The sequence below is a fragment of the Blennius ocellaris genome, assembly GCF_963422515.1.
Source record: "Blennius ocellaris genome assembly, chromosome: 11".
In the NCBI taxonomy this organism is placed as follows: domain Eukaryota; kingdom Metazoa; phylum Chordata; class Actinopteri; order Blenniiformes; family Blenniidae; genus Blennius; species Blennius ocellaris.
In genome coordinates, this window is record NC_137660.1 from 23,855,388 (window position 1) to 23,970,013 (window position 114,626).

At 40.9% G+C, this 114,626-nt stretch overlaps 7 protein-coding genes across 10 annotated transcripts; 3 read left to right on the forward strand and 4 right to left on the reverse strand.

Annotated features, from left to right (window-relative positions):
• Window positions 1-1,545: 1,545 nt before the first annotated feature.
• Window positions 1,546-10,164, reverse strand: LOC308136336 (nuclear receptor coactivator 5). Its single transcript, XM_080504652.1, has 9 exons — window positions 10,063-10,164; window positions 9,799-9,885; window positions 8,903-8,976; window positions 8,278-8,401; window positions 5,700-5,899; window positions 4,066-4,344; window positions 3,753-3,911; window positions 2,773-3,018; window positions 1,546-2,673 (listed from the first exon to the last, which is right to left on the reverse strand). Exons 1-9 carry the CDS (start codon window positions 10,122-10,124, stop codon window positions 2,636-2,638), a joined length of 1,269 nt encoding a protein of 422 aa, XP_080360778.1. The 5' UTR covers window positions 10,125-10,164; the 3' UTR covers window positions 1,546-2,635.
• Window positions 10,165-12,770: 2,606 nt separating this feature from the next.
• On the forward strand, window positions 12,771-33,934 carry cnot1 (CCR4-NOT transcription complex, subunit 1). 4 transcript variants are annotated; one of them, XM_080504557.1, is made up of 49 exons: window positions 12,771-12,882; window positions 14,708-15,006; window positions 15,746-15,853; window positions 17,111-17,209; window positions 17,319-17,387; window positions 17,488-17,542; window positions 18,046-18,249; window positions 18,334-18,502; window positions 18,751-18,877; window positions 18,961-19,071; window positions 19,380-19,550; window positions 19,645-19,772; window positions 19,945-20,185; window positions 20,340-20,459; window positions 20,723-20,845; window positions 20,953-21,104; window positions 21,280-21,430; window positions 21,558-21,771; window positions 22,058-22,183; window positions 22,921-23,045; window positions 23,155-23,441; window positions 23,526-23,603; window positions 23,736-23,991; window positions 24,080-24,220; window positions 24,301-24,480; window positions 24,645-24,761; window positions 24,848-24,958; window positions 25,053-25,130; window positions 25,436-25,604; window positions 25,931-26,085; window positions 26,364-26,660; window positions 26,825-26,965; window positions 27,388-27,492; window positions 27,653-27,772; window positions 27,922-28,116; window positions 28,273-28,415; window positions 28,511-28,619; window positions 28,749-28,918; window positions 29,055-29,286; window positions 29,382-29,630; window positions 30,027-30,190; window positions 30,312-30,429; window positions 30,546-30,656; window positions 30,863-31,036; window positions 31,133-31,282; window positions 31,387-31,567; window positions 31,822-31,954; window positions 32,065-32,199; window positions 32,937-33,934. In XM_080504557.1, exons 2-49 carry the CDS (start codon window positions 14,905-14,907, stop codon window positions 33,013-33,015), a joined length of 7,173 nt encoding a protein of 2,390 aa, XP_080360683.1. In that variant the 5' UTR covers window positions 12,771-12,882; window positions 14,708-14,904; the 3' UTR covers window positions 33,016-33,934. The 4 variants fall into 4 exon arrangements, with proteins under 4 accessions (XP_080360683.1, XP_080360684.1, XP_080360685.1 ...); XM_080504558.1 differs by having other exon boundaries at window positions 30,546-30,647; XM_080504559.1 differs by having other exon boundaries at window positions 21,558-21,759; window positions 23,526-23,604; window positions 23,746-23,991; window positions 30,546-30,647.
• A 646-nt stretch (window positions 33,935-34,580) lies between these two features.
• Window positions 34,581-39,359, reverse strand: setd6 (SET domain containing 6, protein lysine methyltransferase; the record flags this gene model as incomplete). Its single annotated transcript, XM_080505608.1, has 9 exons — window positions 39,311-39,359; window positions 38,164-38,244; window positions 37,943-38,087; window positions 37,160-37,301; window positions 36,881-37,075; window positions 36,158-36,308; window positions 35,523-35,703; window positions 35,017-35,153; window positions 34,581-34,928 (listed from the first exon to the last, which is right to left on the reverse strand). The coding sequence occupies exons 1-9, from the start codon at window positions 39,335-39,337 to the stop codon at window positions 34,581-34,583; spliced, it is 1,407 nt and encodes a 468-aa protein (XP_080361734.1). The 5' UTR covers window positions 39,338-39,359.
• Window positions 39,360-41,768: 2,409 nt separating this feature from the next.
• On the forward strand, window positions 41,769-49,037 carry bbs2 (Bardet-Biedl syndrome 2). Its single transcript, XM_080504172.1, has 18 exons — window positions 41,769-41,862; window positions 42,908-43,042; window positions 43,136-43,363; window positions 43,456-43,581; window positions 43,771-43,833; window positions 44,122-44,199; window positions 44,549-44,653; window positions 44,737-44,823; window positions 44,924-45,059; window positions 45,148-45,287; window positions 45,531-45,660; window positions 45,744-45,915; window positions 46,016-46,145; window positions 46,235-46,354; window positions 46,525-46,662; window positions 47,115-47,227; window positions 47,716-47,864; window positions 48,295-49,037. Exons 2-18 carry the CDS (start codon window positions 42,926-42,928, stop codon window positions 48,399-48,401), a joined length of 2,139 nt encoding a protein of 712 aa, XP_080360298.1. The 5' UTR covers window positions 41,769-41,862; window positions 42,908-42,925; the 3' UTR covers window positions 48,402-49,037.
• Window positions 49,038-51,170: 2,133 nt separating this feature from the next.
• b3gnt9 (UDP-GlcNAc:betaGal beta-1,3-N-acetylglucosaminyltransferase 9) lies at window positions 51,171-59,571 on the forward strand. The gene is made up of 7 exons (XM_080505341.1): window positions 51,171-51,353; window positions 52,975-53,395; window positions 53,476-53,595; window positions 55,363-55,758; window positions 56,491-56,732; window positions 56,823-57,078; window positions 57,162-59,571. Exons 2-7 carry the CDS (start codon window positions 53,300-53,302, stop codon window positions 57,504-57,506), a joined length of 1,455 nt encoding a protein of 484 aa, XP_080361467.1. The 5' UTR covers window positions 51,171-51,353; window positions 52,975-53,299; the 3' UTR covers window positions 57,507-59,571.
• A 425-nt stretch (window positions 59,572-59,996) lies between these two features.
• On the reverse strand, window positions 59,997-74,936 carry phaf1 (phagosome assembly factor 1). The gene is made up of 16 exons (XM_080505342.1): window positions 73,744-74,936; window positions 73,501-73,583; window positions 72,534-72,617; window positions 72,402-72,445; window positions 71,924-72,003; window positions 71,720-71,814; window positions 69,994-70,058; window positions 68,797-68,909; window positions 68,459-68,592; window positions 67,733-67,816; window positions 67,328-67,410; window positions 67,180-67,223; window positions 67,037-67,086; window positions 65,989-66,047; window positions 65,741-65,813; window positions 59,997-64,973 (listed from the first exon to the last, which is right to left on the reverse strand). Exons 1-16 carry the CDS (start codon window positions 73,805-73,807, stop codon window positions 64,878-64,880), a joined length of 1,251 nt encoding a protein of 416 aa, XP_080361468.1. The 5' UTR covers window positions 73,808-74,936; the 3' UTR covers window positions 59,997-64,877.
• A 5,419-nt stretch (window positions 74,937-80,355) lies between these two features.
• On the reverse strand, window positions 80,356-110,341 carry cbfb (core-binding factor subunit beta). The gene is given in 7 exon segments (XM_080504420.1): window positions 80,356-80,444; window positions 87,653-87,748; window positions 87,870-87,986; window positions 104,879-104,995; window positions 109,502-109,588; window positions 110,070-110,134; window positions 110,137-110,341. Coding segments are annotated over 7 exon segments (564 nt in total). The 5' UTR covers window positions 110,147-110,341; the 3' UTR covers window positions 80,356-80,372.
• Window positions 110,342-114,626: the final 4,285 nt, after the last annotated feature.

A 114,626-nucleotide genomic window follows, 5' to 3' on the forward strand; every position in this document is an offset into this window, starting at 1 on the left:
ATTGGCAAAATGGCTCCTGAGCCCCCCGAGCCCAACTGTACACAACTCATCCCCAAAACTGCGACCTTGGACAACTCGTCCATGACTCATTTTTCTCAGCATTATTGATTCGAAGGATTGGATTTCAAAGTATGTTTGGCACACTTGGAATTATTATTAAGTATAGTTGACAGTTAAGTCAGTTAAGTTTTGAAAAAAATCAAAAAACAAAACAGTTCCACTGAGGCTATATTGACACTCTCTGTTCAAATATCTTCTGGATATGAGATGGAAGATTATATTAATGCGCCTTATACATTACAGCTATTGTATTAAGGTTGACGATATTAGCCCATATTTCCACACCATAATTCAGATCTAGAAGAATGAGGGAGTTATATAATAAATCGAGTGAATTTTGATCTAATACTGATCGGATTTTGCACCTTATGCCAATATAATATATAATAATTGTGACTTCAGGATATTTATATGCGGCTTCCAACCGCGCTTTTCATCAAATGTAATTCCTAAAAATGTATTTACATGCACTTGTTTAATTTGTTTACCATTAAGAGAATGATAAACGAAGAAAAACAAAGCCATATGATAATGATTAGTTTTATGCTATAAATATCTGATTTTCATCTTTCCTGCTGCTGTGTTCAATCATCTATTCTATTATGAACAAACGTGCAAGGTGAAAGTTACAGCTACAGAGACAACAAAACGGTCTTAAAATAGATTCACATATATTGTGTTTGTGGTTCAACGAATATTGTACAATTCCCACTGAATAATCTCATTAAGGCAGGCAGGCACTCCCTTTTGTTCACCTCTGTGCATTGGGTTGAATTTGTGTTCCTGTCTGGTTCACAGTGCAGTAGTTCAAGTGCACGTTGCCCTCTAGTGTTTAAAATGTGTAACTACAGGGAGATACTTTTTTCCAGCATACATACAATATACAGATCATGACAAAAACAAACCATGACAAAAGGAAATGGAAATACCTTTAATAAAATAAAGAAAAACTAAAGCATATTTTAAAACTCACTTTCGTACTTTGACACATTTCACAACGGACACTTTTTAACTTGCTCTAACATCTACCTTTTAATTTTTTTCACCAGATAGATATTTTGGAGGCGATTCAGAATTTTTATTTTATTTTGAGGAGTCCAGGTCAACCTTTGGTGGAACATCTCTGACTGCTCATGCTTCATTCTGTAAAGACCCGCAAACAAAAAATATCCCAGGCTGGAGTCAAATGTAATGTTTTGCAACTACAAATCCAACACACAACATTGTGATTTTTTTTTTAACAAGCCATTTTTTAATTCTTTTGAACATGACACACAATAAGGTTCATCAGATACAAATCAATTCACATAAGTTTTCGTTGAAAATAAAATCCAGTTTCTCCCGAAAGAGGTGGGAGAAGGTTTCCCACCTTTCACCAGCACAGCGCCACGTCAAAGAAAAGAGAGCGAGACGATCACAAACGCTTTGGACAGTAAATATATCAGGAATGAAAAATCGATTTAGTAAAAAATATTCCAAAAAAAAAAAAATTTCCATGTGTAATTTCGAGTGACAAGTGTAGAAGGTCAAAAATTTAATAAAAAAAAAAAAAGTATCCCAGACTGTCTGATAGCACCAGCAAAACATCTTTTTACTACTAAAGAAATACATTAAAAATATTTTTTTTTTCACCTGAATAAGACAATTGTCACAGTAGTTAATTCAAATGTTTCAAATACATTAAGAAAAAAAAAACTGCTGCTGCACACTCATGCACATATTTCAGTAATATTTTCTCAATTGTTTCTTGAATGGTAATGACTGAATGAGTGATTGATTCTTTCATCGCAGGTCAAATATGTTTTTAACCGCTTAAATCCTGTAATGTCAAAGAAAATGCACACATTCAGGGTTACGTACGCTGTGTATAGAAATTATATACCGAGATGTTAATAAAAATGTATTTATTGAGAAAGACTATCAAATATCTTCAGTATGGATCAATGCAAGCAAAAAGATCAATTTGAAAATGAAGTAAATCTTCTTGTACAAAAAAAAAAAAACATCACACAAACGTTTTCAAATTAATTACTGTGATTGGTGACAGAAAAAAAAAGGAATTTACTGCAATATGTTTGAACTCTCACACAGTCAGGAAATCACAAGACCCTTTACAATAACCTTTAATGATTAACAACAAAAATGGCTCTGCTGCCACTGTCTGACCACATTTTATATTTTCCATCTTCACTTTGAAACCTGATGTGAACATTTACAAACTGGATGGTCGATATACAGTCACTGCAGGTTGTCCCTTAATGCTGACTCGACAAGTTTGAAATCCAGAACATAAAACAAATAACCCTAAAAAAAGAAGAAAAAAAAAACAACAACTTAGTTGCAAGCGTTGGTATAGTCCACAATTTCCTCCATCAGTCTATCTTTAATATAACAATATCAAACACTCGCTTTTATTCACCGACGAGACGTCTTTCTATAGCTTAAAAAAGGTCAGTAAAGAAATCTAATGCGAGGAACAAGAGTTTTTTTTTTTGTTTGTTTTTGTTTTTTAAAACACTGCCTTGGAACCTGAAGGTTTTACAGTATGTGTGAGCTCGGGCGTTTTCGTCATTTCTCAGTGTCGAGGACCGCACAGCCGAGGAAGCGGAGGGCCTGAGGAGAGGAAGAAGGAAGGGGTTGTTTAGATAAAGAGTCCTGATGTAACTAGAAAATGGACTGCATCCACATGCGAAGGGGCGATTAACGACCTACCTGGGGCGCAGAGCAGAGGAGGGCGGGAGCTCTTCAGAGAGGGAGGGTTCCCTCGGTTCCCGGGTGGCCCCCTGGAGCCGGGGTGAAACAGCGGCGGGTGGTGGAGGAGGGGTCCTCGAGGCATTCCGGGTGGACCGAAAGGCATGTGTGGGGGCATGGGACCTCGGGACATCGGCGGCCCCAGTGGAGGACAGGGAAGCCGATGTAAGGAAAGCAGCGGCGGCGGTTTGCTTTTGAGGTGGGCGCCTAAAAGAAAAAAAAAAAACAGCACGAGTTGAGTGACGGGATTTTCGTTAAATGCCTGGTGCAGACTTGCGGGGACGGATTTCTTTTTAGCTTAAGGAACAGAAAACAATTTCGTTTTATTCGGGATGCTTTCATACCAGTGTAGTCCAGGTGCTCGGTTTGATTGGGCCAAGAAAGCTAAAACAAAAAAAAAACGTCCACACCTTCGTTTGGTTTGGTTCACGTTTGAAAGCAGACCAAACCGCTTCAACTCCCTCATGCAGTTACAACAGATGCTCTATTGGGGAGCTTTTGCACCAAATAAACACAGACTTGGAATTATTTTTTTTTTAATTTTTTTTAAGCAAAAAGAACAAGAGAATCGAGCACATTGATTGGCCAAGTCTGAAGACAGAAGTGCATCTTATTCAGCCTGCTTCAGACACATTAAAAAATAAAATCCACACTCGACAATAGAGCAATAGAATAGACCGACTACATCAATATCATCGCTCCAGGTTCACCCACAATACCTTTTCCTAAATTTTCTTAAGTTTCTCCAGCTTCCTCAGTAGCACTATTAACTTTCCTTTTTCTAACAACAGTTCATTCTGCACTCGACGTCACTCTCGGTTCACTTCCTGCATTTCTATTTGGTCTCAAACGGAGGGCGGATGAGCCTTTCCATCCAAATTTAGAATCCTTCCCCGCTTGCCTGAGACTTGTGTACAGTACTGTCTGTGGGCAGTCCAAACCTGGTGAAGGCAGGAGAGGTACAGGGATAGGTGGCGGGTGGTCACCCATGGGCCCGCCGAGCCCACCCTGAGGAGGCCCAGGTGGAGTAGGAAGTAAAGGAGGTGGTTTTCCCAATCCTGGAGTCAAAGATTTCCCCCTCTCCCCCTCACTGCCGGAGGCTAAAGAGAGAAGGAAGGAGAGAAAAATGACTTGACAGGAAATGAATGCTCCACAGAGACAGACTGGAGCGTTGAACCCGAAAGGGACCAACAATGACACAGCCTCAGCTCCTTGTGGCTGCTGCTGCTGCTGCTGCGTTTATCGGAGGTTCACCTTGTATGTGTTCCTGTCGCGAGCGGACATAATCGGAGACGGTTTCCAGCTCCTCTGTGTACAGATGCACCCCGTCAGCCAGCAGCATGAGGAGCCGGCGGGTTTCGGGGGGAACCGTGTGCCGTTCGATCTTCTCTCGGTCCAGGAAGTCGTCCAGCAGCTGCGACGCCTGCGCTGCGATGTCCGAGGGTTCCCTGGCGGGGCGCTCTTTGGCGTGCCCGCGATTATACTCGCCCTGGACAAAGTCCATGGCCTGTTCTTTGGGCATGTTGCGATGGACTGAGGAGGGAACGGGAATGTCAGCGGCGGGGGACGAGGAGACAAAAGTAGATAAAAGAGGTGAAAAGAAAAAAAAAGAAAAAAAACTCCTGAAACTCAGGAAGATCTGTTGTTTTGACTTCACTCGGGTCACACTGACGTGGGTTTTGTCTCATGTGATGATGATCAGCATTTAGTAGAATAATCTGTACTTGTCGGGGGAAAAACTTTGTTTTGTCAGAGAAGTCGCAGTGTTGATTGGAATTATTTGACATATTCTCTTTGTGCTGCATTGCATTTGTTTCTTAACAAAGAACTGTTTTCTGAAAACATATTTGCTGTGTGTGTGTGTGTCTCAAAGTCTAATGAGTGAACCCAAGATGTTTTTATGCATGTTTGGTGAAATAAAAGTTTCTATATTGCATTATCATTATTATTGTCATTTAGTCTGGTTAGACTGAACTGAAGCTTTTTGCTGTATGAATCATAATGAAGCAGCGAACAATTTGATGTAATGTCTGACTTGCATCATGCAGTTTGTGTGAGGTATGCACGAGAGAAGGCGTAAACCTTGTTTCATTATGTAGATGTGAAAACAAAACAAAAACAAAAACAGTTGTGTTAAATGAAACACTCTTAATTATGAAAAGCTACAATTTATCACACCTTGAGTTTTGTTTGAGTAGCTCTGGCCATTTCTTCTGTCGAGTGAGCCGTTTCTTGCAGCAGACTCCATTGAGACACCGATTGTGTCCGCGCAAAACCTCCAAGTTATAGAGTTTGCTTTAGTCATGCTGAACAAGCAGAGGCTTGACGTAAAATTAAACCTCCTATTCATGGAGGTCCTTGTAAGATTATCAAAGTGGATTGTGGAATTCCTACTGAACGATAGATCACATGTAAGCCCCCATCTGGTAAAAAAAAAAAAAAAGGCATTTTCATTCCAAACATTTGTTGTCAGTGTCGCCTTTGTTTTCAAAGACTCAAAGAAACAGAACATATGGCCCACACTACAAAATGAAATCCAAGCTGTAATAAATCATCGCTCCATTTCTATTTCACTGGTTTAGTTAATCAAGTATGTATATGGTTAATGCGATGTAATGTATGTCCAAGTGGAGATTTTCCAGGACAGAGCTGTTAATGTGTTGGAATTATGTAGAATTGATAGATTTTATGATTTCAGTAAATATCAATTCAATTTCATATGTTGTTGTTGCAAAGTCAATTTGGGTTTTATTTGAGTAAAGTATATTTGTGAGATCTAAGTGAAAGGGAAAACAATTAAGACTGCTGATCTGGAGCCCGAAAAGAGGAATTGGAAGGTTGAGGTGGCTTGGGCAAGTTAAAGGAATACGAGGGGTGGGGGGACTTACTTTTGAGGGACTCTGAGAATATGATAACAGTGCAGGAGGACAGATCTACGTTTGTCTGCTCCACCAGAATACATAACGGGGAGCCAGCAGCTCGGACATCCTGCAGGGCCCGGGTCAGGCCTGATTCCGCTTGAAGGTAGAGCATTTCCACTGACAGGCCACGCTCCTGCAAACACTGGCTTAGCGATTTGGGGTAATCCCTTTGAGAGGAAGAGAAACACTTTGTTAACTTTACATTTCTTATGTTATGTGACTCAACTGGTATGTAGAGAAGCCCCCAGTGACATCGGCGAAAGGAGCACGGGGGGCTTTTTATTGTGCGCGTGACATTTAAATCGGGCGGTACTTTTAAATTGGTGTTTGTAGCTGTGTGCATTTACAAAATGTATATAGAAATGCATCCGTTCAAGATCATGAAATGTCTGAGGGTTGTGGAGTAACACCACTCAAGATAATAATCGACATCAGAAGTGGCAGCCAAATACTCTAACTGCAAGATTCACATGTGTACACATATCTACTTTTATGGGGACCCTAAATGCTTCACCATAATTCATGCCTCATATTAATTGTTACAGTGAGGTTCTTGTAATGATGTGAGGAAAACACACTCTTCATTAACTGTATGCGCAATAGCTGGGTGGGCGATCACATGTTAATGAGGCTGGTTTTAAATAACTTAACATTTGGGCCCATTGTTAAAAAACGCAGCTGCCTGGATGCTGGCTGCAGAAAGGTTCTATATAAAACAATCAGTATAATGTGTGTATGTATATACATGATAAAATAAATCAAACGATTTGACACTTTGCCTCCTTTTCTGGCACATTGTTGTTTCAGTGATTAAAACCAACAAGCCTGCTAATGACAGCATTGTCCTGTTGGATACTAATACACTAAGTGGTATTACAATGTCAACACATCAAAGTAAATCTGATGCCACAGAAACTTTACCGCAGGCACACTTAGATACATTTGTGACACTGCATCACATTTGTTGTTTGTGCGTATCGTGTGCATGGATTGTGTTGGAAATGTGAGTTTTTAATGTGCTTGTGTGGCCACCGGCCACTGAATTAACATGTTTTCAAGGAATATGTACATGAGGTTGTTTGTATTGAGAGAGACTTGTGTGGGAAGATGGCATTTAGAACAGACAGGGTATTCAAACTTGCTGTCAAATGTGAATGTGTTGAAGATATATCAGAATAAATTACAATACAACAATGGCCAAGATGACACAGTAAAAACGTGAAAGTGAAAAGCTAAATTAGAGTTAAATTATTGAGCATGAGTGGCTGAGACACAGGTCTGCGTGCTGGAAAATATTTTAGTTATAGTGGTTGAAATTTCAGATTTATATATCTTGATGAAATATATGTGTGCTTAAAAGGCCACGTGAAGTTAAGTTGTATCAACCAGTGCTGGATATTTTAGAGGTCAGGATATGGATTGGAATAGAATTCTCTTAAAATGATTGAAATAATCACAAGTCAAAAAGTATCGATACAGCAAAAAGCAAACTTAAAAAGGAACTCAAAGCCAACTGATAATTAGATCATTGCAAGCTTTAGCATCACAAGGTGTGACGCTGTTATTTTCACACAAACACAGGGCCAGGCATCTGCAACAGCTGAAGTTAACATCATATTGTCTGCTTCAAATTTGTGTAAAACTCTTACAACTGCTCCACTGGCCTGCTATAGAAAATACAGGAAAGAAATCGCTGAGACAGCATATACGTATAGCTAAGTGAGCTTGAGCTTGGTTTAGATGTCAACACTGTGAAACAAAAATGAAATACACACCGCAGCCCAATCAAGTACTTTTGACACTTTCTCAGTCATAACAATGCTCCATTTTGTTAAAATAGGCTGACATAATGTCACGAAAAGCTCAAAATCAACTGAATTCCAAGGTGTAGTTATCCCATTTTTGTCAGTTGCCACATTACAAAAGTGGATGCAGGCTGTGGGTTGGAAACCACAAACCAAGCTCAGGACAGTCGACTGGCAGTCAACAGGAGAAACTTGTGCCGACATGGGCCATGATGTTCCAAGATTTTAGGAAGCGGTGAGCTACAGATAAGACAAACACACTTTAAACTGGAAGGTCCGAATGAAGATTAAGCATTTGAAGTAAAACCTGTGCCAAACTTAATATTCAAATGATCTGATGAGATGATCCTCGAATTGAGAATCCAAATGATCATCGTCTCAGCTTTGTCTACATCCAGGTCATAAAAACTTCCTATATTGAAGATGACACGCATTTATGTCACACCATCCTTTAAAGCTCTGAATAGCTTGAAAGCTTGAAAGATAAAAGTGAGTCATGATCAGGTGGGAGGGGTGAATTTCAGTAAAAGACAATAATACCCCTGATCCTTGGGGCATGAAGTTGCATTGCTTTTTACCAAAGCAGAGCTGTTCCATGCTGAAACGCAACAAGAAAATGTGTATAATATCTAACTGGATGTTGCCTCACTGACCGACAGCCAAGAAGAAACTATCAAGAACCTACCTGAAATAATTCAAACAATTTGTGCATCATCTAGGTCTTTGTAGCAGGTACTCACAGGCACTGGTTGGTGACAGAGAGGACGACGCAGTCGGCCGGCTTCTTCTCATCCTGCACCTGTCTATAGAACTTCTGATAGAGCGTTTTACGTCTGTCTGATGGGGTACAGCTCTCTGACTTGGCTGGGGGTGGGGGTGGGGGGGTTGGAGGTGGGTTTCCAAGAAGGTGACAGAGGGACAGAAGGAAATAAAAAGAAGACAGAGTGGGGAAAGTGAAGAGAAAAAACAAAAGGAATGAAACCTTCCATTGCGATGGTGTGGTAAATGATTTGACGTGCACAACTGTCATAACAACGAATCTTGGACAACTGATGATGTCCAAAAAATTCCTAAACTACCAGAAAACAGAGAAGTAAAGCTTTATGTATTCAGATATTCATTACAGTGATCCACTAAACATGCCCAGTACAAGACAAGATTTATCAGCATCAAACATTTGTAACATGAGCTTCTCGCTATCGAAACTACAGAGCAATATTGAAAAACTGCCAGACAATGAGTTATTCTTTTTAAAAAGACACTGAAGCTCTCATTGACTGCACACTTTCGGACAATTACAAAGCCATAAGACCAAATTCGATCTGGTCAATATGGTTGTAATATGGTGACGTTAACAGGTCCTACCATTTGACTGATGCTTGAACCCTTCAAACTTTCCACTTCCGCTGAGGTTTTGCATTTGTTCTAGTTCTTCATAACTGAAAGAAAAACATCCAAAAATGTATTACATTTCACCATGAATGAATTCCATCTGTCTTATTCACAGCATTCTGGCCCTGGAGCGACTCTGCATTGAGAACAGGCATTTATCTGTACTGGAATCCACTGCATGTGTACAGGAAGAGTACTAGAAATCACTGTTTGTACAAACCTTTCAGTATGGGAAAAAATTAAGTATATCATGTTAAGAAGAAGGCCACACAGTGGTGCTTCATCGCAAGAAAATTGTGGGTTTGACACTGGGCCAGACTTTATGTGGAGTTTGAAGTTCTCCTTCTGTGTTCAAGGGTTTTCTTGTACAGTATAAAAACATGCATTTGGGGCTGATTGACCCTAAATAGCCCACAGGTGTGGATGCATGCAGCCATCTGTCATCACAAGACAAACACAGAGACAGACAATAACATTCTCAATTAAAGGCAATTTGGACTCATGCATAAGCCAAGTGGTTTTAAACACATGCCCCAATTAATTAGCTATTTTCAGGGAATGTATAACCTCTTTTACAAAATCTTGATTTTGAGAAAAATAATCTTTGTTCTGAACTGAATTTTATGTAAATATTAACTGATATTGCAATAAAGGGGAAGTAGAATCCTCCATCGTGTGAAAAGCGTAAAACATTCATCTTCCAAAACTCCTGCAGGTGGCCTCTCCAAGTTCCCGGATGATGGAAAGAGCTACAGATGATGGGATGCTGCTGGTTTGTGAACATCGTAGGAGTGCCAACTTTTTAAAGGTGTTTTTATGAAATCAATTTGAAAACAACAACAAGAAAAATCCAAAATGAAGCTTGTCACCTGTCCAGGGCATCTTTGATATCATCGCCCCTCTCCTCCCTGCTGGGGTAAGGAGCTGGTCTGCGGAACAGACGCATCGGCTGAGCACTGTGAAACACAAAAATAAGGTTTGGGGTTTTTTTTTAAACTGAAAATAGCGTGTGTTACCCTCAGTGAACTGTTGGGAGTGTGAATTATTATGACTGCTGGTTTACTGGCGTGTTTTGCGCTGTGCAGCATGCTAGCTGCTAACACGCATGACGCTACAGAGCAGAAGTCTTTTACCTCCCGTTTGGGTTGCCTGAAGATCGCCGTCCACCTGACGATGATTTCGCCCAGGACGACATTTTATCTTTGCACCTCCTTCTGCTGAATAGACTTTTACAACCGCCGGATGTGAAGGTTTGTACGTGTTTTGTTCCCCCAGAAGTGAACTCACTGAGACAGGCGAGGAGTTCTTCTTCTGGTGGTCACTGTGCTGCCTGGGTCACTTTGCTTAGGTGCTCTACCGCCCCCTGCTGGAAGTGGACTCATACTGCCGGAAAAAAAAGACCCAGGCCGAAATGTTGCAGTCATTTGCAGTTATATATATTTGAAAATAGATGCAAAATTCGGTTACGAGCACTGACGGTGGATGATATTCAATCTACTCAAACTTTACGGTCTGTCTTCACGCAGACTCTTTTGATAAGAAGATACTCGTCCTGATGATGTTGCTGATGTTGTGTAGTTTGTTGCTTTTGTTTTTTTTGCCCACAACTGAAGCAGCCCTTATAGGAATTGACTTCTTAGCTATGACATATTTACACTCGTGTTTTTCTACCCTCACAGATATATTCACAAAGTGATTTCTCATTGAGAACTCAAAAGGACAGTATTAGTGAAGCACAAAGAGGAAATAGTGTGTTTTTTTAAGACAGACAATGAAAAGAAAATAAGTCAGAACAAAAGAGCAAGAGTTAAATAATAAGCAGAATAAGTTAAATAAAAGCAGTTACTTTGCTTTAGTTACAATTAATAAAAACACAGTGCACAGCCTGAATATGCTATAAAGCAATAGACCTTTCAGTCTCGTTCTATTTGTTGTGCAGATTCCATCATATAGAACTGAATCAAATGAACTACTGTCTTTTGTTGAAACCTGTTTCGTCCATTTCAATCTTTTAGCTTCATACACATTGCATGAAGCAGAAGTTAAATTCAATGCAACATTATCTGATTTGAAGGAAATTGTTGAACATTTAAACCTATTTTTTTTGCAGATTGCCCCATATTTTAATGAAATAAAGCAAGTATTTCTTCTGGTAACTTGTGCTTTTGCTTATATTTACATATTAAGCACTAAAATAATTGAACACAATGTCTCTCCTCAGATTGGGGAATAATTTTTCAAAGTAGGTACAAGTCTTCTTTCCACACAGAGTGGAGGGCAGACACTAAAGCTTTCACCACCTTTTACCAAGTCGAACTCAAAATAATGTTGTTATTTCCGAGGATCATCATTATGAGACAGTCTCACCAAACAAAAATCACGGTTCAGTAATGCAGCACCACGCTTTGCCTGTGGGGAATTAATGGTAATGTAATGACTGTTTTTACAAAAACGTAATCCCTTACTTTACTCATTATTTGAAAAAAGTTATCGGATTATAGTAACGCATTACTGCCTATCAGTGGCAACGACAAAGAAAAATGTTACATTTAAAAGTTATGGCCATATTGTCCTGGTCCGGCCCACTTGAGGTGATTCAATGTGGTCCCTTTCAAGGCTCTTCTATTAGTGGGATCGTATTAACTAGTTTAATCTGATTTTAACCATAAAATAATATTTTTCTATGCAATCTTTCAATAACAAGAATTAAATTCCTTCCTGACACATCAAAATATTAGACCAATTATTCACACACATCTGTGACAGCAGACATTTAATTTTTTGGTAAATAATTTATTTACCAAGTAAATATGTTCTAGTTTGGGTTAGGATGAGGGTTTTTCCTTCTCTTTGGCTTTTGTGTGATGTTTCTCTGACATTTTTCTGAAAGAGAGAAAGACCACAATGCAAGTGAGTGATTTTTGATTGAATTTGAGGCACTTTTTGACAATTTTTTTTTTCAAAGTCAGAATTTGGACTGACATTTTGTCTCGGAATCCCAAGATTCAGATTTCTGAGAGAAACTTCTCAGAATTCTGAAAAGACAGTCTGTCGTTTTCCCCTCGGGATTCCATGAAAAGAAGTCTTCATTTTATGATTTCAGTTTGACAACTTGAGAAGTCAGGAACGTTTTTTGACTTTTTTCTCAGATTTTTTATAAAAGGGAGGCAAGGGATCCCCCCCTCGTGATTCCCTTATATTACTGATCACAGATTATGAAGTGAAATTCAAAGTGAGCTTTATTGTTAATCAGATAAGACACGGGAGAATCAAGCATTCGTCTCACTTGCCCTTCTATAGTGTAGACATACATCACCCAAAAAGGAAGATACAGGCAAAAAAGAGAGAATCCAGATAAAGAATGCAAAAAGTGCAAAAAGAATTAAATATAAACAATTTAATATAAAATGTGCAAAATACAATACAATGCAGGCTTAAAATAAACTATCATTGTTGATGGATGTGACTGTAGATGTGGGGAATGGATATTATTTTGAATTTAATATCAGGGTTCTGAGAAAAAAAGATGTTTTCAAGGCTCCTTGACAAGAAAATCAGGATTTCTTTCCTCAAAATAATTCCCTTTCGATTCGAAACGAAAAGTGTGGATGTTATTGGTTAAAAAAGGCAAACAAAAAGCCGAGGTTCATTTATCAGGAATTATACACATAAGTCAGAATTATGACTTTGGTGGGGAAAACCATTCACGTGTGTGTGTGTGAATCAAATGAGCGCGCGGGTCAGGTGTCCAGCCGCGGTCACCTTAAAACGTGTCGCGCGGATAAAGTTCACGCGCGCGTCTCGAACCGTGAGCGCGCAGCGGCGGTGACAGACGCCATTTTATTTTGAAACTCACACTGAGCTGGAGGCACCGCAGCTTTTCCATTTCGTTCAGTTTGTTGTGAGAAACGGGATAAGGGATGACGATCTGAGGCACTTTCTGGGGGAGCACGGTGAGACTTTGGATAGATTCTAGTGCGCGGAGATCGGCGGGTTTGTCTCCGTGGCGCGTTAAGCAGCGAGGTGAACGCGGAGCGAAGCAGAGCAGTTAGCTACTTGCACGGGGGGCGGCTACTTGCTGGGGAACACTAGCATGTTGGTCTCACCGATAAATTAACAATTCACTTCTTGTTTTCATCCCAGGCCCGACTTTTTCTTTTAACCAAATCAGTCCAGTTCATATTGGGACCAATATGACACGTAAACCCTTCTGTGCATTAAATTGTTGTTCCATGACTCCTGGTACTAGTCGGAGCCCGTCGAAATGAGCTAACAAGGTTAATGCTAACGTTAGCTGGCACGATCGCGTAAAAAACAATCTATCCCTATCCTTGTGGCTATAAAAGTCGAATGAATTAAAATGTGCGATTTTGTTAATTTTGTAGACCATCTAGCATGTAGTATAAGTTTGCAAATGTACCGTTTTGATTAAATTTGTCGTTTCACACTCGCTAGCTCGAAACGCGCTCATGTTGCTAATGTTAGCTCTTCTTAAACGGTAATGTTAGCATTAGCTCGTCGCTTCGCAAGGAGTTGGTAACATCCAAGAGTGGATAATGTGATATGTTTTGGTTGTTCTTATTATCTTTGAGATGTATGCAGAGAAATGGAGTAACTTCGGTGGGTATAAAAGTCAATCCTCAATCAGGTTATTGATAATGCTAGTTAAATTAACGTGTTGGCTACGAGAGGTAACTTAAACTTCTCCATAGCTGTTGTTTATCAGCGTCATGGTTATATTAGCTGGAGTAGTTGGCCAAACGGCTTTACTTCCCAGTGGAGTGTAGTCTATAAAGGATACGTTCGTCCCAAATCTCTTGATATGCATTATCCGCTAAAGTACATTTATATGCATTACTTTGCGATTGGATCAGAACCCCCATTCGCTAACCAACACTAGCATGCCCCTTTGTTCCGGTCGGTGACTCTTGAACATTATTAGTTAATGAGTTGTCAGAAATAAATTCGCGGTTGGATGCTCAGCGTGCTCCGTGTTTGTGGTTTTATTAAAGGACTAACACGGTTTAGGATCGTGTGCCTTCAGCTGGCGCTCCTGCTGAGGCCTAGTAGTTCCATCAACTGCACGGCAAGTTTATGTAACTCTCAATAACTCGGGGAACGTTTAGCAGCGGTCCCGGGAGCAATAACTTTGATCGTCCAGGCGTTCAGCATTCATTACTCGTATAATGTCTTGGCACCTAATGTTAAAGGTGTTTTACAATGCACGTTTCAGGTAGTTGTTCCGCTAGGCCCCAAAGCCTGTCACAGTGTGTCATTTGGGTTTTTTCTTGTCACTCAATAGTAAACATTGTCACGTTTCAAAGTAAACTTTCCCCAAGTGTGAAGCGACACAAAAACGAACTGATTCTTTAGATAGGCTGTGATTTTGGTTGGCACTCATCAGAATTGTGGGGACAGAAAATGGGATTAAAAGAAACCTGAACATAATGGTACATTAAGACACTAACCCTAACTCTTTATTAATGGGGAATTGTGTTATCGACCATAACTAAATAAACTAATCAGGTGAATAAATGTTGCATTTGTTTTTTTTAATACAAAGCAAACCTAATTTGACTATTAATGCAATTGCGGTACATGAAAAATATCTTCCCCTTAAAATGTTAACCATCTCATAAACAAAGATGTTTTTTATATTTCTTTAACAGACAAGAAGCCATTCTATTGATTTAATATTCCTGTGATGCTGCTGTTTCACTTGCAAAAAAACGTTTGCTTTGAACTGACTGTTGTTCTCTCTTTTTTTTTCCATTTCAGATGGTGATCTTGATTTTAAACTGAAGGATTCTACAGAATAATACTGGGACCCACTGATCGGATTGCCCATTTGGAAGCCGACTTTTTTCACACCTTTTGGGGGGGGGGAGCAGAAGTAACCTATCACTGAAGTGACTAAAGGGGAATAATGGTGATTTTGCGCCGTGCTCGGCCGCCTGCTTCCGCCCCAACCAGCAATGAATCTTGACTCGCTCTCGCTGGCTTTGTCTCAAATCAGCTATCTGGTGGACAATTTGACAAAGAAAAACTACAGAGCCAGCCAGCAAGAAATACAGCATGTAAGTGGCAATGATGTTGATTTTGTTGGTTCTTTTTACACTTGAGAGCAACCGCCTTGGAATAATTCAACACTGAGAAGATTACACTTGTAAATTCAAGCTGTCTCACACCAACAATAATGACCTGACTGTTTTTTCTAATACATACATTGACGCAAAACGGTAAGATGTAAAAAACTAAAGCTGCTTTAAACGGTATTCATCACACATACCCACTTGGTGTCGGTCAGAAATATTTCTCCACATATGATCCAGATGATGGTCTAGTACACTGTTGAGGTGCTGTTTAATTCCAAATAGTCTGGACTCTTCAATTGATTTTGTTATTGATGTAATCATATGTGCAAAAACACAGATTGTGACCATTGTGCACATATGCAGAAGTCTGCAGAGTCCAATGTTTTCAGAAAGCCATTCTCAATGATTCCCAATGTCGTGGGCATGTAAACAAAAAATCAAAACTCACTTAAACATTATGTGAACAGTTGAATCTTCCATTCAGACTTAAGCTTTTTTCCCCCATTCTTGCTAAAATGAAGCATTTCCCAAGCGGCTTTCAAGGTGTATAAATCCCATATTTTAGAACTTGTGTTTTACAAGGCAGTGGTAAGCTGTTTCACAGGGTTGCATATTGTTTAGTTGAATAAAGGGAAAAGAGATGATGGACTTTTAAGTTATTCCTGAAAACTTTTGACATACCAACATTTTGGGTCATGATGTGTTCCGTTTGTTCCTGTAGATTGTGAATCGCCACGGTCCTGAGGCAGACAGGCATCTACTACGCTGTCTCTTCTCTCATGTGGATTTCAGTGGCGATGGTAAAAGCAGTGGCAAGGACTTTCACCAGGTAGATTTTCATTTATGTCATAGTTTTTGCATTATTTGATCTCATGTTATCAGGCAATGCTATCGATACACCCTTGAAGGGTATTTCAGTAACCTCCTAAAATATTTTATGACAAGTGTATTTCAAACTAAACCCTCAATTTGAGCCAGTGAAATTAAAATTCCAATGACTGCGGATGACAATGCTAATCAGTCTTTTCCTACTAAACATGTACTTGCCAGTTTAGCTTTGTTATTGTGGGTTATTGCGTCTTGTCCAAACTGTAACACAAGTTTTGTCCAAATTCTCCCAATCAGCATTATCCTGATTATTGGGCATGATTCTGTACTAGTCTGTTGGACTGAAAGATAAATGATGGATAAGTCAGTAAATCCAATAAAACTGTTTGACCCTTGAAACCCCAAATGGTTATGTATAACTGAAGCAGTGATTTAATCACTTTGTGTTAGGATTTCATTTAAAAACGTTGTAGCGGCTGATTGGTGATGACATGCATTCATGCGTCACGTCGACATCCGGTCAGTGTGGCAGCAGCAATTAAAACATGGCCAGGGAGCAAGTTAACTCATCAGTCAAGCGTGAAAGAAGGAATGAGGCACGTCATGGAAAATAGGGAAACTTATTGACTTGTATATTCGGCAAACCAGTTAACTTACCACTGAGGTGAACTGCTTGGTTCAGTAAACGCGCCATTGGCGTTTCACTCTGCTGTGGCCTGACTGGAGCGTGACGCGAGTCGGAGTGTCCTACTGGAAACGTAACACAAGGACATCAGGAAAAATGCCATACTCAATGCGTTTTGTTTGTCACCAAGAGCAATCAGAGATTTCTGACGTCCACCAAAGCTTCACTTGGACCCCCCCCCAAAAAAAAAAAGTTTCAGGATCGATTTATCTATAATGTAGTTTTGACAGAATCTTGCAGACAGACAACTATACGCCAGTGATCCTTGGCGGACGGAAAAGTGTAAACATTGGCGTCAATGAATTATTCTCTAATGGCTATAATTGGCCCATTAAATCGGTGGGGCCCTCGTATCGACCGCTCTACAGATGTGTCAAAATATGAGATGTTTTACCCGAGAGCCTGTGTGTATTGGGGGAGAAAAACCTGCATTTCATAAATCATCTCGACTTTCTGGCTTCTTTGAGCAGTGTGTGATTTAACACTTTGTTTTGTGTTGACTCGTTCTCTTATCGTTTTACTCTGGTCTTTCCTTTCTTCTTGCGATACCTTTTCCTTTTCAACTTGCCCAAGACACAGTTTCTGATCCAGGAGTGTGTGTCGCTGATATCGAAGCCAAACTTTATCTCGACTCTGTGTTACGCCATTGACAATCCCCTGCACTACCAGAAGGTAAGGAGCAGATACTGCAACATTCAACTTAATTGGAAAATGGCGTTGATCAGTTTCGTGTTATGGCAGCCAAACTCTGTTAAACGGTTTTACTTTAATTGTCTTTCAGAGTTTGAAGCCATCGGCCCATTTATTCACTCAACTGAGTAAAGTTCTTAAGCTCAGCAAGGTCCAGGAGGTAAGCCAACCCCGTACCAGGTTTAAAAAAAAAAAAAAAAAGTTCCTGTTGTAAGGCAGGAGTCCATAGTTTAATTTTATTTTCTTGATTTCTTTCCAAGGTCATATTTGGTCTTGCGTTGCTCAACTCCAGCAACACAGACCTTCAAGGTTTTGGTAAGTTGTTCAAGTGGAGCGTGATGCATGATTCCTTAGAACAAATCCAAGTTACAGTCCACTTGTTTCTCTCCCCAATAATGATAGATGTTTCAGATTTCCGAATAAGTTGTGTTGAAAGTGCAGAATTTGAAGCCATAATGGCATTCAATCTTTTACTGTAATGGAATATCTGCACACCCTCAGTATCCACTGATAGTCATCATCATGAAGTCTCTGACCATTGTAAACATATCTTCTAATTTTACTGCCTGATTAGAAGATTAATTTACTCTTAGTTCAGCAGAGTTCCATAACAAATTGTTACATAACTCCACTCATTTTCTATTTATTTTTTAAATCATACTTTCTAAATCTCTCTTTTGGTGAATAACACGAGTTGCTGTGGTTAAACTCAGTGCGATGACACATCCGTTTAATGGTGCAAGCAAAAATAATTGGAAATAACGGTTGAGCTGACATGGATATTTTACTTTTTTTTTTTTTTCTCTCCATTTCTGCAGCTGCACAATTCATCAAGCAGAAACTTCCAGACCTCCTGCGGTCTTACGTCGACGCAGATCTTGGTGGAAACCAGGAAGGTGGCTTCCAAGACATTGCCATAGAGGTGTTACACCTGCTGCTCTCCCATCTACTGTTTGGCCAGAAGGGAGCCAGTGGGGTCGGGCAAGAGCAGATTGACGCCTTCCTCAAGACACTTTGCCGAGGTACAGTGACTTGAATCTTCAAGTAGAGGTGTTCACGCATGGCTCGTACACATGGATGTGTCTGTTAATGTATGTGTTTTTCAGATTTCCCCCAGGAGCGCTGTCCTGTGGTGCTCGCACCACTGCTGTACCCTGAAAAACGGGACATTCTCATGGACAGGATCCTACCAGACTCGGGAGAGTTAGCTAAGACCATAATGGAGAGTTCTCTAGCAGAATTCATTCAAGAAGTTGGCTATGGCTTCTGTGCAAGGTGACGTTTTGAAATAATTTACAAATGGTTAAACATTTAAAGTGGCCATGTGTATGCAATCACTTTGCTGTGCTGTCCTTGTCTGCTAACAAATGAAGACCACCCGCAATGCATTGAGACCAAACCAAATGAGACATTGAACATATGGGGAAGAAAATGTGCTCCTTGATAAAATGGTGATTTAAGTTGAACTGTAAATGCTTGATCAACTTGATGGATCATCGAGTCTGTTCCCTTGTTCCCTGCAGTCTGGACGAGTGCAGAAACATAATCCACCAGTATGGGGTGAGAGAGGTGACTGCCAGCCAGGTGGCCAGAGTCCTGGGCATGATGGCTCGGACTCACTCTGGCCTAACTGATGGCATTCCACTGCAGGTGAGGCTTGGCCCGTGCACCTCGGAATTGCAATCTGTTTGTTTCAGATTTTAATTCCTGCACATGGTTGTTTTCTCCCGCAGTCCATCTCTGCTCCAGGAAGTGGAATCTGGAGTGATGGCAAAGACAAGAGCGATGGTTCACAGGCGCACACGTGGAACGTTGAGGTTCTCATCGATGTTGTCAAAGAAGTGGTGAGTGAATAGTCAAATACTGTCACACTTTTTTCTAATGTTGTTTGCTGGTTTCCACACAGCCTCTGACAAGTCTGAGCGAATCTGATCAGTTTGAATGTACTGCATGATTTCAGGTTGAAGTTTACATACTGTACGTTTTTGACATTAGTCACACAGATCATCCGTACTCCAGCTAAACTTGTGCACACCATAGCATGCCACAAACGTAATGTAGAATATTGGAAAAGTCTGTTTTTTTGTGTGTCTGACTATATTAAACAGCTGCAGGAGTTTCAACATGTATGTGTTTTTTCCCTATAAATTAGAATCCAAACTTGAACTTCAAAGAGGTGACCTACGAACTGGACCACCCCGGATTTTTAATCCGGGATAATAAAGGCCTGCATATAGTGGTGTATGGTATCCAGAGGGGGCTGGGAATGGAAGTGTTTCCTGTTGATCTCATCTACAGACCATGGAAACATGCTGAGGGACAGGTAAGAGGCCAAAAGTTAAGATTTCTCTTTTGTGAAGTTGCAATGTTAAGATGACATGTAAGGTATTGATGCCTTTTCTCTTTTCTTTTTTCAGTTGTCCTTCATTCAGCACTCTCTGATGAACCTCGATGTGTTTTGCTTTGCCGACTACGCATGTCACACTGTGGCCATTGACATTCTTAAGGCCCCACCAGAGGATGACAACAGGGAGATTGCTACATGGTATGCTGACTGACCAGTTCAAAAGCTTCCGTTGCCTTAAAGTTATGCAATTCGTGTCGGATACATTTGATCTGTAGCAACCTGATTTTGCTGATTTGCAAACTTCATTTGCTCTGGAAATCTTTACTGATGCTTGAACGTGTTTTGACCGAGTCTCTCAAATTCATCACAGGAAAAGTTTGGACCTTGTGGAGAGTTTGCTCAGGCTGTCGGAGGTTGGCCAGTATGAACAGGTGAAGCAGTTGTTCAGCTTCCCCATCAAGCACTGCCCGGACATGCTGGTGCTGGCGTTACTGCAGATCTCCACCTCCTGGCACACTCTGCGTCATGAGCTCATCTCTACCCTCATGCCCATCTTCCTGGGCAACCACCCCAACTCTGCCATCATCCTGCACTACGCTTGGCATGGACAGGTTGGTGTTTCTAGATTTCAAGCCAATGTGCCATGCTGCTCTTCTATTTTTTTTGCTTACTCAATATGATCAGCTTTTCATTAGTATTTATCTCTTGAGCCATGTAACCATCCTTGAGAAATGCTTTTTCTAAGACCTTTGTTTTTCTCTTCAGGGACAGTCTCCCTCTATCCGTCAGCTCATTATGCATTCGATGGCTGAGTGGTACATGAGAGGGGAGCAGTATGACCAGGCCAAGCTTTCTCGCATCCTGGACGTTGCCCAGGATTTGAAGGTTTGTTATGATAAACAATACAAACGAAATTACATAAGCACTTTAAGCACAAAGCTGAATTACCTTTTTCACACATGTATAATCTTAAGTGGGATTGCAGTTGAAAATTCAAGCTAGACATTTTCTTAAATCAAATACACAAAAATAGAGGCTTGACAGAGCTTCAAATGTTAGTTGAATTTTCAGAGGGAAATTCCTGTGAATTGTTTAAAATTAAATGCATGCAGAATGTATTCTAACTTTTTCTTTTCCTCCTTCTCTAGTCTTTATCGATGCTGCTAAATGGTACTCCATTTGCCTTTGTTATTGACCTTGCTGCACTTGCCTCTCGCCGTGAATACCTCAAACTTGATAAATGGCTGACAGACAAAATCAGAGAGCATGGAGTAAGTCTACATTTGTCACATCCCAGTTTTTGTTTTTTTTCCGTATTAATTTTGAAGTCATTGTGAAACACGGGGGTCTTAATACAACATGTTATGTTCTGCATCAGGAACCATTCATCCAGGCATGTGTGACCTTTCTGAAGAGGCGCTGCCCATCCATCATGGGTGGTCTGGCCCCTGACAAGGACCAGCCCAAAAGCGCCCAGCTCCCCCCAGAGACTTTAGCCACCATGCTTGCCTGCTTGCAGTCGTGTGCAGGGTGAGACTGTCTATTACCATTTCCATGTCTGTACTTATAAATGTCTAATCTCTGCGGTTTCATTTTATTGGCAGGGTTATGCGGTTTCTGGAGTCTTTAGAATTATTAATGTATCTCTTTATTCAGTATTTTGTAGTTGAGTTTCTTTTTTTTTCCAAAATGTCGCTGTCCCCAGGAGTGTGTCTCAGGAGTTGTCGGAAACCATCTTGACCATGGTTGCCAACTGCAGCAATGTCATGAACAAAGCCCGTCAGCCACCACCAGGGGTAATGCCAAAGGGACGTGCTCCGAGCACCAGCAGCCTGGATGCCATCTCACCGGTACAGGTATCTTCACACAAATGCCTCAATGTACCTCTGTACGCAAACTTTTAGATGAATTTTTATGTGTAAGATTATTGTAAATAAAATGCTGCATATAAAATGAGGTACACTGGTTTTTTTTTTCTCCTAGATGGACCCTCTGACTGGCATGGGATCATTGAACCTAGGGGGAACGGCCACCTCCCACACTCAAAGCATGCAAGGTTTCCCAACCTCTCTAAGTTCAGCTTTCAGTAACCCCCAGTCGCCAGCAAAAGCCTTCCCACCACTCACCAATCCCAACTCCAGCACACCATTCGGGGGCATTGGCAGCCTCGCCTCGCAGCTCCCCGGTATGGACACTGGTACTATGCTATTTAATTTCTTTTGAATACAAACACATTCACACTCATTTTACTAGCTGTAGTTCAGGAAGTAGAGCAAGTTGTGTCACACCTCAAGGTTAGTGGCTAACATTACTCCCAATAATTTAAGTTTTTCTACATATTTGTCTCAAAATGTAGCAAAATTCGATCGTGCATGTTGAGTTCATGATACTTGTTCAGATTAAGCTAAACTTATTGCACATTTCAAAAGCGGAAGTGTTTATTACTCGAGTGATTTGATCAAAATTGTTGTGCCTACTTCTAGGTCCCTTGGGCTCGGGTATTGGTTCTGGTATCGGGTCTAGTCTGGGGATGCCAACAGTGAGCACAGACCCGTTTGGCACCAGGAAGATGAGCACACCCGGCCTGAACCCGCCAACCTTTCAGCAGAGTAAGATGAAGGCCTGTAAGTGGTGGTGGTGGTATTGGTGTGACTGAGAGCCCCGCCTTGCGCTGCTCAGCTCTGTATTTCCTCCACGCTGACCAAATTTCTAATACACATGTGTAACGGTGTAATATCTAACTCTCAGAACTGTAAAAGCTCCTTCAAAGTCGAGGAAAATTTAATTCTTCTTGAAATGAATTATGATGCAGCTAATCAAGGAGGAAATACAGATCAGTCTTCCATTCCTCGTCTGCTTCTGCTGACAACCCCACTTTGTTATTGGTCTGCTGTTGCGCATCAAAAAGAAATCTTACTGAGTAATTCAACTGTCTTGATAAGAAATGTTTTTATACGCTGCTTTGTGCCAATGTCATTACTTAATGTAATGATGTTTTATGAAAAAAGCCTGATCAGCTCGACTTCCAACTGCGCTATAAATTCAGATATGTATATTTGAAACAAGCACAGTAAAGCAAAAGTCACGAAAGACTTTAACATTCCATTGACACAAGTTCCCATTTGGGTGGTGAAAAATAATTTGTACATAGGGATAATGCAGAAAGAGTCTCAGCAGTTTACTCCCTTATTACTGGTGTTGCCTATAAGAATTCTCTTGGATGCCTTCTGACTCTTGATCGTATGGTTTATGCTGTTGGACTGAATCACTTGGCTGATGCTACATAACTAGCACATGGCATCAAGTTGAAAGACACAATGTTGACGGCACTACACTCTTTGTCCAGCTGACCTTTCTCAGGTGTGGCCAGAGGCAAATCAGCACTTTAGCAAGGAGATAGACGATGAAGCCAATAGTTACTTCCAGCGCATCTACAACCACCCACCTCACCCCACTATGTCTGTAGATGAAGTAAGTAATGGCGTAAGCACATTTGTCTGAGCAATTCAAATGTACATGGTTTTATTTGTGCTTGGGCAAATAAAATGTATTCCTATGTTTTGTGTTTTTTCCCTTTTAGGTACTAGAGATGCTTCAGCGGTTCAAGGATTCAACCATCAAGCGAGAGCGAGAAGTGTTCAACTGCATGCTTCGCAACCTGTTCGAGGAATACAGATTCTTCCCTCAATACCCAGACAAGGAGCTGCACATCACTGCATGCCTCTTTGGCGGCATTATCGAGAAGGGCCTTGTTACCTACATGGCCCTGGGCTTGGCCCTCCGATATGTTCTTGAAGCCTTAAGAAAACCATACGGATCCAAAATGTATTACTTTGGCATTGCTGCTCTAGATAGGTTCAAAAATAGGTATTGAAATGCTTCATGTCCTCAAAATTTTGTGTTGATCACACAGTCGGCCTGTAAAATCTCATGCATCTTTTATGGTTTTAGACTAAAGGATTACCCTCAATATTGTCAACACCTGGCTTCAATTGCTCACTTCTTGCAATTTCCCCACCATTTACAAGAGGTAATCAGGTTTCCCTAATTTAGCCTTGTTTGCAATTCTCCTGTCTTCTCTCTGTACCAACTCTGAATTCAGAGAGGGACCAACCCCTTCAGATAGATTAAATCTCCCGCTCTGTACCTTTCAAATATCCTGTGCGTGCAGTATATCGAGTATGGCCAACAGTCACGGGACCCTCCGGTGAAGATGCAGGGATCCATCACCACACCTGGAAGTTTGGCCCTGGCACAGGTGCAAGCCCAGGCTCAGTCTCAGCAGCCCGCCGGCCTCAAACCGCCACAGCAGGGCCAGCCGAGCACCCTCGTCACCACCGCCACCACCACGACCACGGCAGCCAAAACGACCACCATCACGAGACCGACGCCCAGCAGCTTTAAGAAGGACGTGCCGGTGAGTTGCACGTCGCAAATGACCGAATCCCATCTGACTGCCTTTGTCAATTCTCAAAATTAATTGTCGTCCGTCCAACTATTTTCAGCCCTCTATAAACACTACCAACATTGACACGCTGCTGGTGGCCACTGATCAAACGGAGCGGATTGTAGAGCCACCGGAGAACGTCCAGGAGAAGATAGCTTTTATCTTCAATAATCTTTCTCAGTCCAACATGACACAGAAGGTACATAAAGAAACAAAGCATTACTGCATTTTCGAAAATTGGTTCAAGATGTTTTTTCAATTTTTCAAATTTTTCCCCAGGTTGAGGAGTTGAAAGAGACGGTGAAAGAGGAGTTCATGCCCTGGGTGTCTCAGTACCTGGTGATGAAGCGTGTCAGCATTGAGCCAAACTTCCACAGCCTCTATTCCAACTTCCTGGACACACTCAAAAATCCTGAGTTTGTCAAGATGGTCCTCAGTGAAACGTACAGGAATATCAAGGTAACCGTGTGATTCAGGAGCAACTTAAATTTTCAGCACTTTACACGACAGCCTCTTGTGTCTCTTGTCCTGTTGTATTTTTGTTCCCGCTTGAAACTTTCTTCAGCACAACTGAAAAACCATGCGAGCCTCTTAACATTGGAATCTTGTTCTCTCCATCCCAGGTGCTTTTGACCTCAGACAAGGCAGCTGCAAATTTCTCTGATCGCTCCCTACTGAAGAACCTGGGCCATTGGTTGGGCATGATTACGCTGGCCAAAAACAAGCCGATCCTCTATACAGTAAGAATGTGACACAAGATTGTTTACTGTTTTTTAATATTTTCCCCTGTCTTGAAAGTCGGCTAAGTTGGGTTTTCTCCTCCTAGGATCTGGAAGTCAAGTCTCTGCTACTGGAGGCTTATGTGAAAGGCCAACAGGAGCTTCTTTATGTGGTTCCTTTTGTTGCCAAAGTTTTGGAGTCTAGTCTGCGGAGCATGGTAAGCAGCACGAGCCTGACCTTAGCTTCTCTCCCTTGTTCATACTGCTTGATATCACTCTTATATGATGTTGCTTCCATTCTTGGTGTTTTAGGTATTTCGGCCCCAGAATCCCTGGACTATGGCGATCATGAATGTTCTTGCTGAGCTGCACCAGGAACATGACCTCAAGGTAACGTTGCATATCGGTAAAGTCACAAAAGCTACAAAACTGAATTATGTAAGATAAGTGAATTGTGGAGTTCAGTTCTGGCACAGGGTAGAATGTTTTTGTTTTAGCTTGTTTTAAATACATTTTCCTCCATGACCGTGTTTTCACAAAGTCCTAATTTTAACTCGAAGCCGTCATGCATGGCTTCACAGTTAAAATTAGGCTGATTACTTGTAGTTAATTTGTAAACATGAGGCCCAAACTGTCTTGTTTTTACTATTAAATTATTTGTACAAATATGTGGCTTCTTCTCTCGTTTCCCGCAGTTAAATTTGAAGTTTGAGATTGAGGTTCTTTGTAAGAACTTGTCTCTGGACATCAACGACCTGAAGCCAGGTAACCTGTTGAAGGACAAGGAGAAGCTGAAGAGCCTTGAAGAGCAGCTCTCTGCGCCAAAGAAAGAAGTAAAACCTCCAGAAGAAATGATACCTGCAGGTAGTTATTTCAGAATATGTTGTTTATGTTTATTTTTTTTAAGTTGCATTTAAATCCTCTTTAGAATATTTTGACATTTGCTTTTATGAAAGAAAATGTAATAACAAAGGTTGTGTTCTTTTTAATGTGAGACCAAACTTGATTTTTTTTTTCTGACAATTTCTTTTTAAACAAGCTTGCAAATATGTCACGGCCACCATTTTAGTCTGAATATAACCACGCCTGTTTTCACTGAAGCAGTTCTGCTGATTTTGTTGCACGTTTGCTGTTTGTATAATCTGCCTTTTCTCCTGATTTTAATCAAACGAGCGTTTTGTGACCAACAGGAGACTTTGTTCCATTTGCAGTTCCTCCCTCTACCCCAGCTACTACGACCAACACTTGCACAACCACTGGGCCCCCCACGCCGCAGTTCAGCTACCATGACATCAATGTGTATGCCTTGGCAGGCCTGGCTCCACACATTAACATCAATGCCACCGTAAGTGTCATGGAGTTGTTGATTATCTGTCCGCAGGCAGCTTTGTTGGCTCAAACTGATGCGTGATCTCCTAATGGTGAAGTAGAATTGCTGTGTTTCTTAGTGCTGCCAATAACATGAATAGTCGTACTCAAATGTTCCCTTTTAATTTTGTGGTAAATGCCGTGACAGCGACACGTCGGTTGACTTTATGAACAGAGCAGTGCAGTCTGCTCCCTACTAAAGGTCCACATGGCGTCAGTGGCTACGTGTTCTCACACTTGTGTTCTTCTCTTCAGATCCCGTTGCTTCAGGCTCACCCTCAGCTGAAGCAGTGCATTCGGCAAGCAGTGGAGCGAGCGGTCCAGGAGCTCGTCCACCCAGTGGTCGACCGTTCCATCAAAATTGCAATGACAACTTGTGAGCAGATTATCAGGAAGGACTTTGCCCTCGACTCGGAGGAGTCCCGCATGCGTGTGGCTGCTCATCATATGATGAGAAACCTGACCGCTGGCATGGCCATGATCACCTGCCGCGAGCCGCTGCTCGTCAGCATTTCCACCAACCTGAAGAACAGCTTCAATGCTGCACTTAGGGTGAGCCTACCAGAATTAACCAGAGTACATTTTATGAGATTGCACAGGATCTAAAGAAATAAGGAAGAGAAAACTATACAGCTATCACCTTTCACAGGAAAAACCTTTCACTTTGCCCGACCCTGATGTGGCCTTCATGGGTTTTAATACATTTTTGCTCACAGGCTCCAACCCCACAACAGAGGGAGATGATGGAGGATGCTGCAAACAGGATTGCTCAAGAAAACTGTGAATTGGCTTGCTGCTTCATCCAGAAAACGGCAGTGGAAAAGGCAGGCCCAGAAATGGACAAGAGACTAGCCACGGTAAGACTTGGACAGACTAAAACTTAAAAGGTCCATAAATCTATTTCACTTTCCGAAATGTGATCTGTGGCCAGTGTTACTTCAACATGTACAAATCCCCAAGCCAGCTTGAATATTAATATTGTAGACTGCAATACTTAATTATAGATTCGATCATGGTTTCCAGCCACAACACTGAGAGCCCAGGTAAATGTAGACAGAGATGCGTTTCGTTCTCATTACAACTATTTAAAAAATTAATGCACGTCAGTCTTGAGTGGGTGCTAGGATCTGCACCACCACGGTGATTTTTAGAGTACACTGGCATCTCAAATTCATAGGTGGGTAACTCTTATGATACACTGGGCATTCACATGTTTTTGTGCTTTTGTTTAATTTTTGACATGTATTGCAGTGTATCTTGATGATTTTCCTGCTTTCAGGAGTTCGAGCTGAGGAAGCATGCTCGCCAAGAGGGACGTCGCTATTGTGATCCAGTGGTCCTGACATACCAAGCAGAACGTATGCCTGAACAGATCCGACTCAAGGTATGATGGGGGAAGAGAATAAAAACAACACGCCTGTACAAATCAACACAATGTTTTGCATTTGCATAAGTGCAATTAGATAATGATTCAGTCCAGTTTGTGATTGTCAATATTATGATGCATTTTTTTTCACCCGGACATTATTCCCTGTATATTTCAGGTGGGAGGAGTCGACCCAAAGCAGCTGGCTGTGTATGAGGAGTTTGCCAGGAATGTTCCAGGTTTCCTACCAAGTAATGATCTTTCCCAGCCAACTGGCTTCTTGGCTCAGCCCATGAAGGTACTTTTTTTTCCTTCCCCCTCATGCAAGTCCTAAATTTGAAAAAGAACGAGTGAAGCATCACAATGCGCCATGTTACTTAAATCGGTCAAACCTAGAAATATCGAACTATGTTGTTAATCTGGCCTTATTGTACTCTCAATTTTCAGCAACAGGCATGGGCAACTGATGACGTAGCTCAGATCTACGAGAAGTGCATGGCAGACTTGGAGCAGCATCTTCATGCCATTTCTCCGGCTCTGGCCATGAATCCCCTGACCCAGGCCCTGCGTAGCTTGCTCGAAGCTGTGGCTTTAGCCAGGAACTCCAGGGATGGTATTGCTGCACTCGGCTTACTGCAAAAGGTAAAGAAAGCACTGCGGTTTTTAGGCCAATGACAAGCAGCCACCTGTTTGTAGACAAGAGAATAGAAAAAGATTTTGCTTTAAAGGTCAGTTTTTGCATCACTACTCTGGACTTTCCGTGATTTATTTGAACAAAGTTTTTTCTTTATTTCCCAGGCTGTGGAGGGTCTTCTAGATGCCACTAGTGGAGCGGATGCTGACCTGTTGCTCCGCTATCGGGAATGTCATCTGCTTGTGCTTAAAGCCCTGCAGGACGGCCGTGCCTATGGCCCACAGTGGTGCAACAAGCAGATTACCAGGTGAGGAAAGACGTCATTACACAGGTCTGCTGCTTTTCTTGGTCATGCACCGGGGGTGGAATACTACATTTGCTTTCCCTGCTTTTTGTTTACAGGTGTCTGATTGAATGCCGGGATGAATATAAATATAACGTGGAAGCTGTGGACCTTCTGATTAGAAACCATCTTGTGAATATGCAGCAATATGATCTCCACCTTGCACAGGTACAACTTAATCATTCACTTTTTTTATTTACATCAATTATTTGCCTTGTTTCTTTTAATGCTGTTGGTATCATGGTCATGTGACATAACTTTATTTCTCATAACTTTTTTTTTAATTTCCTCATCCAGTCGATGGAAAATGGATTGCACTACATGGCGGTTGCATTTGCCATGCAGTTGGTCAAGCTGCTGTTGGTTGATGACCGCAGTGTGAGCCATGTCACAGAAGCTGACCTCTTCCATACAATTGAGACTCTGATGAGAACCTGTGCACACTCCAGAGGCAGCGCACCCGAGGGGTACTTAACTACTTTTATTCAATCATTGTTTTTGAATGCTACGTTTAAAAAAAAAAAAAAGTGAAAACAGCCAACTTTTCTTTGCACAAATCCACGTGTTATTCATATCTTACCCTTTCTCTACTTTAATCTCCAGACTTCCCCAACTGATGGATGTTGTTCGCTCCAACTATGAAGCCATGATCGACCGGGCTCACGGCGGACCCAACTTCATGATGCACTCCGGGATTTCTCAGGCGTCCGAATACGACGATCCACCGGGCCTGAGGGAGAAGGCAGAGTACCTCCTGCGGGAATGGGTCAACCTGTATCACTCAGCAGCTGCGGGCAGAGACAGCACCAAGGCATTCTCTGCCTTTGTTGGCCAGGTTAAAAATGAGTTATCAGTTAAGTCGAGTACCAATAATACAAAATATTTAGTGCTTTGGTGGTTGCTTGTGTTTACCATCTTTTCTTTGCTCAGATGCATCAGCAGGGCATCCTGAAAACGGACGACCTGATCACACGGTTCTTCCGGCTGTGCACAGAAATGTGTGTGGAAATAAGCTATCGCGCTCAGGCCGAACAACAGCACAACCCTGCAGCAAGCGCAGCCATCATCAGGGCCAAATGTTACCACAACCTGGATGCCTTCGTCAGGCTCATTGCTCTCCTGGTCAAGCACTCTGGAGAGGCGACCAACACAGTGACAAAAATCAACCTCCTCAACAAGGTACAGCCACATATTGCTTCAAACTGATGGTCGATCATTTTCGGATTTTTGATCACTACACATGGTGTTCAATTTGAATGACTTTCCCCTGCTTCATTCTACAAACGCGTTTATTTTGATTTCATATAGAAACTATTGTAGGACAGTCGTAGTTGGTCAAAGAGAGGTTATTTTGAAAAAGAAAGCTTAAAAGTGATTCATTGAGAATCATATTTAACATAAAGCTAGAAATTTGCTTTAACATTTTTTATTTAGATTAAGACCATCATTTAACTGAATATTTCTGCAAGTCTCTTCTGGAATTTCTAATGGCGTTAACTGATCAATGCTCAAGTTTCACAGTTCTCACATAATGAAAACAACTGGAGTCCAACTCGCTCTTATCGCTTTTTTTAGGTGCTGGGTATTGTAGTTGGGGTCCTGATCCAGGACCACGACGTACGGCAGACAGAGTTCCAGCAGCTTCCATACCACCGCATCTTCATCATGCTGCTGCTGGAGCTCAATGCCCCAGAACATGTACTGGAAACCATCAACTTCCAGACACTCACTGCCTTCTGGTAGGACCTCACTAAATCCCAGAGAGAAGTGCTTTCACTGTTGAACATGGAGGTGGATCCGAAAGTACTAGTATTGTTTTTAAAACGGCGACATCATGTTTTAATATTTCTTGTGTTCCAGCAATACCTTTCACATCCTGAGACCCACCAAAGCCCCTGGCTTTGTGTACGCCTGGCTGGAACTCATCTCGCATCGCATCTTCATTGCCAGGATGCTGGCGCACACCCCACAGCAGAAGGTATTGAATAAAACAGTCCTGGTACATTAGCAGATATTTCATCTTCATGCAAAACATTGTTTACATCCCATTATTAGATTTGAGTTGTGTTGAAATGACCCCAAAATGTCTTCCAGGGTTGGCCCATGTATGCACAGCTGCTGATTGATCTCTTTAAGTTTCTTGCCCCATTCCTGAGGAACGTCGAGCTGAACAAACCTATGCAAATTCTTTACAAGGTGAGTTCTGTTTCCGTTTTAATCATTTAAACCAACTTGAATTGAAACTTGTGCCTCTGACTGAAGAGTGAAGAAATGAAAGCTTACCGTGTCTCCTTTTGATTGTCCTGCCATTCATTTTGTTGTTGACTAATTCACACCGCCGAAAGCTGTAATTTATAACAAAATTGTTACACAAATCTTTTCCTGCGTGTTTGTCCCCATTGGTTGTTCAGGGCACGCTGCGGGTGCTTCTCGTCCTGCTGCATGACTTCCCGGAGTTCCTCTGTGATTACCATTATGGCTTCTGTGATGTGATCCCACCCAACTGCATTCAGCTGCGTAACCTCATCCTCAGTGCCTTCCCACGCAACATGAGGCTTCCCGACCCTTTCACGCCCAATCTGAAGGTAATTACTGACAGAAGCCACGATAAAATCAAAGGTGAAGATACTTTGATTTAAAGGCTTGAGAAAACCTCTTCTTTTCTGCAACCCTCACAACAGGTGGACATGCTGAGCGAGATCAACATTGCTCCCCGGATCGTCACCAACTTCACAGGGGTGATGCCCTCTCAGTTTAAGAAGGATCTGGATTCGTATCTGAAGACGCGCTCACCAGTCACGTTCCTGTCCGAGTTGCGCAGTAACCTGCAGGTATGCAGAGAGACGGTAATTTCTCAGTCTCTAGTATAATGAAGACCAACGCTTCAATAAGCAGCTCTAATGATATACAAATGCTTTTTCTTTTTGCCTGCCAGGTGTCAAACGAACCAGGAAACCGCTACAACATCCAGCTGATAAATGCTCTAGTGCTGTATGTCGGTACACAGGCGATTGCTCACATCCACAACAAGGGAAGCACCCCTTCCATGAGCACGATCACCCACTCTGCACACATGGACATCTTCCAGAACCTGGCCGTGGATCTGGACACTGAAGGTGAGAAGGCAGCGTTAAAACTCCCCTGTAAAAACAAAACTCAAAACAAACTAAATTCAATATTGCACGTCTTCATGGACATGAGTAGAGAGATTCCTCGGTAATGTGTTGTCAATGGTCCACGTGACTGAACAGGATAAGTGGTATAGAAAATGGATACATTTCAAACGGCCCTTTGTGACGTGTCTGAAGATGGGACGTGTTGAAAGTTACATGTGTGTATATCTTCAACATTTCTTGCCTTGTCCTTCCAGGTCGTTACTTATTCCTGAATGCGATCGCCAATCAGCTGCGCTACCCCAACAGCCACACGCACTACTTCAGCTGCACCATGCTCTATCTGTTTGCTGAGGCCAACACTGAGGCCATCCAGGAGCAGATCACCAGGTGAGACCGGTCGGATTCAGAATCTGCTGGCGGGTGGGGGAGGTCGGCACCAGCAGCACTCCAATTTCAAGAGCTGAAGGGTTAAAGGTTTTATTTTTCTTGTTTTGCAGAGTTCTGTTGGAGAGGTTGATTGTGAACAGGCCGCATCCATGGGGTCTCCTCATCACTTTCATTGAGCTGATCAAGAATCCCGCCTTCAAGTTCTGGAGCCACGACTTTGTGCACTGTGCCCCCGAGATCGAAAAGTAGGTTTCCTGCTCCACACCTGCAATCACAGTGCTTGTTAGCAGCACTGACATTAGGTAGTTAATTAGTCTTGTAATAAAACTTTTTTCCAAATTGAGTTTCGACCTCCAGTCTAACTAGAAGTTCTATAATTTCTCTCTATTTCTGTGCGGATCCTGAAAGTTTACGGTTCTGAACCAAACATTACTCAATCACCTGTAGCCGCGATGAGATTAGAAGCAAACAAATGGTGGACGTTCAACACCTCCAGGCGTTTTTAACGACTTCACAGATGACTGCCGCCTGCAACGCTGCTTCTGATCGCGCCTCTTTTTCCTTATTGACTTCCTCCTCCCCAGAAAAGAAACCTTTTATCTAGATTTAGAGCGGTATTCCATTGGATTGAATGACAAATGGTCTTTTTTTTTTTTTTTAAGCTTGCCTTAATCTCCAACTTAGTTTTTTTTTCCATTTGTTGTGGAGACTTTGGAAACTGAAATCCACCATGAAATACTGAAACATTTCATGATGTATATTTTTTTTCTTTAGGCTCACATTTTCCCAGCTTGTTTTCTCGTTAGTTCAGAATAGCAATAAAGCATCCTTTGTTGCTTCGAGGTTTTTTTCCAAACTCCTCTCAAACTATTTAAAATCTTTCAAGAAAACATTAAACAATTCCTAATGCAGTAGTTTGTAAAGATTAAAATATAAGTCTTTACATGATCGGCATGTTCTCTCTGTGCCCCCCCCCCCACAGGCTGTTCCAGTCAGTGGCTCAGTGCTGCATGGGACAGAAGCAGGCGCAGCAGGTGATGGAGGGCACCGGTGCCAGCTAGCCTGTGTACCAGCCACTTTGTAGCCCTTGGGAGAGACGCCGTTGCCTTGACCTACCCCACCGCACACTCACACCTTCCTCTTTACTGTCGGCACTGGATGAACTGGCACCCACAGTGGTTTGAAATGTGGATGAACGGACTACTGCTCACGGATCTGAAGAGTTCCCAGTTTGTTTGTTTTTTTTTTTTTTTTGTTCTTGATCACTTTGGGGCGCCGATTTGAGATGACTGGATTGAGGACATGACATGCTGTTAAATATACTTTTTGATGCTTTGATGTAAATATTGAAAAAAAAAAAAAAAAAAAAAAGGGAGAACAGGGGAGTAGACAAGTGGAGAGCAACGCACATGTCAAACTGAAATGTATCCTGATATGTAAAGACGTCGAAACAAGTTTTCACTCGCTACCAAAGTCCTTGGTTTGCTTCCCTCCGACAGATTCTCTGTTCACTTTTTTTTTTTTTTTTAAGTTTTTGTTCTTTGCGTTGAAAGGCTGAATGGCAGGCGATCGAAGAAAGCTGCCTGCTACTTTGAGTTGATTCCTTTTTAATCCCCCACGCGGGATGGTAAGATGCAGTTCGGTCTCCCGGGTGAGGTGCGGTGCGGTGGTGGGGTTTCCGCTCTTGTGTTAGCGGAGGTTATTTGCGGATCGTTTGTCCATTTCAAACCGGCTCTGGAAGTCTCTCCCTGGCTCCTGTAAAATTGTGCAGAAGTGATGGCGACATCAAATCTTGACAAATTGTAAAAAGACCCAAATTGAAGAACAATAGAAGGACCAATACAGCCCATTTTGTAACATTTTGAATGTTTTGTAAATGTATTGGTCCGTGTGTTGTATTTTGTAGTCCTTTCTAGTTTGCCTTTAGTTCTTGCTACTTAACTGCAGTATGCATACATACAGGAAATAAAGCATTCAAACTGCAAACGCATTTGTCGTCTTTCAAGCTGATGAACGGGAGAAGTTTATATTTATATGTAATTAGGTCACGAGGAGCTGGAGTCAATCCCGTGGGTGAAAACGATACACCTGGACAGGTTTCCAGAGAACTAACCAGCATACCTGGGAAGAACCTTCCAACACATGAACTGCAGATTAAAGGGGTCTTACGCAAAATTCTCAAATCTTTTTCCACCTGGAATGACATGCCAGAAGTGAAGAAAATGTCCTGCTTATTTCCTTTTTAAAAAGTGTCAATACTCAGCCAATACACTTTGAATGCACCGATTTTGGACCAACATAACCATGTGAAAGTGTTGAATAGCTGCATAATGACTTCTTTAATATTGTGAGTCTTCAGAACATGAAATGTTCACATATCTAAAGCTGTTAGATTATAAACTCGTAAATCTCAAAGTGTAACACCTTAACATCCCCATGAAGCCCATTTGTACAAACTACTTCTCTTGCATGTTTCATTCCTGCAGTACTGTCGCTCTAAAGTTGGCCTGCCTTCAATGGCAGTTAAACACAGTAGCATTTAAGAAAATTATTTATTTGGAGTATTGAAAAAGGCATTGCATACATATTGGATTAAAAAAAAAAACCCCACACAGCTTGTGCTGCTTCATGACTTCGTGAGGTCCATCAGTCTGTGCAGGATGGCCTTCTGCCCGTAGCGAACCTGCAGGGCTTTCTTCTGCCTGCAGCTGAGTCTCGCCACCGCGGCCTCGTCCTTCATCAGAGCTCGGTCCCCGGCTAAAACCCGCTCCACCTCCTGCTCGCCGTCTCCGTACGCCCGCAGAGTGACGCTGGCCGCGTCGTGAAGCAGCCGCTTCCACGAGGACGTCAGTTCAGGGAGGCCCTCGTTGGAGAGAGCCCTGCAAATGGTCTCGTCGTCCTCGTCTTCTTCGTCTTCTTCCCATCCTTCGTTGTCTTTGAACTCGGAGAACTCGGACTTGGACATGCACAGCACCTGAAGAGAAGCGGAGTCGTGTACATTTCTCCATAGAAGAAAAAAAAGTGGACGGAAAGGAAATCGGAGACGTAAAATGTCGCCTCACCTTGAGCGCAGTGTGTAGCTCCGTGTCTGTGAGGCAGCCGTGTTTACCAAAGACGAAGGCTGATTTGCCCTCCAGCGTTTGAGTCACCGTCTCCCACCGCTCCTCCAACTGCTGCCGCTCCAAATCCGACTTGATGCCTGGGGGAGGAAGAAGGAACGGGATATAATCGAAGCTGCGGAGACGCAGTGTCCTTGTGTGGGGTTCTGCCTGTTCACCATGCAAGTGTGGGTTTCCTCCACTGTAAAAAAAAAAAAATCTCAAACGCATCACAACCACTTAGATAATCAGTGTAGGGTACAACGACGACGACGCTGTAAAAGTTAGCAGAGAATCCGCCGCAGGACATTATTGGACATTTGTGAAAAGTTACTTATAAACACACACATCTGGCATTTATGAACCAAAACAATCCTTTGACCGTTTCGCAGCTGTGGGTCAGTCAGATTCACTCATCAAGCTGAAGATGCATCTCAACGAATGACAGCGAGGTTTTGTGGTCGGATCACCTCGTGCGGCGGCCCGGTGGAGGCTGCCGACCGGGACGTCGGCCGTGTCGTTGCAGTTCTGACGGTACGGCTCCGTGAAGCCGTACATGTGAAGCAGCTGCCAGTTGGCCATCTGACCGTACGTGTTGAACACCTCCTCGTCTTTCTTGATGGGACGCACGCACACCATCTTCAAACTGTCCTGGATGGGATGAGAGAGGAGGTGGAGAAGCGAGACACATTTCAAACGAGCATACTCCTGCTAAATGCTGCGACTGCCATTCAGTTTGATGTAGAAGATATGGGGATGAAATTAAATAAGTTTTCTTCTTCCCAATCTCTTTCAGGCAAAACTGGAGCTTTCTTTCTTTCCCTGTTTTTTTGTGTGCATGAAATAAATAAATAAAATTAAATAAAAAGGATGTCGGACCATAAAAGCAATGTTTGGAGCTTGAAAATGTGAAATATATGGAATATATATCTTCCGATACATTTTTAAGCATTCTGAACACATATTCGTGAGTGAATCGTGATTTTTTATTTTTTTTTAAATTGTTGAGTGGTGTCACTTTCTATTAGAATCTGCCCCCAAAGGTTATCTCAACGTCTTCCAGTTAAAAACAATAAACACACAAATACCCATCGTGTCTCCTTACTGGTGTGAACTCCAGATTAGCATTGTGTTTGGACACGTGGTTAAGCATGTCGGCCATCGGAACCATCATCGGCGGGTTGGGGATCTTCTCCTCATCACCACAATCATCTTCATCATCTTCGTCGTCGTCCTCTTCCTGCGGCTCTTGGAAACTACAGAAATAAGAAGTATCAGGGACAATAAGGTAAATAATAATAAGCTCAAAGTGCTTTATTAAGAAAAAGAAAAACGCATACACTATATTTTCCCGGCTACAAAAATCACATCTAAAAAAAAAGGGGAAGAGAAGCCTATAATATATATACTGTATATTATATCGACTGTGTAGCTTTTTCTTTTGGCAACATTTAACTTGCACTTTTGGTTAAATACGGTGGTGATGGAGGTTATTAATTTGTACTGTAGTAACATTCTGATGTCAGACAGTGATATCTAGTGATCAGAGACGGTATATACCAGTTTAATATGATATATATATATATATATATATATATATATATAACCTGCTCCTTTATATAGGCCACATGACCAGCCAAACAAATAAATAAATGGGACTTATAGTACAGAAAATGCAGTAATACATGCAACTACAACATATGTGTGAAGGATCCCGGTACGTGTAGGGTTAAATAAATTCACAGTGGTGTAAACATGAGGGCTACGCCATGAAAACTGGTAATGTACACAAAGGGATATGGTGCGCTCCAGTCCTCCCTCTGCTGACCTGTACGCCATGACGAAGGCCACCAGCTGTGTGTACAGCTCCAGCGTGTGCGTGTCGGGGCTCCACATCTCCGGGTGCTTGCTCATGAACGGCAGCGCCACGTCTGTGTACTCCTGCCGGATGTTCACCAGGTCTCTGTCCACCGCCTCCGGGACACCCGTCCCCTTCAAAAGCCCGTCCCTCTCCTCTTCAGACCTGAAATGACGGGAGGGGAAACCAACCGTGAAGGACGCATTCCGACTCAGACCTCCGGGACGGGAGTCGTGTCTGACTTCCTACCAGAACATGGGATGATCCAGGGTTTTAAAGTCGCTCCACAGAGAGAGGTAGGGCTTCCAGTGGGACTGAGCGGAGGTGTACTCGTACAGCAGGGACAGCAGCAGGGGCACCCAGCCCGAGGAGCTCTCCAGAGAGGACCGCTCTGAGAGGGGAAAGGAGGTGGCGATATGCAACTGCTCTTTTAAACAGCCTTTTTATTTATTTAGTTATTTTTACTAACTTTCCACTAAATAAAATTGGTCTGGAGCCATAAAACATGTTTGACTTCACATCCTTCATGTAGAATTTCAATAAATTTACCAAAACTGTGTTTTCATGTTTGTTTTTTTAGCCACTTTGAGATTTCAACATATTTATTACTCTATATATAATTTGTGCACTATTCAGTATATTTGCATTTACATCCTCTGACATTTCCCTTAAATATATATCACTTCCCATGATAGGTTTTAGAGTTCAGTCATATTCCACATAACTGTTGAAATTTCTTTTATTGAAGCGTCACATTTGTCACCTCAAACGGCAAAATAAGTATTTTCAGAGGAATGTCTGCAAATACCATTTGTAGATTAAAAGGAGAAAGCAAATTAATGAATATAATCAATCAAATCAAATGTAAATAAATAAATGTATTCATTTGAAATATAACTGTATCCATGGACATCATTAATGATATTAAATGAAATAAAGGCAGATCTGTTCCTGACAGTCCTGTTATTGAGAAAATAACAGGGAGAACATGCAAACTCCACGATGATCCCCCCCTCCCGGAGAAAAACTCACCTTTTTCCAACAGGGCAGAAACCTTCGTCGTCCCCTGATGAAGAAGAGCTGACCTGGGGATGGTGAACAACACCTCTCCCTCCTGGATGCTGTCGAGAGCCAGCATGCCGTACTCTGCTACCGTTCCCTCTTTGCTCACACACACCTGCAGACAGAAACACTTCAGTTCAGAAAGTCAAAACCCTGTAGGATATTTGAATGGACCTGTTGCGGCCACAGACCTTTTTGCTGAGAACCAGACCGACTCTGTCGCACCACTGGAGAAAGTTCTGCAGAGGGCTGAGCTCAGCGCCATCGTCAACCTGTCAAACGTCAAAATGATTATCAGATATGTGAACTTGGCGGGAACCCAAGTGTTCCTTCGTCTATGTTTCTTCTGAGGCATTTCTATTTTCCTGAGTGGTGAGACGGAAACTCGACAATCACCAGCTGCAGTGAAAGGCGACAGGTCGGTAACTCACAAAGTTAATCAACTATGGACTGATTCAAAGAGTCGCGTGTGGCTCCAAAGCTGCAGGTTGCCAACTTCTGACCGAAACACAGATTTAGTTGTTGGTAAAGTTACTTCAGGTACACTTTTTGTTTAATCTGTCAATTTGACCAAATGTCCTGATTTGGCAGGACAAGTCTTCTTTTGAGGCTCTATTTTATTTGACTGGGACTTTTCACAGAAAACTATGGCCATTTGTTGAATGCAATACAATCCTCAATCCCCAAATGAAACTTGGATATTTTTTTAATCTTACATGTCAAGCAAGAGTTGAACAGAGAGTTATGTCTTTGTTGTGTGTTTAATTAATTACGAAAGGAAAGGCATTATTTTTTTATAGTCTAGTGATTTTTCAGTCATTTTGGCATCGTGGATTGTTGAAGACAGATTCTTTTAGGGATAATAAATAGTGAGTATTCTGTGAGAGGATGTCTATCCAGACCAAAAAAAGCCACACTTTGAATAGAAATTAGGTATTTTTGAATAATAGTCAAGTATCATTCAAGTATCTTGAGGTCAGTCCAAGTGTTCTGTCAAAAGATGGTCACCCTAATAGAAGTCAATATGTTGACAAGTTGTCGTACTGAAATCCTGACAATATATTTGTTTTTGAGAAAAACTCCCCCGATGTAGTAGAAATTGAGTACGGACATCGACCCACGTGTGGTACACAGAAATCTAAAACTTCAGCGTAGGGGACACAAATCTGCGCGGTGACCGATGTTTTTGTACCACCCCTGCACTGACAGACTCCGATATACAGACACCCTGTAAACGCACATCGTACCCCCGCAGCAGGGACCGTTGTTTCCTCACTAAACCCCCACACAGACAACACATCCACAGACAGGCTTTAAGCTTATATACATTTATGTGACCTTTGCGCGTTTCGCTTCCGTTGCCATGTGTGCCTCGTGAAGATGGACCCAGCCTGTTCTACTTCTTCTTCCTTCGGTGAGGCAGACGAGATGCAACACTGGCGTATTGCTGCCATCTGCAGGATGTGAGTTACATTGCGAGTCCTCGGAGTCCTTGCGAGTTCCCGGAAGTGACGTTTAACACCCGGAACCAGGCCTTGCTTCCTCTGTCCGCGTCAAAGCTGACAGGCACGCGGATGTGTGGCAAGATGGCCAAAGTTCGCCCCGTACGGTGACTTGTAGGTACACAACCTTTTAGAATTACATTCTGTCTATAGCAAAAACAGTATATTTAACCATACGATACAACTGTCACACCAAATAGTGCTATCGTATCTACAAAAACCCAAAGTCAAATTACAATATTCAGGTGGCTCGTTGGTCTAGGGGTATGATTCTCGCTTTGGGTGCGAGAGGTCCCGGGTTCAAATCCCGGACGAGCCCTTACCTTTTTGCATCATTTCCCCACCAGGAAACACTTCATCAATCGGGTAAAACTAAATTACAGGACGAACTAATCCCAGATTCCATGTTAGTGGACGAACGATCTAACGCTTCACAATAATACAAAGAGCCGATATCGAAGGATGAACCAGGCTGCAAACATACTTTAAAAATGTGTCAAATAACAGTCTTCTAAAAAACAACAATGTCACCGAAATCAGGATTTGTGCACATATTTAACAGGTAAGATCTATGTTTTTATACAATAAAAATGTAATATTCGTTCTATATACTCAATTGTTGTGTTTTTAAATGTTTTCTTCTTTGTTCATAAAACATTTGTTCCTTTCTAGTACTACATTAAAATATTACACTTTTTGAAAGGGGGATTTCTGTGTTGATATCATAACATTTTAACGCCACCACCAGGGGGAGCTGTTGATCGATATAAAATACAAGCACACAATGCCACATCACCAGTACAATCAGTGCATCTGCAATAGCTGCTTTTCCCACATGGATCTGACAAAATTATGGTCCATTTATGGCTCGTTGGTCTAGGGGTATGATTCTCGCTTAGGGTGCGAGAGGTCCCGGGTTCAAATCCCGGACGAGCCCTCACCTTTTCTTATAAAAAAAACCCCACCTTGGATCATATCCATATAACTGCTATATGGTTCACTGGTTGTTTGCCATAGGGTATGAAAGGTTGGAGGCTGTGCTTTCTACTGTTATTTCAATTGGAGGATTTTCAGAAATGTTGACAACAGGAGTAATGTCATTTTTTAACAGTGATTGACTTAACCTAAGTTGTAATTACTCCAAAAATGAGGAATGAATTTAGACGAGAAACTAACATATGCATGTAATTTCATTTATTTGACTGAATTTACTAAGTTACAGCTTCCTGGTTGTGAGGAGTTCCCTGACCTGGGGGTTACAATAGATGTATGCTTTGGCTACAGATTAGATTAGATTAGATAAAGTTTTATTAGTCCCACAAGTGTGAAATTTCTGAAAAGTGGACAGAATAGTTTTCACACAGCAATGTATACAAACTCAGCAATATAGACAGCAAATAACTTCCAGTTAAGCTCTTCTCTTCTCTGACCTCTGCAGGCTGGGACATAGAGTTTAAAACCATTTGACACCACCACAAACAATTAGTCAGAAATCATTCAGTGACGCGTGTATTTTGGAGAATTTTGTTGAAAAGGTGATTTTCGACAAGAGACTCTCAGTGTACCTTTCTACAAGATCTCTGATAATCAACCTGGATCTTTGTGATACACGCATCCTGCAGTGAGAGGAGTACCGTTCTGTCTCATGTTAACTTGTTTGGTTGTTACCCTCTGCCTCTGTCTTTTCACTGTCAATTTCTCCTGCTAACTCCGACAAAAGCAGTAGAAAACTTCCACCAATAAACCTGCTTTTGTAAAATTGACCCTCTCAGCCATGTGAGATTATTTGGTTTTGAATTCAATTGAAGTACTAAATTAAACCCTTTTATGATCAAGACCAGAATATTATCCCCTGTCCTACAAAAAAAACTGTGATTGCATTTGTCAATATAAAAAAACAAAACATTTTATTTGGTGAATAAAAGTAATAAAGTCCTACATCCGATTGTGTTTTCGTCATTGTTGCTATTGTTTCCCCACATTGCAGTGATGCACTGATTTGATCTCAGCAATGATCTCCAGTACTGTGCAAAAAGTGAACCAGGGGCGTTTCAGATTAACTGGTTTCCCCGTTAACTGGTGACCAACTTCCTCCGACGTCTATTATTACTACAGAAAACCGGGGCTGTCTTGACGAATACAGTTTAACCGCATTTTCAATAAACTTTTGTGAGTTTGATTTTTTCATTTGCTGCGATAACAACTGAAGATAAAGGAAGTCGGTCACCAGTTAATCGGGAAACCAGTTAATCCGTAACACCGGAAGTGCACAAACCTGTCGCTGCTGTATCGTAATATGAGCTAGCCTGTTAGCTGGCTGCTTCCTTCTGATCAAAAACAATATTCACGCTTGAGGACTGGAGCAGCTCATATTCTCTTCGGAGTGTGGTATGTTTTCCTATTGAGAGCTGTACTTCTTTTTTTTGCCGGAGCGTCGTTATTCTTCCGTCGTCTCCTGCAAATTAAACGACAGTGATCCATGATAGCTTAGCATGCTGAGTTTCCAAAGCGATTAAGTCAAATCCAAGTAAATTGTATTATGTGAAAAACCAAACGTGGCACTGAATATTCGTGTACAAGTGTACGGTGCGTTAACGAGGGGTGTGTTTTTCGTTTTCGGTGAATAAATGACATTCTTGTCGTGGAAAACGGAAGAGAGATTAGCCAGGAGAGGAGCTTGATGTTGCTAGGCAACAGTAGTCAGGGTGGCTGAAGCAAAGCCTCTAATGACATTAGTGCAAAATCACGCTTCCTATTTACAGTTAAAGCTAAATTTGAAAAGATGTCCAAAGAAAGACAAAACATTCTTACCACAAGAAAAGAAAAAAAACATCGCAAAATTGTCCTTTATCAAAGATCTCAGTATTTCTTAGTTTAGATTAATCTCTGTATTAAACGAAACCATGATGATTTGGCTGTAGTTATTGAAATGTTTTAATTTTCTATATTTTACCTTATTTATGCAAGTTAGCTCATTGAGAGACAAGTTTTTATTTATAAGAGAAAGCGTTAAGATGCATTATGTACTCTTAAAACAAGCTTGCATAACAGTACATAAAGTGGCAGACAGAATACATTAGCAGTACATGGACATTTATCAGAAAGTGCAGTAGCATTTTGATATTAAAATTATCTGTAACCATGCCGTGACTCTTCAAATACGGGGTACCATGCCAAGAATGGATTTATAGCTTAAGTTTTACCAGTGTACCATGTGTCTTTATTACATGTATTCGCAATTTAGGAAGTTTTAAAAAGGATATACTCGCACATTTCCAGATATTATACGTAAACAAAACCATCTAAGATCTCCGAAGTGATAATTTCTCAGAATAAGATGTAGTCACTTCTGCAAACTCTATGACTATATCCAAGAAAGTGAAATGTAAAATTGCCACATGCTGTCTTGACTTTTTGATTTTTGTTTGATTAGGGATACAGAACAAGCACCATGCTGGTCCCCATATTCACTCTCAAGCTCAACCACAAGATAAACCCTCGCATGGTGACTATTGGAAAGTTTGATGGAGTACACCCATGTCTTACTGCAGCCACACAGGCTGGAAAGGTGGATGCATTGAAATATTGAAATAAAAGTCATGTCAGTCGCATTGTACCCGTGACACTTTATGCTTAAGTCTCTTGTTTTGCATATCAAAAGGTTTTCATCCACAACCCCCACGGTCGAGGTCAGATGCCGGTCGCTCATCGACTGAGCCAAAGTTCTCAGGACACTGACATCTCTCTGCTCAACATCAACCAGGCAGTCACGTGTTTGACTGCAGGAAAACTGGGACCAAACACCACGGGGGACACCCTGTTGGTGGGATCCCAAACCAACCTGTTGGCCTACGATGTTCATGACAATGCTGATGTCTTTTACAGAGAGGTGAGTGGAGCTCGGAACCATATCGTTTGTGGTTATGAATCACTTGTGGGAGTAGAAATTCTTTAACATTTAAGTTTGTACTGCCTCGTTAGGTGACAGATGGAGCCAATGCAATCGTTTTGGGAAAACTTGGGAACATCCCCTCTCCTCTCGCCATCATCGGAGGGAACTGTGCCTTACAGGGTTTCAACTACGAGGGCAACGACCACTTCTGGACAGTAAGACACTTTTTACGCTTCACTTTTTTTTTTAATTCTTCGGAGTCTCTCTCTATAGAGTTAATTGTTACTTTCATTAATTCCCATTATTTCTACTATCAAGAACACATCTATATAATGTTGTAATAAATCATTATTCCTTTAGTTGTTGGTGTACTCTCATCGCAAGTTCTCTCTTGTTTTTTTTAGGTAACTGGAGACAACGTGAGATCTCTGGTGCTGTGCGATCTCACTGGGGATGGAAAAAACGAGGTGAGTGTTGGCGAGTTGATAGTCGTAGACACTCGCCCTCTGTCCTCCATGATCATGATCTGAGTCATAGGACTGCATAGTATTAGATAAGAATACGATATGTAAAACAAAAATTACAAGCACGTCAGTAGATGATGTTCTTCTGAATAACAGCGCTCTTTCTTTTACTTCTTGGCCTAATTACGGTTCATCATGCTGTCGAACAATGAAGTTGTGATATATTATGCAGCCCTCCTGGATCATTGGTTGTCTGTCTCCAGTTATAAAATGTTGTTCTGATTTCTGCAGCTCCTGGTTGGATCTGAGGACTTTGATATCAGGGTATTCAAAGAGGATGAGCTCATGTCCGAGATGACTGAAAATGAGGTACTATGTTCTTTTTTTCAGAAAAAATAATGTAACTATGCAGGACATCACGGACTAATTTTGGTTTTATTAATTGTTAGAGAAGGGGCCGGATTTAATACATTACTGCCTCCTCTACTTATTGAATTTTTCATGTGTAGCAATATTGTCTCAATATTTTTTATATTATTTATATTTAAAGTAAATTAAGTGCATTTATTTGTTCAGGCTGTGAATATTTATAATTTTTTTTAATAAAGCATTGTAAGTGTTTTGTACAAAGGACACTGGTGGACAAAACACTGCTTCATGAGCATTGATATTTGAAAGGTATATGTTGTCCCTCCTGTTCCTTCTGTCTTCTGTGCAGACTGTGACGTCACTGTGCCACATGCATGGCAGCAGATTTGGTTATGCGCTGGCCAACGGCACTGTGGGGGTCTATGACCGCACTGCGCGCTACTGGAGAATCAAGGTACCGCTATCGCCCGTGACCTTTCACGTCTGTATAATGTCCGCATTTTCTGTCAGTTTGAACATTATTCTCGTCTCGCTCAGTCTAAGAACCATGCAATGAGCATCCATGCCTTTGACCTGAACGCTGATGGAGTTGTGGAGCTCATCACAGGCTGGTCCAGCGGAAAGGTCATAACATAATGTCAAGATTGTATTATTTGTACTGAGCGTTTCTACGGGTTTCGGTGTCTGGCATCAATCCTGACGACATTGTTCCATTCGGTTCCAGATCGATGCTCGGAGCGACCGCACGGGTGACGTCATTTTCAAAGACAACTTCTCCTCGTCTGTGGCCGGAGTGGTGGAGGGCGACTACAGACTGGATGGACAGAAGCAACTCATCTGCGCCTCTGTGGATGGAGAGGGTGCGTTCTACGGATCTTACAATAAGCTTACAACTTACAAACTTACAGTAAGTTTGGTAACACTGTCGCTGATGTCTGCATGTTGTAGTTCGTGGTTACCTGCCAGCCAGCAAGGACCTGAAAGGGAATCTCATGGACTCCAGTGTTGAACAGGACCAAGTTCGAGAGCTCAGCCAGCGCAGACAGAATCTGCTTCTCGAGCTCCGCAACTATGAGGAGAATGCCAAGGTGTGTATTTATTTTGTTTTTAGAGGATACACAATTCCTGAGGCATTCGTGAATGAAATTTGAGGGGGGAAAAATGTCCCTTTTTCCCCACCTGATTTTTTTTTTGTCTGTTTTTTTTTTTCTTGTGTTGTTCAGCTCTGGCATACTTTTTCTTTTTTTTTTTTTTTTCTAAATGTGCAGTTTCCGTAACTGACTTTATTATAGAATCTGCTGGTATCCCGACACTTTGTCTCATTGTTTCAGGGCATGTCAGACACAAACAGTGGGGTGGGCGTCATACCGGCCAACACTCAGCTCCAGACGGCACTGTCAGTGAGACCAGCCACAGAGAGCCAGAAGGCTCACGTTGAGCTCAGCATTTCCACTCCAAATGGTAAGAGTTGGTAAGAGCTGATGAATTGGCTGCGAGCCGATCTTCTGCTCAGTAAACTTCCACCTCCCCTCATTCTTCGCCAGAAACCATCATCCGAGCAGTGCTCATCTTTGCCGAGGGAATCTTTGAGGGCGAGAGTCACGTCGTTCACCCCAGTGCCCAGAATCTGTCGGGCTGCGTCAGAGTCCCCATTGTTCCTCCAAAAGACATACCAGTGGATCTGCACATCAAAGCGTTTGTTGGAGGGAAAACAAGGTCGGAAGTGCGTCGGAGCTTTCAGTCTGTAACAGGAATTACAAGGGAATTCTTTCAGCCACAATAACTCTCCGTATCTTTCTGTCTTCTCTGTCTCCAGCACGCAGTTCCATGTGTTTGAAATCACCCGTCAGCTGCCTCGCTTCTCCATGTACGACATCACGGCGGACCCCTCGGATGCACTTCCCACCGGGAGGGTCACCTTCAGCATCAACGACAGGCCGCAAAGGGTGAGACTCATTTCCACTCAGCAATTCTTCAAATCTGTCTCGGCAACTTGTGCGTATTCATGTTTTCATCGACGCGCGTGTCTTTGCAGGTGGTGATGTGGCTGAATCAGAACTTTTTGCTTTCGGAAGAAGTGAAAACCCCCGATGTTACTTTTATTTCACTGAGGGGAGGCGAGCTGTTGTCCTTCAACATGTCCAGCAATGGGCAGGTACACATAAACACAACAAATATTGTTGCTTTAAAAAAAAAAAAATTCAAATGGAAGTAAATGAGCATGAAGAGGAAACATTATTTAGTTACATTCATTCACATGTACTTGTTCATTGCTTCAACAATTAACAAATCAAGAAAAAAAACCCACCTCGTTTATTCAATCAGATCACCCTGAAAACCGACGACATCGACCTAGCAGGAGATCTGGTCCAATCACTGGCCTCCTTCCTGGGAATCGAGGATCTATCAGCAGAGGCAGACTTTCCCACGTACTTTGAGGAACTTCGCTCCACACTCACTAAGGTTTGACTCAGATTATTCCACTGAAAGTCCGGGACAGCTCTGTTTATCTTCACTTTGTTAAGATTGTTATGATGTAAACAGCCTGCTGTCTAGTTAGATTTCATTGTATGACGGGGCTGTGTACACACGGCTGGGTGTGTTTTGTTTAAGGTGGATCAGATTGTGTTGTGTATTATGTTAGAATATGTTGATTACAGTGCATATGCCAGTCCGCCTTGGATTTATCAGCTGGGAGCGTGTTTGTCCACATGTTGATGTTTTAGGGTGGATGGATGGTTTCTTTTTGTCTTTGAAGAGTCTGGTAAGTTTGTTGTGTGTTCTCTGGCACTTACTGGCTTCCTAAAGAAGATTCTTCTCTATTTTTCTCAAATCGCTATAGTGAAGCTGATGGGGTTTTCTCTGACTGGTTCCACCAGCTGTGATGTATTGATGGTTACTTCTGTGTGTTCCAGGTGGACGAGTTCCACTCTGTCCATCAGAAACTAACTGCAGCGATGGCCGACCACTCCAACTACATCAAGAACCTGCTGGTTCAAGCAGAGGACGCTCGACTTATGGCCGACATGTGAGTCTTTACGACATGTGTGGTGAAAGATGCGTCTTCTCGATATGCTGAGACGCATCATCAGTGAGGTAACCGGTGGCCATTGGGGGTTTCGGGTCTTTCTACATTAGACACAGTCGCCCAGGCCACGAGCCATTAAAGCACAAGTCAACATCTTAAAATACTAACATAAGAAAATAGGTTGCACATTCAGTTTGTGCACATGTTCTGGGTGATCAGGTTGAGGAAGTAGTCAAACATTCTAGAAAATCATTTGCTTTTTAGAAAAAAACAAACAAAAAAGAGGAAAGAATCACTAAAGCAAAACTTAAGAAGAGGTACGACAAATAAAATATAACATTCACAGATGTTGAAAGGCTGCTTTACCGAGGCAATCATTAACAACCAAACATTTTAAGAAATTGTAAATTAGACTTTCAGCATGAGTATTGTGTTATGTTTTAGTTTCTTTTTCCAATGTCTTGTCTTTTTTTGGGGGGGCTTTGTAGGTTAACTATGAAGAAGCGTTACAGAGAGCTGTACGACCTGAACCGGGATCTCGTCAACGAATACAAGATCCGCTCTAACAACTACAACGCCCTTCAGGCTTGTCTCAAGTTTGTTAACCAAGGCATCCAGCGGGCGGGGCGACTCAGAGGTACATCGCTGCGTTTAGACAGTGGATCCAACCGAAGGTTCAGGGGAGATTTAAAAAAAAAGAAAAAAAGAAGCTGTGCTGACATCAGTTTAACATTCTGAGATTTTAAAATCTGATGTCTGTTGCAACAGCTCAACTGTCTGATCCCACAAGCTCCTCATCTGAAGTGAAAAGTTTCATAACTTGTTTTAAAATACCTTTACATCAAGACATTTAACCAGCAACAGCTGCAACGTCTATTTCAGCCCGGTGATGTGAAGAAAGGATTTTGTCCCAAAATGTATTTTATGATGATTAAGCGTCAGCATTGAGACTCTTGAAAATAGTTGTTTTATTCACAACTTTCAGACAAAACGTGGAAATAATCCGGCAAGCACGGATCTGTTGTTGCGGTTTCCATGTCGTAACCCGGCGTATCTCTGTCTCTCAGTGGGCAAACCAAACAACCAAGTGATATCCGCCTGCCGAGATGCCATCAAGAGCAATAATGTCAACGCACTGTTCAGGATCATGAGGGCGGGAGCCGCTTCTTCCTGAGGAGAGGAGGAGGACAAAGAGGGAGCCGACCAGTCGCCCGGAAAGGAAAGACGTTCACCAGCGGCGATTACTGTCTGCAACGTTTTCCCACCACGACGAGCCTGGAACAAGAAATGTCGAAACGTCGACCTAAAAGCTGATGACTGTAGGACTCTGGAATTGGGACTGTTGCAGCCTTAATCCATGTTTTTCCATGACTTAGTTTTAAGCAACAGCCTGGCAAGCAGCTCTGTGAACACTGGAAGAGAACCAGGCTCGGAGGAGTCGACTTCTGCCTTTGCGCTGGCGTTGTGTTAGGGGAGGTCTGATTTTAGCGCAGGATGACTGAGTTAGTTGTGAAAAGAGATGTAAGCACTTCAAACTGATCCCTTGTGTAGAACCAGCTAAACCAAAAACACACATAAACGACAAAGAAAATAGAGCCTGAAATAAATACTGTGTCATAGAAACATTCCAGATGATGTTGCACATTTGTTTACTGTGTGAATGTGGTTAAAAAAAAATAAGCCATTCAGATTGTTTTTCGCTCAGATGTTCCCATTTGGAGAGTAAGTGAGGGAATAAATGTGAATGTTTGATTTGGATCAGCGGTTGTTTAGAGAGAGAGAAGACTATTTTTAAGTACCGATTGTCACAAAAGACCAATACTGTGTGTTTACCTTTTTGTAGTTTGTATTGAAAAACTGTCGATGTACATTTGTGTTTGTGACAGAAACTGTTATTAAATTAAATGGAGTTTTACAAGTTTTGCGTGCTCCTGTGGCCAGTAGTGTTTCCTGCCAACTTTCTTAGTGTTTAACGTATCATTATGCCAAACCAAATTTCATGCACATTGATTATGAAACAAGAAAGTGAAGACATATAACATGAATCATTTGTTTGTGAGTTAAAGATCAAAAACTAAAGATTAAACGGCTCATGCAAAAGTTAAAGAAGGAGGAAGTGGGTGACAATGTCAGTATCAAGGTAAAGATGTGAAAAATGAAGAGCAAATCAAAATTCGTCTTGTGGTCTTGCATTGTTCTAAATGTGCTTCCTCACTTTAATAATAAATAGAATTTTGAACAAGAAATTATTAGTATACCGCTGGTAAAATACTTTTGTTTGGATAAAAATCTAATAATCTGACTTTGTTTTTACGCATTCATTTGCCATACAGACTATATGACACTTTCATGTGTTTTTTTTTTCTTCAATAGTTTGTCAGTTTAGCTTCACTTGGTTCAGCACATCGTGTTTCTTTCTCTTCTTCTCGCTCTGAATAGTTGTGATTGCATAGGCATGTGTGCGTGGACAGCTGTAGTCTATAGGAGCCCCATATGGTTCAGTGAAGAGCCGTTCTGCTGTCATAAATCAATATTATCACCGTGTGTCCCGCAAGTCTGTGCAACTCTGCTCATTCCACGGAATGTAACATCAAAACCTGGCGTCTCTCAGCAGAGCGCAGTGTGACTTTCAACACAATTAGAGCCTCTGAATTCAAAGGAGAAAGGCAATAAAGTGTCAGTATTGGTGTCGTATATTTATTATAGAGGTGTATTTTAATGTCAGACTCAAAGCATGAGGATAATTTAAAGAGTCCATATGTGGATAAGAAAGTTTGGTCCAAAGTTTAATGTCCAGGTGTATCAGAAGTCTGGGCCTTTGGGTTAGAGAGTTCAGATCATTTTCTGGTTTAAGAAATATATTTTTGGAGGATATCAAAAGAGGTTTAAATGTTCCACTTCCTGAAATGAAACCTTTAACTCGTAGGATCTTCAACCTGATGCTCTTCAGCTCGTCTGTAGTGTTTGTCAACTAAGAAAAATGAAGTTTAGATGATGTGGATTGACACACGCAAGGCTTTTTCTTATTTGTTTGATGTCATTTAATCTCAACATTGTACAATCAATTATGATATTGGCTTCCACAGAAAAGGTCACACGTGAAAGAAGTTGGAAAGCATCCATACTAATGCCACCGAGCGGGGGTAATTTCACTTTGAGGGGATTCGGTAGCTGCCCCTTTTCTGTGAACTCCCTCAACCCAGAAACACATAAAGAAAAAAAAAGTAATGACTCATGTTCCATCCCCTCTTGCCCCCTCCCCCCTTTCTTTTTCTTCCAGACTTTTCTTTCTCCCCCACTTTTGTTTGGTTGGCATCTGGTTTGCTCAACATGCCAGGACAACCGTGATGCCTTCAGGCTCTTCTGTTCACGTGCCACTTGAGTTTACTCTCAAACTTGTACACGTGTTTTCATCTCATTTCACAATCGACAGGATTTTTGAATCATTTTACATTTTAGATACTCATTGCTTCTTTTATTGTGTGTCAATCCACTCTAAAGATACTTTATTTTGTTAACCTCCACTTCACAATCTTATTCTACTCCTGAGATTAAACTGTGGCATCTGGACAACAAGAGGAGTCAAATTGATAAAAAAAAAAAAAAATTGCTAAAGAAGTGAGTTTTATCAATAATTTTCTTGACAGGATTTCTAAAGAAAACTGCATCCATCGTATAGTATTTGGTAAGTATCAGATTAGAGATTTGTGGGGGCATGGGGGGTGGGGGGTAGTCCCTCTGAATTACCCTAGGGCAATGTGAAGACAGCTCCTGTGGGTGAAAACGAAAGACTGATGTTATGACATAAAAAATTAAATTAAACTAAATAGAACCGGCCTGTCTTAGCATTTTCCTACCGCCCATGAACGCACCGTGTGCGTACTCAGCAGCGGATGAGACAGATGTGGACGCTCTCCTCTCATTCCGCCTCCTTCACGCAGACACGCACTCATGAATACATCATCTGGCGCTCTCCCTGCTCTTTCCTCACTTCCTTCACTGGACCTTCGTACGAGCAAACGTTCCTCTTGTGTGTTTAGTGGTGCAGAGAGAAGGCGCAGGAGTTTACGCTGCAGCCCAGATGTTTCCAGTCTCACCTCCCTCCGCTCCCGCTCTGTCTCTCCTGGTAAGTTTGAATGACTTGCAAATAATCAGGTCACTTTGAAGTTCGCCCCAGGATGATAACTTAACCTGGATACATCATTGATTAGATCAAACGTGTACGATTGTCTCAGTTTGGTGGAAAAGTGTGCTCTCTGTGCAGATTGCGCAAAAAAGTTTTGGTCATGCTTGTATGGAGTTTGCCTTATTTGGTAAAAAAAAAAAGAAAGAAAAAAAAAGCTGGGTAAATACAGTGATATTCATTTCTATTGTAAAATTGCTTTTAATGAGTGATGCATGCCTCTGTAATGATCTTTGTTGGTACACAGTGTTCCTCGAAATAGTTTGTACCCTCATGTTCTCTTGCATAAGACAGACACTCCCCCTTCTGATAGCAGCTGCAGTGTAGGGATGGAAATCCAGATGAATTGATGAATCAGCATGCAGTTTGACTGACTTTTAGGATGTATTGATTAAACTTCTGCTTTAAGTTTCTGTATGAACCAGTTGAGACTGTGCATGGGGTGTCAAAGCCCAACGTTCAATATCGGACCTCCAGAGAGTAACGCTGCAGCTGCAAAGAGGTGTAGCGGTTTCGCTGCTTTGCCTTACAGTGAGGAATCCCTGGTTTAAGTCCTGACCTTTCCATGCAAGGTTTCTCTGTGGGTTGGGTTTCCTCCCACAGTCCAGAAACATGCTTTTGAGGTCATTGTCAACGATAAAATTGCCTGTAATTATGAAAGTGTATGTGTATGTGTATGGGTGTGTTTGCTCTGCGATGGCCTGACGATCTGTTCACATTCAACTGGGATTGGTTCCAGCAACCCCGCGACAACTCAGTGGGATGAGACAGTATAGAGAGTATGCATTGAGGGATCATTAGATGCTCTGTTGATACAAGTCAGCTGTTTAGAAATTCTGGAAAAGAACAGTGGAGCTGAGTAAACCCGCTGACCGCTGCAGTTTGAGTGCCAGGAAAGATGAGCCACGAGTAGCGAGTAACATTTCCCAAAGGAATTAACCATAAAGAATTGACAGTATGTAGGACATTGTGAATGTTCGGCTGGAATGTAGCCAAAGTTATTGGCGCATTATTTAGATAAATGGTGTCCAGCATAGGAAAGTGTTAAATATGTGGCTGCTCCATTGAAACAAGCCTTTACCAAGCGTTATGTAAAATCACTACTATTCCTGAAGGTTGCAGGAATTGTGTTGAATTTCAGGTTGTTCATCATAGGTTTTGCCTTAAAGTGTGACCTGGGGTCAGGCATCAGGAGTGATTTTGACTTCACTGTAATCTTTTAGCAAATCGGAGATTGGAGCGGAAGTCCACAGGCTTCCCGGAAAAAAAGTCCCGGTTATGATGCAAAATATTATTGAATTAAACCGTGGAAAAGTTTTTCCAGAGCAGATTATCTTCCTTAGTCAAGAAGAAACAGGGGGCACCAGACAAGTGACAAGTAAAAGTTGCATTATGAATAGACCTTTCAGTCTTATTCTATTTGTTCTGGAGGTTCCATCATATAAAACTGAATCAAATGAACCACTGTCTTTTGACGCATTCCAATGTATGTGGACCCGTTGCATGCATCCTATGCTAAAGGAGGCTCTATACATTTGACTGTTTTTTATTTTTTTAAATACAGATGCGCTGTGGTCCTGTGCTGATCCCTGACTGCATTGGATATAAAGAGTTCTGAGTCACTCTAACGCCAAGTATTCTGTGAGGAAGAGCAGAGCACTACATTGCCTGGACATAATAAAGAAACAGCAGGGATGCATTCTCACAGGCAGGCTGTAAAACTTGCAGTGCTTTTCAACACGGCGGCAGAGAGGAAGAGGGGGAAACTGCACATTGAAGAGTGCAACTAAAACAAGCACCTCTGTCCCAATGGCTCACTGAGAACCAGCAGTAGCTTCTCAATGCATTTTCGTGTTTGACACCGAAAGTCAAACCAGTGCGTGAAGAAGATGGCGACGATGAGGAGGATTTTCCACGTGAAAGGAGATGTGTTGTGCACAGTGCTGTTGCTGGTGCTCTTCTGCCTGCTGCTCTATGCCCGCCAGGTGAGAACACGACAGATCACAAATATTCACCAGATGGTTTGTCTTTTTTTTTAATTCCTTAACTAGATCTATGTGTCCAGGCTGTGCTCTCCTCTGGATCAGACAGGACATTGTGGAGGCTGGAGGTTCACGGCTCCACCAGCTCCAACAGGAACCTCCTGGGAGCCGGTGGAGCCAACATCATGCCAAGGTCGCCGACGGTACGAACACCTATTCTCCCACCATGCGTGTTTACTTCCAGGTCAAACGCCCCGATGACAGTCGTGTTTCCATGACAACTGGACACGACGATGACGAGGAGGAGCTTAGCGTCAGAAATCGGATGCCTTCAATTCGGCGTCACAAATTGAAAACTGAAAGTCCACAGTGATTTGTTTTTCCACTCTGCATTCAGGCCACACCAGAGTGTGACTGCACCTCTGATTTCATGAGTTTAATTTAGAAATTAGGTCCAAGTTTCAGCCTCTTTCTGATCGTCCCTGAGCTTTCGAGGATTTTACACAATGATCCACAATGGTGACTCCCTCACAGCACAATATAAACCAGCAACTCTCCCTCTTTAGGTCCCAATAATCCACAATTAGGTGCACAGGAAGTCACAAACAACTGTGGAGAAGTTTACAAAATAAAAATATAGCATTTAGACGAAATGCAGACGAAACCTTTTAATTATATTTTTGATGTAAAACATGGATATTTCTGAAATGGTAGATCATCCATCCACTCAGTGCATGTTGTCTGAGAGTATCTATTCTGCAGAGAACTCATGCACAGGGAGAACATGCAAACTGTTTTTTGTTTTTTTTGCATTATTTGTAATTGTATGTGGATTAACACATATGAATGTGAAGACATGCATTTATATATGAATTCCAAAATGTATATTAATATTAGTTCTGTTTAAAAATGAAGGTCCCTCCAAGATAAATGCTTTAAATGGAAATCATAGATCATCATGATCTGTTGTTTACACACTGATGTAGTATTATAATAGCATAATTTTATTTGATTCTCATATTTAAAAATTTTTTTACAGTTAGTGCCTATATTTCTTTTTACTTTTACTTGAGTACAAAAGTTTTATTTGTAATTCTACTTATGGAAATATTTTTTATGCCTTTGCCAACTCTGATAAATATAATTTATAGCCGTTTTGTCATTTATATGATGATCTGTCCTCCTCTTTTATGCCTAATACATTAGTGAGCGGGGAAATTATTAACTGTAGTGAAGCATATCATACATAGAAACCAGAAGACCCATAAAAAGAGAAATGCATTCCTTTTTTTATCTTTTGTCTGTGGGATAATTGCTCACATGTGCCAAATCCTCGTACTTTTATGCCCTATCTGAAACTTTTCGGAGCATCTCATCAGCATCAGAAGCAGTGGCTTCAATTATTAACTTCAACTCAAAGCAATGTGCAATGCTGAAATTTTATTTCATTAAAAGTGTTTCTAATGAAAATATGTTCCTCTTTATTTTTTTTTACTTTATCACCCTGACATGTTTTACTGCTGGGGTGTCAGATTTACTGCAGTCAGCAGGCACATGCTGCTGAATCTGACTTTAATTGGGTAGGACCAGTAAAATATTTTGGCATGATACATTTTTCATTCCAGATGTTTACAATACTCATATTGTTCCCATTTGTTTGGTATAAATTCAACCAGAAAGGCTTTACAAAACCTTTAAAAGATAAACATCAGATAAACATAAAGCAGAATTAAAACGTGACTCAGTATTATGTTTGCTACTCTTACTGAAACACTGATCATCGGTAAAGACACAAGAAACTGACACTACTTCTTGTTTTTTGGTAATGTATTATTATTTGTTGTTTTACATTTATTTTTGTATATTGCTGTTTTTGATAACAAGGGCAAAAGTCTCCTTTTGTAGGTTTTAAGTCTGTTGATAAAGTCGACATAAATCGTCATCTTCCATTGCTTCCCTTCACTTTGCAGACTTCACCTGGCCCCCAGGAGCCACAGCTGCCTGTCTGTAAGCCCCAAACCAAGTCCAAACCTCCTCAGACAAAACCCAAAGCCAAACCTCAGGCCAAGTCGAAGGCCAAATCCAAGTCACGGAAGAAAAACGCAGCGCCCACTAAAGCTGCGGGCAATCCTCCACCAACGATGCCCCCCTTCGACTTCGAGGGCTATTTGAGAGAAAAGGACAAGAGAAACTTCCGGCTGCTCATAGACCAGCCGAAGAAATGTCAATTCATGGGAACAGAGGAGGCAGGAGGAGGAGGAGGAGGAGGAGGAGGAGGAGGAGGAGGAGGAGGAGGAGAAGAGTCTGACTCTCCCTACATGCTCATCGCAGTGAAATCCATCGCTGCAGATTTCCACAAGCGTCAGGTAAAGTATTCCTTGAAAGCTCCGACAATCAATATTTAATTCATGAAATCTGTTGCATATTTACATGATTATGAAGTTCCAATTAAAACTCTTTGTATTTACCTTCCAGTCAAATCACTTTCCTGTTCGGGTTCTTGTTTATCTCTTTCAGTCTCATTTCCAGCTGCAGCAAACAGTTCGGTTAGACTTCTGTACGCAATCTACCCAGCATGAGATCAGTTACCTCACCAGTGCAGGGAGGCATCCAGGAGTTAGGAGCTAATCATAATCAGGATGAATTACCATAATTGGTAACATTTCTTCCTCTGCAATGCTCATAGATGATATTTCCAAGTTGAAAATAACAAAAAAATAAATTTAGTTTAGTTAAAGTTTAGAATTCCTTCAACTAGTCATATTTAGAAAAACCTCTCTTTTTGTAAATGTTATAATATATAAGATGTGGGGTTTATCCATCCATTAATTCAACCACTTTATTCAGTTTAGGGTCTCAGGGTTGGGAGCGGACTATGGTTGTAAGGCAAAGTACACTTTAAGTAAAAAAAAAAAAAAATGTAAACATAAACTTCAGTTTTGGTATATATAGCAAAACTGTGTATATAACTTTAAGAGCTTGGCAGTGACTTTTAATTGGTGGAAAGTGGGCAAAACCTGCTTTTTTAGTCAAATATTGAGCAGACCTTTGACTATTGTTACTTTTCTTTTTTCTTCTTGTGTGATCGATGCCTTCAGGTGGTACGTCGGACGTGGGGTAAAGAGGGGTACCTCCAAAATGATGTGTCGATCCGTACGGTTTTCCTGCTCGGGGTTCCCAGGAATCGCTCGGCTCTGCCGCTGTGGGAGCATCTCCTGATCTACGAGAGCGAGACTTACAAGGACATCCTGCTGTGGGACTTCGAGGACACCTTCTTCAACCTGACTCTGAAGGAAACACACTTTCTGGAATGGGTCAACAGCAGCTGTCCTCATGTCAAGTTGGTTTTCTTTTTTCTCTCTCGTTTTCTTAATAGCAGCGATTCATGCGACTCTTTTTTTCTGATGCCTTTGATTCCTCTGTTGATCAGGTTCATCTTCAAAGGTGACGCCGACGTGTACGTGAACATTGAAAACATACTGGAGATGCTCCGCGGTCAGAAATGGGACGAGGATCTGTTTGTGGGGGACATTATCATCCATGCTAAACCCATTCGCCGGCGCACATCCAAATACTACGTGCCAGAGTTTGTGTATGGAGGAGGTTTGTACCCGAACTACGCCGGAGGAGGAGGGTTCGTCATGTCAGGACATACAGCTCGAAGACTCAGCTCTGCCTGCCAACAGGTACCTCTGAGCTCACGATGCACATTGAGAACTTTTAAAGAGGGTTTGCCTTGATTTTTTTTTCTTCCCCTCACTCTCCCAAGGTGGAGTTGTTCCCGATCGACGACGTCTTCCTGGGAATGTGCCTCCAGGTCATCGGCGTCAAACCGTCACGCCACCAGGGCTTCCGGACCTTCGGGATCCCCCGGCCGTCCGCGGCGCCCAACCTCCAGACCTTCGATCCCTGCTTTTACCGAGAACTGATGGTCGTCCACAGCCTCAGTGTCCCGCAGATCTGGCTCATGTGGAACCTCCTGCACGACCCCAAACTGAGCTGCCACAACAGGACCAACCCGACGTCCTGGCCCTTTAAATGGAGGGAAGGGATGGGGGTGGCGGTGGGCGAGGAAGTGGACTACGGAGAAAAGCAGGTGTTTGTCACGCATTAGTGACTGTCTGCCAAGTGGGATCCTCAAATTGAGAAAAAAAAAAAAAAAAAAAAAAAAAAAAAAAAGTTAAACCTCAGGATTTGAGGCCACTTTGATATGTTAGAACAATTCCTTTGTGTCACAGGAGACTTTATCCAGGCTGGCAGACAGTCTTGGGGGGGAGGAAATGAAATGGCAAAGGCCCGATTTGCTTCAGATTATTCATTAAGGAAGTCCACAGGGAGATGAGGCTCCTGCCATCAGTGTCCCATCTGTCTTTCTCACACCGTGTGTGTGAAGAGACATCCAACAAGACTCAGATGAGCAAAGAAGACTGAAGGGAGAGAGAGAGTGAGATCGAGAGAGAGTGAGATCGAGAGAGACAGGGAGAGAGAGAGAGAGAGAGAGGGGATTTCCAAAGACTTTTGAATGTGTCACCAAAGTTTGCACAGAGGTCCACAAGGACAACGCGACCCATGCGGTTCGCCAGCTTAACCTCATTTGGATTGCAAAACGTTTCACATCAATGAGATCGCGAAATTGTCGATACGCTTTACGTTTGTAAAACTGTCACGGCTGGAAGTGTTGCTGCCTGTTGCCGGCTGAGGTTCAAGCTGCGAAGTGAATCACAGGCGGAGCTCTCCTCCTGGACCGACGCACAAAATGGACAGTCGCATTATCTGTTCCCCGGGGGAACAACAAAAGAAGACTAAATGGAAACCAGCTGCATGAAGGGGCAACACACACACACACACACACACACACACACACACACACACACACACACACACACACACACACACACACACACACACACACACACACACACACACACACACGGAAACACACTCTGCTGAGTGTGTATTCTCATGTGTAAAGTCTCCCGGTTCATTTTGATGACTCTTCCTTTCATCGATCCTTTTGGCGCGCCACAGATTCCGATGGATCTGAGATGGATCATGTGTGTTTCTCATAAATTAATTTATAAACTATTCTCATATCTCGACTTCAGCCGGCTGTGCAGGTTTTCTGCCGTGTCATTCCAAGGCTGTAAAACCCCAACAGACATGAAACATGCTGGCATCAGGTTTTGGTGTCTCTGCAGGAGGAAGACAGACACGAGACCAGGAACAGCTGGGACATAGAGGCTTTCGCCAAATCCACCTACAGTGCCATTTTCTCCTTTTTTTTTTTTTTTTCCCATTGAGGTCAAAGTAATGGAGGCTGAACCTGCCTGTAAACCACTCACGGCATTTCTTAGGAGAGAAGGAGCCAATGGGGAAGATTCCACATCTTGGCACAAAACAGTCACAGTTACGAGAAGCTGTTGACTTTGATTCACAGGATATGTTTCATAGCACTACAGTTATTTTCATATTCATGGTTTTGTGTCTTACAAACACAAGAAATGCGACTAAAAGAGTTAAGAGACTAACAGAAAAACTCATGTTTTTATATGATTAAGGAAATTTCTTTCGGAAACTTAAAAAGGGAGAATTGTCAGGGGTTTATTATCAGATCGATAAAAATTTTGGATGGGGGAGGAGCAACAATAGCAGATCAGAATGAGTCATGAAGACTCTTGAGCTCTGGATTTGTTATTCGTTTACCTGAACTCACAGGCTTTTACTCAAAGGGTGTGTGTGACAGTGGTGAGGCGATCAGCACCGTTTCTGTTCGGAGTGGAGTCCAGCTCGGCCGTTCCGTGTGCAGTTTGCGTGTTCTCCCTGTGAATGTGTCCAGATATTCCAGCAGCCTGCCACAGTGCAAACACATGCTGAACGGGTGGGCTTGTGGCGAGTAACTGGTGGAAGTGTGTTGAGAACTTATTACAGCTACTTAAGACAAAAGAGAAATAGTATGATTATCATTACTTATACATTTTGTTTTTAAATTCTTGCGGGGCACCTTGATCTGCAACTTGTTTTTAATTTATTTTAAAGTGTTTCTCAGTCAGTTAAGTAAAACCCCCCCCCCAAAAACAGAAAAGATGGTCATGACTTATCAATGTATTTTTAATTATTCTGTTAATACTCGTCTTGTGCTGCTTTGACATTTGAAATTTAAAGCCATTCAGTGCAATTGATTGTTTTATGTTAAAAATATGAAAACTCAGTTTGAACTTAAGGAGAATTACATGCAATAGTTTCTACATTTAAACACACATCCAATAAATCTAGTGTCATATTTATGTTGTAAATAACTTTAATGACAAATAGACAATCTTTAAGCATTTAAGCCAGAAATATGAGTAAATTGTTCAGTTTCGCTCCACTTTGCACTCAATATAAACCGAGGGATGAAATGTTCATTGTACACGTTTTAGTGGTTACATCTTAAGGTAAGAAATAAAAACTCCTCACTTCTTTTTACATCCATATTTCTTTTTATTATCTTTTTCATATCCTGGTTGCACACACAGAAAATGAACGTGGATGCCAATGAACAGTGAGCATTTGATTTCATAAAAGTCCAAACGTTGCATTGACATTAGAAATAGCTCAGCAGTAGAAGCACATCTCCTACAACCTGCTGGAGGCTCCTCTCTGTTACACTGTATTGTTATTGCCTTTTTTTTTCTTCAGTGGACATGCTGAATTAATCTACTTAGGTCTTCATACACACAGGTATAGTATTCAAAATATAAAAACGCCACATTCCAACGAATTTCACAAGTTTTAATTGAGCATGATTGCACCATTTCCAGAAATGGGCTTAAAAACATATTGAAAAGAAAAGAAAAAAAAAAAAACCATCTGAGAGGAATATGGAAGATGGGCAACAAAACATAATATCAAGAACAGACAATAACAAAGCATTAATATGAGATTATAATTATTCTAAAAATGAAGCCGTTTCTTATAAATTACAACAATCCCATCGCGGTAATCACTCAGTCTTCCATTTGATGAAAACGACAACAAAAATAAAGACGAGTGTAATTCAAGAAGCCGCACACAGACCTCCGCTTTAAAGTTTTCTCTTGTTTCTCCATCGTAAAAATCGTAGAAAAAACAAGGATGTGATATGTCCACCTGAGTTTGGGTGAGTTTCAGCACCCGGCACCCTACAGCTCCTCCCTCTGTCTCTCAGTAGCAACGCTTCATCACAGCAATGACCGTCTTCATGGCATCGGGTTGGGTTTACCAAAACAACCCCCCACACCCCCCCCCAATTCTGCACGTGCATGTTTCCTGGGCTTAGCTCCCCAGCCCATATCTGGATATTTATGAGCACTTTGCTTAATTTACTACTCGCCTGGCCTGTTTCTGTTTATCACATTCAGCCCATCTGCTTCTAATAGAACGGAGTACTTCCTCAATAAGCAACTTATGCACATTCAGCATAAAGAGTTTGAATTAAAATCAAACAACATTCGTTCCACTAGTTCCCCAGATATTCTTTTGTTTAGTTTTTTTCTTTTGGCAAAAATTGCACTGCTACAATTTGTGTTTCTCACAATAACTATGTTACACGGTTCTGGGTGTTCATGGCAGTTCTAAATACACACACGCGCACACACAGAAGAAATAGAGAACACATAATTCTCCTTTTTGTTTTGGGAAACCCAACACAGCCTGCCATTCTGCAGATAGAAAGAAAATGTACAAAAAAAAAAAAAAAACAACAAAAAAAAAACAAAATGACTGAGACGGCCATGACGCCATGTTAGCTGGTTTGCTAGTGCTCAGTGACACGCGCACACACTTTACAACAATGCAGCTCAAATGCATTCTCAAGTTGTATGTACAAGGAGATTTCCTTTTTTTTTTTTTTTACAGAGGAGATAGAGACAGAAGTCAAAGACAGGCTCGGTGGGAGATGAGGCACAATGTTGAACAGTTTGAGTTTGTTTCTTTTTTTTTTCTTCTTCTCACATTTGCTTTAATAAATAGCAAATGGCAATAAAAGGTTTGGATGTAGCGTCCATGACAGTTACAAACATCCCGGGATAAACCAGAGCAGGAGTCAGGAGACAACTGGAGAGGACCCATAAAAAAAAAAAAAAAAAATCTCAATCTTAGCAAGAAGGTAAAGCGTCGCAAAATAATTTTGAGATTTTTTTGTACCGAACAGCCACATATCGCCTCGCAGCCGGGGAGGGAGTCGGGACGCAGAGAAATCATTGATGTTAACTGTAAACGAGCTGAAGGCAGAGACCCGAAATCTACAGCTCCTGCTGGATCCAAATGCCCAGAACGCATTTCGTCTTCCCTGGTTGAGTAAATGCTTTACATGCACAGCTGCTGCTGCTTCTGTGCATTTTAACAAGAAGAGGCCCGGCGGGGCCGTCCACCAACAGCCCCGCACATCTGAACACTTTCAGCCTCAAGCATTGCACGTACGAAAAGTTTCAATACTGCAGTGGTCTGGAAATAAAACAACTTTCCAGTGATTTCTTTTTTTCTTTTTCACTCCAACATGAGTCAGCTGTAAGCAGAAACCCTCCATCTGAGGTTGAATCTAACCAGAATCAAAATATTACAATAGTCAGCCAGTGCCTGAGTGAACGTCAAGATACTAACATCATGTAAATAAGAGGACACCAGAATAAGCGCACACAACTATTTACAGCATTTGTACATCAACTCCATAAGCATTGGGGCCTGGACACGTGAAAATTAGAAAAATATTCTGCAGAACGAGCAAATGCTTAAGAGAAATACTGAAAAGTTAAAAGGGAAAATTCTTGATTGCGTTATGACGACGTGAACCCAATTATTTATAAATCGGGTTCGATGTGCAGTTTAGAGGCTCTCTACTCAGACGAAGCAACTCACACAAGCTAATCCTCGTATTTTGATGCAATTTTGCTTTAAAAAACAAACAAACGATGGATTTAGTTAGTCTGGATGATTGAGTAATATGACATGAGAACAAGTTTCAAAGCCAGAACAGATTCAAATGATGCAATTTTCTGACAAAATATGAAACAAACAAAAAAAAAGTATGTGTCAAATGAAGACAAATGTGAATCTTTTCCATCTTGTCATCACGTACACGGGCCCCGACTTCTACCCTGACACTTTCACACATGTTGACACAAACAAATTCCTCCAGTATGACGAGGAAAAAAAACAACCTAATAAAAAACAAATGTCAATCATATGAAAGAACAATAAAAGAGATTAAGAGTATTAAAACTAAACGTTTACTAAAGTTGTTTGTAATAAAACTTTTTTTTTTTTTTGTAAATTCACACATGGAAGGAAGGGGAAAGCGGTGCAAACTGCAGTGACATTAAAAGGAATGATTTCCCCCCATTTTTAAAATGGGCTTGAATTCAAATGGACGAAATCCACAAAGAAACAATAGTTAATTCACTAAATTACAGCTCAACTGACAGCAGCGACCGCTGCACACAGGCCGCTTGTCCTGTTGTTAATTTGCAGAAGAGAAATGCGGACAGCAGATGTGCGAGAGCGGGTTTAAAGTCAGCTTTTCAAGCTGTTCAATTGCAGTCACAGACACCAGGAGCTGAATTTTTAAGAGGCATTTTTTATCGAAACAATGACATTAGTGTGCAATTTCAAACGAAAGATGCGACAGAAAGGAGACCTCTCCCCTCTGTTGGACGAGTCCAGAGGACGATTACATCGACAGTTTTCGCGGGTCAAATGGAAAAACATCCTGAAGCGTCTTTGGCGATAGCTTTTGGCAACGTGACAGACAAACCAACGTGGATGAAAATGCGACGCGTCGATCAGGTTGCTGGGAACGATGGGAGAGCGTTAAAACGGCGAGGACGCGACGGCAAAACGCCACGACGAGGAACTCTCTCGTGTGTCCAAACGTCTGGATAAAACGCCCTCATCCACACACACATATTTAACACTACCTCTCCCAAATATTCTCAGAGAATCGGGCACAGTTCAACAATCAAGTAAAAGATGTCTATTAGTGCAAATGTAAAAAAAAAAAAGTACACAAAGAAACTGTCATGAAGTGAACAAATCAGAGCCAAAAAAAAATAAAAAATGATGTGTGCCAAGTCTATGCCCACTCAGAACATACAGGAAGGTTTTGAACTGAGGCAGAACGGGCTGCCACTTTGTGCTTTGTAGGAAGTTTCCTCTCGTTCCAAATCAAAGTCGGACACGTTCATGCAAACTCTCGTCTCATGCCTGCGATGTGTTTGTTCCGCGCATCAAGGCTAAAGAAGATAAACCAGCTCTTGCGTGTTTAGCAATACAAGCATGTGTGTGTGTGTGTGCACTTGAAAGAAAGTCTACTGGAATAAAAAAAAAAAAAAAAAAAAAAAAAATCAGCAGCCTACAACATGCAGATGCAGTGAGGGAGATGGAGGATGTGGACTTCCAGAGCTGCAGGTGAGTGTGAGGGACCAGTGAGGATGATAAGAGACAGTGGCTGAGGGGAGGAGACGTTTTAAAGAGGCTTCACATCTGGTTGGACTGGTCTGGCCATCGAGCGGGTGACGATCTGGATCCGACTCATCTCTCCGAACCCCGATAGTCTCTCCTCTTGCGTGATAAGAATCTGGATTCTCGGGGGGTTTTGTTTATTTATTTGTATTATTTCCTGGTTTCTTTTGGCTCCAGTGGCTCCTGCTCGGCCCGGACTGGCGCAGCTGGGGCTTTTTTCTCTCCCTTTTCTTTTTTTTTTTAACGGATTATCGAGTCCGGGTTCTGAACGAAGCCAGCTGGATATGGTTCTGAAGCCAAAGGCAGGAAGACAGGCGGCACAGTTCGGGGCTGGCAGTGTGGTTTCAGTTTATGAGAGCACGATGGGTTGAACAAGAGGTTTGTTTCACGACTAAGACCACACTAGTTTTTCACAGTGGCCACATTTACGTTGACGTACAAGTCAGGAGATTTGCAGCGGATGATTATAAATACGAGTTGCCTCACCTCTACATCATCATCATCATCAGACGGGTTTTTTGTCACAATCGGTGACGTTATCTGATCATTGCAAATGCGTAGTCCCTTTTTTTTTTTTTTTTTTTTAACGGTGGCAGCAAGCAGTCTCGGGATGGAGATGGTTGAGCTCAAACAAGAACGCAGGTTTCATCACTGCGTCGGACTGCAGCGACATGACGACAGCACCACTAACCACAATGACACTCCGTCGGGTTTATCTCGACACTCCAGCACTTGCAACCACGTCATTCGATTCTTTGCGTCCGGGGACGAACCCAGTTGAGATGACGGAGCGAGCCGGGTCTATTTGATTGGAAGAAAAAAAGTCTGAATACCCACCGGGAAGAGTTGATGACAGCGCGGTCTGACTGAGTGAGCGTCATGTGAGCCGGGCGCAACTTTGTTCGGTTTCGGTTCTGCTTGGTTACCGGTCTGGATTAGAAATTCAGTCAGTAGAAAGGTGAAATTGAGGATGAGCCAGAGACGTGGGACGTGGTTCTGGTGTACTTGTTCAGTGGGAGCTGCTGCTGGACTCGGGTCGGGCTTGGCTGGTGGCCCGCGGGGAGCCGTAGAGGGTCACCGACGCTATGTGGTTATTCTGCATCACCTGGTGGGAAAGAACGGGAACAGGCGGTGAAAAAGGTGCAGGGGGATGACGGGGGGGGGGCCGCTGCTTCGCAATGTAGCTTCTCTCCCTATTCTGAAATGGAAATCACGATTAAAAAGAAATAAATAAAAGGTTAAAATGACTTATAAAAAGGCACATTTTAAAAACTGAAGTTTAATAGTTACAATGAATGAATTTTTCTTCCAAGCATGTAAAAACAGAAGAAAGAAACAAGTTAAAAAAAAAAAAAAATTTAATTTATTTATTTTGCTTTACCTATTGTAAAGCAAAATAAATAAATAATTAAAAAAAAGAAAAAAATGCATTAACATTAAAAAAAAAATGAACAATGCATAAAGACTAGTCAGAAATAATATTTAAAATTTACAGCATAAGATATGCTTTTTAAAGTTTGGATTATGAGTTTGGGAAACAATGAAGTTAATAAATATACAAACTATAAATAATTTCCACTTGAAATCATAACAAATCAACACTCACTTCACTGTGTAACATCTTTCCATTAATTTATTTCACGTGCACTCCGTGAAAATGTGAGTCAAATTTGACCTGCAGATCAGATGCATGTTGTAAAATACAAGGTTCATTAAAAACAGAAATCGATCTCTGCCAAAGTTTTGAAGATATTTTGGAAACTCCTCTGCTAATCCTGCCAGCACTTGTCCACAGCCCAGTGGGAAATGGGCTGAAACACTCAGATTGTCCACTGATACAGCTCTACTGTGAGAGAGAGAGAACCAACCCACCTCAAAGATCATCCTCTGCAGTCCGAAGCAGAAGGTGGAGCCGAAGGGGTTTGTGTTATTGGCTGATGAAGACCTGATGAAACACAAACAACTGATAATCTCAGACTACACCGTGAATAAAATCCATGGGATTTAAGTTCATACGAAGACAAAATAAAACCAACACAAATATGTGTGGGGTACTTCTGAAACAGAGTTTATGTTGGCTGTGTACTACACCTGTAAAGTCATTAGAGTATTTTTCTTACCTGTGGAGCACTACAGGTTTTTCCATTGGGTGACCCAGCAGTTCTTGAATCTGATCCCACTGAGGAAAAAAACCCCCACAAACGTTAAACAACTCGAAACAACGCATTCTTCAGAGAAGATACACAAGTTCAATCATCCATGAGAAACAACTTTGTACAATGAATTGTAGTGGGAAGATTCATTCCTTTTCTTTTCTCTCCACACACAGGAGGCTTTTCTTTAGTTTACTGAGGTTTATTAGTGATTCTAAAATTGGCCCCATGTGAGGAACTATTTCAAATTCGCTTATCAAAACTCCAGTTTTAGGTTCTTTCAGAAGAACACAAGCATTTTCCCACTCGCCATATATTCCAAAGCATCTGCTACCTCGAGCAGCTCATGAGTATTAAACTAGGATGTGGGAAGAGGAAGTCTCCAGCACACATGTTCAATGGACTGGAAGATGAGATGCACTTTTTGTAGATCAAACTGTAAAATCTATCAAAAATGTTTTTTGAAATACCTGGAAATAAGAGAAATGAGCCCTGTTCCATATTTTGAACGAGTATGCTACAAAAAGTGATTAATGAATAGGCGTGATTACCATCCATAACATAATTTTAAAATACTGCTTGTGTAAGGCTTTAGTGTTAACTACGTGTGTTGTTGATTATTTTCTATTAAACCAGGCCAAACATTAAAAACAACACACTGCTGTAATGAGGAGGACTGTTCCATGGTGGAAACATATTTCAAAAATTGCATCTGAAAGGAGCAAAAAGGCCTCAAATGCAAATGATTCACAGATGTATACGCCGTATAGGCAGTTTGTGAAACTTATGGAAGCACCGTTTGTGGCATGAAGCAGCGATTTTGTGAAAAGCTTTGCTTAAAAAAAACCCAACAAACTAATAAAAGTTCCACACCCAACATCCCCCAAAAGTACGGAGTACTGAACTAGAAAGTAAAAGTCATTGACAAAGATGAAGGGATCACTTCTCGCTGACCACAGGGTAGATTATGGATTTACAAAGCAAACTAAGGACTTCAAATCCCTCCGTAACAAACCTTGCTGTACGTCGTCAGGATGCAGTCCTCAGTCTGAGAATCAGCTCCCTCTGAAGGGCACGGATGAAGAGGCATTAGAATGAAACCATATCTCTGCATCATTCCTGATTAAGGAGAATTACTGAACGAAAAAGTAATCTCACCTTTTTTGATGACGAGAGGAATTTTAAAGTCGCAGCGGTGATATCTGCAGCGAGAGGTGAAACAGTCAGAAGAGATAATACAGAAAGTAATTATCAGCTATGATGGAGAACGACAGAAGAACAGCGTGAACTTGTGAAAAGTAATTACATATTGAAGTTGTAATGTCCAGGGTAGTTTGTATGGAGGACAAATTTCTTAACCAGGTGAGTTGTTGAATCGAAGAGAATGTCCTAAAAAAAACAAAAAACAAACCCACAATGAATCAGAAAAGTACAGAATAATTTAGAATATTTCTGCATTATTTTATCCAGGTTTCTCAACTGTTATTGTGTTGGTTTTTTTTTATTCTTGCATGCTGCTTCAAGTGCTTCAGTGCTAAATGTCTATTTATTGTGTTTCATCAATTCTTTTATCATCTACGCTTAGACCAGAGGACGACACTTTGTACTTCCACGTGTCAGTGGGAAGAATAACAATCTGAATCGCAGGCACGTCTAAACCAGCCGTAAGTATACGTGACTTTGTAAACAAGCTCAGGACGAGTGTACGTACCACTCCGAGGGTGAAATAGTTGAAGAAGTAGTCGTTACATTTAGAAGGAACCTGCTTGTGAGGCGATGGAGAGTGGATCTTCATCTGAAACATTCGATGAAAACTTTGAGTTACACAGCTTATTTCTGTTTGACCTCCATCAGGACAAATTACACTAAATTTGAGGGAACTGTACAAACAAAGTGAGGATATTTAAACATTTTAGTCCAAATCATGGGAGTAATTCTTACAGCTTAAAGACAAGAATAAAGAATAGTAGAAGAAAACAAGAAGAATTTAGGAAACCGAGTAAAGTCGGCAAGAAAAATGAGGCGGAAAAAGACAAGGAAGAAAAGAAGGAGGAAGCCGAAAAACACAACGAGGAATTAAAAGACTGCAAAAAAGGCAAAAGACAAAAAAGAAAATGGTGAAACAGAAGAAGACATAGCAGAGGGAGAAGAGGAACAAAAGGAGGAAGGTACGACTGAGGGAGATGAAAAAGATAATGAGGGAAAGTGAAAAAGATGAGGAAGCGTAGGAAAGAGAAAGAATAAAAAGATGAATTCAAAAAGAAAGGAGAGGAGGATGAAAAACACGAGGAAGGAGGAAGAAGATGTGGAAATGGAGGAAGATGAAGAAAGAAGGAGATGAAAAAGCAGAGGATACAACCTGAAGACGAAGAAGAGAAAGAGGATAAAGTAGTAGTAAAGAAGGTTGACACCAATGAAGCGACTTGGGAGGACAAACCTTGTCCTCTGACTTGTAGAAGACTTTGTGTGGCGATCCCAGAGCGCCGAGGACATCCTGACACGAATCTCCAAAGTAGATGTTCCTCTCTAAAGACTTGACTTTAGCATCAGCCATCACCCCGATACCTCCGCCTGTAGCGCGGAGAAAGAGACACGATGAGAGGAAATCGCCCAACCTTCACATGACAAGACTGTACGTATCTGCAGTGAAAACACTTAATATGTCCAGAAGCGGACACGTGTGGACAAAACTGCGTAGAAACGCACGGAACCCAGTCATGAGGAATCAAGTCGCAGCAGTGGAGACGCCGCCGGCACAGAGATGTGTGTGTTTACCTGCAGTGAGGAGGCGGAGTCTGAGCCCGAGAGGGCCGGCCTTATCTCTCAGGACATCCACACACTCTGCAAAGATGTTGCCAAGGAAACAAGCCAACGGCATCGCAGGAGCTCTGAAAGTGCAGACACGAGAGGCGTGTCAGTGAACGCATTCACAGGATAATTCACGATTATTAAACATGCAGCCTGCGGGTTATTAATCCCCTCGAGAGTGGCCAATCCAGCCCACAATAAAATGTTCAGTCCAGATCTTTGCACTGGCTCCCTGTCTTCATACAAAAAAAAAAAAAGATTTCAAAGAATTACTACTTATCTACAAAGCCCTGGATGGTTTGGCAACAAAATACGTCTCGGATCATTTATTATGTTCGAAGTCATCCTGACCTCTCAGGTCATCTGTGTCAAACCCGCTTTCTGTTCCCAGAGTGAGAAGCTGCTTTTAGTTTTTAAACGCACAAAATATTTGGAAGCACAGCACAGTTCTGACTCAGACTGAAGATCTTTCCAGCGGATGCCTTTTAGGGAAGATGTGATTTATTTTATGTTGCTCTGTACCTTTAAATCTTGTACTTTCAAGTTCTTAGTGGGTTTCTCTAATTGCTTTGATATTGCAGATTCTATTGTGTGTATTTAGGTTTAAGTCTTTACTTTGAATTGGTGTTGTTGCTCAAATCTGCTATACAAACAAAGCCGTCTTGATTGAAATGCAATTGTGCAATTAAAACTGACGGCTGCTTACAACTTCTTCATGGGTGGCTGTCATTACAGTATTTTTTTTTTTTTAGATACACACCTGGGTTCCTCACAACTGCACGGAGCAAACCGCTGCCTCTAATTGTGCCTCCTTTTCATTATGCGCTACATTTCTTGGTAGTCTACATTTAAAACCATGTCCTCTGGTGGATATAGTTTTCACACCCAGACATAGCATTTGCATCAAAGCCAGAGTTTTTTGTTTTTTTTCAAACATTCACCCTGAAGTCTGCAGAAATCCTGCATCCTGAGAAGTGTTTTCTAACAAAAAAACTGACGTTTTTTGAGGATTTAATCATATCTTTTCACTAAAACTGAAGAAAACATTGTAGTTTCCAGCCTTCACACATTTTCCGCTCTCACTTCACCAGTCGTGCCCTATTTTGGGATGGAATTGGACTGTATGAAGGCTGCTAGAAGGTGTTTCCTGTGGTCATGAGGTACCTTGTTTCCTGCAGGTTGTTGCCCGTGTAGATATGCATCCTCCTCACCATGGCCCCATGTGGAATCTGCAGGGAGGCCAAACCCATGGCAAAGTTAGGCTGCCAAAGCAAAACAGCTTGGACTCGTATTTATTATAGATTTGCACATCAACATTTACACTAATAAACATACACAGACAGAAGGGACGGGAGACGAATGTGGCTCGAACACGCACACCGAGCTAAATACCTGATTCTTGTGGGGAGAAACTCTCCGGAGCGTTTACTGATTGGGCGACAGTGTTTTCCAATCTGACAACTCAGGTATTTTTAGATAACAAGCATTGATCTGAGAAAACCAATATTCAATAAAACCTCAGTGTGACTCAGCAGGACGAACTCCATTTTTTTTTTTAAAAACATGAGTCACTCTGATATTATCCTGAAGCGGAGGCTTGCAGGTTATTTCCCAATTCACAGAAAACTAAACCACAAAACAGCAAAGTTATTTTCTAACATATGCTGATTTGGCTTAAATATGATTAAATGTAGTTTGGCTACATGTGCCAAGAAAAAAATTTGTTTTCTATACATAATAATTCGGATTTAAAGCTGGAGACAATTTCCAATGTTTTAGCTCTTTCAAAATGACTTCATTGTCAAAAACAAGCTAGTGAAGGTAGGCATCAAGCAACTACAGCACCTATTTATCTTTCCAATGGTGTTGCCACAACCAAGTTTTACTCAATTAGGCTCGTTATAAATGTACATGTTTTGTCTGATAGAGGTGATTCAAATAGTAATATTTATTATCTACACACAAAGTTATTTCCACAAGCATGTGAACACAAGAAATAAAAAAGTTGCATTGCATGCACACTAATTTTTACTATGGTAAAGTTAAAGATCCATAGGCTGCAGAATCAACAAATAAACAAAAACGAAATTGTAAATTTTACACCCAAGGGGTGTTTCTTTTGGTGCATGTCACGAGGAAGTTCATATCAATCTTAATTAAGCAGCAAAAAGTGAGAAAAGTCATGTTCGGTAGATTATTGTAGATTATTATTGTTGTAATTACGCTTCCTGGCAATAAATGTTGTTCCAATTAAAAGACATAATTTCTTTTTCTAACGACGTCACATTTGTGCGGAGTACGTGACCTGACAATGCTAAAAAGCTTTTCCTCGCTGTTGAACTCTTGATTTAATTATTTTTCTTATGTTTACCTCACTGATAATTTGCAGAAAAGATGTATATATAAATATGTCCCAAACATATTACAATATGAAGCCGTCAGCATTTTACTTAGAACATAAGATACGACATAGTTGGTTGAATTTTTTCCTCGAGTCATACAGGAATGACATGCACTGCATACTAAATGGTATGCACCCCGAGAGATAAGAGTCATAATCATCTTTTACATGTCAGCAAAATGGCTTATTTGCATTCATTACTGAGATTACCTTTCATGAATTTATCTATAATGCATGGAAGATAGTGCACAGTTTACACTTTGTTTGGGAGTGTAATGGGCTGCCTGAAAACCTTGAGTTGCGCCCATCGATCATCATAAATGTTTGACGACGCAAACACAACGCTTGACCTCAGACTGTCTGCATGAAGTATTATCACTTAAAGCACAAGGTCGGCCTCGTTTCTCAGCGTGGGGGGAATTAAAAACATAGGAAAAAAAAAAAAAGAGTCCTCTCTAGAACTGGCTGACGAGCAAATCGTCTTCTCACCTCGTATTTCGGAGCTTCGTTCCATGAGTCGAGTTGAAAAGAGAAGGACAGTCCTCGGAAGTTGAGATGGAACAACTGTTCTGCAGCATTGTAAACTAGACAGAGAGGAATGAAAAACAGAATAATTCATAAAGGTGCGATAAATTATAAAAGTCCAGGCTTGATTGAGAGCACAATCATAGCGAATGTGTTTTTGTACAGTACCTCCGGGGTGCGTAGCTCCAAATGATTGGTCGATTTGCTCTATTGTAGGTGCAATAGCCTGAGAGTTGAAATGGACTCCACTGAAACAAAGTATACACACACACACACACAGTCAATGGTAAATCAATAAACATTCATACAGCCTGTGCAGCATCATTTGAAGAGCTATTGGTGGTGATGTGAAACAGATTCCACTGAAAGAAAGAAATCATGAACACATAATATAGGAAACAATAACGCAGGGAGACTCAATTAGAGTGACTTCATTCACTCAGTAGCTGCAGGCCCGTCTGTGAGGAGCGATGACTTCAGGCTGGAAGTGGTCTCTGTGGCAACATTAAATGAGCAGCACATAATGGGCACGCTGCACAATGTCCATCAAACATATTTAAATTGCCGGATAACAATCTAAACACAAATATTATGGGCTGATCCAATAAGTGTGTGTAGCGCTTAAGGAGCTCGTATTTCAACTCACCAGTATTTCAACTTGACTTTGCTCAGGTCATATACTTCAATCACCTGTCACACAGAGAGATGAATGACAAGCGTCAGTGAGGCCAGGGGAGTCAAAGGTCCTTGCTAGTTATTTCGAGTGAAGGATTTTCACCTTGAGTCTCTGATTTGTGGCATCAAACAGCAGTTTAATCCCATCCTGAGTCAGGTTTAGTATGAGGTCATGGCTGAGTGGTGTCTGCAGAGGGGGTGGGGTAACACAAAATAATTAACACAGACAGGCAAGTGGGATGTGGACAGGCAGGTAGACAAACAGTCCCTGGGTCAACTTTAAACCGGAGTCACAGTAGGTCAGAGGGAACCGCCCCATATCGATGTTTTCATAGCATTGTTTGTCGACTCTGCTCCCGGAGAGCTGCGTTTTTAGGCCTCCCAACTCCAACATACCTGTATCAAATCAATAAAGGATTCGTTTCACCCCTGAAGTATTGAGCAATGAAACATGGGAAAAAACACAATCTAAAGTAGCTGGACTGCGGTAAAGCATCACTTGTTTAGTACCGGTGCTCCATGGGCAGGGAGATTAAAACAGCTATTGCAGTTACAAATTTGCTTCCTTAACCTCAAGGCCACCACTGCTCGGTGTTTTCCAGTTATCTCACAATGTCCAATAACAAGTAGGGCCTGAACGATACTGGAGTTACAACACTGGTCAAATGTGGGATTGGCGTTCACGGTAATATTAACATACTCACATACATTTACAATATAAAGTATGACCAAGTTCTAACAAAAACAAAAACGAGTTAAAAAGCTAACTTTTCAGTGCTCTCTGGTGGATAAATTATGTAATAACACTGCTGTTGCTGATTGATCTGAAATGTACTGCATGTTCTTTTGTAAAAGTGAACATACTTGCAGTGAAAATTCACACCAAGCCATAAATAATTGAACTAAAATCACAGCAAACATGCATATATTTGAGATTGTAAAACAATTGGGATTCACCGCTGCATAAGAGGAACATGAAAAAAAAAAAATACCTGTAATGCAGCCCACAAAGGGGATTATCATGCAAGCTGTTTTTGGTGGAAAAATAAGCAGATGTTTGGCCGGCTCACCTGTTCACTATATAGCACCTGGACATTTTTGATGATGCGGCAGTGTTTCTGAAGGATAGAGATAGCCTGGGAAAATGGCATCCCTGAGAACAAAGACAAAAAACACACTTGGAGAAAAACAACTGTTGCGTAAAAAAAAAAAAAAAAGAGCATTCTGGATTTTTTTTTTTTTTTTTTTTTTACATTTCAACATCTCCAGCCTTCAAATTTAAACTTGTGAAGTGTTGTTTGCTCAATACTCACCTAAGGCAAATTCCCATTGCTCATTTCCTAGTGATCTCTCAGGCACCACCTCAAGATCCAGCATTGGCAAGTAGTGGGGGGCAGCTCACCTCACCTCAAGACACGATGGGACCCTCTGAGGGACCCTGTTACTTCTCTCTGCTCGGCTCTCCCTGACCACAGCACTGTCTCACACAACAGCTCGAGTTGCCTACTTTAATTCATAACTAAATCCAAGTGTTTTCCCCCAAAGCTCCACAAATACATGAGCCTGAGCATTAAATAATAACAAAAGTACTTGTTTTTTTTTATCTCATGTCACACGTCCTTGACATTGAAACTGTGGGAAAAGGTGGTAGTCGAGTATGAAGTAGTGGATGTTAAAAACAAAAACAAACAAAAAAACCCGTCCTCAGGGTATGTCTTCTTTATGTTTACACTCGATTTTGAAAACAATATAGCAAATGAAACATGTGACTGCTCGTTCACAAACAAACAAATTACGCAACCTGAAACGCCAGCTGTCACTCAACCTGCAAGCTTGTTTGCGTGGCTTAAAACATCACGATGGACGAAAAACCAACCCCAAATCGGCCAATTCAAGTGTGCTAAGATCAGACAGATGTGTCAAACTTGCCAAACTGCCTGAAATGTCTCCGACTGGCTTCGGTTCAACACCTGAACATTGTTACAGTGGCGCGTCTCGGTTTATTCCGACAACAGCGCTCCTGATCCAGTGGCGAGAAAAAAAAAGCGAAAAAATATAGACTATTTCCTTCAAGCACGTCTGTTTTCCACCATTATGTGTGTCTTATCTGTGACAGCCGGGCGGTTACGAAAGCATCAAATCTTCACAACAGTTTTCTGTGCGCTCTGCGCTAACGTTAGCGGACGAGCTAGCTGCCCAGTGTACGCGTACTGGCGATTAAGTATAAATATAAATAACGTGTATGCACAACGGGGAATTAAAATTTTAAATTTCAAGACAACAAGGACTGATGTCGCGGTTCGGACTGTGCAGACACATAAACAAAGAAAGCACGCCGAGCCGTCGGCTGTCTCCGCAGCTAGCTGCTCGTCCGCCGCGACGGCGCAAATTCTTCAAGCCGGGGATGAGACGCGTCCCCCGGTTAACTCATCCGCCGCTAAATGCCCACCGTGTCCCCCTCTGTCACGGCTTTAACGCGTCTCCTGTGTCAGCAGCGGATGAGAGCAACACGGTGGTCCGAACAACAGCAACTTCAGGCATCAACAACAGCCAGCGGGATCAGCTGATAACTCAACTTCCTGTCTGCGACGCAGCGGCTGCTGCCGACGTGATGACGTCACGACCTGGTGACAGCCTCAGTTTTTGAGTTTGATAATACACTTTCTTTCTTTCTTTGAGCGGTGGGAATCATATGAACTCGCTAAATAGTTAGGTTAGACACTCATCTAATATGCAAAACAGATTTTCATTGTGCCATTTAATTTAATAAAGAATACAAAGTGTATAACCTGAAAATAGTGTGCACTTTTTATAATAAAAGCTGTGTATGATGCGCACCCGGCGTAACACACACAGGGTATTTTGTGTGTATTTCAGTAATTCACACCTCAGTAAGTCAATCCATTTGTTGTGAGAACAGAATAATTAGGAGCTATTTATAAGATGATAAGACTCCTCACACAAGAGAGCAGAGCAGATCTGGAAAAATAGTGTGATGTGCACATTTACATAGTCACATGCATGTACTTCTTAAGACTAAATCAAACAAATACAAATAATGGAATTATTACAAGTTTATTATGAAAAAAATCCAACATTTTGAAGTGAATATCTCATATTTTAGATTTCTAAGAGGAAACGAGCCTAAACCTGAAACAGAAAGAGACACAGACAGCACATACATACAATCAGGAAGAACAAGTCAAGCCACTAAAATGGTACATAACTGTATAAATAATTTAAACAAATAAGAAAAGAAACAGTTTCGGTAAAAAAAAAAAAAAGAGAGAAAGGAAGTATTTGTTTTATGGTTTGCCTTAATGCCTGCATTAAGAAAACGGAGGGATGGACTGAATGTAAAATTTGGCATGCCTTTAAATGTACACTATATGGGGATAGTTTTCTGAATTTAATTGAGGGGGAAAAAACAAAAATTGACAAGAAATCCCCAAATGAGAGTTATTATTCTAATCTGAGTTTTAAAAAAATCCAAAAAACAACAACAACCAAATATACAGGGTCAGATGAGGATGAGAGTTGAGGCACATTTCCACAAGACGAGCATTCGGTGTAAAAAGTAGGCAAGTCTATAAAACGGTGCAAGTTGTAATGACTTGCCTACTAAAAATCAAAGCAGCCAACTCGGATTCATACTTTACTAACATTTGAAACATTTACTGATTGTCCAACACAGAGTCTAGCTTCCTCCTACTAAGATGCTCCTGACACCATTTCTCATGTTGCCTCACATCAGATTGTATGAGCGGCACAATTATGGCGTTACTATTGTTCAAAATTTAGACTGGTGCTCAAAGTGCATGCATAAGCCAAGACAAGTTTGCCAGGTGAGAGGGAGTCGTCTCATCCGGCCTGATCTACAGGTAACAATCTGACCAATTGGAGATCACAGACATGGAGATCACAGACAAAGACAAATCCAAATCAAACTCTGGACTGAAAATGTCCTTACATTTTGTTTTTTCACGGTGGAGATTACGGATTTCACCTGCTCTCATTACAAACATTTTCTGTGAAATCCAGCGACATGAAAACATCAACCTCAGTATCTGTAAGATTTAACCATCTTTAGCCGACCTGATCTGAGCTTCAAAAACCTCCTCCGTCTCGCTCCCCATTCGATTCATTCAATACGACTTTTCCCCACATTTCAACTCTTCAACAAACCATCAATCAACATGAATCCACCACTTATTTACTGTGCAGGTTCCCTCTATATGTTGTCCACACACAATCTGCTTCTTAAAAGATACGGTCAGTGTTTTAACCCCCATGCCGTTTCTCAAATCTATGCAAAAAAACAAAACTAAATATTTTTTTTTAATTCAGGGTGCCAATTAACACCTTACCCAAACTTCTCATATTGTCAGTAGAGGTTTCATTGCATCCTGAACGTAGATATTTTGGGGGGCTGCAATTGCAAGGAAAACCATGGAAAAAATCTGAAATCAACATTTTTCATGTATTTTAACATATTTTACATATTAAGAGTTTGTATTGTATATGATATAACTTAATTATCATGTTGACTGTTTGTTCATATATATTTTGAAATTTTTATTTCCATTTCCATTTTTTTCCCACCATAACTTCTTGTCAAATGGTACAAAAGCAGTGTTCCCAATGTACAAAGACAAAGCCTGTTTCATAGTTTATGTACAACTCAGGACAATTCTTAATAACTCAGATTGAGAACAAAATAAAAGGCAAGGATAATGTTTTTCTTCTTCTCTTGATTGTAATAATCATAATAATAAAACAATTGAATGCACTAAATATAAAAGACACTGGAAAATGAAATAAGCTTCTAGTTGCAAAATATAAAAAAACATTTCTGATGCCTGACAAACAGGACTCGAGTCAATCCACATTCAATGCATTTAACTCTGAAAGTGGACTGCCTTGAAAAGCAAAACATTACAAGCAATAATATTAAAGTAACATGTGGAAAAATAAAAGCGACATAAGTCCTCAAACTTCACAAATCTTTGGAGACATTTAGTCTTTTTAAAAACAAGAACGAGCCTGACGCTGCTGCTACTGGTTCATTACAAAGCTGAAATTTGGACAAAAGCTAATAGATATACATAGATGAGCAGTAATATAAAAAGTAAACATCATGACTTTCACACAAACACAATGATAAGATCACAAAACAGACAAAACATACCATTTCATTCCACTAGTGCTGTAACAGGAGATGGGATTGTACACTGCTTTCAGGCTTTTACACTCTTTTGATAATGATGAATTTCTGGGTGATTCTGCAAAAGTGTGATTTCTATACCTAAACTGGATTTGTGGGATGGGCTGTACATCATTGTCTGACATAATATTAATATATTACAAATGCTTTAAAAAATTTTTTTTAAAGCTTTTTAAGCTTTTAAGGAACAAATTCCCAGTTTTATACTTTGAAATGAAGCTTTGCACCCATTTTCTATACCAGGGGTGTCAAACATGTTTTAGCTCAGAGTCTACATGTAGAGCAATTTTATCCTGAGTGAGCCGGACCGCTAAAATAGTGCCGTAATAACCTTTAACTTTAAAGTTTTTCTTTGATGTGAGCCAGACTATACGTGATGAATAAGGGCCACACTTTTTCTTGTTTTACGAAAACCAAACAATGACTTGTGAAAATGACAATATTCTTACTATAAAGCCAATTTTAATGAAACCTTCTGGTGCAAAATACAGTGAAATGTTCCAAAAAAAACTTATTCTATAGCTGTTTTATTATGGGTATCACCCTGACATCATGGCTTGGAAGCTATTTTGATAGCAACGAGGTAGATAGCTTTCATGGCAGCGTCACCGATACCTCAGCTCGGGTCTCAGTTGTTGTTTTAATTCTGCTACTCTTAAGAAAAAAGGGAAAATTATCAACATTTTCTTTGGAACGTTTAAAATTTGCTTGGTGGTTTGGCGGGTTGGATTGGTTCTGGCTCACGGTCCTTTTGTTTGACACCCCTGTTCTGTACTGTTTCATCCAACTAAGAGCTGTAGTTAATCCTGAAGAGGTAACCTCAAATTCACGTGTTTGGATTTTGAGAGAAAAGCCATGCTTTTACACAGGGAGAGCATGAAACTCACTGCAGCCGAAGTCGTACAGAAGAATAATGGCGAGTCTTTATATATAGTCTGCATCTGTCAAAACTTGTACTTGTGTTAAACTGAAGCTTGAGAGTGCTGCAGGGGCCTGATGCTCCTACAGCAGTTCAAAAGCAACATGCACACATGCTTTTTTTTCTTCAGAGAGAGAGAAAAAAAAATCACAGGTGTCTTTGAGTGACATTTTGCAGTTAAACTACAGCCTCTGGGTGAAAGTGGAAGACGTGGGTCGCAGGTGCTTTGCGCCTTTGCACGCAGGTAACCGTTTTCACCTGATGACTTAGCTTTCAATCACCCAGTCAGTTATTCCTCACAAAGTGACGACAAATAGAGAAACAAAGTAAGAAGGTCGTCCCGCGTTTGGTGTCATGCAAGTAAAAAGAGAATCCATGTGGAGGACATGACTGACTGTGTGTCACATAGTGCAAAACCCCTCAGAAGACAAAGGATGTTTGAAGCGATCCCTGTAAAAACACCGCACCATCTCCACTGACAGTTTTGAAAACTGTCAGATTTTTCTGAGGTTTTTACTGATATTTTGAAAGATAATACATTTATTGTACAGCAAACACTTCTTAAACTGACAGTACGGCAAAAAAAAAAAAAAAAAGGTATCTGGGTGCTTCTCTCATATTCTAAATTACGCACAAAAAGTACCCTGTTTGGCAGGTTATTGATCTATTCTTCTTTTGCAACAAATCTTTAAAGTTTGTCATTTTAAAAAAATGCCACATATTTGCTCAACATGCATTTGTGGGATGAACAGCAGAGTCGAGTATGCCGGTAGCACACATGAAAGTTGCTCTTTTCTTCCATTTGGTGGATTAAATGAATAAAGTCTGAAGCAACAAAACATACCAGCACTTCATTAATATTTAATTAGAGCTTCAGCAGCACGTGAAAGATCCACACCATGCACATCGCCACAACCCACATACCCAGCTCTGCTGCTCATCCCACAAATGGATGCTTCTTACAAATGGAAGTATTTAAAATGGATATAATCAGGCTTTCTAATAATATTAGATTTACTGATAGAAAGCGCCGTTAATGCAAAGAAATAATTGACTCAGTTTCTTAAATTTTTGTGTGTACAGGTAAAGTTTTGCCTCAACTTTCATTCCCTCCTTCGCTCGCTGTCCATGTCTGAACCCCCCCCCCCCCCTTTTCCAGCAAAGAGAACTTTGGTCTCAGAAAACAGCAGGTTTTAGGACGCGACATGGTAATAGTTGGGTGTTAACATATGTGAAGTGCTGCACTGTATCTCGCTCATTAACTCCTCTGCTTCTTCCAGTTCCTTAATTCCCCACCCCCCCCATTAGTGACAACCATGCCCCCTTACAGCCTCTCTCTATTTTCAACATCAAGTATTAATAGCAAAACATTTTTGGGTAATTGAAACCAGCGCGACCCATTAAATCCTTTTAGACCTGAGCAAAAAAATATCAAAGATTTTTTAAGTTCGACTGACTAATTCTGACTAACTGTGAATATGTCGCATGGTGTAAAATTAACCGCTCGTGTTGCTCACGTGTCGTTTAAATCCGTTGAATCAGTTTTTGTATTTTTTGTCCAGGTTGTTTGTGAGTTTTCTCCTTTTCCTTTAAGCTTCCATCCATTCAAGACGCCTCTGTACTTATACATTCAAATTTTTAAATTACAAATCATCACAATGACTCTGGTTGGAAATATTTTTTGGACAATTGGTCTACAACTGCACTTGATTTTCTTCTTTTCCATCGGCTCATGTTAAAAGTGAATGGACTGTGTACCCCCCCCCCCCCCCCCCGATGTCTCTTCGTCTTTGTCTTCCTCAGCGCATTTTGTGCTCCACGTCAGTGTTGGCCATGTTTGAGCCAGGGCTGGGGTCCTGCTGTCGTCTGGACTGGGGAGACAGAGGGATGGAAGTGGAGGAAAGAAGGGAGTGAGGTGTGGAGGAGGATAGATGTGAAAGAAGAAGAAAAGTAAGAGAGGGATCAGAGAGAAAAGACAACAAATTAAGTATGGATTTACCAAATATGTATAGCTTCAGGGGTGTCAAACATATCATAAATCAGGGGCCACATACACCCCGATTTCATCTTGAAAATGATAACTACAGATAATGACTACAATATAAACTTCTCCTATAGTTGTTGCATTATGGGTGTTATTTACACACTCACCCTGGCAGCAGGGCTTTGTGATCCCTTGCTATCAAACTAGTCTCAAAGCCCTGCTGTCAGGGTGAGTGTGTAAAAACACCCATCAGGACTTCGTATTATGTGCTACTCTTAAGATTAAAAAAATAAATAAAAAATAAAGGTTTTCTTTGAAATTCTACAATTTGCTTGGTGGATCTGCCACATGAAGCGTAGTTTTGGCCCATAGGCTTTGTGTTGGACACCCCTGGTACCGCTCATTTCAAATAGCCATCAACACACATACAGAATAAAATGAACGATACAAACGACATCACATATGATAAACGGTTATTATCAAAATCTATCACTAACCAATGAAGCAACACACACACGCACACGCACACGCACGCACATTTTCATTCATTCATTGTAATTTTTAAAAATGAATTGTGGTGTTATTGAACATTGGAAATCTGCAGGTCATATTTTTCCTCTCTTGCATTTGCCTCAAATATCTTTCTTAAATGCACTTTTACTTTTTGCCTTCTTTTAAGTCACCAAATCTTTCTTTTGGATCTTGAGCTGAAGGACTCTGGAAAACCTTGGGTTAAGGTTAATTAATATATATAAGAAAAATACATAATCACACTCTAATCGATGTACTGCTTGTTTGAATGGCCAATTATAGGAATAAATGAGTTTGAAACTCTCTACTGTGACATACCGGTATGAAGTTAGAAGTTGCAGTATCCAGAAACTGCCACTAGAGGGAGGAAGACAGCTTCATAAAACTACACCAGTGCTGTTATTCCACTTCACTGATGTTGATATTTTGGTAGGTTGCAGGCAGACAGACAGATAAACTGTCTGACAAACCAAGTGCATGATTAGGTCATCAACAGACAGCGTCAGCATGACAAGACTTTTAAAAATATTTCCTGACTCGGTGCCGTGCGTGTTTGCGATGGCACGCCACGACCTTCTGCTGCAGTAAAAAAAACATACTTGTGGTTATATGTTTACACTGAAGCGATAGCTGAGGGAGTTCAGCAGGGGTCGGGTGAGAGCGGGGATAAGGGGTGAGAGGGGTGAGAAAGTGCAGGCAGAGGTGAAGCGGAGAGCAGAGCAGACAGAAATGCAGACAGAGATAGTGAACGGGTTGTTCAGTCCAAGTGGAATGCAGCTTGTGTCATCTCAGTGACTCACCATTATAGCAACGTACGGTCTCACACACACACACACACATACACACACACACATGCACGCCCACACACTATGTCATACTACCATTTCGACCCCTCACAGCCAGACTGACTCCAGCTCCTGTCGCTCTCCATTGGAAAGCTTTTTGTTGTTGTTTTCTTTTTTTTTAATCAACCGTGCTATCAAATATTCATGTGCAGATAGAAAACCAGATTCTGACCCAAAGTGGCATCTAAATGAACTTCCCTTTTAGTTTGAGGGCAAAGAGGATCATGATGATAACAACTCACATGCAACACTGTGTGTTTTATAGAGACATGGATTATATTTATCGGTATTTTGCCAATTTCTGTATTGTCTCTATCCTCTTGTAATCTTTTTCGTATCAGATATGGGCCACATGCAGCCCTGTTTCCCATATTTTGTGTCCCCTGAGCTGTCAAAAAAATTAAAAATTAAAAAATACTTACTGAGCATGAAATAGAGAACAGTCCTTTATAATTACAATAAACATTTCCTGTCCAATATAGCTCATTAAGAACACTTTTTGAATAACTTTTCTAACCTCATGCAATAACAGGCTTGGCAGTGAGGACATAGACTAACATACAAAGGGGTGTTAAAAGGTGTCAAACAGCTATTAAAAAGGTATGCAGTTGGTTGCACCTGTTTGACAAGTCAAAACATCCGCTGTGACAAAGTTTTCCGTTTCCCTTCCCTGCAATAGTTTTTTTTTTGTTTGTTTTTTTCTCAGCATTTAAATTTGACGCACAGCGCTTAGGTACAGTGTTGGGTCTTCAGAAAAAGGAGTGGTCTTCACTAATCATCAGGGTAGGAGAGCTTTCTGTATTGACCCGAGGACAGATGGAAGCCCGCTGAGCTGCTATGGGCTGCTTGACCACAACTCAATACTGGTGAAGTGTGTGAGCGCATCTTGACGAACTCAGAGCAGATTTGCTGTATCTGCGAGTTTGTGCACAGACTAAACGTGTTCGTGAACTTGTGTGTGTGTGTGTGTGTGTGTGTGCGTGCAAGTGTGGGTCAAAGTAGGGGGTCTGATGGCGATCAATACTAATGATATATTAATGCTTTCAGTGCCAGCTCATCATTCACCACCAAATCTCTTATTGCTGTACTGCTGTGTGTGTGTGTGTGTGTGTGTGTGTGTGTGTGTGTGTGTGTGTGTGTGTGTGTGTGTGTGTGTGTGTGTGTGTGTGTGTGTGTGTGTGTGTGTGTGTGCGCGTGTGTGTGTTTTACAGAGCAGAGTAGAGTTAAATGGCACATTTCTCATCAATTTATTGCTTCTCCATCCATCACTTTGACAACTACCTCCTGACCTTGAATCAGTGGGATTTCACTGGTTTTGGATGAAAAATGTGATTCCTGCCAAAAGTGACAAGGCTTTCAAAATTGCATTTGGGAAAAGAGCTTTATCTTCAGCGACGTCTCACACGAAGACAATCGCTCTCTTACTGAGCTTAATATAACAGTAGTGTTTAAAATGCGTGAAAAATATATATTTTTTAATTTAACGCTAATCAGGTAAATACAACGGTTAGGGCAACGTGAAGTAACTCATTTTGGTAACAAATTTAAATTGGAAATCCTTGGAAACTCAGGCCCCTTTTAAATGACAATGTTTCAAGTAAAAGCTCATAGTTGTTGCGTTTTAATATTTGAAAAGTTTCACGTTTACACGGCAACATTTTGAAACTGTCCGTTTACACATAATTTGCAGAAATGCTGAAAAACGATGTAGTTAGCATGCCGGGCCACAAGTTGGCACTGTTTGTTTTTGTCATGAAACCACACACACATACATGCTGTGTTAGAGCAAATATCCAGCAATGTACGTTAATAACAAAAGTCCAACTGAGGGAGATGAGTTCAAATAACCCTTGTTACTTTCCCAGGTACAAGTTACTTCCAGTTCCAGTGATATTTAAACTGTATAACTTTTTAATGGCGAGGATTTACTCAAAAATTGTCGATCTCAGCATAGAACATTTCTCAAGAGTGTGATATATTGTAAGTCCGTGAAATTTGCCGTGTAAAATACACTCAAATGCATTTCATATAGTACTGATGTTAATGTTTCTTCTTCATCTGATTGTTTGTTGTTGATTTATAACAGAAGAAGTCAGCGCAAATTCACTGTCGGTGAAGTATGCACTAAAGTAGATGAAGAAAAATGTGCTTTACTTTCAATACATGGCAGAACGATTGTGCTTTTGAATTGTATACAGCACATAGTGATGCAGAGGTCACGAGCTAGGCAGAAACTGTGAGGTGGAGTCCAGACCACAGAAATGCAAAGGCTGTTATTCAGCAATACTCAGTCACACCCATAGACAAAGCTCAGAGCGGATCTGTATTAACCCAGAGTGACTGGCGTTACCATCACCCCTGCACTCATTTAGTTTCGTACAGTTATGAAATAGGCGACGCAATAATTCCTCTAATCACCAGAGAGTCAACAGGAGTCCTTCACACTCAAATCACAGAAAGCAGGTAAAAACAAGTACATGAAAATAACAGCAAAGTGGTTCTTCAGATGTAGAAATAACTTTTTGGCTAATATTTTTTTTTTTACTTAAGATTATAGGAAGGAAACATTTTTCAATTTGCTAATAACAGAAAAAAAAGTGATTATTATTTATTAGGCATGGGTAGTGTCGTTAAAAACTAACCAGTTTGCCACATCCACATCATTTGATGATAATTTCTGACTTAAAGACAGAAATATAAAAAACTGTAAGTTCATTAAACCATTCAAAGGTGAAGTAAACAAGCTTGAGAGGAGCTGATATGTAGCTTTTTGTTATATTATAATGTTAGATAGAAGCAGGCCAGCAGTTTAAAGCAGGAGTGGGCGGCGTAGATCATTAAGGGCCACAATAAGTTCATCCCCACAGCCAGACGGCCAAATTGTCTCATGACGACAGTCCACATGAGAATTATAGCTATTAATTTAATGAGAAAAAAACCCCACAAAGATAATCATTCTTATAGCTAACTAAATAATTAGCTCAATGTTCGCATCAACGAACTGATAATTCTATTACATTCTGGAATAATCCAAATTCTGATTATTCACGAAATACATACAGAAATTCTCAAAGTAGCTTTTCTTCTTCCCAGTATGTTAATTGTCTTTTGTACAAAAACGTCTCCATTTGAACTTTCTTTAAGCTCATGTATGTATGTATTTTTAAATTGAAGTTCTTATGCTTTGAACACAGTTGCTGCAGTTGGAATTTAACCAGCTCCAGATACTTGATTGCATGTGATTGGTCTCCGTTATCCGTACTGCTTTCTTTTAAAGAGTTCATGTTGGTTTACTGAACTGAATTGATAGTTTCCAAATTGAAAAGCATTGGGGTTTACAGTAATCAAGAAATACCTCCAATTCATGCATGTGGTTGAATGACCTTCCTATTCCCATCATAAATGGTCAAAACTGGCCGACTCCCCCCCACAGGAAGGGGGCCGCCCATTTTTCATCTCTGGTATAAAGTTCTGAAGCGAAGAGATTAGTTTTCCTGCTTGCTTGTTATAGACGAATCGGATATGTGTATTTCTCAGAATTGTGAATTACTCTGGTTACTTGGCTTTCATGTGTGAGGAGATAACAAATCTACTGATCTACTGACAGGCATTAAGTCCAGTTAAATCATTAGAGTTGTAGATTACAACACTTATTAGCTCCGGACACAATGGCCGTATTCAGGGAATCAAAATAATTTTTAGTGGCACCGCAAGTGTTTTGGACGATGGTGATGGTATTTATATTGATTCCAGCGGCAGACACAAGGTTTTCTTTTTCTTTTGGAGCCTCGGGGGGAGAAACATGAGATCAGTCAGATGAAAGATGACCTTCGATAGAATCTCTTCCTCTCCTCCTCTTCGTTTTCTCGTCCCTGCCTTTTCTCTTCTGCAGGACCATGTGCCGCAAAGCTTTCCTTTTTTGTGCAAGCTAGTTACAAAACAAGTCACATCATGCTTTTTTTGTTTTTTTCGGTCTGCACTCTCTCGTCACAAAGCCATTAAATTGCATGCACATCCTTGAACACATAAAGGCAGGTATAAATAATAATGATTTTAAAAAAAAAGAACAAGCAGACACCTGTGCACACAGAACAATGAACAAATACAAGAATGCACGTTCACAAATGAAGCAGGTGGACGCGCGCGCGCGCGCACACACACACACACACACACACACACACACACCAATATGCACACACACACACACACAGGGTGGTGGTTTAGTGCATGACAGTGTGATAGATGGTGAGAAACGAAGGACACAGACCCTGTTCTTTTCTGCTGGCTGTCTGTGTGTCATCAGTCCCAGATTTTAGAAACCACAGGGTCCTAAAAAAATAAGAATTTGTGGTTCATTCGGAGTGCGTCAACTTACGAAGGGCGTCACTGATCTCCCCAAAGCCTTGCTGGGAAAGTGAGTTCGTCTCCACTCATTCAATGCATATTGAGACAATTTGCAAATTGTAAATGTGAGTGAAAATGAGCTCATATTTCAAATCCTGAAATAAATGTAAGCGTACTTAAAATAAACATCAATGGCAAATATATTCACGACCTGTGTTACTATTACTATTATTATTAGTATTTTTCAATGGGGAGTAAACTACTTTCCCTTCGCAGGCTTTTGGGACATGTGACAAAACTGAATCAGTTACTCAATAATAGTTCATTGATATCAATTCAAATCAAATATCAGATTCGATGTATTGTCAAACTGATCATGCACTAAACCTAAGGTTATAATTGGAGACATAATATTTAAATCATTTAAAAAAATAAAAGCACACAAGCACACATCACACAAACCCTTAGCCAATCCAAGCACTAAGCAAAGAAAGACAAACTAGAGATTTGATGATGTAACTTAGTAAAAAGATGTATGTAAATACTTGTATAGGCGAAATTAAATACGATTGTGAAATTAAATATGATTGTAACTTCTTTTGATACTTCAGCAAAATCTATGAAAATGTCTAATATGTAGAGATTATAACTTTCAGAGTTATAAAAGCTGTTCTGCTATTGCATTTTGCTAAAATCACATCTCGCAAAGCCACCCGAAGACTTAAGAACAATTAGGAGCTAAACCCTAAGATGAGGGTGTTTTTTTTAACTGCGGTGAGAGAGGCTCCCTCTTACAGAGCTTGAATCTCTTGAAAGTAGTGCTTTTTTATTGACTGCTACAAATCCTGATGTTTTTTTTGTCATAGGATTTAATCATTATAAACTGTTGGGATACATGGATGATCAAAATTTTTTCTTACTTTTTCTCGTGCCAGCTGGAGGCTTTTAATCTTTATATAATCAGCGATTATTTGTAACTGCAACCAAGCTTGTTACATTATTTAATTTCATCAGTTACACAAACTTGAATCCCAGTTCTAAAAAATGTGTTTTAAGTAAATAACTAGTTTTAGCCTCCAGTTATTGTCATTATCATCCTGGGAAAATGTATATACCCCCTGCAGAACATCACCAGCAGTGATAATGACTGTGGTGAGAGGCCCAACATGCTTGAGGTAAAACAAGTTACTCTGGTGTCACTCAACTTTTATAACCCGGTTCCTGGGTTGAGTTTGCAAATGACTAATCGCAGTCGTTTTATTTACGACTAAAATCCTTTTTGGACTGGCTTTTTGCGAGGCTGGATCTATTTTAGCGAGGAAGTGGATTGGTCTTTTATTTTTTCTGCTTGGCCTATCGGGAGCTGCCCTCTCACCTCTAGATCCTCTCTGTGCGATCGGTCTCTGTCCTCAAAGTCTCTGGTTCTGCGCCGGGCCTCTTCGAATGCCGCCTGAGCCAAGGCGTCCTCATGCTGCGTATACATACACACAGACAGAAACACACACACACACACACACACACACAGAGCAAAAGTGAATTTAGCCGCCTCTTTTCTCGGCCGATGGCAGTTTGTGCGAAATGCCTTGAATTACCTGCGCCCTCTCGTCGTCATACTCCAGATATCCCATCCCGTCCAGCCTCTGCAGGTCAATCCAGCCCCTCCACATCACACACACGCCATTCAAGATCATAGGAGCCTTTAAATAAACCTGCAAGGAGAACAAGAGGGAGGCGACAAGGGCCAGAACTGAAATCAGCCCTTCAACACCTGTATGAAAAACCTGTTGAGACACTTCAGCAAAACATCACATCTGAGATCAGACAGTTTTTAAGACTCAGACAGGGGGTCTGTTCTCCGTCTCTCATGGCGAAAGAGATTCGCCACGCAGTGGTTAGACGTTCGCCGCGGGCAGGAGCAGCAGCTCAACATGACCTTAAGTTTTCATGCACAGATTACCATTCCTGATCTTAAATCAGAATCTGTCGTCTGTTCTCTCGAGAATTATGTGAAGCTCAGTGTTTGAGAGCGAGGGGGGACGTCTTCACCCTGTCCTCATTCTTAACTGCTGTGAACCAGCAACAACCACCAACTACGTCAACGCCGACGCTACAACAGAGCGTTGGACGTGTAAATGACACATAAGCACCATGAGTCGAGAGTGTGTTTGTTTCCGAGAGCTGTGTTTTGGCCTTACTTTGCTTGGAGAGCTTTTTCTCTTCTGTGTTAAATGACTTCATTTACACGCTGCTCTTTGATCAAATCCAACCCAACTGTAAGCCCTTTCTTAACATATTGTTTTTTTTTAGGTTTTTTTTGGAAAATTAGCCATGTCCTTTAGATTTCAAGTGGAAATCAGTTAAGTCTGATAATAAGTAAAGAGTACAGAACATTACACTCTCCCTGCTTTTGGCCTTGTACAGTGGTTGTTTTGTCTGTGAATTAGAGAGAAGGACAGAAGGTGACACAAGAGTGATAGTAGTGGGACTCATTGTGCTTACTTGTATTTCATTAACTACTTTATCTTCAGCGTGTATCCTGAGCACAGCACAGTAATCCCAGGCTATGTCAGCCCGTCAGACAGGGCAGGGTCGGGCTTTGTCTGTTTCTGCCCCCCAGGTTATGTTACATATGGCTTAAGTCCAGGAGGACTGTAAAGTCAAGCACCACATGTGTGTAATTTCATGAGGTGAGGGAATGTTCGCATTTGTAGGATCACAGACACATTTCTGTTTGGATTTGCTGGACTGTCTCAGCTGCTGTAGAAAAAGCCAGGCCCGCTGCAACTCTCTACTTAGGTTCGACAATAGCGATATTTGGCTGATGGATGAGAGAGCAAGAGGAAATTTAAGAAAGCAAAGTTTGCTGATGTCAATCAACAGATAGCAGAGCTGGAAAATGCGCGGGGGAAAAAAGAGGCTGCAGCATTCAGTTGAAGCGTTTCCTGTTGCGTAATTGTCATACACAAAATGATAACTAAAACAATTCATAAATTAGCAGAAAGCAAAAAAAAAATAGAGCTTTGTGTCTATATACTAATGAGTCAGTAATCAAATACACTTAAATCCAGTCAGTCTGACAATATTTTTTTACAAAGCTACTTCTCCGTCCTAAATTTCCAGGGTCGTTGAAAACAAGCAGTGACCAAATATCAAAATAGTTTGCCTCAACAAATTCACAACAAACAGTTCTACAAGATGCACAGTGACACGTGGAGTTACATTAATGAAACGGTTGATTTATCCCCATTTTTGTAATTCTCTTTTCACTTTTGTTTCCATATCCAACAGCTCATGGGGATGATAACAACAACAACAACAACAATAATAATAATAATAATAATAATAATAATCATATCCAGCTCTCCATGGTGCTTCGCTTTGTTCACAAGCCAGTTGCTAACTCTGCCTGTCTGGTGCTGGGAGGTCATGCACACTGGAAAAAAACAGCTGCTTTTCCAGAACGGAAACAGCTCAGGGACACTTAACACTTTAATAAATGGTTGCACCAAGACAAAACAATTAGTCTAAAGTTGCTCATCTAATGAAATCAGTATTACGTAAATTTTTATAGACGATCATGCGCTTGATTTCCAAAACAACAGAGTACACTCGAAATGATACTCAAACTTCACTCAAAGATCAATTGTAATCCTAACGTCATTAAAGTCACGTTTGTATGATTAGAAAATTATGCTATACGCCCACAAAAAAATATCATTTTCTAACCAAATATATAACATTCTGAGAAGCTTGTCAGCTCAATCATCCTTTTTTTTTGCCCAAAACAAATGATAATAAATGACACATAAATAACTTACGTGGAATGAAACAATGACTGAAATGAAAAGAGATTCTAACATGGTCTTTGAAGGTGTGTGTGTGTGTGTGTGTGTGTGTGTGTAGTGTGTGTGTAAACCTTCTAGACCATAGAAGCACCTTTGGCCCTTGAACGTCATTTCAAAGAGACTATATATTAAAAAATGATTTTGCAACTACAGATGAAGCCTTCAAAATTGATGGGGATTTTCGGAGTTGGACTCTTTAGACCTGACTATACATGTTTCTTTAAAGAGAACCTCAGATTCTTTATATAACACATAAACAGGTAATTTAATCTGAGAACTGGCTCTTTGAACTAGATGGAGATTATTTGAGATGCACAACCGAGGCTTTAGACTGAGCCTTCGCTCTTTAAATTGACCTCATAGTCTATGATCCTTCAAACAAGCGAACGTTTCAGTTAGAAAAAAACAAGAAATGATCTCTAAATGACTGAACTGCATGTCAAATTGTTATTTGAAAGATATACATTTACCAAATAAAACTTATTTCTGACAACATATCTGCAAACACATCCTTCAAAAATATAAAAAAATAAATAAAAGATCACCACTCAGATTTTTATAATGACATAAGAAGCAGTGAAACAGACCGCGTATTCTTCTCAGGGTGGAACATTTTTACATCGTTCTTTTATCTGGGCAAGCAAGTATTTAGGATTAAACTACCAAAAATCAAACCCTAGCCATCCACATAAAGACACAGAGATGACTAGATTTTTCTGTGTGACACTGGGTGAGCTCCACGTTCCTGCATTTTTACCCGGGCTATTTCTGGACAGCCTCTCACAGGACCTCTTTTACCACAGCTACCCACAGTGCACTGGGGCTGCAGGGGAGACCGCACCCCAAGGGACTGTGGGTTTTTGTGTTTATGCGAGTGAATGTTTTTTCTGTATTTGTGTCTATGTGTGTGTGAAACGGGAGAGGAAGGAGCATGAGAAATGGCTTCCACATCTGTGGAGCTGCATGGTGCTTTTTAAAAGAAAACTTCATTTGTGCGCACGCGTGTGTGTGTGTGTGTGTGTGTGTGTGTGTGTGTGTGTGTGTGTGTGTGTGTGTGTGTGTGTGTGTGTGTGTGTGTGTGTGTGTGTGTGTGCGTGCGTGCGTGCGTGCGTGCGTGTGTGTAAGGGGAAAATATGTAGAAACGGCCCGACCACAGACTTCCTCTGTGAGAGAACCATGTCAACCCCCACATCCATTTACGAAGACACACACGTGAAGTCCGGAGGAGAACGCTCGCTCACAAGCTGCAGCACACTTTCAGAAAAAGAAAACACGCAGGCTGGAAAAGTCAGACTCATTATAAAACCGAGTTTGGCATAAAATTGCCCTACTTTCGGTGGAAAGGACCACACCAGAGGATTTGTGTACTGTCCTCTATTTATTTATCCTCTATGCAAAACATTTGCAGACCGAGGAATGGATGACTATGATGCTTTGTGAAACTTGCAGTAGAGACAAATATATGCTGATTTTGTAGTAGTCCTTCAAAAAAAATTAAAAATGCTCTCAAAACAGCTTGTCCTCATGCTCAATTGCAATATGAAAATTGGGCGCATGACAATGTTTAAAGTATTTGAGTTGCCTGTAATGACTTCTGACAATTGTGCAGTGGTTTCAAATATCACTGAGAGCCAGGGTGGGCGATTCATTTTCGGATTTAAAAAAACTAGGATTACTGTGGTGGGCCATGCCACAAGATAATCATCTCCATTGGTATCAGTCCATGTTCCTTTAGGCTTGTGGATCCGATGAAAATAAAAAACGTTAGTTCATCTTTAATGTTTCCACCATGAGTGCAACAAATTGTCCTGCTCGCCTAGTACTTACACATGCCAGTATATTTTGCCTTGATCGTTTTCATATTAGGTCATTTCTTTCATACAGTACTAACTTCCATTACCAACGCAGCCTCGCCGCAAGATGATACCTCAACCATGTTTTACAGTAGGCAAGCTGTATGTTTTCTAAAAATGGATTTATTTTGTTCCCTACAAAGAACTTGATCCATTTTAGACCCTCAAAGTTCAACTTTCTCATCAGTTGCATCTGTTTATTGATCACTATTCAAGAAAAACACCAGCAGTGATGTCCTACTCGGTCTTGGCCCATTAAGTCTGATGGAGCCCATGACAGAAGCTGAAACTACTACTGAAGATTCTTCTACTTGAGACTGAAGCTATTTATGGGTCCTCAGTGGTATTTTTTCTACCTTTTGCCATAACAATTTATGTATATATATAAATTATGTTGAATATTGTGAACACTTAACTGGATGATGATAATATACTTGTGTCAATTCAAACATCACTGCTCTTTTGCTTGCATTTATTCAATGTGGGCTTTTTAAAGAAGTGAAATATTTTGTAGACTTGGCCATTTTTCCTTGATGTTTTGGCTTTCTGCTTCTGATATTGCACAATTTAAAATTTCAATAACGATCAATTTCAACAATCTTGTGTAGCCCTATCAACCTTCTAGAAAACTTACTTTACATCCTTGATGGTTTGATTGGTTTTAAGATTCTTTGTAACACAACAAAGAGCTTAAATGATAATTTTGAATCTATTTTGATGTGTTGTGATGTTTAAAGTAGTTATCAAGTTTCACTCATACAGTTTTGTTGACACAATTGTGCATACTTTTTTAGTTTTGGCTTTAATGAATAAGACAATTGTGTTTTTTTATGTTTGCAGGATTGAGTTTCTGTTGGGCTGGGTGAGTGTATACACAAAGTTGTGATGATGCCTCATGTAAATCACTGCTGGAGGAGAGGAAGGTCTACGAGCTGATGTACTGTTATTTACTCCAATATTTTAGTTTTTGGTCTATGTGGAATCTGAACCTTTGACTCTTTGCTTACTGTGTGAGGAATTCATAATATCAAGAAAACAGAAGTATACAACATTTGGACACCACACAGAAAGGCGTTTTCACTATGAAACAAGCACAGTAAACACTACACCATCATGCGTTCGATTATCTTTTTTTCTGTATTATTAAAATTATTTGTCAACATTTGCGTCTCTCACTGCTGATCATTTGACAGTGATAATAAGAACAAAAAAAAACCCCAGTTTGAATCTGTATTTAATTCCTTTTAATTAAATAAAGAGTTTAAAATATTTCTAACCTGGAGCGTAAGATGATGTTAATGTTCTGGCTAACGCATTTTGTATTGTTTCAGATGATCTGTTTCTCTAAGTGGATCACACAGCCATTCAAGCCTGTCCGTGAGGATTTTACCTGACAGCAGCAACCAGCTGCAGCTTTGGGAGTAAGTGTGTATCACTTTTACGGTCAGTCACTGGAGAATGTTTGCATTTTTTGTGAAATACAAGCTCAACTTTCTTTGGGGCCGCATGCCCGATCCTATTTTCTTCTTACTTCACCTGACAGCACTGCTGAGCAAAGCTGTAACACACGCCGACACGTTCACAGCGCCTTCAGCTATCATAGACGCTTCCTATGATTTGTGTGTGTGTGTGCGTGTGCGTGTGCGTGTGTGTGTGTGTGTGTGTGTGTGTGTGTGTGTGTGTGTCAGAGAGAAGCAGAGTGTGCACCGCCACACAGCGTGTGACGCAGATGTGGAGGGATGTGTTGGCACACTGCCTCTCATTCAGCTCAATGCCAACCATCTAGTCAGCACAACTACCCACGACTCTACATCACACACACACACACACACACACACACACACACACACACACACACACACACACACACACACACACACACACACACACACACACACACACACACACACACACACACACACACACACACACACACACACACACACACACACACACACACGAGTGCCCACGAGGTGTGTGAATACAATGGGTATCAGTGTTTTGCGCCTTGTGCGTCTCACCCCCGTATGTGTAGTGTGACACACACACACACACACACACACACACACACACACACACACACACACACACACACACACACACACACACACAGGAATGATGCACAAAACTCATAAAGTGACAAAGGAGTGAGACAAGAATTAGCCTTTAGTGTGTGTGTGTGTGTGTGTGTGTGTGTGTGTGTGTGTGTGTGTGTGTAAGTTGAAAGCAATGGCTGCTTTAACGCAGTAATTATGTTATTATCCCAAAGAATGTTACATCAGTGGCTGGCAGGCTGCGTGTGAGGACTACAGTCACACGAACATCTGTATGTGTGCACGTGTGTGTCTGTTATTCACACAATGGACGTGTGTGAGTGTGTGTGTGTGTGTGTGTGTGTGTGTGTGTGTGTGTGTGTGTGTGTGTGTGTGTGTGTGTGTGTGTGTGCGTGCGCGTCAGCACCCAGTCACAGACAATTCTCTCTTCTCTTCCTTACTGTTTCCTTCATTAAGTCTTTCCTTTCTTTCTTTGCCTACCTTATCTTTCGTACCTTCTTTTATCCTTTTGTCTTCTTGTTCCCCCTCCTTTACAGTCTTTTTTCTTTCATTTGTTCCTCCTCTTTTCCTCTTCTTTTTGTCTCACTTTCACTCTTGTCCTTCCTTCTTTTTCCCCTCATCTTCCTTCTGTTTGTCCATCTTTTCATTTCTCAACTCATTTTGCCTATTTGAAGTTCTTTTCTTTATCATTCCCCTCATCTTCTTCTTTCCTTCCGTTATTTCTATCTTCTTTACATCCTTCTTCCTATCTGTCCTTTCGTCACAAAATGACCCTTGATGAGAGAAGATCACGAAACGTTCCAAAGGAAAGAAGTGAACGGTGACGTGGCACCAGGGAAGCAGCCAGCATGATCAAGACACTGGAGTGAACGTCATGTTATTCAGCCTTGATTCACGCTCTGCATCACGCAGAGCAGTCTTTTTCACAGCAAACAACAAAGCCGTCATAACTCTGCTGAGCGAAACACAGGCGTCGTGTTGTCCTCTTTCAGTTTGAAGAGGAAGTTGAAACAGAGAGGAAGACCACAAAGGTGAAGGAAGAGGCCAAGAAAGAGAGGGAACCAGGCTATGAGATTCACACCAGTTTGAACAGAACCAATGAGGACTTTTTTTAATTGGATTTATTCATGAGTTTTGCTCTGAACAAGTACTGTGTCTCTGGCTTTATTAACAAGTGAGGGAAAAAGATGTTGTGAAGTTAGACTCAGACTTTAGACAGACTTCCCTACTCTTATCTAAAGTCCTGAGTTTTCGGGTCATGACCAGGCTGCACATCTTGTTTTTAATTTTTTTTACCCCCCAACCCTGCTGATCACGTATTGGACCAAGTACGTGAGGAATTCAGGTTGCAGACACTATGTAAGGCATTCTTAGTGATATTGTACCAGTATTGGTAGAGCTTGAAACTCTTTTAGTTTATATGTGAGACAATGTGTGATCAATCATGATGTACAGATGAATTGTGTCTGTTTTTGTGGCCATAAATGAATGAAAAGGATGGTGACACAATTTTAAACAATTTCAATAATAAAAAAAAAAAATACAGCATGTAAGAATTTCACTTTAAAATGTGAAAATATGAAGCAGAAAGGGGCAACTATAAAGACCGAAAAACCCCCAAAAATGTCCCATTCATGGACAAAATGCAATGGAAAACTGAAAAAGAGTATATGTGTGTGTTTCAGGTATGAAAGCAGCAGGTGGAGATAAAGCAGGTTACCGGCCTTCTGTTCTTACTCACCAAGTGAAAACAACCTTATGCCCTCTGATCCATTGTCTCTCTGCACGCACGCACGCACGTACAGAAATATAATACTAAGGTACTCTGCCATTGCATGATCACTCTCTCTTCTCCCATCTTCACACCCTGTAATTACAAAAGCTGCAAAACAACATGGGACACACACCCACGCATGCAGACTTATCGCATAACACCTGGTGACTCGGCCCAATACGTATAAGAGAAGCGCATCAGTTTTGAGCGTAAACTTTTTTAAAGATTCCGTCAATTTGTTGGATCAAGCTGTATTACCTTCAAGGTTGAAATACTAAAGCCTCTTGTCAAGTCATAATTTGTTTTCCTCATGCAAAGTAATGTTTCCACTGCTTCCTGACAGTTTGTGTTCCCATTGTCAGTCGCGTGAATTGGCCCTTGGCCCCGCTTTAGTGAGTCTCTAACTGCCTCTCGGCACATAATGTCTCAGCATTGCCATGCAAAGTCCTGACTTTGAGCATCGGACTGAAAAACACTGTGCGTTCAGATGGCTTTTGTAGACACGGAAATATCATGCAAATCCTCACACACGCTGCAGATAAGGTTACAGAACCAGAGAGGATGATAAAAGTCAATACCTCAACTGAAGCTCGGAAGAAATAAATGTGTTTATTTTATACTAATTTGGTTTGTGGAATACATTTCTGGGGCCGTGTGAATGCCTGATCTGTGTCATTATGACTGAATAAAAAATGTTTGTTTGGTGAAAGGATTCATGATTTTTGTTTTTATAGTTGTATGTTGTTGGTTTTAAGAAGTATGCTTCTGCTCTTTGTGTCTATAGCTTTTACAGACTGTACATTTAAGCATGCAACTTGTGCAGAAAATAAATTGAGAAGAAGTGCTCATTACTCCAGGAAAGTAGTTGTTGAATTAATTAACCAGCTAAATTATATAGCTTTTTTCTATGTGCGTATAAAACAATCAGATTTCAGAGTCTTTGATGATTATGTTTTTGATATAGATGATATAATTGTCCTCTTATGTTATACATATGCAAATAAACACCTTTTCATATGTCATACTAGCACCTTTTCCTTTGATATTTTCCACATTCTGCATTGTTTTGTTTAAAAATGAAATCAAACTCTTTCTAAAAGCCTTCTTTGGTCCTCCCAATCACAGCTTAAAATCATAATCTTGTTTTTGTGTTGTTTCTCAAAAAAAAGAAAGAAGAAAAACTGCTACATCTTGGTCTGAATGGCTGTTATGTGCGTTTTGTTTGGTTTCCAAGGAAGGATTGAGAGTTTGTTGAAAAACACAACTATTAAAGTATTTACAGAAAAACCGAATTACTGTGACCAAAATAATCCTAAAAACCTCCACGAGGCTCTTTTAGGAAAGAGAATGAACACACTGGAGTGCAAATCACTGTCATGATGATTATACAAAGTATTTGAGATACTGTGCACTAGCGTATGGATATAGATTAACATGTTTCATATATGCTGTATTGTTTGTTTCCTCATCAAATATTTATAACAACTGAGTTTTTTCCAATGAAGCTTGAGTGTAGAAAAGAAGAAAAATAATGTTTAGGAAACATCTGGAGCTTGGAGAAGGAGGAGCAGTGTTCAGGTGAACCCAGTTTTCACACTTCACTTACTGGAAGAGACGGACTAAGAATACAGGAATGAAGCTGACACACTCGTGCTGGATTTCACACCAAACCTCCCACCCTCGCTCCCTCTTTTTCTCCGTCTCAGCTCGACTCCCGAGTCTTTCGGCCTCTGCCGTGTGTACACAGAGATTTACTCAAACACAAAAAGCATGATGGGGACATAAAAGAGTTGGCCGCACACACAAAGAGCTTTTAAACAGAAGGAATATCGGAGGGGACGGGTGCATTGTGGGAGTGGGTGTGGTCTTTGATCTCAGGCCCGGAGCTGGAAATATGATACCCTGTTTGAGGAGGCGGACTGCGAGTGTGTGTGTGTGTGTGTGTGTGTGTGTGTGTGTGTGTGTGTGTGTGTGTGTGTGTGTGTGTGTGCGTGTGTGTGACAAGGTTTTAACGTCTTTGAAAGGCTCAGATGAAGGTACACTTATTCTGATTTAAATGATACAAGATTCATTAAAATGTTCCGAACAGCCACTCAGGATGGATAAACACACACACACACACACACACACACACACACACACACACACACACACACACACACACACACACACACACACACACACACACACACACACACATCGTTGGACAGAGAGTAGCAGTAGCAGAGGGAACCAATTAGTGGTCGGGCTTTGATGATGTCACTGACAAGTCACGCACCGATGGCACGGCTTCCGTTCAGAGGGAAACTTAATACCACACACACACACACACACACACACACACACACACACACACGCACACACACACACACACACAACGTTGCTGTGACAGCCTGAAGCTGATGAATAAATGAAAGAAGTGGCAGATAAGACATGATTGTAGAGGCTGTGTGCAAGCGAGAGAACAAAGGCTTCCTGGAGAAGTTTTTCTCAGATCTTCTTTCTTCTCAATCGAGAACATCTGAGAAACTCTGATGTGTAAACGTTAAACACAACAACCTGACAATCGTGTTCAAAAACTAGTGAAATATTCACATTTTATCAACTGATTGATAGGCTTATTTATTTTAAATAATGAAAAAGAAAATGTAATTATAATGAAAATAGTCACCAGTTATCTGCACATAGCCTAAACATTTCTTTGTTTTAATTTTATACATAAACACTAGGGCTGCACAATATATTGCAAATCCATCACCATGTATCAACCTGTACGGTACACATAGTACAATACTACATAAACTGCAATGAATTACATGATATGCTTTTCCTCATTGAATCATAATTATTTAAAACATTTAGAAAACTTTTAGTTTCTGACATGAGTGTAGTAGTAACTGATTCAAAAAGGTTTTCAAAGGCTATTCTAATGGTTTCCTATGCAACTGCTTACATATATACTTTGCATATACATACATAATTATCCAGTATGGGATCAGTTTCTCGAAAATGAATTGTTAATAGCAAGCCAGTGTCTTGTTTTGCCTATTTCAGTATTAATATGAATATTACTGTTATCACTAAAACTGACAGTATTTTTAATGTTGTAACTAAGTATTCAGTGTCATGTTTGGTTGACATGACTAAATTGCCATAGAGTTGGTCAAATATGCAGTGTCTTTAGATTACTTCCATTGTTTGTGGACTTCTTGCCTCCACATTTTAAACCTATGACCATGATTTAAGCTTTTCAGAGCAGAGACGACAAAATACATTTACTCAAGTAGACCACAGGGGGAGTATCACTAACTCAACTTAAACTTTTTTCAGGCACCATAAACCCGTTTTACATGTTGCTGGTGGTAAACTTCACACTCACATACATACTGTATGTGAAATCTAATAAATACACATTATAAAGATTGTTTTGACTGAGAAACTAAATAAATGCCATTCAAAACTTTTGATTTTGAAAGTACTTTCATTTTCAAAACAGAAAACAGGAAGTGTTGTCGTTCAATCATGATGGATTTAACTTCATCAGTTGTAAATCCATCATCTTTTGCAGCTTTGTTTTGGATCTTTCACAGTAACATTGAGACATTCTTATATATGAATGTAGGGAGTGAACGTACAGCCATCAGATCAAGTATCAAATGTCTTCTTGAGAAAATGTAGCATTGACTCCTGCCCTTGCAGTTAAACTTTGCACAGACTGGACTGATAACTCAGACGTGCGAACATTTGAATCATAGCGCCAGCCTGTAAAAACTAGATCATCTTGCAGCTATTGCAAAGTGGCGCAGCTTCCCACTGCCTTGGACACTCTCACCTTTGGCAAACAGTTGAATCACACAACTTTGTTGGATGTTGTTTTGTTTACAGCCTCGCTGCGAAAGAGCTGCGCAGCTAAAACTGTTTTCACTGCCTGTTTGATGACTGTGCAAGTTGATCCGTTTCACACGCAGTGAAATACCAACACAAGTCCTCCACCAGCTGTGTTCATATTTGTCCTATTTCCTTCTGAACGTGCTTAATCTGACACAACTTTTATCCAGTGGGGCAATAATCGTATCTAATCATGTGACCTGCAGAGCCAAAAACAGAGGAAGAAAGACGTGATATTCAGTACAAGCAGCAAGGCCATTGGCAAAATTGTAAAAAAAAAAAAAAAAAAGAGTAGATCCAAACACTGTATGTGTTATAAAAGTAGTCACTCATATTGTTGCAAATATGAAACAGTACCTTTAATCAAAATTCAAGTGCCTGCATTTATCATCTTCTATCCATTCATTTCACACATTCTTGATTCCACTTTTTGACTATTTCTTGCATTCCTTTGTATTATCAAGATAGATCTCAGTTTACAATGATCGTACACGCTGTACATGATTGCTTCATGTAGCTATCTACGCACCTCATGCATGGCGAAAAGATGACAAGATAGAACGGAATAAAGAGAGAGTTCACCACAAAGAAAGGCTACCTATTGAGTATATATACACTGGGAGAAGGAGCAGCCACATTGCTGAAAGTGAACCAGTGAATCCGGGCAAATAATAACACTCTCTTTTTGATTAAACACTTTCATAAATTGCAAAATTTCAGCGAATCAACCAATTTTCTTTCATATTTGAAATTCGGTCTTTTTGAATTTGCAGTGCATGAAACCACTTTTTCACTGAATGACTCAAGTCAATACATTTTTTGTTTCCACTCTTGCCAATTTTATCACTTATATATCTGAGCTTCTATTTTTTAAATGTGTAATCTCTGTACTGTGTTCAAAAGGCAACCCTTTAATTGCCATTCCAACCCATTGTTTTGGTTTTGAGGACTGAAAGTGATTTCAGTCTATCTCACAGCTCGCACTGGCAGACGTCAGCGGTGGATTTCTGCCAACATAAATCTGGGTGTTGACTCGCGGTGCAGCTCTCGGCTGCAGACAGATAAAGTTAGAAAGCTGTCGGAGGCATTGAGCAGATGCGGACTCGGACTGTCACCATCACGTTTAAATACATTCGTACACAATATTCATTTAAGCTTAGGATTGAAAATGAATGAAAATGCTTGCATGTTTCATCTGGTTTTGTACTTCTGTGACAGCCCCACTATGACCAGCACATGGCTGAGGGAAACTTAGCTTTTATCCTCCTCCACTCAATCATCGATTGCTTTGTGACTCTTATACTGCATTTAAAGATTTCTTTACTTGAGTAGAAACAACAAACAATAGCAGACAAAGTTTGAACAATTGGCTAATTTGCAGAACACGGAGGTCCGTGCACGTACCCTGACAAGCATTGGTCACCAGTACGGCTTACACGAAAAATGAATGCAATTTTAACCCTTTTTTAAAAAGTCAAATCCTATGCTATAACCCTATGTAACTGATTTCTGCTATGAGATTATTACTGACATTCCAGTGAGATCAAGTCGCTTAAAACAATTGAAACTCGTTTATATTTCCTGATGTTTCCTTCAGTAGCCATTCATCCACTAATAAACATTAGCTTGCTTCATCAAGGCTGATATATTGCATGGCGTCGACACAAACAATTCTCCCCTGGCACCTCTGTGCTGAGGTTGTGTGTTTTGCGAAGTCGTTCACTGATACAACGGCGAGTTAAATTTAACAGCACTTCGCCAATGAGGACTCCATTTTCTACACCATCATCTGGATCACATGTGAAACTTCTTAGCATTTCCCCATTGTTACAGAAAAATCGATTTTTCGATAACACCCATGACGTGGATCAATCACAACCCTAGTGGTCGACGTACTTCACCTTGTTGTTCTGTATGCAGAGCGTATACTGAAATTCCTGGATAGGTTTTGCAGAGGTGGTTCAAGAAAACCTTTGCGTATCCTACGTGTCTAGAGTATAGGTTGGGCTTAAGAGGCCGCCAATACTTTATCTCAGTCGTTTCTTCTCGTGTTCTTTAATCTGTTTCTTTCAAAGACAGTAGTTATGGCAAATTCTGCAGAACTCCCTCGCAAGAGGTAGTTGAAAGTATTAGGCTTTGGTAAATACTGAACAATTCAAACATACTGAAAACAAAGTTCAGCTAATGTATCATAGCAGTACAATTACATATACACTTAATTAGTGAGTCAATCCTTCTAATGTGACTCCACTACTTTTGTGCACTCCATTGTCGAGCTTAACTGAAAGTCTTTCTTTAATCACATTTTCTGACGTGGTCTTAGAAAATGGTCGCAGGCCACATAGTGGAAATATAAACACCTACTACTACCACCAAACACTGCTGCTACGATGCTACAGTTTGAGTCCACTATAGGGTTAATGCTTCGCTAGTTAGCAGCTAACACTAAAATTAACCTCCGCCACAGCTGGCTCCCATTAGTCTGTGACGACACACAGAGAGCCTGTACTTACACACACACACACACACACACACACACACACACACACACACACACACACACACACACACACACACACACACACACACACACACACACACACACACACACACACACACACACATGCAGTACAGCCGCCAAGTTTAACCTGGCTTTGCTACCCTTCTGGTTTGGCACCATATGTGCTTGGAAATGAAGGCGGGAAAGGGTGAAAGATGGAGGGGGTGGGGGGGGTGGCGAACGGATGAAGGGAGGGTCCTACTGAGTGGGGTGGGTGGGATGTGAGGACGTAGACAAAAAAAAGGGAAAAAAATAAGGAAGTGGACCGATGGATGGATGGATGGATGGAGGAGACGTTTGGGTGTTTATACAAGAACAACAAGCAGAGGGACAAACTGAAAAGTAAAGAGAAACGATATATGGATGGAAAAGAAAGGAAAATAAAGAAAGGCAGCTTGGTTTGCATGAAAATCATGAGCTCCCGTCTCCTTCTGTTTTCTCCTTCCTCCTTTTTTTCATATCGACTTTGACTAAAGACCACAAAAGTTTTTGGACTCAACGGAATATTTCACAAACAATAAAAAGCCTTAGCAAATTTCCAAGACAAACAACTATCCTCAAAGTACCAGTGTGTGTCTGTGCGTGCGTGTCTGTGTGTGTGTGTGACAGTAATTACCAGAATAAGTTGCAGTGCAAACAGGATCTCTGCCTCGGCCTGACAGTTGTATTCAACAGGGGGGTCCGGTGGGATCCATGAGACACACACACACACACTTCCAAACAATATTTCTTTTAGCAACTCAAGAAACCGCACGCTCCACTTGCTGCCTCTTCTTTTTTTTATGGATTTATTTGTCTTATTAAAGGAGAATGTAAATTAACATTACATAAAAGAATATGTGTTTGTTTTTGTTGAAAAGGGATGAAAAAACAAACAAAAACACCACTGATGAGAATGAACTTTTTGTAACTGGTTACTTTGGTAAAGAACCACATATTCCTCAGAGCAGAGGGTTTCAACCTTTACAGCTAAAAGACTAATTCTTAACCAACTTTTCACAAATTGAACATGTAAAACATATTTAAATAGAAAAGAATAAAGATAACCGAGCTTACTAAATGATCTAGTAAGATAATTTTTGATATTTACTAAGACTAATCAGCAGCTTCAGTCATCTTTTGAGGTTGTTTTAGCCATTTTCAGTAACTTGTTGTTTGTGCTTTTTTTAAATTATCTAATTTAGCCATTTCAGTTGTTGTTTTAGTTCCAACCACTTTAGCTGTATTGCCTCTTTTAGCCATTTAGCGCTGTCACCATTAGCTTTTTTGGTTTGCGCGAGATAGATAGATAGATAGATAGATAGATAGATAGATAGATAGATAGATAGATAGATAGATAGATAGATAGATAGATAGATAGATAGATAGATAGATGGGCCTTATACAGCTGAATGTCAGTGTTGCTTATCAAATCTGTTAAATGGAGAAAGAGAGAGCGTTTGTCTGCGGCACAAACGAACGCCCGTGAAACTGCTTTACATTGACGCCTCCTGGCCTCATTAAAACTTCATAGATCTGTGAGCACTGTTAACGTGACAAAGAAGAGGAGATCGTCTTACACAAGCACACACAGACACACACACTTTGCCTTTGTCGTTCCGTCTCTCTCGCTCTGACACCGACAAACACACACACTTCATCAGAAGTCCTCTTAATAATTCCTCGTACCTGATAACACAAGCACTCGCGCACACACGCATAAACCCACGCATATAGTTCCCACCCGTCGGAGCACTTGTGTTAAATAATTAACAGAGTGAGATTAGTCTGTCAGCCCTGGGCCATGGAGGTCCATCGATTCCCCAAAATGCATTTTTAATGAGCCGCCAGCCAGTATTCATTTCAGCTGGGCAGTGTCCGTGGAGGGCCTTCTGACACACACACACTCACACACACATTAGGAGTCCACACTTGGGGGCGCCAGGGGAGACAATTAACATACACATAAACATAGCAGGACCACTGTACAGTCTGTGGCACCTTGACAACGGCAGCAAAGTAACTTCTTTTGACCTCTCAAAGTTGTTCTATGTTTGGCTTTGATGCAACAACAGCAAATACTGTATGAGCAAATAAGCTTTTCATTAATTTGATGTTCTGACCCCAACAGTCAACTCTTTAAAGGCTTGAGTTTGCAAACTGTGAAGGTGATCGATCTCTTTAATTTGCCGTTGTGGACCTGCATTTGCTCCGACATCCGAATCAATCTGTACTCCATAGAGACGCGTCGGCCTGAACAACATTTACATGTTAGATACGAACAAACACTACCTGTGTATCCTGATCCAAGCCCCCCCCCCCCATTCCTCTCCTCTTGTTCCTTGTGTCTGTTGTAAATTTCATTTCTTGAAATTAAAGAGGAACAGAAAGCAAAACGGGCCAAACAGGGATGAATGTATTTCTGCTATTTGCTTCTGTAAAAAGTTGCACAATGTGACGATGGCGTCTGTCAGATGAACTGAGCGCACGCGACTAAACAAATGGCAAACATGACTACAGCTGATGATGAAGTAACAGATTTTGCCAACAGCCCTTTGGATCTCTTAAAAAGTCAGGTTTTGGCCACATTTCTGGCAGCATGTCCTCCTAATGACTGTCAAGGGAGGTGCCGCTTTCATTCGTCCTACCTTCCCCGTCTCTCTTTCAAAGTCGACGTATTCCCTCGTGGGAACCTGCCGCTGGTCTCCGTGGTAGTTGGCTGGAAAAAACTGGAGGGAGAGGTTGGTGCCTGTCGCCACAAAGGCCTGCAGGGAGAGACAGCAAGAAAGTGAATGCAATTTGTGAAGGATGAAGGACTAATGTAGCCCCCCCCCGCCCCCCCATGTTGGATCTTTCCTGTAAAAGTGCCATGAGATGGTAAAGTTGTAATCAGCACAAGTTAATTATGAAACCCTGGATTGAGTTATGAATCTTAAAATGTGTCTGATGAAGTTCTGACAGATCGTCGTCGTCTCTCTATGACCTCTCGCGTGTTCCTTCGTGGTTAAACCGCACTCATCTCAGAACAAAAGCACAAAGTGAACTGCTGGCTCACTCTCCTCGCATACACATAATCACATTATTCTGTAGTTTTCCACATTTTTTTGATTTCTGTAAAATGGCTCCTTGCTCTAATGGGATGCTTTCCTCTCCAGACGCGCATGCAAAAACTGAAAACTGAAACACAAATAAAATTAAAATCAATAGAATGCATTTCTCTGCTGCAGCCAGAAAGCAATGAATTACATCGAGGCAGAAAATCAGGTTAGAAAATGTTGTTTCTTTTTTAAAATGTGTATCTGCTCTTTCTGTGTGTGTCTATTGTCTTTGTGTGTGTGTGTGCGCTGAGACGGATCAATACTAAGGGCATTAGGGATGCGACTGAAGCTGGAAGCATATGAATTATGCACCCTGTCAAACCTGTCCCTCATCAGCCAGAGAGGGAACCAAGAAGAAGGGAAAAAAGCTGAATGGAGGAGAAGAAGGACAGAGAGAGAGAGAGAGAGAGAGAGAGAGAGAGAGAGAGAGAGAGAGAGAGAGAGAGAGAGAGAGAGAGAGAGAGCGAGAGAGCGAGAGAAACAAACGGGAGGGAAAAGCTCAAAGAACACCCGAGTCATCATTTCTGCTGTATTTGAAGTATTGAATTACAACCATCTGATACTAATTTGCTGGCTACTACTGCTGGAGGAAGAAAAAAAAAAGAAAAAAAGGAGGGAAGGGGAGGCAAAGAGGGGAAAGAGATGGGAAGTTGTGAGACAAAGAAAGAGAAAGAAAAAGAGAGGGAAACAGAGACAAATGAATGGAACGTTATGGTAAAAACGTGGTGAATAGACACTAAAAGCAAAGCAGAAAAACAAAAGAGGAGCAAATAAAATGAAATACAAAAGGTGTACAGACAGAGATAAACAGATTGAGAGAGAGAGAGAGAGAGAGCAGTCAGGCCTGCACGAAAATCAATAGTAGTTTAGAAAGCGACTCATCTCTAATGAGCTGAGCTGAAGATAATTTACTTTGAATTATTGTCCCATTTATCAGATCAATCTGGAACATTTTAGAGTCGCCCTCTTATTCAAGACCCACATCTCTGCATGTGTGTATGTGTGTGTGTGTGTGTGTGTGTGTGTGTGTGTGTGTGTGTGTGTGTGTGTGTGTGTGTACGTACAGTGCTTTTAAAGTCATATACATGTACACCTTCCGAGCTTTGATTCATATTAAAATATGAAATATAAAGAGAGTAGCTCCTTGATTTCCATTCATAAAATGATCTTTAATTATTTCTTTTTAAATAAATCCTTTATTAAAAAAAAATAGGTGATCTGTCCAACTCAAGCATGAAAAGTTATCTGTTTTCTGCCCTCTTTACAGCAATTTCTTTTATATTCATCTCCCATTTGTTGGGAATCGACAAGAGTATTGCAATTAAAATCATACAAACCAAGTCAAAATGAAGCCAGTTTTTCATTTCTGTTGAAACTAACTTTATTAGTTTTGTTTAAAGACATTGTGTAAGTGGAAAAAGGCATTTAAAGAGATGTGAAAAAACCTCTACTTGGTTTGTTAAATTGATTCTTGTGTGTTTATTTTTCTAATGCTTTAATAACATCGTCTTGATAGTGCTTTACTTAAAATATGCACAAATACTGACAAGAAATAGCTTCAAGTTTAAGTTTCACATGTTCTCTCGCTCTTAAACAAGCTGACATGTGACTTCAAATGTATTTTTAATTCATGTTTGATGTAAAATGACACAAAAAAAAGAAGAAAAAACTTAGATTCTACGGGATCAAAATCTGCGCATACGGTTTTTATAGTGAGGACCAAATGGTAAAAATGTGACGCATTTCAAAAAAGACACAATAAATCAGTCAAAGTTCACAGTTTGTTTTCAAGCGACCTGCGCCGTCCATAAAAAGCGATCCTTGACGGCACATTTGCGTCTAATACTTGTTCACACTGACCATGAAAATAGCAAGAGGTCTTTAGCAGCGTCTGGCTGATAGATAAATCAGCAGCATGAGCTCACAGCTGCAGTCCAAGCATTAAAACCACGGCCATCAATTCTCTCAGCAGAGGAGGCTTATAAATACAGCCAGGACAGACGGAGGGACGCATCACGTCCCACTAAAAGAAGGGAGATGCAAACAGCCCCCCCCCCCCCCAACACCACCACCACACCCCCTGCAGCCCTGTCCTGTGATGATGACGGCATGTTTGTGAAAAATACCTCCAGGATGACTAAGACGGTAGACTGAGTATCGTGTGTGTGTGTGTCTGTGTGTGTGTGTGTCTGTGCTCGAAGCCTGAGCTCACCTCCAGAGGACTACAGCGTTTTCTTCAAAACTAATTACATAATGACAATATCAATGTGTCAGGACTTGCTTTCAAGTTATAAACTGCTCATCACAGGAGCAGCGCTCTCCAGTTTTGAAAGAAAACAAAACAAACAAAAAAAAAAGGTCAGGCGGGTTTTCGAGACGACTTTCATCTCACAGCTGAAAGAAAAACATTAAATTGTATTTAAGTGGATCTTTTTATTACACGCCTTCTTTTCTTTTATAATAATGGTTTTAGTTCGGCACTGACATTTATCACAGAGATTGGTATTCATTAATTTTTTACTTCTTCATTTTGAGAAGATAATCTGTTCCTTTTTAATCCTCTGATTTCTAAAGGATGTGAAAAGGCTTGAGTCTGCATGTAAAACACAAATTTCACACAAAGCACTACAGATTAATAAACAACTAATTGTACAATCATAAAAAGCCTGATCAAGATTTACATTTTTAGTTCATAATGATGAAAATACGTTTAGTCATATATACCTTTGATTTCTAGGATTTAGTCTAAATAGTAAACAAGAGGCTGTTTTATCTCTTAGATACTGTTTATATTTCATGTACTCACAGTATGTTGCAGCTCAAGAGGTCCCTCATAGTAACACAATACATAATCACAATGTATAAATTGACAAGCTGACAAAATAAATGAAGAATAAACCCTTAATAACAGTTTTAAAGAGCAGGGAAAGTGTATTTTTCAGGTTTTTGATACTTACTTCTAGTGAAAAATGTATTTTTGCCTACTTTGCATGAAAACATAAGAGCTGATTGTCAACTTGGGCACTGCTAAAGAAACATTCCCCTTGATTTGACCCACACTGGCAGGTATTGCATCCTTCTCATCACACAAAGACTCAGAACCACCTCAGTACATAAACAAATTGTTGTACTACTTGAAATGGTCACAAAAAGGAAAATTACCTCTATTTCTGTGCATTTTATGTCAATTCTTGAAAGGTAATTTAACTTTAGAGTTAAACAATGATATTTAGGATATTTTCTAATTGTGCCAAATGTCAAAATTGACCAGTTTTGACTATCACGAGACAAGACTTTTAACACAATTTTTTTGCAGTTTTCTTTATGGAGGCAAACATCTCAAAACTGGATGTTCGACTTGATGCATCTGAAGGCAGAGAGGAGCGCGGTCTGGAAAATGAGATGGGAGATTCAGCACAAACTATCTCTGTCGCATATTCGTAAAAACTTATACAGAAGAATGTTGTTTTTTGCAACAAAGTCCAATAAAAGGCTACAACTAACTACCAAGAACAAATCTGACTAAGAAGATATGAATATTTTCATTTCAGGTGACCCTAAAAAAATACATATTTTTGCCTTTATTACAAGATAATGTCATTGTGAAAGATAACAAATGGTTTTCCTATTCAATTAAATGGTACAATTGTGTATGTAAAACTGCATGATCAACATGAGACAAGGTGTTGGCTTTAAGTGACCAGTCCCAGGCCCCTGATGACAGCTTTAACAGTGTTCGTTATTACCCTGTGTGATAACTCATGTTGCTGTGCACTTCTGAGACAGTGATGCCTGCAGCTTCAGCATGTAGAGGGGGTTAAAAAAAAAAAAAAGAAGAAGTCTGTGAGTGAAGTTAAGCCTGGTGGGTCTGCATGTCTGATAACATGTGTACTTCCTGGTGCTGGGTCACTTCAATACATATGCACACACACACACACGTCTCGTGCATGCAAAACAACAGCAACAGATCATTTTAAACTTTTACAGAACATTTTATTCTGGGATTTCCCTAAAATCCCTTTTCTCCGAGGATACATTAAATAATGTCTGTTTACTAATTTACAGGCAAACTTGACCTTTATACTTCTTTTTCTCCGTGAATCAGTCCTGAGTGCCACATCCATCCTGTTGATCTCTAAAAACAGGACAATAAATTCTTAGTTTTGTACTCACTATTTCTGAGCGTCCATCCCTGCAGGCGTTCTGGAAGCGAGCTTGTCTCTCATCATGAGGTCGGTCTCTGAATCCAGTATATTTAATCTATTAAAAAAAAAAAAAAAAAAAAGAAGAAGAAGAAGAAGAAGAAGAGAAGAAGAAAGACGTGTTTGACTTATACAACACTTTAAAACAATGAGAATGAAAAGTTAGAATTTAAATCGTGATTTATGGGGAAACTTGTTTAAAAAAACGTGCGAACTAAAATAAAAGCATGCCGTTAAATAGCACGCTGACAAACAAACATGAAATAAGAGTATGAATGAAACTCGCAGTGTATTGTCTCAAATACAATGAGCTCCATATGAGTGAAAGCACTTTTTTGGGGGGGAAAGCATCTCTGCAGGCTGCCGCTTTATGATCCATTTCAATTCACTAAGCAGTTTAACACACATGTAAAAGTCGGGCTTTAAGCGGTTCAGCCCGTCGGCAGGCTTTTTCCTCCACTAACAAGCCTTTTCTTCTATCTTTATTTCCGCCGTCCAACAGAAAGGATTCAGTGTATGTGGAGCCGCCGCAGACTCACCTCACACTCTCTGCTCAACTTGCGGAAAAACTCCTCATTCTCAAACTTGCTCCTCTGGTCCGGACTACCCTCGGCATCTTGACTTTCCACTTGCTTACCCTCTTATTTTTTTCCTTCTTCTTTAATTATTATTATCCAGCAGAGTAAAAGTTGTGTGAGCAGCCGTCCGTCCCTCACTCTGACTCTCGCGCTCTCTCTCTCTTTCTCTCTTTCACTCACTCCTCTTCCGTGTCTGCGTTTTTTCTTCCCTGTGTGAAGCAATGTGCTCTCTCTCTCTCTCTCTCTCTCTCTCTCTCTCTCTCTCTCTCTCTCTCTCTCTCTCTCTCTCTCTCTCTCTCTCTCCTCTCTCTCTCTCTCTCTCTCTCTCTCTCTCTCTCTCTCCTCTCTCTCTCTCTCTCTCTCTCTCTCTCCTCTCTCTCTCTCTCTCTCTCTCTCTCTCTCTCTCTCTCTCTCTCTCTCCCTCCCTCCCTCTCTCTCTATCTCCCCCTCTCTTTGACTGTGTGATTGTGACTGCTGACCCTATAATGATGATCTGCCTGTGGCTGCGGCTCCCTGCGCGCTCCGGGTCGCCTCCTGGCTCCAAGTGGCTCTTATTAACTGACCCGCAGCGATAACGCTCAATCTGAGTCTCCTCTCTTTCTCTCTCTCCCTCTGTTCTGTACCTCCCCTCGCTCACCCCTTAAATACGTCTGATCTCAACCAAGCTCCAAGTCTACCTGCAACTTCTTTAAAGTGCTCCTCCTCCGTGGACCGTGCGCATTTTCCGTGCGTAAAAATCGCTTTAACGCACAAAGAGCGCAAACGTAAAACGAAAGGTTTTAACCAGCAATTCAATCCATGTTACGATAGGGTTCGGGTTAGGGTTAACCCTCCTATTAAACCTTTAAACTTGAAGTCATAAGTGCCGTATTTTTATTTTTATTTTAATTCTTTGGCACAATAGCGCATCAGCGTTATTCAACTTTAGAACACTTTCTACTATTATAATAAAACGAGTCGTGGTCGTGTTTTTCTTCAAGTAACCAATACATAAAAGTGCAAGGAAATCGTTTATTAGCGACGCGACCACACAGAAGTTTAATATTATTCTGGGAAAAACTTTTCACACAATGAGCGCAACAGTAAGGATGTTCAGGATTACGAGGCTGTGAGGAGTACCTGAAGGCACCAACAGTCTACTTCCTGGCTCCGTCGAGTCGCTCTTGTGACTGTACACCCAAAATTACCGCCCCCCACCCCATTCCCTCACCCCTTCCTCCTCCCATCCACACCCCTCTCCACACCTCCACCTCCCCCATTCCACAATAATAATAATACTACTACACACGCTCCTTGGGACTGACATCGCGCATGCGCACAAATGGGTGGATTTGGGGAGAGGGAGGGTGGTGCTGAACCACAGTAACTTTTTTATGGGATCCTTATGTGAGAAGTGAAAAAGAGAGGGGGGGTAGAATGCATTGGAGGTTTTTCTTAAAAGAAAAAGAAAAAAGAAAAGAAAAAAAAGTCCAACTATAATCCAGAAATCCTCCGGAACAAACACATATTATGGAACTCCAGACATGATGGGCGACTTCAGCTCTGCATTCAGACATATACAGCTTGTACTCATAAAAACCCCCAGGCAGGTATTGTGCAACAGCTTGTAAGAGATCTGATGAAACCTAAAGAAAAATGTTTTGCATGGCAAAGAAGTCTGTTTAAATCCCCTGAAAACCCCCACCAGCCCTTTAGATTTTATTGATTTATTCCCTAAATCCTTTCAAGGCCCACAGGCATTTTAAAGTAAATAAATGGGTTGTTATGTATTAACTTTCTGTCGCATGACACTGTATTGACCCAGACAGTCCAAGAATAACTTTATTAATGGAGGCCCTACTTTTTTTTCGATTGTTATGATACATCTTTGCCTATTGGTAATTTAATTATGCAAGTTTATAAAATATTGTGCATCTATTCAAGTATCTAGCTGTGTTTTGTACCACAGTCTATTATGAACAAAGACAGGATACAGACAGACAGCCCCCTGAAAACACACTGACGTTCACAGCTTAGTGTCATGGAATAACCCTGGGTGTGAGTTTTCATACTGTGGTCGGAAACCGGAGTAGCTGGAGAAACATGCAAACTGCAGTTATCTGCTGCTGCAGAGTGAAACAATTTTATGGTGCAAGACTTCTTCTTGTTATGTACAAAACTAAGGGGCATTTTTGATGCACCATGTTATGCATATCTAGAAGAGGAAGCGGTGCAGCGCTACAATTGGTTGGATTGTTGCATATCCGGCGCAGAAATATATCCACAGAGTGTGTGAGGAGCTACAGATTCACTTCTGTTGCGTTAAACTGAGTCCAGACTCAGGTTCTGTTACCACACAGGAATAACTCCTAACTGAAGCAAGACTTGTGTTGTGTTGTGCAGTGGATAGAGAGAGAAGCTCCAGGTTTGAATCCCGGCCTTTCAAGTGCAGATTCTGCATGTTCTTCATGCAGCTTAATGAGTTTTATCCGGCTTTCCCTCGTGAACCAAAAACAATCCTTCCACCTACACTGGTGTATTAAATTCAGCATTGTGTGAGGCTGGTACTGATTCCAGTGAGCCTTGTTTGAAGGTAGGTTACACACTGGATGAGTTACACACGCACACACACACATGCACACGCACACGCACAGTTAGTCAGGAGTCAAATCCAGGTTTATTTTTCCACCATGGGATGAAATCAGTGTACACACACTCCCGAACTCCCGACGAGACCTAATCCAGTGATCTTGTCACTGTGATTGCTACACACAGTTTTTTTTTTTTAAATAAAAAAAAAATTGTATGTTAGGTTAATAAGTGAGTGGAAATTGGCTGAAGGTATTTTTATGTATGAACTTTTTCCTCTTGTGCTGCTTGAAATAAGCTGCAACCACTGCAGCAGAACTTGGATAAAGTCGGTGCATAAAGATTAATAACAGTCAATAGGAACATATACAGCTACATGTCCACGGAGAGCAGCTGGTGAGTTATCTCAGGACTCACCAAGTTATTGAGTGATTGAATGTACAAACAACAAAAAGGGAATTTACCACAAACCTCTGGATTAGATAAAAACCTGCTGCACCAGCTGAGCCTCAGCAGCCTAATCCGGGTGAGGTTATCAACACCAATATGCAAATTAGAGTGCATAACAATCTCAGAAGGCTTTGTGCAATAATGAGGGGAAACAGTTTTTCACTCTGTGTGACAAGTAAAAAAACAAGCAAATGCCAGTTCAGTAGAACTTATTTTCCACCGAAAAGCAATAGACTTGTTGTGTGTGTGTGTGTGTGTGTGTGTGCGTGTGCGTGCGTGTGCGTGTGTGTGCGTGTGTGTGCGTGTGTGTGCGTGTGCTTTCTCATTTTAATTTGTCAATTTGATAATAGTTTTGACATTTTCTGACAAATTACAACATTGCAAGATGTCCAGAATTCTTAAACTGACCTTTGCATGCTGAATTAGCAACGTGTGCATCGTCTTCTCGTGTTGCGGAGGAGAATTATTTAAATACTTGTATTTGCACCCAGTTAGTTTTTAACCCGGCACTCAGACAGTTTGGATGAAATTGTCCATTTTAAAAGCAAATTGCTTTTAATGTCACTGCAGAGAAAACACACATCACCATTGATGCTCGTCACAAGATCTGATCTATCATTAATTTTCTTTCCAAGTGTGTGTTTCTCCTGCTGCGACATGTCAAATTGTACGGTGTGAAAAATGTTTATGAGGTGAAAAACCATGTCAGGCCTTGGTGCCTAAAGGTATCTACACCATAGGTGTCAGAACTTTTTTTATGAAAGCTTTCTTGAGGTTTGGGGGGGGGGGGGGACACACATTTAATACACACTTTATGATTAAAACTTAACTGCCGAGACTTATTGGCACTGCCAATAATATGAGGAATGAATGTTTGATTATGCAGTGAGCAGGCAGATAAAAACACCGTCTTGAAATGTGTCTCACCTCTGACACTCACCGCTCACACACACGCTCACCTTTCGATGACGTTGCATTGACTTACATTAATTCTCTTTAGATCTGCAGTATATTTGGCTCAGCTGTATAGAGTTGCTTAATCTTCACCTCACCTTAAAACAACAAACAGGTGAAACCAAGTTAATATTTTTTGGGGAGAAAATCTCCACAAGGACAATGAAAATATGATTTTGGACCAAAACTTATCTTTAATTAATACATTTCATTAGTTTGCCCTCTTCTTTTTAAACCCCTTCAGGGATATCACTTTGATTTGTTGATCCACTAATAAATACCCAGATTTCTAGGCACGCATATCCCAATGTGTTTATGTAATATATATAATATAATTATATGTTAATCGCTTGCTTACTTTAACCTTACTTCCACTACCAACCTGAAGTGTAAGCCAATATTAAGTTTATTTAACTTCCTCTCAAAATGGAATGATTTTTCTGATGCAGGGTTGATTTTTATCCTAACAAGGTGGACAAATCCCCATAGAGCAAGTCTGTAAACAGATTTATGTACACACACAAAAAATAAATACATGCTCACACA

Bases quoted from the DNA above. Each gene is read 5' to 3' on its own strand.
- bbs2 (XM_080504172.1), top strand. From the start codon at position 42,926: ATGCTGGTCCCCATATTCACTCTCAAGCTCAACCACAAGATAAACCCT. The intron at 43,043-43,135 runs GTGGATGCATTG...GCATATCAAAAG, and splicing joins CAGCCACACAGGCTGGAAAG to GTTTTCATCCACAACCCCCA. The intron at 45,916-46,015 runs GTCGGAAGTGCG...CTCTGTCTCCAG, and splicing joins TTTGTTGGAGGGAAAACAAG to CACGCAGTTCCATGTGTTTG.
- b3gnt9 (XM_080505341.1), top strand. From the start codon at position 53,300: ATGGCGACGATGAGGAGGATTTTCCACGTGAAAGGAGATGTGTTGTGC. The intron at 53,596-55,362 runs GTACGAACACCT...TTCACTTTGCAG, and splicing joins TCATGCCAAGGTCGCCGACG to ACTTCACCTGGCCCCCAGGA. The intron at 57,079-57,161 runs GTACCTCTGAGC...CACTCTCCCAAG, and splicing joins TCAGCTCTGCCTGCCAACAG to GTGGAGTTGTTCCCGATCGA.
- LOC308136336 (XM_080504652.1), bottom strand. From the start codon at position 10,124: ATGTCGTCCTGGGCGAAATCATCGTCAGGTGGACGGCGATCTTCAGGC. The intron at 8,977-9,798 runs GTGACAAGCTTC...TTTTTCTTTCAG, and splicing joins ATCAAAGATGCCCTGGACAG to TTATGAAGAACTAGAACAAA. The intron at 3,019-3,752 runs GTTTGGACTGCC...TTTTTCTTTTAG, and splicing joins ACCTCTCCTGCCTTCACCAG to GCGCCCACCTCAAAAGCAAA.
- phaf1 (XM_080505342.1), bottom strand. From the start codon at position 73,807: ATGCTGGATCTTGAGGTGGTGCCTGAGAGATCACTAGGAAATGAGCAA. The intron at 71,815-71,923 runs GTACTGTACAAA...CTCTCTGTCTAG, and splicing joins TGGAGCTACGCACCCCGGAG to TTTACAATGCTGCAGAACAG. The intron at 64,974-65,740 runs GTGGGTTGGTTC...CTTTCCCACCAG, and splicing joins TGCAGAGGATGATCTTTGAG to GTGATGCAGAATAACCACAT.
- cnot1 (XM_080504557.1), top strand. From the start codon at position 14,905: ATGAATCTTGACTCGCTCTCGCTGGCTTTGTCTCAAATCAGCTATCTG. The intron at 15,007-15,745 runs GTAAGTGGCAAT...TTGTTCCTGTAG, and splicing joins GCCAGCAAGAAATACAGCAT to ATTGTGAATCGCCACGGTCC. The intron at 21,105-21,279 runs GTGAGACTGTCT...CGCTGTCCCCAG, and splicing joins TGCTTGCAGTCGTGTGCAGG to GAGTGTGTCTCAGGAGTTGT.